At 41.3% G+C, this 121547-nt stretch overlaps 1 protein-coding gene across 1 annotated transcript; it reads right to left on the minus strand.

Annotated features, from left to right (window-relative positions):
* Positions 1 to 11239: 11239 nt before the first annotated feature.
* Positions 11240 to 91777, minus strand: LPAR3 (lysophosphatidic acid receptor 3). Its single transcript, XM_025405834.1, has 3 exons — positions 91573 to 91777; positions 63176 to 63932; positions 11240 to 12009 (listed from the first exon to the last, which is right to left on the minus strand). The coding sequence occupies exons 2-3, from the start codon at positions 63909 to 63911 to the stop codon at positions 11684 to 11686; spliced, it is 1062 nt and encodes a 353-aa protein (XP_025261619.1). The 5' UTR covers positions 63912 to 63932; positions 91573 to 91777; the 3' UTR covers positions 11240 to 11683.
* Positions 91778 to 121547: the final 29770 nt, after the last annotated feature.

Here is a 121547-nt window from a genome sequence, read left to right on the forward strand (position 1 = left end):
ATGATAGATACTTCATACAAGTTTGCTCTGTGAATGGCTGAATAGTGCAAGCTGCATCAATGAGTGACTTAAACTAAAAAGACTTTCTTGGGACAGAAACCGAAACTCAGACAAGCATAACAATTATTCTTAGAAGTTGCCTTTTATGTTAAATTTATTGCATACTTTCTGGTTGGGTCATTCGTAGTCCTTCTTTCTATAACAACAACAACGAAAACAAAAAAACTCAAAAGTGAATGCTTTCTGGCCAAGGACAGGCAAGATATTTGAACCACATATATTTCCCAAAGGAATACCTAGGCAAAGAAAGGAGAAATGCAGCTTTCTAATCAGCAGCGCTGATGAGGACAGATGCTAGTTTATTTTTCATATACCATTTTTTTTTGCCATGATTTTATATCAACTGTGACCGCACAGATTTTATTTCTCATGCTCTAATTCAGGAATTATGATTTTCCATATTATCAAAGCAAAAAAAAATCTCTGTGAGAAGGCAAGCAAACCAATGTTGTCACTGAGCACATCACACAGGTGCAGATGAGAAGCTGTATCCACAGGCCAAAGGGGCATAAAATAGAGTTACTCTGCAAACCAATCAAAAGGACCATTTCCGTAAGCATCCAGCTTATTAGATGTGTCATCAACAGTCTACCTCGGGCCTCTTTCTGTGGGAGAAGTGGGGAAGATAAAGGTTCATTTTGTCAGTATATTGTAGTTTTTCTTATGATTCTTAGCTGTCTCTAGAATTTTTTTTCAGCATTCAGACAGACAGCTATAAAACTGATTGGCCTGAAAGCCAAATAAAATAAAACACAGTAGCCTACTTTATCATTTACTACTAGCTATTTATTACGAGCAGTGCTGTGTTGGGATATCGACCCTGAGATTAAAGCTGGGGAAATAGGATTCTGAGATTCTGTGGACACATAAAGCTCCCAAGCCATGGTGACAGATGATAATGAGCTCATACTCAAGGGCCATCTTTGATCTCAATGGAGTCCAACAGCTATCATTTTTTTAAAAATAATGAATTGTATAAACAATGCAGGGAACATTCACTTAGCTATTCTGCAATGCAACTTCCTTGGGCCCTGAGTACACTGTCAGCCGCCCAGCCAACTGGCCATTGAGGACAGACACTCTCCTAATTCATTTATTCCTTGGTTGGTTGGTTAGATCATTCATTCTTTCATTTATTTGAACCCATTTGGCCCTGAATTCCTCATGTTCTTTTTTGCCTCCAGACCTTTTTTTTTTTTTTTTTTTTTTTACCTCTAGCTAGGAAACCCTCTTACATCTCCAAAATAAAAATTCTACTGCTCCTTTAACACACAACTGAAGTCACACATCTTCCACAAAATCTTAAGCAATAATCTTAGAGTAAATTGCTTCTGGATTCAAATCCTGGCTTTACTCCTTATTAGTTGTGGACCTGTGGGCAACTCACATCCTCATTCTCAGTCTCAGCATATTTACTCTAAAGTAGAGGTTAAAATTCTTATCTCCAACAGTTGTTTCAAGACTAAGCATATACAGTGTTTAACACAGTTCCTAACCCGTTGTAGGTACTCAGTCAATGTTGGTTCCTCCTCCTTGACTCCTGTTCTCTGAATTACAATAGCAGTTAAATTTATAGCTCACGCTTATGTAATTAAACATACACTGAATTTTTCACAGCTGTATTTCCTGGAGCTCAGGCTCTTCACTGTACCTCCCCTTCACCCTCTTGCTTTAATCCATGGTTCTCAACCCTGGCTGCACATGACAATCACTTTGGGTGTATCTATGGCTGGGTCCAAGCCCCAGAGATTTTGATTCAATTAGTGGAGCCCAGACATTGCCTGACAAAATAATTCAACTCTGTCTACAGCATAACTACAGCCAGGCAGCTAGATGGGCTGCAAAGGACACATGGCCGTTCTGAATGGTAGCACCTTAAATCTGTGCCCCCCAGCCTCACTGAGGGGGCCTTGGTCTAGCTGCCCTACTAAGTCTCCTGGTCCACTCACTGCCCTATTCCTCAGGAGCGTGATTTCTTACCTTCTCCTCTCCTCAAACCTCCTCCTTTACCATTACCCTCTGCTAATGATCTGGGGCACTCACTGATACGACAGGAGAAAAAAAAAGTGAATGCTCTCACCCTGTCTTCTAACTCCCTGCATTCATACCCTGTCTTCCTCTTCTTACTATGGATGGAATGTCCCTGTTCAGGTCGAATATCAGACTCCTCCACCTATATCCTAAAGCCCACTCCTTCCATCAATTGTCACCGCTCACCTGAGTTATCACTTATTCCACCTGTATATGTCCTACACTGGGTCATTCCCACCAAGAGCTAATAAGCTATAATAATTCCCACCTTAAACCCCTCTCTTGACCTCATATGCCCCTTTAGCTATTGCCCCATATCTCTGGTCCCGTGTCAGGGAAAAACAAACAAAAACCTCAAAAGTAGCCTGTTCTCACTGTCTCCAGTCCTCTCCTTTCATTCTCCCTTGAACTCCTTCCAGTTAGGCTTTCACCCTTTTCACTCCACTGTAACAGTTTTGTCAGGGTCACCAATAACCTCCAAGGCCAAATGGACAGTCATTTCTCAAGCCTTGACTTGCAGCATCTGACATGGTTGTTCTCTCCTGGGTCTCCACTGACTTCTAGCTCTCTTCCTATACCACTGGCTTCTCCTTCTCAGTCTCCTTACCGACTCCTCATTTCTCTGACTTCAAACACTGGAAAGCCTAGACCTGTTGTAATCTCTATCAACACTCACTGTTCAAGTGATTTTGTCTAATCTCATAACCTTAAACAGCATCCATATACTGGTGATTGATATCTCCTGTGTGGACCTCTTCCCTGAGCTTCATATTTATCTGGTGGCCTTCTTGACATGTCCACTTGGTTGTGTCTCGGTGACATTCAATGTCACACATCTAAAATGGAATTCCTGATTCCCACCCACTCCCAAATCTGCTGCTCCTAGCATTTTCTCTATCTTAGGAAAAAGCAATTCCACTTTTGTGGTTGTTTGGACCAAAATGTTTGAAGTCATCCTTAAAACACATCTCTTGATACCATAGCCAATCCATCAACAAATTCTACATTATACGTGTTTTTCAATATTATTAGATTATTCACACTTATAATTTTAAATTGCTATATAGAATCATCAATAACAATAACTGCAAATACACAGTGCCCAGCACTATACTATGAGCTTTACATAAAACGTCATCTCCACAAAAACTCTGTGAGATAGGTAAGATTGCTATTCCCATTTTACAATACAAACTGAGGCACAGAGGAACTTGCCCAAAGACACAAAGCTAGTCAGTAAAAGAGCTAAGATGAAAATCTAAGCAATTTGGTTCCAGAGTCCACGTACTTGACTACAGTGCTTCATATTTACCCTGTACTTAAATATTTAGATTGTTTAGAAGTTTCCAGTTGCTATAAATCACGTCATTTTAGCCACCTTTGTGTACAAAGCCTTTTCCTAATTTAGAACAATTTCTTCAACATACATTCTCCGGAGTTGAATTACTCAAAAAGCACAAACATTCTTAATCCCTAAAATAGGCTAATTCTTAGTAAACATTGGCTCTTTGAAATCTGAATTTATATCCAGTTATTCAGAAACTAGGTTATTTTTTTTTTTCTGAATAGAGAAGACCTAAAGTAGAGCTTAGAGAGCAAAGTTTGATCCTTGATTTGATCACTATGTATCCTATTCATTCAATCTTCCAGTCTTTTATTTTCTTCATGTGCAAAATCAAGATAATCCCTAAATCACAACTTCCCCCAAGATGCATTAATCAGACTCTTATTTCTATGTTAAAAAGTTTGTCTTATTTCCCACAAACCCTGAAACTTCAATCTATTATTGTTCCACCCTAAGAAGGTTTTGATCCATTGCATCTTTTAAGATCATAGGAACACTGAGTCTGACTTTTAAAGTGACTTTGCATATCCATATTTTACACCTCCCTTTGCTCATTCATTATTGTTTCAAGACCCTATTCTACTCACCATCTGGAAAGCTGAAGGAAAGATTACGTATTGATGTATTTGCCATGGTTTTATATCAACTGTGACCACACATATTTTATTTCTCATGCTCTAAACTCAACTTTGATATCACAGATTTGGATATCGAATAGCTAATGATAAGTGAACTATGATTTTTTTTTTGAGGTGGAGTCTCACTCTGTTGTCAGGTTGGAGTACAGTAGCGACATCTCAGCTCACTGCAACCTCTGCCTCCCTGGTTCAAGCGAGTCTCCTGCCTCAGCCTCCTGAGTAGCTGGGATTACAGGCATGCACCACCACGCCCTGATAATTTTTGTATTTTCAGTAAAGATGAGGTTTCACCATGTTGGCCAGGACGGTGTCCATCTCCTGGCCTCGTAATCTGCCTGCCTCAGCCTCCCAAAGTGCTGGGATTATAGGTGTGAGTCACCGCACCTGACCTGATGTTATATTCTTTTTAGGCTTTTTTCCGTTCAGTCTTTGGATGATCCCTATACTACAATGTGGAACTCCTATGTTATATGCACCAATATATTATTTTTTAAAATTTATTTTTATTTTTTTGAGATGGAGTTTCACCCTGTCGCCCAGGCTGGAGTGCAATGGCACGATCTCAACTCACTGCAACCTCCGCCTCCCGGCTTCAAACGATTCTCCTGCCTCAGCCTCCTGAATAGCTGAGATTACAGGCATCTGCTACCATGCCCAGCTAACTTTTGTATTTTTAGTAAAGATGGGGTTTCACCATGTTGGCCAGGCTGTTCTTGAACTCCTGACCTTGTGATCTGCCCGCCTTGGCCTCTCAAAGTGCTGGGATTACAGGTGTGAGCCACCATGCCTGGCCCCAGCATTTTATTTTTAAGAAAATTTTCACCTTACTCTAAAACTGTTATATTATCTTCTTCCCTCAGTCATAAAAAACGAATACAATTGTTCTTAGAAAGGAGAAAGTTGCAGAAGCCAAGAAGACCACTCTTCCCTTTATTTGTTTCCTTCTCTGTATGCTGGCTTGTCTGCTGACAGTCAATTTTATTGCTGTTCCTTTCTATGCTGTCCCCTGTATCAGAAAGGCTGGAAGCCTGGGAACTATATTTCCCAGAATACACACCCAGTAAATATCTCAGTTTAGATTCCGCCAGCACCAGACAATTACAAGACATGAAGAGGGCGGAGGGAAGCAGAAGTCATATTCTTCTACTAGTGGCAGATTTGAGAGTTTGGAGTGGCCTGTGGTGTCCTTCCACAAGTCACAGCCTCAGGGGCCACTTGCCAGAAGTTTCTGACCTGTGTAGCAATAATTCCCTAAAAGTTAGCTGCAAACCTGAGAGCTAACTATGGGCTTCCTTTGCCTTTGTTCCCTCTAGCCTTTCCAACTGTTTTATAAGCATCTGTCTGTTTTCAATACCTTCCTGCTTCAAATACCCAGAATGGTTTCTGTTTTTCTGACTGAATACTGACTGATATGTCCCATCTTTAAGACTTATGTAAACCTGTGGTCAGACATCCACCTAAGCAAGATAAAACAGAACAAACAAATAAGTCTAGTTTACATGATCAGTATCAGATCCCCAAACCATAAACTGTAAAATGTCTTTAACTCAAAAAGAAGCCTATTTAGCGGGGTGCGGTGGCTCACACCTGTAATCCCAGCACTTTGGGAGGCCATCAATGTGGGTGGGTACATTGCTTGAGCTCAGGAGTTCACGACCAGCTTGGGCAAGATGGCAAAACTCCATCTCTACAAAAACCACAAAAACCACAAAAACTAGCCAGGCGTGATGGCATACACCTGTAGTCCCAGCTACTCAGGGGGCTGAGATAGGAGGATTGCTAAGCTTGGGAGGCAGAGGTTGAAGTGAGCGGAGATTGTGTCACTGCACTCCAGCCTGGGTGACAGAGTGAGACTCTGCCTCAAAAAAGAAAAAGAAAAAGAAAAAACAAAAAAAGAAGCCTGCTTATATGATTTTATTCCTCTAGGTCTCAGATAATTCTATATCAAATTACAGAGGCCCAATCTAAAAACTCATTGCCAACAGCCAATATCACCAGTGTTCCAGTGTTCCAGTGTAACGCCTTGAGGATGGCTAAAGCAATAGAAACATGTCCATCCTTCGTATTTTCACCTCCCTTTCACTTTAGTTCTCTTATTTGTGTATTTGTGCATATGCTTGATTTATGATTTTTGTTTATTCAAGAGCAGGGTTTTTTTTTGGGGAATGGGTCTCTATCACCTAGGAAATGTTCTAAAAATGTTGGTTAAATTAAACGTAAAATAAATATGTGGTTTTCTATTTGGCTTGATGGAGTAAACAGCAGCTCACACATATCAAATTAAGTTTGCTCAGGAAACATAAGGAAATCATCAAGCTCTTCAGTTTTCCATATGGGATAGCAGTTCCATTTTATTCTGAAAATCCTTTTTCCCCTGATGATGAATTTATGATGACATATCTCGCACCTGCCTAAAGCGCATAGATTTTAGGTTGTCTCCCTAGGTAATTCTGTTGCACACTAAAGCTTGAGAACCACTGCAGTAAATGAAAACAGAGCTCCTTTTCTTTGAAATCTCTATGCCAAGAGTGAAATGCACAGAATCCAAAGACTTGGGTCTCTTTTCTAGGATTCGCATTTGGGAGATGATGCACAGAAAGTGAATTTTGGAGCTGAAAAGGTCCTTATAAATCATTTAATTTAAGCCTCTCATTTAGAAGATCAGCAATCATATCTAGAGTTTCTTTGGCAGTTTAGGGCAGAACAGAAATCAGAACACAGGTATTCTGAATTTCAGTCCAATGTGTTATCTCCACGTGTCAGCAGTACTGTGGACAGGCACATGTATTAGCAGAGTTTTCTGGCTGGTAGCAGTAAAGTCTTTCCAACAGATGCAAGCGTCTTGAAGAAGAGCTATCATTTTTCTAATATGCAAAAAGATGTAACATGGGCTTGTGACAGGCAGCCTTCCCCCTTTTTCTTTCATATATCTTATTAATATACAGTGTGGAGGCTCTAATCTCAATAACAAAATACAATATAGATGCATTTTAAGAAAATTTGAATTATACAAAGTTGAAATTGCTGATACAGAAAAACATTACAAAGCTTTGCTGCATAAAATTGCAACTTCTTAAACAGCTGCCAAGAACTGCAAATTCTAAAATGGGCTAGTGCAGTGAATTGCAAACCATGTTCATGGAGTGTCACGCAGAGGCGCTGCATTACATTAGTAGGATGTGACCCATACTTTTATTGATGTGCCCTGGAACCTGCCTGCATGTGATTCCAGTGACCGTTTGCTATTATTTGCACAATAAACTTGTATTTAATTTAATTAATTAATTTTTGAGACAGAGTCTCAAAATTTAGGCTGGAGTGTGGCAGCACAATCTCAGCTCACTGCAATCTCCACCTCCTGGGTTCAAGTGATTCTTCTGCCTCAGCCTGCCGAGTAGCTGGGATTACAGGCATGCACCATCACGCCCGGCTAATCTTTGTATTTTTAGTAGAGACAGGGTGGGCTTCTCGATGTTGGCCAGGCTGGTCTTGAACTCCTGAGCTCAAGCGATCTGCCTGCCTCAGGCTCCCAAAGTGCTGGGATTACAGGCATGAGCCACCATGCTCAGCCTGCACTATAAACCTTTAACTCAGAAGTTATAGATGACATAACATTCTGAACCTCTAACAACTGCCATTAGTAGCTTACTGGTAGTCTGTTAATTTAGGAGCAAGCACACCAGAAGGCACTGAAGAGAAGGGTGTAAAGGTAAAATATGGCATTAGGGCCAAAAAAAGAAAATAACCCACACCAACAGCATTGCCCATCGAATGTCTATGTATCTGTGAAAACTAGCCTTAAATTGTGAATATGTTAAACTATGTGATGTGTTCAGGAGGGCATCCCTCACAAAAAAACGCAGCTTCCCTGACTTGAAACACTCTTCCTGTCTTTACTCCCACGCCTGAAAGACAATGTGTAAAACTGGAAGGAGCCCTAGGGGTTTCCAATTTACCACCACATTTCGTGGTCCAGAAAGGGATATAACTCTCTGGTAAGTCTCCTAGAAGTCAGATCTGCTTTTGCATGTTTTCAATTCCTTTTAGCATATGGTGAGATGCATCATCACGTGTTTTTACTCCAGGCGCTAACAGGGCCGGAGTTTCTCACTAAGTCACCTTCACGGGCATCTTCACAGGCCTCACCTTCATTATGTCTGCTCAACCAACTAAAAAAGAGAGCCAAGTAATCTTATTAACCCCCTTCCCAGAATGATTAGAGGATTAATGAGCTAAACAAAACACTCTCCAGCTCAGGAGAAACACTAGTCTACAAACACGGAGCATGGCAGGCTCTGTGGTCTGCGAGGGGTGACATCTGCAGATGAAGAGAACCGCACCCCCTGCAGCGCCTGATGCCGCCTCGGTCAACTCCATCGGGTCCTTGGTCTTGGTCCATCCAACCGGGGCCGAGCGTGTGCTCCACGTGCCGATGAAGCTGGGGCACCAGAATTTCTAAATTTTAATTAGTATTTATAAAAAGCATCAAGATGCTGAGTGTGAGGAAAATTAGAACTTTATTGGAGGCTTACATTTATTTCAAGGTTTGGTATTGTTTTTATTTGGAATTACATGAATGGGGGCAGGGTAGTGCGATCATCATTTCCGTGCTTAGGGCTTCTCAAGGTCACAAACTGGTTCCAGGTTTACTATTCACTTCAAAAAAATTCACCACAAAATTCAACAATTTATTTCCAAAGGATTACTTCTTTCCAAGCAAGCTGTCTTCATGAAGTACTAAATTCTTTCACCAGTACAGATTTATCAGAACACCTTGGACAGTGCTACAAATCTAAGAAGAAAATTAAGTATCCTTTAGCTAGGGAGTAGCCTCTGCCTTGAGTCAAGGGCTGGTCTGACTAGGTCTAGATGAAATTTTCAGGACCACCATCCTGATGGCTTGCAGATAAGCTTGGATCCTAGAATCTGAGGACACACAAACACACAGAAAGGGCCAGGGTCTGTCAAGGGTCCTTGGTGAGCTCTGTGACCCGTGCCGCTCCTCATTTCTAAATATTCCCGACTTCCCTACTCTTGTGCCCTTGCTGAGACGTGTGTGTGCATACAAACAAAAGCTATATATTTCTACCCTGAGTTTCCACACTTTGGACCCCCTCCAGACACCATTCTGAATATGACACTCTGCTGCAGGGTACTAAAAATGGTTCTTTCCTCAAAATAAAACCTTTAAAGATCCCTTAGTAGCTATTTGGGGACTGGAATTCAATTTCAATTCTCTACCCTTTGGCCAGCTATAGATTCAAAATGCTTACATAAAACATTGAGAGTATGTACTTCATGGCAAATTTGATTTTTCTTCTGCAATAGAAATTTGTGCTGTAGTTACCACAAACTATATTTTTTACTTAGAAAATACACAAAGCAATAATGCACCTCAACAAGAGAGAACAGATCTTTCAAAATTTTATTTTATAGGTAGCTTTGATAAAAGCTTCAGATAGACCCACATACTATACAGAGTTTGTGAAATCTACACTTTCAAATCATAATATTCTCTATTTTAGGCTATTATATTTAGAAGCATGACTTCTCAAATCCTGTTATTACAAGTAGTTCTTGCACATAAATGTTATATCACAATAGCAAAAAAAATGTAAACTTCTTTTGCAAACTACATAAATACTACAATATCTGTCTTGAAGTTATTCTCATTTTAAATCAGAATACACTCTAAATATTTTACAGAGAAAACTCTGGTTGGTAGCCTATGTGTATGAAACATTATTTTTTCTTTCTTACTGACTTGTCTTTCATGTTGCCTACTTATGTCTCTAAAGGAGAAAAATTCAAAATAGAACCCAGATCAAAATTTAGTTCACATGTAAGCCAGATACCAGAAGGATGCCGTTAACCTTGGGAAAAATAAGAGATATAAAATTATTCTACATGCTCAATCCAACATGCCATCAGTTTGTATGGAGGTAACTGAAGATAAGGACTGGAGTCAAGCTCATATTTCATTCTATGTGGAAGGGATTCAGCCTGCTTATCAATACAGCTTTTACTCTGATGTATAGAAACATCTGTTTTCAAACGAACACCTCTTTCTCTTTTCTGGTACAGCACAACAGATCATTGCTACAGCTCTAGTCCTAGAGTGGAAAGTCTAGGTGGCCTGTGAATTGATTTCGCCTTCGCTGTCCTTCGAGTCTTTAAATGCAAAGTGAAGTTGTTTAAATACACACATGCACTCCCTGACATTCTCTTTTTTTTTTTTTTTTTTTTTTTTGAGACAGAGTCTTGCTCTGTCACCCAGACTAGAGTGCAGAGATGCGATCTTGGCTCACTCTGCAACCTCCACCTCCCGAGTTCAAGTGATTCTCGTGCCTCAGCTTCCCAAGTAGCTGGTACTACAGGCATGTGCCACCATGCCTGGCTAGTTTTTTGTATTTTTAGTAAAGATGTGGTTTCACCATGTTGCCCAGGCTGGCCTCAAGTGATCCACCTGCCTCAGCCTCCCAAAGTGCTGGGATTACAGGCATGAGCCAGCGTGCCTGACCTCTCTTCTTGATTCTTCACACTGTTCTTTGGTCCTCTTATTCCCCTGCCCCTTTGCTGACTTTTCTCTACCTGCTCCTTAAACATTGGTGTTCTCTTGGCTTCTTTTTCTCTTACGGCAGGAATATCAGCTGGATGTTTCATAGGCACTTCAAACTTCACATTCTCTTCTCCTTGTTTCCTGCATTAAACCCTTTACTAGCTCTCCACTGTTTTTCACCATCATGAGGGAAAACGAGAAATAATGTGGGCTGGTGGGAGGCAGTCTGGGGCGGTAACCCTGTATCTGAAATACTCTAGGGATCCATGTTTCTTTCAATAGTCAGACTAAGCATTCCCCAATCCCATCCCCAGATATCTTTGAATAAAATCAATAAAAATCAGTAAAAACAGGAAATATATATATATACACACACACATATGCATATATACACACATGCACGGAGGACCATACCAAGGTCTTTTTCAGGTCAAAAAGGGTTTTCACATGGACCTTTTTGTTATTTTTAAGTAAGTATTTTTCCTCAGAATGTTCCTTTAGTTAAAAATCAGGTTTAATCTGGAGCTCTTACGTAGATTTTTCTTTGATTCCTACTGAACACCTACCTACTGGCCATGGTTTCTTTGAGGAAAAAAATACCATTGCTGAAGCATTTCTAAACATTGTTAATGCATGCAGAAAGGACTACATGGACTTTCCAAGCAGCTATATAAGGCGGCTCAAGTAACATTATTATTTATTTTGGTCTAAGCCCTTTCATAACATCCTTTTAAAATACAAAGAGAATGGCTACGAAATGGTGCCAGAACCCAGAAGGCCCAGTCGGACTGACAGGAGCTCCGAGCAGTTCACAGGACAAGTAGGGACCCGCCGTACCTCTCCCGTTTCTGTGCTTTCTCTAAATGCACCAGGTCCTCTCTTTACTGCCCATGCTTTTAAACTATGAAAAACAAATTTTAAAAGAAATCTAGCAGTGATTAATGGACACCTCAAATAACACTGTACATGGGCTTTGTTAAGAGACAGGTAACCATTCTTAACAGCTCTTTTCCCAGAGGAGGCCTGGGTGGGCAGAGAGGCGTCCAGAGTTTAGGAGCTGCTTTTATTGCAGACTGTGCCTTGGCTAATACTATCCTCTATGTACTGGCTGCCTGTGTCACTCCTGCTGAGGACCGTGGAGGGGATGCGAGAGGGACGCCTCTCTGGGTTCTCCTGAGAGAAGCAGCAGATCATCTTCTTCATGGTGCCGTACATGTCCTCGTCCTTGTAGGAGTAGATGATGGGGTTCATGACGGAGTTGAGCAGCGCCAGCAGCAGGAACCACCTTTTCACGTGCTGCACACCACACTGCCTGCAATTCAGGCCATCGAGGAGCAGAACCACCAGGCCTGGGGTCCAGCACACCACGAATGCCCCTGCAAGGAGAGAAGAGGAAGCAACAAACGCTCAGACCTTAAGGTGCTTATTCAGGTTTTCTTCTCTCCCAGCCTTCAGTCAGTGGCATCAAGGGGCCCTCATGATTTGTTCTGACAACTGCAAGGCAAACTTCCACCTACCAACTGAGCATTTGAGACCTGGGCTTGGTACAGGCAAATAGCTGGGAACCTCCTTGACTATCAGTCACATTTCATTTCACTTTCTTTTCTGCTTACCCAGGTCTTGTGATTATGAGAGGCTCACATTTACATTCTGCTTAGGAGGCACTGCACATGCATGATCTCTTGTTAGTTCTCTGAACCCCACTGGGAGGCTGTTGCACTCATTACCCACATTGGACAGACAAGAAAAGCAAGGCCCAATTCTAGGGGGAGATGAGGGGAGAACTCTCTCACTCCAGGGCTCCCACACTTCACCCTACATTCTGCTGTTCTAGAAATCAGATTTTCTAAATGTGCTCTTGAAAATAAGACACAATGAGTCTATGGCATCCTCCTAGTGGTTTAACTAAGTCACCTACTCATAAATTTCATTCTTCATAAATTCATGTGGATGCTTAGTAAGCACTATATTCTTTTTGATATATTCATGGGCCATCTGCATAATCGTCTGCTCTACATTTAGATTTTTTGGTCAGAAATAAATCTTTCATGATGAGATAGTTAAAAATCTACTTTTCAGACTCTATAATTGAACATGAACAGTAGTCTGTTCTGAGTCTCTAGCCACAGGATCGTACTTACCTTACGTCTAAATTTCATGATGTTTTTCTCCTATAAGACATGGATCTACTGTTTCCCTACTATTATCATAACCTCAGATAGCAATAATGACTAATCTTTATATAGCACTTACTATAAGTGAGGCACTGGGGCAAATGCTTTCATTGATCAACTCACAGGACCACACTATGACATTGGCATTATTATTATCCCAAGGAAACTGAGGCACAAGGGAAGTTAAGTGACTTGTCTATGATCAAATAACTCTTAAGAGACATGATTTTGAACAGAGGCCATCTTTCTCCATGGGCTGTGCTCTGGGCCACTATATGACCCGCCTCTATAGTATGATGTGGTTGCTTTTGTCGAACGTCCTTGTCATCTAAATGCACTTGCTTGTCCATTCATAAATATTCATCTGAAGCTTACAATGTGCCAGAAGCTGTACTAGACAGTGAGTGAGGTGAAGGCCATGCACTCAGGGAGCTAAAATACTAACAGAGGAGATGACAAACAAGCAAGTCTATAGATGATATCACCAACTACTCTCCTGGTTAGAATTAGTTCTGCACAGCATTTCTCTTGTTGCTTTATCTTCCTTCTAAGAGATATAATACTAAGCAGGGTAAGTCAAGGATTATAGAGAGGCAGTGTAAGGGAGGGAAGAGGCACGAGCTTTGGGGTCAGACACATATGCACAGCTCAACCTATGAGCGACCCGAATTATGGGAATTACTTCACTTTTCTCAGCCTCCATTCCCTCCTTTATATAATAAAGCTAATAAACCCAACTATGTGAGGTAGTGGTTGTGAGGATCAGAGGTCACGGAAAGTGGTACCCAACACTGTGGTGGGTTCACTAAGCAGCAGTTATCATGAGGTGCTTTGTTTCCACAAAAAATATCTATAGGTTTAGTAGCTAGCAGGGGGGTTGAATTCCTTATTTCATAATTACAGTTCAGCAGTGGTTCCCTTTTTTCTCCACCCTGTATTATTATTTTTGGTCTGGCTGATATATGTGAATAAAGAACTGGACTTGGAGATAAGAGATCAGAGATTTGGGTTCTAATTCTTCACTTACTGTACAACTCTGGGAGACCCATGTCATCGCCCTGGGCTCGGCTTCCTCAGCTGTAAACTAAGGACTGACTTTAGGCTAGGTGTGAGTTTTTCTAGTGGTGGAGCAGAACTCGTTAGTGGGTGTGCAATCAATGTGACAGGTTCAGACTGGTGTTTTGTTTTATTCAGACTGGTTTGAAACAAATGAAAGAATTGGATGGGAAGCCAAGTTTGGAACTATCAGCTTGAGAATTCATTTTAGTAAGTTTTTAGCCATACCACCTGATAATTGTGTCTGAGAAACAAGTCAAATTTGTTTGAGTTTTATGGAGAGTTAAAAGCCATAGTTTCACAGAATTCAGCAGTTTCCTACTCGGAAAAGAGTTCGGAAGCAGCTTAGCCCTATCTTTCATTCATAGGAAAAAGGCCTTCCGTTCATACATCTCAGGACAATCCAGGCAAAGGAAATGCCCTGGTCAAGGGAGGCTCTTCACCTGCTGAACAATGGTTGCTTCTCTTAAATGCCTTCATTTAGGCCGGGCGCGGTGGCTCACACTTATAATTCCAGCACTTCGGGAGGCTGAGGTGGGTGGATCACCCAGGTCAGGTGTTTGAGAACAGCCTGGCCAACATGGTGAAATTGTGTCTCTACTAAAATGCAAAAATTAGCCGGGTATGGTGGCAGGTGCCTGTAGTCCCAGCTGCCTGGAAGGCTGAGGCAGGAGGATCGTTTGAACCCAGCAGGCGGAAGTTGCAGTGAGCCGAGATCATGCCACTGCACTCCAGCCTGGGCAATAGAGCAAGACTCCATCTCCAAAAAAGTATAAACGAAAAAAATATATAAATACCTTCATTTACTTGAAAAGAAGGATTGCATCCAAACTCTGCCTGTTACACTCTTCCATTTGTTTTGTGTGATCTTCTGCAATAGCCCAGGAAAAGTCTGTGCTTTCTCTATGTGATGCCCTTCAGGTTTTTGAAGACAGTTAATGCTTCGTGTCTTTCTTTAGCCTTTTCTCCAGGAGACACATACATAATTTTATCTACTAGTTCCCAGATGGATACCTCTGGACTCATTCATATTTGTTAATGCCGAGATTTTTTTTTTTTTTTTAAGTAATCTGGGCTTCACACAAACTCTTCTTTGAACCCTGCTGGTTCCCAGCAGTCATAGTCTGAGCATTGAGACTAAATACTCAAAAGACATTCCTTTTAGTTTTTTCTTATGGAATTTGTGCAGATTGGTAGGCAACTGACTGATACATATTTTCCAGGATTTATCACACACACACACACACATACACACACACACACACGCACGCCCTCCCCTCACTTTTAAGCATTAGTCCAGTTACCTCTTTGAACGTTCCTGACATCTCCACATTCTCTATGAATTCTCCAAGACTACAGAGCTCAGGGTGTGGGGGTGTGTGGGGAGGTCTTATATTTAACTGCTGACATAGAGCAAAACCCCCCAAAGAATGAACTGTTGGATAAACTGTGCATCTCTTCCGAGATATGTCTGGAGAGAGATCTTGGCCTCCAGGTGGAGGAGGCTTGGAACAACTGTGTTTCCCAGGGTCACTGCCGGGGAGCATCAGCTCAAGGCAACATCTCTGAAGCACCTGTTCTCTAGTTTAGCTATCTAGTATGTTTGGGCTGTTCTGTCAAAGAAGATTTGCCTTTTGTTGTTCACTGGAAACAGTATAAACATAAGATCGGCAAGTTTTTATTTCTCTTCTGATACCACGGCCAGCTGATCAGCCAATATTTTTGCTGGATTCCTTCCCTCCTTCCTCCTCCATCCCTCCCTCCCTTTCTTCCTTTCCTTGCCAAAAAAAAAAATCTTTCCTTTAACAAACCAAAGAATGATGTAATTGTGATATATGCAGCTTCATGGTCAGACACGACATACTACGGAGGGGCCCTTAAGTCCAGAGGTACCCTCCCACCTCTCCTTCACTCTCTTTAGTAATAAGATGCTTTATGGCCCACAGTTGAGCAGCCTAGCATAAAGACAGGAACATGGCTCTGGTGCCAGGCTGCCTGGGTTCAAATCCTGGCTCTTCCACTGATCAGTTGTGTGCCTTTGACCACATCACCTAACTTATCTGTGCTGTAGTTACCTCAGGTTTAAAATGAGGGCAGTATTAGTACCATTCCCAAGGGATTTATAAAAATCAAATGGATTGATTCATATACAATGATTAAAACAGCACCTGACACAAAATCATTGCTCAATAAAAAGTTTATAAGGTTTTAACTGAATGAATTATTTTATGTAATTCAATGAAAAGGGAAAATATGTGGAATTACCATACGACAAACAGCATCAATGTGAAGACTTATTTGGAGTGTTGGGTCACATGATTAATTCAAAACAGAGTTTTGTGCTGGGGAGAAAACTTTCATGATAAAAAAATCACATCATTAAAAAATTTAAAAATCACATTAAAAAAATTCACAACTAATAATATGAGAGTGGGTTTTAGGAAAACATTGGCAATGTATTTTTATCCTTTTTTGAGTGTGCGTGTGTGCGATGCACACTTGCAAGGGGGGTGTACTCTATTATTCAAACAAAACTACAAAAAAATTGTGAACTTTAAAAAACAACGCTTAAAAGAATAAAAAATAAGAATACCTGTTTATTTACCACCCAAGTTAAAGAACTTAAAGAAACTTAAAAGAACACTGTTGTATCTTTAGAGCGTCCTGGGTGCCCACGCCAGTAGCCCTCTCTCCTGCTGAGATAAACGTATCATACATTTTGGGCTAATCATCTTCTTGCTTTTTCTCATGGTTTTCCAATATATGGATGTAATGTTAGACATCGTATTGTTTAGATTGATCTGTTTTTCAACTGTGCCATGATTTACATTGATTTTGGTTATCAATGCATTGGAATTCACTTCTAACATCTTATTTTGTTATTTGTTTCATTTTTTCTATGTTTCGTTTTTTTCCCCCTCTTTTTCTGTATTGAGATATTTTTTTTTCATTTCCTTTGGTTTCATTTCCCCTCTTCCATTGGTTTGGAAGTTATAGACTCTATTACATTTTGACTTACATGTTTAACAAAGTATAAAGTTGGCCAGTGTTTGTCCTTCCTTCCCGTCAACATAAGGACCTTGGAACACTGCCACCTGGATTTTTTTGGAATTATACAATTTCATATAGAAATGACTCTTCACATCAAAGTTGGTAGTCATAGCTTTTGATGTCTGGCTTGTTTAGTTTTTCTCTCTTGACAACACAGTAACCCTCTCTTGGGAATAGCAGAGAGAATAAAAGTGTTACTCTGTTATGGGAAATACAGATCACTGCAGCTGGATGGGGCCTTAAAGATTATTAGTGTTTTTCAAACTTTTGACCAAGCCAAATGGAAAAGGAAGGAACTTTTAAAATAATGCATATTCCCTGGTCCCACATCAGACCCAATAGTCAGAATCTCTGGGGTGGGACACAGAAATCTGCAGGACTAAAAAGTTCCCTGGGGGTGATCATGATACACAGCCAGTTTTGTAACCTATTTCCCCATGCTGACCCACAATGGTTTAATCAAGCTGACTCCATAAGCAAAACCGTAGATGCCATATAGACTTAGCAAAAAGCCATGGAAAAGAGAGAGGGAGCAGAGTTTTTTCAAATGAGAAAATAAGCATCTCTAGAGATGAATAGCTTCAACTTGCACTTGGGAAAATGAGCACATATGCAAAAATAAATACACAAAGAGTGGCAGCAAAACTAGTCTATAGGCAAGGCATCCACAGTCCTACTCTGCTGCTCTTTGGCTCGCCATGCCAGGAATGCCTTCTCACTTCCTAATCTGAGGCCTGCTTTTCTTTCTAAGCTTAGTGCATACTCTGCCTTCTCCACTGGAGCTCTCCCATCTCTCCCACCACAGTGTCCATTTCCTCCTCTCAACTCCTGTAGCACTTTCTACCTATAGCATTCACGTGGCACCGGGCACATTACCTGCTTAATTCCTCTCTAGCATTTCCTGAGAGCTCTGGGTCAGGCAGTGTGCTCAGGGCTTTACATGCACTTCCCCTGTAAAACTCACAGTCCTACAAAGTTGCTACTTTTATTATTATCCTAGACTAACATACAATAAATCTGAAATTTAGAGTAGCTCAACAGTTTGTCCTAGGTGCACAAGCCAAAAAATAGAAGTTATCATTTGAACTCAGGCCTGACTTCCACATGCAAACTCTTGAGCACTGAACTATACTAGAGGTAGTTTTTAATACATATGTCTTGCGTCTCAGGTGTGTTCTAAGCTCCCTAAGCATGTACGCTGTGCCTCATGTGTTTGTATTCTTAGAACTAAGTATCGAGCCCCACACTCAGTAGCACAGGAAATGAGCCAGGTGAATGTGACTGAAATTTATTCATCCCTTCAGGGATTGACAGGGACAGAACCTGGACCTGATGACTCTAACTCCTGTTAATGAGGGTCTCAGTCGAAGTGACACTCAGTTGAGCTGGTGCTGAAGGGCAAGAATGACTGCGCACTGGTGAGAAACAGCGTGATGCATCTGGGCAATTCCAAGTGGTTCAGGATGGTTTTAACCCAGGAAGATGATTGAGGAGTAAGATAAAGTCTGAGAGGTGAACACAGGGCTAGATTCAGAAGGGCCCTGTGTGTAATAATCAAGAGTTTGGATTTATTACAGATCAGACAGTAATAAGCCTTTTTCAACCAGGATTTCATGCGAAAATAAAGTCTGAATGCCCTTAGGCACCCATTGTATGTAATGAACTAACTTCTAAACATCTAGAATGGTGTGAGTTATGTACCATCCTTGAAAAGATTAAAAAAATATTTCTATGTTCCACGGTTCATAAAGGAACCCCATTGAGAAAGTCTAGATCAAAGTTTTTCCAGACAAAGTAGCAATTCAGTGGGTTGTGAAGTCAATTTAGTGAGTTGCAACCAGCAATTTTTTTAAAAAATGAAATAGAAACAGAAAACATCAGAGTGCATCAAGTATAGTAAGGGCATGTTTCATAAAACTTGTTTCAATTACACAGAAAAATAAGTGTGTGAACTGGGCTGTGATACAAAATGTACACTATTTCTTACTGTGGGTCCTGAATATTTTTTTTTTAAAGTTTGAAATCCACTTCAATACATCAGTGGTTTTCAAACCACTTTTTTTTTTTTAAGTAGAGGAATACTTTTCCTAAAGGAAATATCTCGTTAAACTTCAAAATCAGAGCTGCTCTGACTAAAGAAAGAGATGGAGGAGGGGGTGTTGACTAAAGCCCTATGTATCAGAATGGGCTCTCATCTTCATACTCCAAACAGCCTCTCCCCATACATGTCCACACACCGAGGCCCCTCTGAGGGACTCTTGGCAATTCTACTGACCACTACCTTAAAAACACTGTTACAGAATGGTAGTTCTTTGAAGATTTTGAATCAGGGATGTGAACAAATACTGTATTTTAGAGTAAACCTTTATCTGAGTGCTCGGGACAGACTAGAGGTATTTGTGGAACTAGAAGTCAGTTCCAATCTGCATCAGAATCATCTGAGCTGCCTGCTTAAAATTCTGATTTCTTAAAACCTAGTCCCGCCAAATGAGAAAGTGAGGAAGGTGTGATCTAGGCACCTCCATGTTAGCCATCTCCCTGGGGAATGCTTTTGCATAGTAAAGTTTGAGTACTGCTGGCCTACGAAGGGAGAGTCATTTGAAGACTAGCTAAAATCCAGGTGAAACTATCAGGATAACCCAAATGTCCATCAGTGACAGACTGGATTAAGAAAATGTGGCACATATACACCATGGAATACTATGCAGCCATGAAAAGGGATGAGTTTGTGTCCTTTGTAGGGACATGGATGCAGCTGGAAACCATCATTCTCAGCAAACTATCGCAAGAACAGAAAACCAAACACCGCATGTTCTCACTCATAGGTGGGAACTGAACAATGAGATCACTTGGACTCGGGAAGGGGAACATCACACACCGGGGCCTATTATGGGGAGGGGGGCGAGGGGAGGGATTGCATTGGGAGTTATACCTGATGTAAAGGAGGAGTTGATGGGTGCTGACGAGTTGATGGGTGCAGCACACCAACATGGCACAAGTATACCTATGTAACAAACCTGCACATTATGCACATGCACCCTAGAACTTAAAGTATAATAATAAAAAAAATTAAAAAAAAAAAAGAAAAAAAAATAAATCCACCAAGAAAAAAAAAAAAAAAGAAAAAGCAATGGTTGTGGAGATGGTCAGAGAAGTTGTAAGGGGGAAGGAAATGTGAGACCTGATGAATATTTGGATCTAGGAAGTGAGGGGAGGAAAGACTCCAGGGTGAGTGGGTAGCATGTGGCTATGGTAACTAAGCAGGGAGACAGGAGGGACAGGTTTAAGAGGAGGAGACAGTGTTCAGTTTTAGGCGTCGGGCACTTAGAACGTCTGTGGCTTCTCCGGTTGGAGATGTGTAGAAGGCAGCCAGGAGCGTGGGTCAGAACTCTGAGAGCTCCAAACTGAAATGCTGATTTGGGAGTCATCAGCAGTAGGTGGTAACTGAGGCAAATGTCCTTCTATTAATAAATATTTACTAAGCAATTACCTACCATGTGCCAGTGAATGCCTTTATGATGACTAAGTTTGTATAACAAACCTATTTCCTTCTGTGGCCAAGTGACAGGTCAGTTATATTGATAAGAAGCAATTTTTTTAAAAATTTTAATGATGCTCTACATTCCTTCAGTACCCGTTTAAAAGACTCACTAATAGTTCGATTAGACTATAAATAAGCTTTCCTCTAGTAATTAAATAAACTAGTTTGAGAGCTGTACTCAAAAATCAATAACATGAGTTCAATGTTAAAGTTTAGTGAATAGTATGCTAGAATATTCAATTACAGCACTGAGATGATATCTTAATGACTGCAATTTAAGGTAATCAGAAACATCAAATTAAGGAATGTCTAACACTTTGGAAGGTATAATTATATTGGTGACAAGCGAAGTAAAAGATCTTGCAAAGTCCCTAGTCAACATTATTGTTCAGATACTTGATAACAACCCCCACACCCAAATTTGGAAGTTCACAAAACACCTCAAACAGTACCTTGGTTAATACCTCATCGCCATGTTATAGGAAATAAGAAGGGAGAGCACCCTCCCGTCGGAGAAGCACCCTCCACTGGAACGTATTTCAGACAGTTCAGCATTCCTGGGGTTTTGGTGATGGACAAGGTCTCAGTTTACACAAGGCCTGTTCAACACTCAAACTTTTCTATTCCTTCTATTTAGACTTGCAGCCGTATTTCTATCTGTTTAAAAATTCACACAGGCAATTAATCAAAGAATGTTGACATATGAGTGGCACACAAATAAAACATCCATAATGATAAAAACAATCACGCAGAATACTCTCACTTTGCCACATGGACTACTAATTTCATCAAAAGGGAGGATATACTTTAAATCTGTTCACTCTCTTATTCTTTGTTTTTAGTCTAGGAAAAAGCAGCAGGGCACAAGCAATAATACTAACCTAGTAAGCCACAGGGCCATCTGATTTACTAAAATAGAAAATTATAACTCTACATAAAAGTCAGGTTTGTGGACCTCATCCTAGGGAGGCATTCTTCTTATTTGAAAAGGAATTGTTAAAGTAGAATTTCAAAGTAAGCATCTACTTTTGGTTAGAAGCATTATAATGTATAAGTCACATATTAACAGAATATTCAAGTGAAAATGCTCTTACGACATTAAAGAATTTGATTAACAATTTAAAAATAACACTTTCAGATGTGGTATGCAGTCCAATTCACATTCATTTACCCACAGCATTTCAGAAGTCCAATAACTCAGAAAATAGATTGCCACATATATGAAAGGAATGAAAATATATACCTTTAGTAAATATATACCTTTAGTAAATATATATTTAGTAAATATAATGAAAATATATACCTTTAGTAAGTAAAAAATATACTTACATTTTTATTGTAGAAAAAAGGACACTAAGATGATCAAATCGATGATAAGCAGTTAAACATTCCATAAATGATTCATTTAACACTATTGTTACTACTGTTGGATATTTTGACTCTAACAACTGGTTTTAGATACTTGTTTTAAACTTGTGGCCAGTTTTCCAGCTTTGAAAACTGAAAATCTTGATACCAAGGGCAATAAAAGATAAAATTTAAAGCAGAGGCATACCAGCTAGAACCACTGCCTAGACCTAATTCTAGTGTTTAACTACAGGCAACAGCTGGAAGTCATAAACCGTGTAAGAAAACACCATCTCCACCTCCAGATTCCACTTTAAGTGTTATGTGTTCTAAACAGCAATGCCTCAGCACTTCACTAGCTATTATATCAAGGGCTCTGTGGCAGCTAAAAAAGGTGAGGTCAGCTGTGTGTACTGACAGAGCAGCAGCTATTTGCCTGCTATCATCTTAAAGAATGACAGATCCCAACTAACCTTCCCAAGGACTGGACATTCTTCCTGCTGAAGTCACTCCTTTGGATTCAGAAGTCCTCTGTTGCAACTCACCTAGAAATGCTAACATATTAGGCTATGGGCATGTAATAGTTAATCACATAAACTGTCATTAGTACAGAACAGGGCCCTGGGGGAATGTATAAGAGATATCTCTGATGGGGTTGAAACATTGTGAAAGGACTACAGCATTGGACATTGCACAAGAACCTTGACCTACCTAGGACACAAGATTCTGGACATAACAGATGGCACAAAAATCATTCGGAGTTCAGAGGAAAGGAGTATGAATGAAGTGGCAGGCACTGGGGGAGTGGTTGAAACCATGCTGCCTTACAGAGAGATGGGCCTGGAAGAACTATAGCATGGTACAGCTCAGGAATGACATGGTCCTGACACAGGCTACCACTTTCCATCCTCTACTCATGGTTGATAAACCATGACACTATTTGTTTCCGGGCTCAGATATGGCCTAGAATCTCTTGCAGCACAATGCTCCAAGCAGTCTCTGGCAATCAAATAGAATCAGCCCTGAAATGAAACCTCCTTATCCCCATTAGAGTAAAATGAGCATAGGGTTGAAATCAAGCAGACCCTGAGTTGAAATCCTGGTTAGGATTAAGGGCAAATCAGATCACCTTCCTGGGCCTCCATTTCTTGACTATGGAATGAGCATGATGATATGACCCACTAGGATTTTTGTGAAAATTTAATGAGATAATATGTGGAAAGTGTCCCACACAGAAAGCACTCAGAAAACATTAGTTCTGACTACCCAGATAGTGTTGGTTACTTCCTCTGCTGTCCTCCTTAGGCAACTTATAAGCAGATCTGGGAGAGTGTTTCAGTTGCTGCTGTGTGCCCACACGTGTGTGCACACACAATTTCTCACACTCTGCCCTGTTTCTGTATCCATCTGGCTGTCCTGCTAGACTGAGACCCTCGGGGGAGATCTCTTTTGTGTCTTATTCAACTTAGATTACCCAGTGCTTCGCCAAATGCCACACACCTAGTGGTGCTTAATAAATGTTTGCTGAATGAAGGAGTAAGGAGTCTTGATTCAAGTCCAGATCCTGGACTACAGTGTGAGTTTTAAAAGGCCATTCTATTTCTCTGCTCCCAGTATCTCCATCTATATGTTACTCGGATTGGACGAGGATGCCCTGTAAGGGTCCTGTCTGCTGTTACATTTGATGGTTGTGGGATTCTCTCATAGCGTCCTTTAGTCACAGCCAACACGCAGTGCTAGGAACTAAGGAGAAAGGGAAACATGGATGCTCTGCATTGTGCAATGTGAGAGAATCTTGTGGTGAAACTTAAGACACCTGTCACCTGACTCCAGCAAAAACTGGGATCTTGATGGAATACAGGAATGCTCTCAGATATTCAATATCTAACACGCAATGGGCATTTGTTAAGTGTCAGGCACTGTGCTCATCGCTGGGAATAGCAAGATAAGAGACAGAGGAATAAATGATTCCAGGCAAGATATACCCAAGATGATGTAAGGGCACACTGCCTAACTGTCTTCACAAGGGCTGAATTTAATGTTCTCTGCAAGCCACCATGTTCTGTGTTTTTAAATGGACAGGAATGTTAAGAATCCCTCTGGTTGGGCATTATGGATAAAGGTGATGCAAAGGGGCTCACTGAACATCCGCTCTTTCTCCAGGTCTCCAGGACTGTACTTTATCTCTCGGCTCTTCTATTCTAGTCACAAATCTATGAGTGCTACACCATGTTTCTAAGCTCCCTCTGTTTAAAAATGCACCATTAAACAAAATGTTGCCAGGTTTGATGATGACGGTAAGAGGTTCCTAACTCAAACAGAGAAAGGCCCAGGAGGCAGGGCCTACTAGCCTGTCTTGGTCACCAATACGGTGGGCAAACCCTGAGGATCTCAGTCCCCGCTTACTGTGGGTACTCAGAAAATCTGACAATGAACAGAAGAACAAATGTATAAACAATATTCCAAAGTTACAGAGCAATCACACTAAGTACTAATGAACCCTTCAGGCTATTTAAATGATGTGAAAACCAGTATAAAAGCACCATATGGACATGACTTTCCTGAGTGTAAGGTCTTGCTGGGTGTGCACTAGAAAATATAATGATAACGGTGCCTTGTGGAGTTGTGCAGTGTGAAGAAACGTCACGACTCTAGAGTTCAAGAGTTATTTTACATGTATTTTTGAATTATATAAAATAGCAACATATAATATGTATTATAGGTCAGTAGCGCTCAACAGCTATATCTTAAATAAAGGATAGATGTGATTTGTATAGATAGTCTGAAGAATTTCAGTCATTTCATCATGCTAGTATTTGTCATTTTGATGAAATCATATCAGAAAAATTCAAAAAGAACTTTAAGTTTTGAGGTCACAGATACTCTGGAAATACTATAGGTTTTCAAGATTATGTTTCCTTTCTAGCTGACATTTTCTTTGAATGGTTGCCAGGGCTTTTTTTTTTTTAAATCTTAAATTTAGTAAACTGTAAAATCTTTAGGTCTTTACATTTCGTAAACTCAGCTACATTTAGGAATTTTATAATGCAGCTGACACCCCTGAAAATCATGATTCATCCAAACAGTGGCATACTATGCAGCTATTGAAAATAATAATATCGACATGAAAGATGTTTATTATATATCGTTTCTAACCAAAAAAAGGTTCCAAAACACTACGCATAGTATGATTCCATTCTGACTACATTAATTAATTCATTAAATAAACTGATGGATAAATTAACCAGGCATTTGTGCATGTGTGTGCTTAAAAAAAATCCTGAAACAGATACCCCAAAATCCTAGCACATATAATCTTTAGGCAACATGATCCAAATTATTTTTACCTCTTCCTTACATCTTTCATTATTGTCTTAATTTTTTGCCATGAGCATGTCTTTCTTTTAAGTAATACATCCTCACTAAAAGTACTCCTGTTTCCATTTTGGGAACAAATACATTTGCATGCACTAGATTTCTACGGCAAGAAACACTATAAGATTGATATAAGTTAAGAAACTCAGAAGTCATGACTGACTTTCCCAATTAATCTTTTAATGGCAGTTTCACTTAATTTTATCTACAATTTACTAAACAGAAAAATGCACCGCAATGCATTTTATATGAGGGAGTCATTCAATGGTAAAACCACAACATAATCCTTGAAGTGGAACCAATAAAAATCAATTGCATACAATGTGTGCTTTGTTATTGCAGTATTAATTTAAAATTTGTTCTATTAGTTGTACATTAAGTCACAAAAAGCACAGGGAAACATACTGTACTGTACACTGAGCCAAAAGTCACAAATGATCGTTTTCCCCTTCTCTCCAAGAGCACACCTCTGGCTGGTCCCCATCAGAAAACAGGGGCTGGGGGAGATGGAAGTCACTACAGATTATGTATTATGGGGGTAGGGGTTGTTAAATTCTTTCATTTATTATCAGAGGACGAAGGTCGACAACTCCATCTTCCAGATAACCAAAGCTTAAAAAGCTTTAAAATAGAAGCATACCCTCCCCTCCTTGAGAAGTGGAGCCTACTGATCACACCTCTGTCTTTTCTTGACAAACTGTCATCACCATGAGCATGTTACCCTCAGAGTGGGCGATATGACTGTAGAGTTGCCCTTCACTTGTGCCCTCACGATAGAGCCATACCCATGTTCCCTGTGCCCCTAACAGGCACTGCTGACCATTCAGTTTGCTAATTTACGGTCGACTTAGAATGCAGATAACCACATCTGGTAAGAACTGCAACTAAATAAAGTCAACAGAGCTCTGAAGAATGGCATCATGCATAAAGCACTTTGAAAGGCTTTGAGACAACTATTTGTGTTCAGAAGACATTTTCTACCATGGGTGTAGGTACCAGAAGATTGTTTTATAGATTAAATAAGTCCAGGGACACCAAGAACACACAATTCATATCCACATGGGCTAATTTTAAGAATTCATTCTTTCTCATGAAAGATGGACAACACTCCACCATTGTGATTACTGAAAATCCAAACAAACAAAAAACAGCTAAACCAAAAGAAGAAGAGGAGGGGGTGGAGGGGTAAAAAGACGAAGAAATAATTATTTAGCAAGTATTTATAGCTTAGTTACCAAGTTTCATCTGAGACCTGGACACTGGCACTAGGACCCAGGAAAACACATTCATCTCTCTCTGTCTCTCTCTCTTTTTTTTTTTTTTCTCTATTCCAGGCCCTCACTAAAAGCAGGATAAGTGAGCCTTGGACACACACACAGATGTAGAGATATGCTGCTGTGAGTGTACACCGATAATTCTTAAATACTCAGCTTCTCCAATAATGTATTTTGCTTTTTTATGCTTTTTGCTGCCAGGAGGGGAAAAAATTCAAATGGCAATCATTTATAGTTTTAAATTGGCAGGGGTCTGATTCAGAGCAACATTCAAATTCTATCGAAATACCTTCCACTTGCGACTTCTGATCGTATCTAACTTTTCCTTAAGCTTGTTAGAATTGGTATTTACTCTAATTTTCTTCAAAGGGATGTAATATAACACCATCTTTGTTTTCTAAAGGCTTTTTAAAAGTTTACTTTGTAATATACAAAGAAACGTTAGTAAGAATCCCAAGAATATGGCACTAATTACTGATTACCCTTTGAACTGGCAGCTCATAAGGCCACAGGTGGAGCATGGATTTGTTTTCTTCCTCTCCTTGTTTCTTAGCTCCTTGGCTGTCCCATGGTCCTCCAGGCCTCTTGTCTCACATGTTCTCCTTTATACACTTTTCTTCATTTTCTCTTTTTCCTCGGGAATTCTGCTTCTTGCAGAATTTCCTCAGATATTCTGTAAATATTCTATTTGTGATAGCAACCTCTCTTAATTTAGTAACCCCTTCGAACTTCAAGAGCACTCCATTGATTCCATTGTTCAGATTATGGGTACGACATTGCTGTCCAAGGACTTCATGTATCATCCAACAAGTATTTATTAAGCCCCCACCAGGAGCCAACGTTAGTGCTAATACTCAGGACACAGGTAAACAAGATGGACATGAGCTCTTCCCTAGCTCCTGACACTTCCTCGGCTCCTTCTCATAGTTCAGGTCTCAGCTCCAAGGGGATATCTTTGGAGAGGTTTTTCTTTGTGCCATATAAATTAATACCTAGCCCAGCCATTCCCTAAAATATTATTCTGCTTGACTTCCTTGTATCCCTCTCTGCGTTTTTATTTTTTTGCTTATTGGTTGATTGGTGGATAGATTGATTTGCTTGTTGTCATTACCCTAGTTGGAAAGTAAACTTGACAGTGGGAACTTGGCCCATTTAATTCATCTGCAGGTACCTTCCATGTATAAGGTGCTGTCTAGTTCCCCTCTAGAGATTCCAATTCCATGAATCTGGAATGGGGCCCAAGAATTTGAATGTCTACCAAATTCCCCGAGGGATTCCCATGCTCAGGTGTAAGTGGGAGGTGCTGGAGTTTATACAAACCCAGATCTCTAACTCATCTGCCAATCCGAAAGTTTGATGACCACATCTGCTTCCATCCCATTGGGGGATCCTTCTCCTGGAAAGATACATTCCGGAGGCTCCTGGGAAATGTCACTTGGTAATAGGCATGGGCCTATAGGAACTTATAAAAGATCAGGTCAGTCAGGCTCGTGCTCAAGAAAAAAATTAATGGTAAGGCACAATTTGGTTAATAATGTACTATAATGATGAAAATATGCATCCAGAAAAAAGAAAAAGAAACATTCTTTGGAAATGTTTTCTTAGTTTGTACTGAGCAAACTTTCAAAGTTTAATAGAAGGAATATGAGGGAATGGGAGTAGAGTAAGGAGCAAAGCAGAAAGTGGCCAAGTAAGACAGATGACATAAATAGAATATGTGTAAGAGGCAGCAAGGGAAGGAAAGCAAGCGACAGACAGGGCAAGTGGTACAGGGCGATGCCATTAAGGTATCCCATAAAAACCTGAAGAGAGAAGAAAGGCTGCTCTTTGAGTTAAGCCCTAAACCAAAGTCATCATGCAGAGATACTGTAGTACCACACCTGTAAAACCTTTACTGAAATCTGACTGAAGGCAATGACATCTCAGAAGAAAGAATGTCACCAGAACCAGGGTTGTCTAGAAGGACCCTACGCAATTCCCAGAGAGAAAACTTCTTGGTCAAGATCAGCCTGTTCTCATAGCTAGTTCTGCTAGTTCTCTCTTGTTCTGATTCTCTTCAAAAGGCAACCTGTTTGTAACTGAACTTGCCAAGTATTGAGTATATGAACTCCTTGGTAATTATATTTCCTCTGTCCAAATAAACACGTCCCCATTCTAGTTAATTAGATACATAAACAGACTATCCAGAGACAGGGCAAGCCAAAGGGAGGAAACAGGCAAATTAGCTGGGACCTCCATCCCTCATTCATGTTCTTCCCCCTGCCACTGTTAGTGCCTGGTGACCTCCTCCTCATTCTTTGAAAGCCAGTTCACTTTGTCACCTGTGTGGGAATCTTTCTCCAGTCACTCTCCTCTAGGTTGAGTCCAACGTTCCCCATTCCACAGCACACTCTACACACTTATTGTCAAATCAGACACCATCAGTGGATTATCCATCTGGTCAGCTAGACTGAGAGCACCTTCAAGGGCAGAAACACTGCCATTTTCAGCTTGGATATTCCACAGCTGATCAGACCAGATGCTTAGTAGGTGTTCAACTTTCAGAGAGGCAGCAAAGGAAAGCTGAAATGTCAGAGAGGAAACACAGAGGGAATGCAATGGAAAATTAAATGTGCTCCCTGCCAGGATTTCATGTAGAATGACTCATTCCATTCTACTGTTTTCAGACGGAACGTTTCTCAAGCAATCGACCCTAATCACTTTTACCTTACCCCCGGGTAAGTGCGAGGCTACAGCACCACAGGAGACCCACCTGACGGATTTACTCAATAGCCAATTCTGTTCCCAAGCTTTGCAAGTTGGTTGTTTGGAATTTAAAAGACATTGTCAAGGGCACACTGACACACGTGGCTCATAGGTCACTCAAGAAAGCCTATTTCCCCTCCAGACTTACAGCAATTTAATTTGTAGTGTTTTTTTTTTTAAAATTCTTGGCCAGTTAACCCTTTTTTTACCCTTGCTAATATTCAGAAGCAGTTTCAACAGTCTCCTCTCAAACAGTGAACCTCACCTTGTGTGAGACCCTGCCAGTTCCTGCAAGGAGTAGAATTGGTCTGTCTCTGTTTTTTTTGGTTATTTCTCCAAGACCCCTCAGTCCTTCCCATCATTCCTGATATCTCTCACATCTCTGTATTTGAAAATAAGCTGGCCTGGTGCAGTGGCTCACACCTGTAGTTCTAGCTACTCCGGAGGCTGAGGTGAGAGGATGGTTTGAGCCCAGGAGTATGAAGCTGTAGGGAGCTATGATTGTGCCACTGCATTCCCACATGGGTGACAGAGCAGGACTCCATCTCTAAAAAAAATAAAATAAGCTAAATTACAACTTAAAACATATAACTGATTACCCTCTTCACACTGTATGAGATATATATATATACACACACACATATGCACATACACACACATACTTCAAAGATACAGGCTTGCTTTATGTTATATATAGGTAATTCAGAGTCAATAAAATAGAGTATTGGTAAAAACTCCCATTAGAGAAATACTGAACATTCCAGGCTCTTGGGTGGAAACCCAGTTCCTATTAAGACATTGCCCCTACTGAAAATTTGACTGAAGTGAGTTTCTATCATTTTGTTCTGGAAAGCATGCAGCAAGCTCAAATACAAGGACCACCCGCATGAACAGTGCTATACTGCCGATCCACCACGATCCCCCCGAAAGGACAGTCACAGCTACAATCTGTATTGTGAGCCATAAACAGGCCCCCTCCCCATCTAGGAGCACTGATACAAAATTCTAATGTGCCTTTTCTTGTTTCTTCCTACAATCATCAACTCACTTATAAATCTCTGTAATAAGTGTTGGGAAGTCAAGATGGTTTGAAAGACAATACCTTTCCTCCAACTGTTTGCCCCCAGTAAGTCAAAATGTGCACACACATAGAAATAACTGTCACAGGCAGTAAATGACACATATTATATAAATGGAATAGGTGAATGAGTTAGGAACTTAGAGAAGATATCACAGGTTGAGGTAACTGAAGACGACGTGATGCAGAAGATAGGGTTTAGGGGCAGGGTCACAAAGGAGTTGCAGGAATTGAATTACTAGGGAAAAGGAGTACTCTCAATTTGTCCCTCTACCCCTCTGGCCAAATATGTAATATATAAATACACCAAACGCCTTCGTGATCAGGTACCACCCCTTGGTGCTGTAATAACAACAAGCTGGGTCACCTTCCAGTGCACGTTTCGCCCAAAGAAACTGTTATCACAGGTGGCTGGGCAGCTAGGGGTTCTCCTTTAATTTTGAATGGTTTATTATAACCTAGAACAGAAGAGTGTGAGGCTCTTCTTACAGGCCATGAGCTTCCACATTTGGGTAAATCGAATATACTGAAACCACATTATGTCATAGTTTGAAAGAATCCTCTATTTAAAAAGTTACTTTTACTATCCTAGTAATCAAATGAGATGAGTAAGTCAAAATGTGTAAACAACAATAAATATTTTGTAAATTGTTAATCATTGAAGAAACTTCTAAACCACATAAATATAGAGGCTGAGAACGATTAAAGTTTAAATGGTTCTTTCTTTGAATTAGAGATTGTCTGCTTTGGTTCAGGATACGGGAGAAATCAAACACCCTAAGTTCAGTAACAGGAATGTGGTATACCATCTCTCTTAAACTGTGGAACTAAAGACACCATGACCCTCAAATAACAAAAAGCTCATATTCATGTCCTTTAGGCTCTTCCACTGCCCCCTAGGAAAAACATTAGGACTTCCTGTTTCAACATATTCCTTTTTATTTTCCTGAAACAAATGTGTTTATTATTGTAAACAATGACTCATTTGGCATTTTTACCAATGATATAGATACACTGAAACATTTACTAGTTAGGTAAACTTGGGTAATACTCCCTAAGCCTTGTTTCCTCATCTGTAAAACAGAGACAATAAATCCCCCTCCTGGGATTGGTAAGGACTGAGTGAGAGAATGGATATAAGCCATCTAACATTGGGTCGTCGTCATGATCATTAGCTTGCTTTATTACTCCAGGAAAGGCCTCGTGGGGTCTGATATTTGAAAACTTAGAACGGCATTGGTCAGAGGGGCAACATGGCACAGTGTTTTAGCAGCATGGTTTCTAGAGCCAGACTGCTGGATTCAAATCCCAAATCTATCACTTCCTTATGGGTAACCTTAGGCAAGGTGTATTTAACCTGTTAGCCCATCTGTACCTCATTACCTTATCTGTCACACGGGGATAAGAACACCCAGCTGCAGGGGTGGCTGTAAGGGCTAAATGACTTATGATACCTAAAGTGTCCACAACAGTGCTTGGCGCGGAGTAAGGCTCTATGTGTCAGCCATTCTTGCTGTTGACACTGCTCTCCAGCTTTAAAGATGGTCAGACTCAAACTCAAGAATCTGGGAAGAGCTGGAAAAATGCTTAGAAACCAGAGCTAAGTGAGATACAGAAACTAGCTATTCTTTTCTAAGTAATTCCAGAGGGGTGTTGACTTTTCAAAAATAAATTTAGTCATTTAGAACAAAGCTGCCCAGATGGAGCTAAGTGAAAAAGACCCGAGTGGTAGAAGTAGTGTGCCGAGACTGAGCCATTAACCACGCCTCTATTAAAGCCTAGCCATGCTGCAAATTTTTTTTTTAAAAAAGTTCATGTCCACTTTCTCAACTAGATCATATAGATATCAGGGATTGGGACTATATATTGGTACCATTTACTTTCATATTTCCAGTGTGTAGCACAGTGCCTGTCATAAGGCAGGCATTTAATCAATATTTACTAATGAGCAAATGATCAAATGAACGCATAAATGAATCATCTGAAGATACAGGTAGCTATTTGCCAAAGTGCAAGAAGATCTTTGCATACTAATAAGAGTAGAATTTGACCCTTATATAACCAGGTTGGAGCTGACAGCAAATGAGAAGATAGATGAACAGAAGTGATGTTACCATACCCTGGAAAATCAATTTTACAGTTCCTATGGGTCCATTTTACTGAACAGAGGTTTAATTATGAACCATCTTGTTTGCTTGGCAATTCCAGTTAGTCCAGCCAGAGCAAATGTGTTTCATGGGGCCTTTGGCAAGACTGCTTGTTTCCTTTTCTTTGTATGTGTGTGTACGATGATTCATAACACATACCCATGCAATTGAAGTATTTAACATTTGTGCCTAGTTAAAATGAGATCAGGTCATCAGCCCATTCTTATATAAAGTCTCAGCAATAAATCTTTTTTTTTTTTTTTTGGTAGAATCACAGACTCTGAGACTTGCAAGAATTCTTACAGAGTGTCTGTCTATCCTCCCACTCTATGAAGGAATCTCCTAAACAGCACTACACACAAGGGTCATCAACATCCACCTAACACTTCCCACAGGCCTTCACCTCACTGCACCAAGCTGCCAGCTCCACTGGAGAGGAGCTCTGATTTTTAGAAAAGTCTTCTGACAATGAGTTAAAATACTCTTCCTGTAACTTCTACTTGGTCCTAGTTTTAACTTCCAGACCTCTGAACTAAAATTCCTTTTTCAGGTAACAATTCTTAAAATGTTTTAAGAGAATTGCTATGTCATTTCTTCTCTTCTTTGGTGACATTCCCCCAACTCCTTCATCTGTTCTGGATCCTTCAAAACTCCAGTTATCTTCCTACAGGTGCTTACTACACTGACTAAATTCCTCTTAAAATGTGATGGCCAGAATTGGCCTTAAGATGCACCATGGACTGACTTGTGTCCAAAGAAGGCAAAACAATTTGTTCTCCAACTCTGGATTCTACACCTTTGATTAATGTGCCTGCAATTGCATGTCCCTTTTTGGAGAACCAGGTGGGCATGACGTCATCTACCCTACAGCATATCTGGTTCATAGAAACCCTTGTCTTTCGCTTTCCTTGAACATGCATTGTTATCAAGACGGTCTTACTCATCTTTGCATATTTGCGATTTGCAAATGTGTGTTTGTGTGTGTACATGTGTGTGTTTTATCTAAACAATGAGCATATCCAGTCTCTTAAAATGCTGTTCTTACTTGTTTTGGCATAACATTCTACTCTGTTGATGGCTATGTAGATCTGGAACCTCCTACTTAACATATTAGCTATTCTTCCAACACATTTTGCCACTTACATGCAATTTTTAAAATATCTTCTACAAGTCCAATATTACTATTTTGCTCAAGAAATACAGACCAAGTGCAGATTTCTCTAGCACTTCTTGAGATTCTTGCTAGATTGACATCAATCTTATCTTAATCACCAAACTTCAGGTGTAACTGTTCAGTTATTGATGAATCTCCTAACTGTTCTAGCACCCTGCCCACACTTCTTGGTCAACAGAATATTGTGTCCAATTATCAAAGGCCTTCTGGACATCCATATACTACATACTTTCTAGAGCATTTTCTCTATTTAACTAGCAACCTTATCACAAAATGTAAATTGAGTTGTTTAATTTACCTGATGTGGTATGAATGCCACTTTTTTTTTTTTTTTTTTTAACTTAGAAACCCATTCTACATGGCTGGGTGTGGTGGCTCACACCTGTAATCCCAGCACTTTGGGAGGCCAAGGCAGGCAGATTGCTTGAACCCAGGAGTTCAAGACCAGCCTGGGCAACATGGCAAAACTCTGTCCCTACAAAAAAATACAAAAATTGGCTGGGCATGGTGGCACACGCCTGGAGTTCCAGCCACTCAGGAGGCTAAGCTGGGAGGATTGCTTGAGCCCAGGATGTCAAGGCCTCAGTGAGTCATCATTGCAACACTGCACTCCAACCTGGGTGATACAATGAGACCCTGTCTTTGAAAAAACAAAAACAAAAACAAAAAAACCCATTCTGCAATTTTGCTGAGCATATACAATGTCATCAACCATTAAAATAGTTAACCAATATAAATTCATGTCTAATATAAAACCACTCATTTATAAAATATTTCCAATCTTCTGAACGTGGTTAGAAAATGAAATTTAAAGTTCTACTCTTTAAAACTGACATGTTCCTTTTTTCTCAAATATACACTATGTCCTGGGGAAGAATAACTTATTTCATTTTCAATCAATTATAATAATTTATTTGGAATTTAATTTAGAAAATTAGAACAAAATCTTAAAATCATAGTTCTCTCTGAAGCTGAAATGGCCTTTTAGGAAAATCAAAACAAAACGAAACCACAGTTCTCAAATTTAACAGTTATTTCTGTCCTTTCTAATTGCCTCATTTTATAGATGAGAAGACTGAGGCTAAGTAAATATTAGCAAATAATATAATGAAAGCCAATCTTATCCTGCAAATTAAAAGCTCTATATTATTTATGTTTGTTTTAAATTGATACATTGTAATTGTACATATTTACGGTTTACAGTTGGATGTTTTGATACATATATACATTGTATAATGATCCAATCAGTGTAGTTAATATATCCAAAAGCCTTATATTCTTAAGAAAAAAACAATTCTATCACTAAAGGAAAAAACCTTACTTTATCACTTTAATTTGTTTTTGTTTTTGTTTTTTATTGAGACGGAGTCTCGCTGTCACCTAGGCTGGAGTGCAATGGCGCAATGGCTCACTGCAACCTCTGCGTCCCACATTCAAGTGATTTTCCTGCCTCAGCCTCCTGAGTAGCTGGGACTACAGGCACGTGCCACCACACCCAGCTAATTTTTTGTATTTTTAGTAGAGACGGGGTTTCACCATGTTAGCCAGGATGGTCCTGATCTCCCGACCTCGTGATCCACCCGCCTCGGCCTCCCAAAGTGCTGGGATTACAGGCATGAGCCACCGCTCCAGGCCACTTTGATTTTTAAAAACCACACTTGATATAAATATCACGGTTTAATTATTTAAAGAAAGAAAATTCCCCTAGGCTGATCCCACATAGTCAGCAGGTATGCTTCCCTGCAGGTTCTAAGCCAGTCTGGGGCCAGCAAGAATTTGGAGTCTTTTCCCACTATGGAAACAAAACAAGACAACATCACCTCTGATGCAGTCAACAGAGGAGTGTATACACTGCCAAACTTAGGCAGAAGTTTCTTATTATAAAACATGGAAACACAGTGCATTAGCAAAGTCTTTATTACATATGTTATTACACAACCACACATAAATAATATTCATAAGTTTGTTAACACTGAAAAGAGAGTCTGAAATGCTTACGATGGTAATGAGATAAAGAAACAGAAGGGTAGTAAGGCTAGAAGAGTTTGTGCAGGTTGTAATCAAACTTCACTTTCTTTTATATACCACTTCTTTTCTGGACCATTGCAAAATCAAAGGGTATATGGTTTCCATCTCTGAAAAAAAATGTATGTTCCTATTTGCACAAAACCAGGGTATCTGCTATTTGGAGCTAGAAGAAAAATGATACAATTCAGAAATGGTATCCTTAGATTATACATAATTCATTTCTAGGACACCTACTTGTGAAATATCCTGGGGATGTTTAACTAGATGACTCCTATGGTTCCTACTGGTATAATGTGATGTTATTAAAACATCTCCTTAGAACACTAGAGCTCTGCAAAACACAGTTCTAGCATGTATTGGGGCACAAAGAGCACAGGCCAGCTCCTGGAGATACAAGCTGTACTCACCTCCCACAAACGCAGTCCTTGGGAGCTGGGGACAAGCAGGGGATCCTTGGGGCAAAAGGTATCTGAGGGTGAGGATCGCTGTTGCCAACAGCCCTGTGTCAATACTCTAGCCATTAGTCTCTCGGCATGAATGCTAAGACATCTGTGCCAGCCAGCATTGACACGGGGATCCATGGTGGATTCTTTCACAGATCACCCACTTGCATGGCATACTCCACCATCTCTTCATATGGGCTATATGCCTTGAGTTACAGTGAACAGTATCACTGTGCACCCAGTTGTCCAGGATAGAAACTTGTGTGTCATCCTTGACTTCCCTCTCCCCACCCCAACATGTGAACAATCAGTAAGTACCATTGACTCTGCCTCCTCAGTTATCTCCCTAATCCATTCATTTCTTTCTAACTATCCTATCCCTCTGATGGTGGTTACATCAGACCACTATCATCTCAAGTCTGAATTACTTTAATAGCCAAATGGCTTTCTTGCCTCTAGTCTCAGCCTCTCTAATTCATTCTCCATAGTGTGGTCAATGGTCTTCATATTAAATATAAGGTAAGTTATCTCCTTGCTTCAAAGTCTTCCAGATAAGGGCCAAAGGACACAGCCGGACAGGCAAGGGTTTATGACTTCTCCCCAACTGACCCATCCACCTCCCTGCTCCTCTGACTAACCTCTCTTTTAATCCCTTGCTCCTGTCTTGGAATTTGCAGTGCCCCAGACTGGTCATGCCATCTTTCATTTCTGGGCTTTGTCCCTGCAGCTACCTTTGCCTTCAACATGCCTTACAGGTCCACAATCTAGGTCCTCACACACCACCACAGGTTTCAGTGCTCTGTTTCATGAAAATGGTAGCTTACACTTATGGGCAGGGTTCCATTCAAACCATTTTTATACATTCTGCCATTTAATCCTCATATCAACCCTTTGAGATAGGTATTATCATGGTCTCTTTTCATAGATTAAGAAACTGGCACCATTTAGATAGCATTTGGTGTGGAAACCAAGTGAATGATGTTCAAGCCTGGATCACATGCATCTTCTATGTGTTCCTGAGCTCCCACGGTTTATTATAAAAATGACAATTATGTGTTTTCATAATGATATGTTTTTCCAATTTCTTGCACCACAGACTGTAGGTTCTTAAGGGAAAAGACATGTCTGATTTTTTATGGTCTCCTAGATTAAGCTCAATAAGTGTTTGTTGAGTTAATAAACGTGGACTAGGTACGACAGCTCATGCCTGTAATCCCAGCACTTTGGGAGGCCAAAGGTGGAGGATCTCTTGAGGCCAGGGGTTCAAGACCAGCCTGGGCAACATAATGAGAACTGTCTCTGCAAAAAGTAGAAACAATTAGCTGGGCATGGTGCACATCTGTAGTCCTAGCTACTTGAGAAGTTGAGGTAGGAGGATCACTTGAGCCCAGGAATTCAAGGTTACAGTGAGCTATGATCACTGTACTCCAGCCTGGATGACAGAGCAAGACTCCATCTCTAAATAAATAAATACATAAAACAAAATAAAATAAAATATAATAATAAAATAAAATAAATGATGACAACACGATGCAATATGATGTAAGGGTTAGGTACACATCCTAGGACCAAAGTGCACTCAAATCTTAGCTCTTCCAATTACTGTGTGACCTTGGGCAAGTTATTTAATTTCTCTGCTTAGAACAGGAATGGTGACAATACATTCTTCATATAAGAATTAAATAAGTAAATATTCATAGAGTGCTTAAGTTCCTGGCAAATACAACTATGTAAGTGTTTGCTTTCATTTTTCAAACAGGGTGCCACTTTGTCGCCCAGGCTGAAACACAGTGGCAAAATCACAGCTCACTGCAGCGTTGAACTCCTGGTTCAAGCACTCCTCCCACCTCAGTCTCCCAAGTAGTGGGGACCACAGGTGTGTGCCACCATGCCTGGCTTACTTATTTATTTATTTGTAGAGATGGGGGGTCTCACTGTGTTGCCCAGCTAGTTTCAAACTCCTGGGCTCAGGCAGTTGTCCTGCCTTGGCCTCCCAAAGTGCTGGAATTACATGTATGAGCCGCCATGCCTGACCAGTGCTTGCCTTTATTAGCATTAGTGAAAATGAAGAAACCAAAAGCACTTGTAAAACTAAATGAATATCATTAGCGCAATTTCACAGGCAAGAGGAACTGACAAAGATAAACTGACAATTGTCAGATATGTGCTGGTCCTAGAATGAAGTATCATCATCCCATTACAAAGCGTCAAATATCTAGATTAAGAATTCCTTTAAAAAATCTTACAGAAGACTTTTAATAATAACAAAAACCAACAACAGCAGACGAATGAGTAGGCTCCTTGCAAACCCTAAAGAGGAAACAATCCAGAAGTATCATTCAGAGCCCACTTACTCATACAAACAATAAACTTTTATGCATAAGGACCAAATTTATAATAAAGTTACAAGGAAATGTTTCCTCAGATTTTGAGAATGTTTAGGACCAAAGAAACGCCATTTTATGAGGAAATCTTTCTGAACAATTTGGTAACCAACACTGAAAAAAAATTGCATCCTCAGACTTTGATGGGATTAAGTTGTGTATTCTTCAAAGTGAAGCAGATGTCTCTTTAAAACAATAATTGTGTTTAAGAAAAGATACAATCAAAGGAGTCAACATTGTGCCAGGATTTTATAGTGTAATTAAATATTGCATCCCTTGTCAGGGACACAGTCTTTTGCTCAAAGATTACTGGAATGGAAACTCCATTTCCTGAAAACAGTGGCCAGTTTTTACCAAAGAAGATACAGAAATACAGAAAAATTTTATTCATTGTAGACCTTCTTCTGAGCAAGCCAAAGTCTTGATCCTCATGTCTACAACAGACTGAAATGCTCACTGGAATTTCCTTGTGAAACAGTTACCAGAACTTTTACCTCAAATGGTAACCAGTCCTTCAGTTTTCAAGTTATCCAGGCTTTGGGAATGAAAATAATAAATATTCATTGAGGGATCCTCTCTAGATCACAGATCAAAAATGAGTTCCTGAAACTCCATTTCCCATTTTTGTGATACATATTAAATCCTACTTTAAAAACACAGCATAATCATGAACATTTTTACTTACTTAAGAGGTTCTTACAAGGACAACCAATGGCCCCTTTTGACAACTAAGGTTTGCTTTACTCATTATTAAAAACATTTTGAAACAAAAAACCCATTACAACGAAAAATCTGGAGAGTCCCTGGATTTCGCTGTGGAGTTTGTCCTTTGGAGGAAAAGAAAAATGAATGAAACCCCCATGAGAGCCTAGGAAATTCAGTGGTTCCTGTCAGTCTCCAAGCTTTTACGTCTATACTTTCAGGTCATTTAATGTTACAACTTCATGTTTTGAGATTAAAATTGACACCTTCTATTCAATGTTATACCAGAAAAACTAAATAAATAAATAAATAAAATAGACACCTACAAGTCAAAGATTCCCTCTTCTATGGTAACTGCTTCTACCTGCACACTCCTCTCAATCAAACTCTCTGGTGTGCGGCTACACAACCACATATCCTCCATTCATATGGTTACACAGGTGAGGCTCCTGACAAACCTGATTTCACTCCTGACCAAAATTGTTAGCTTCGAAGCACCTGAGGCAGACTGGACTGATCATAAGTCCCTCCCTGGACCCCAGCTCTGGCCAGACTTGAATGATCTAAGGGTTGGCATCTGATTCCAGGCTGGAGCAGTGGAGTCCGTTCCCAGAAAATTTGCAAATGAGAGAAAGAGAGAGACCTCGATTTATAGACTTAGGAGCTACTGGCTGCCATGTTTGGTACAACATAAGCAGAAGAAGCAGGACAGAAAAAAGAAAAGTTTGTAGAGGAAGAATAAAATTAGCTCAAGGAAAGACACTCAGATGAGAAGTGAACAGAAAGAATTTCCTGAGTAACACAGAGCTTTCCAACACCTGGTTCCAGGCTGTTCCTTAGGCATGGTAATCTCCACACCCTTCGGTTATAGAGACACTAGTGTTCTCTCCATTTTCACTTAAGCTGACATGAGCTGGTTCCTGTTTTTCCAATCAAAAGTATAGTTAATACATTGAATGGAATTCTACGTTTAAGTACGGGGCAAGAAATTGAAACACACAGTTCCTTCCAGATAAGTCATAACCACCATTATCGGATCAATCATTTGCTATAATTCTAGAGTACCAAACAAAAGAAATTCAGTCACTGGTCAAAAGCCAAAAAGTTCCCAGGGTTTGAAACAAACCTATAATGTATGGTTATGCAAGGTGAATTTTAATCACGCAAATGAATGAGCAGAAATCATTTTCCTTACATTTCCTTTAGCTCCATAAGTTATAGGTTTGAAAAGATGTTTTAAAAGAAATGCACTTAAGTAGATTAGTTTTCATTTTGATAAAATAAAAAGTATTAGTGCAAATTATAAACTTCACCAGTCTGCTTATTCATAGCACTCTTAAAAATGGTCTTCTGAAAAAATGTATCTGCTACAAGTACTTACGAGTAAGCAAATTTTTTCTTTATGTAGGTAAATAAGGGTAGACTCGGGAGTTCTTTTCAGAAGTAGAAGATAATCATAACAGTCCTATGTTTGAACTTCAAGTTCAAGATCACATTTGGCATGGATTTCAAAGTCTTCCAGGGGTGCTGTTTTGTTCACAAGGAGGTTTTTCTTGTTTGAGCTCTCTTGCATAAGACTGTTGCAGGAGAGCAAAGAAGGAAAAAAAAAAAGATTCCCTACATGTTGAGACATGGAAGAATTAGAGTGCAGGAAATGAAAGCCACCCAATAAGCAGTGCTTCAGTCTCTGGAAGCATTCTGTCAAGGCAATTTCAATCCTCCCCTTAAAAGATGAGGCTGAAAGGAGGAGGACCAAGTACTGAAGAGAAAGTGAGCTCCCGCCTTGGTCTTCATGCTGCTTAAAAGTCCATCAAGCCTGGGGTGGGGACAGGGCTGAGCCACAAGTGCAATGCCTGTGGAGGCTCTGGCCTGCAGAAACTCTAACTCCTGTCTTCACCTTCACATTTAAAACTCCCTTTCTTCTTTTACCCTGTCCTCTTTTGCCCTCCACAAAGCTACGCCTCATCACCTGCTCTCAGCCAATACTGGAATTCCGAGTAGGGGGTGGTGTACTATTTTTAGACACCCAAGAAACTTCCCAGGCTTGGTAAGTGGAAGTTTCTCTTTGTGACCACCTTCCAACAAACCTCTTTTTTCATCTGTGATTTCTTCTCTCCCAATGGTATTAAAACACATTTAATGAACTGGGTTCTTACGAGGCAAGGCAGAGGATGAAGGGTCTGTCAGTCATGAAAGTGTGTTGGTCTAGACTTTTCCAAGCTGCAGACTTTTCCAAGGTGCAGTGGGTCTATTCTGCACTGGTATAGGTTTCAACAGGGACAGTCTTGCGCTAGGGAGAGGGGCTGTGTGAAATGCCATACCTGCTGGGTATTGGCAGAGACTTGCTGATGGATTTTAGCGGTTAAAATCCTACCCTATGCTAATAACATCACTTTTCTAAAGAGATCTAAGTGCTTCACAAGTTCATTTGCCCAAAGATGGCATTCTATAAAGAAAGTAAGTAGCCCAATTATCCTCTCCGGTAAATCAAAAGTCAGTGCAGCTTTGGGGCTATGCCTGGAACCCACCAAGCTGGCTCCTTTCTCAGGCCTTTTGCATCTGCTGTTGCCAGCTCTGCCTGGATGGGCTCTCCCAGGTCGCCAGTGGGCTCAGTCTACCCTGCATTTGGGTTTCTATTTAAGAAGTCCATGACCACCCAGTCTAAAGCAGCCTCCCTACCTGCGTCCTACCACCCTTATCCCTCTCCCCACTTTGTTATCAGAGGTCTTAACAATTCTTGACATTCTGTTCTAATTTATTTGCTGATGGTTCACCTGCACTACAATGCAAGCTCATGAAGCCAGGGACTTTGTCTTGCTCATCACTCTGTTCCCAGAACCTAAAGAGGGCTTGGCCCACTGCAGACCTCAGCAAATGTTATATGAATGAATGAATAAGAATGGTGGCCAAATACCTCAATTTCTAGCTTAACATGTGCTCACTGCCCTGTCAGCTTTAATTTACTCTTCTATGCTTCCTGCCCTTGGTTTGCTGACAGGCACTGACAGACAGATAGATAGTTCTGGTCTTTTCAAATGTCTTGTGCTGCAGCAGAAATGTTTCATTTAAAGGTGTGTGAATTATAAAAACCTGATGTTGATTGGAAGCTTAAGGAGAAAGATTTACTGCACTGTCTGTGGGAGTGGAGATTGATGCAATCTGTTGGAGGACAATTGTGGAGATAGCTTAACAAAATTTTAAACATGCATGTTCTTGACCTACTTGAATAAATACAATTCACAAAAATAGACCCAGGAATGCTTGGAGATATATATAAAAGGACCCTCATTGCAGGGACATTTTAATGGCAAAAAATCGGAAATAGCTCATAAAATATCATCAATCAGTATGTAATACAATGTAGCCTTATATAGCCACTGAAGAGAATTAGACATATGTTTATAGAGACATGAAAAAATATTCATATGTTGTCAAGTGAAAAAAAGATGGAGAACTATTATGACTATTAAGAACACATTTCTGTACAAAAAATCATTACTCTGAGAGTACTGTACACACACATAACCCCTACCCCTGCCACAGTCTTTTATTATTTGCAGGGAAAGTGTCTGCAAGCCAGCATATTAACCTGTTAACAGTGGTTCTAAAATCTCTAAAGAGAGAACTAAGGGGGACTTCCACTTTCTAAATCATATATTCTACAATGTGTACATTTTAGAAACAAGCAAATTACATTCACAATAACAAAAACAATTAAGATTTTTAAACTTCATTTAAATTCTGGTGCCAAAGTATGTCAATATTTATAAAACTATTTAAATTCTGAGCTCTGGGCCCAATGTTCACATTAACAAATCTGGTAACTTCTCCAGGCTTTATTTATTCCTGATCCATAAAATGAGGCTCAAAATGCTTTTCCTTCTACTGCTTAGGGTTATTGGATGGCTAAATCAAATCAACGGGAAGAACATTGAAAAGCATTTTTAAATCACTAAGTTAATTCCAAGTGGCCATTATATACATTGTTTAAGCTTCTTGTTAGCATTCTACCTGTATTTCATTGACTCACAATATACTCTAGGAGGGATTTGTGTTATGACTTTTACAGATGAGGAAACTGAGGTGTAGAGAAATTGAATTTCTTACTTGGAAAGCAGAACTACAATCAAACACTCAAACTTTATCCCACACTTCATTTCACTTCCATCTCCCACACTACTCAGAGAGCAGGTAGGTATACAGGCCCTGTAAACTATAAATCTGTCAAACATGAAAGGGACTAGGATTATAGTCAGGAGCAGTAATAAGCACCTTTTGAACTAGAAAAGAAAATAAAAGTACAGTGAAAAAATTGTATGTTTCTTATCCTGCACTGTGTTGGTCCATCATTACCAAAACCAATTAATCTTTTTAATTATGCTCAAACCTTTTTATGCACTCCAAACTAGAAATCATAACAGTTTAGGAAAACCTCTCCAGAATATGGTTTTATAAAAAGAAAAGAAAATTTAGGCTTTGATAAACTCAACATGTGTTTACTTGAGGAAAAATGAGATTTTTAGAAAAAAGTAGGGGCAAGTGAATTCACCAAGCTGTGAAAAGGATACTTTATCCACTGGGAGGTTTCTGTGAGTTTGCTTGTTACAGGAATACTAGCAATATATACAAACAAGGTATATAAACACAGCGACAGGACACGTTCTACCAATTCCACACGGCCACAATCCGAAGTCATTACTCTTACCAAAGCTTCATATAAGAGGGCTCATTTCTAAATAAGGTGGGTAGGCTCCAATTCCCTCAGCTTCAAGTAAGCAAATTTTGGTCTGATATTATAAAACATAATCAATTTCCCAGTACCACAGGTCCAGTATGAAAACAAACAAATTCAAGATTGTAAGTTTATTGATCATAAAATATGTCAAAAAGACTTTCCAGGCAAATTCTCATGTTAAAAAAGCCATTTTAAAGATGTTTCAGCTACATAAACGGATAGTAGAGAAGTACGAATCACATTGCTCCAATTAAAGTTGGAAATGCTTAATTTGTGTTTCCTTGAAAGTTCTAGCCTTATTAGAGAGTCTCAAAACACAATAATACAAGTTTTTATTTTCATGATGCTACAGTGATAGGCTCCTGTGCCCAATTCAGATTGGTGACATTCTGCTTGAAACTAGTAAACCTTGTCATCAGGCTAATTTTACAAGTCCCTTCTCCCCTCTCATTTATAGCTGCTTATATTTCTCTGCTTTTCTTTATGACTTTCCACATGAAGCATTCTCTAAAATATTTTTGGCAAAACTTCATTCTATGCTTCCTCAAGAATGCAGTAATACTGGAAGCAGAGTTTGCAGGTCACTGTAAGAGGTCAGTGGGAAGTCTCCTGGTGTTAATAGCTTGAGTAATATTGTTTTCTCCTTCAGACCACACCATTAAATTGTTTTCATTACCCACAAAGGGGTTACTTGTGTCAGAGCAAATGAGATCTCATCCAAATTCAAACTGGCTAATTTCAACCTAATAAAATAGTTTATTTCTAATAACTAGAAGAACAAGACAATGACAAAAAATTGTAAAGTCTTTTTATGACATACAAGCAGAAGAGAAGAAATGTATTTTTTAAATAGGTCCTACAAGAGTTTTAATGTGCTATCTGTAAATTTTGGAGGGGGCTACCCTGTAGTTTACTCTCCTAGAAATGGGAGGGTATGAGGTATTTTCCAAAGGTTTTACAAAAAATTATATCTTATGTTCCCTGGCAATATCAGAGATTCCACTTTGGACTTCTCTATTTCACCGAGTTTCCTCCGTTTCTAACCCATCTTCTTTGTTCTTTTAGTCATTCAAATTTAAAGCTCTGAAGCTGGATTCATCCTTTTGCTATTCCCCTCAGCCTCAATGTGTCACCACCTCCTGAAGCTTCTACCATTTTAATGTATTTTAAATCCATTCTTCCTTTTGTTTTCTCGCTGCTTTCACAGTAACTTGCTTCTGAAAGGTTTGTGCCTGGGGTAAGGGCCTTCAGAATACCTCAGTAGTTTCTTCAAAACAGGGATGTCAGGGCTGGACTAGTGGATCACTGGATTAGAAACCAGCGTGTGTGTGGGAGTGGAGGGAGAGCTCATGCATATGCTGGGCACGTTGCCCTGGTGATGTTGATACAAAGCACCACACCACCTCCTGAAACCCACATTTCTATGAAGAATTGTTTGGGCCAACCCTGTTTTGGCAAACTTCCAAACCCAAGTGCCTGGAGCCAGTTGGAGTCCATCAACAGGCCCAGGAAGCAAGTCTATTTCCTATCAGGGAATCTGAAGACCCCCAGTCCTCAGCTGTGCCTGCTAATTGGGACCTGGGCGTCTGCTTTATATCCTAGCTCCACTACTTGGGGTCTCCAGGGTAGCCTGACTGCTACTCTAGCTCTGCTGATGCCGGGGTCTTCCTCAACTCCTGTCAGTCTTTCAGAGACGTATCATCACTCCAGCGGATGCATCTACCCTTCCTGATTCCCAACCTGGCCCACATCCATGGCCAGGCCTCATTAACTGCTGCCAGGTTTCTCTGACCCTGACTTCCAACTACAGAGCCCAAAGTGGATTTAAGCACCTGATTGTTAAAGGAAGTAGCATCTGTGGTCCCCGAATCTCCTGCCGAGGTCCCACCCCTTCCTCGGTGGCTCCTGGGCACTATTCTAGGGCCCATGTTTCTGTGGGAACTACAGTTTTGGCCTGTCATCTAGGAGCTGCCACTTAACACTGGTCTGTCTGCAGCACTCCCTTAACACTGCGTTGAACAGCAGGCATGGGCCTTTGCGAGTCTACTCAGATCTAGCCAGTTTCTTCCCTCTACTGAATTGTCCAACAAGCCTGGCCACAGCCTGCCAGTCACCTGAGCCTTCCACCCACTGCAGAGCTCAGACAGTGGCTACTGGAAGGGACTAGTGTTGTCCATCTGGATGTGGCCAGCCACCATCTTATATGGCTTCCTTTGCCTTAAATGCAGGTCCCGCCAAGAAAGCCTTCGACTTAAGAACCCCAGAATGCCCCTGCTGGGCCCTGAGGCTGCCCACTTTCCCTCCCAAATGACAGAAGTACAGAATCCAGTGGCTGGTTCTTGGCACTGTCCCTGTGGACCACATTTAGAGAGCGTCCCTGAGCCAGGAAGCCCTGTGTGATCCCTGTCATGCAGAGGCCACGAGTCGAGAAGCCAAAATATTCTCCAGGCTCACCCAAAAGCTACCCTCCCTGAGCTGCAAGTTGCCTTAGACCAGAGACACAATATTTCCTTTCCAAGTTGGAACAAATGAAGAAGGGTCCAGTTATCACCCCATAAATGAGCATTAACCTCTTGTAAGACAATCTCTATGTCCTTCTGAGAGTTCACTCCATGCAACTGAGAACATATGGTTTTAGTTTCTAAGCTGCATGCAGATTCAGGTAGAGCCTCCAGAACAACCTGGGTTTGCTGTGTCACCTTAGCATCTTCACTAGTTCTCCCAGTCCCAGCAGAAAGCACAGAGCTCCACTCTGACACAGCATTCTTAAGTTTGCCACATGTCAGGAGTCACAGAGGGATGTCTAAGCAGTCATGCAGATCCTAGGAACTCTGCTACATGTTTTGCAACACATGGATCCTCAGAAGTAAACTCAGTATGATGTCTCTGGAGCATCCTTCAACAGAACAGTACAATGTCTAGAGAACCCTCAATAGAACATCAGGCCTAATTGTAAGACGCCCTAGAACCAAGAAGCTTGGAACATATCCTGGGGAGGAAAACACTGACCTTCCAAGGGAAGAGTTATTTAACTGGTATGAAAAGTTCTGGCTGGGCACGGTGGCTCACGCGTGTAATCCCAGCACTTTGGGAGGCCGAGGCGGGCGGATCACAAGGTCAAGAGATCAAGACCAATCTGGCCAAAATGGTGAAACCCCGTCTCTACTAAAAATCCAAAAATTAGCTGGGCGTGGTGGCATGCGCCTGTAGTCCCAGCTACTTGGGAGGCTGAGGCAGGAGAATCGCTTGAACCTGGGAGGCAGAGGTTGCAGTGAGCTGAGATTGCGCCACTGCACTCTAGCCTGGTGACAGAGGGAGACTAATCTCAAAAAAAAAAAAAAAAAAAAAAAAGAAAGAAAGAAAGAAAGAAAAGTCCTTTGGTCTGGGGCCCATTTATAGGATTCTGAGGCTATAAACTGAGTCACAAGGAAGACTGTTCTGGACACAACACTTATATCATAAGCCTTGTCAAGGACCCAGATAGGCAGACTCAGCACAGATAGACAGCAGGAACACTGTCTCCCTGACTCATTGGTGAGTCCAGTTCTGAAAGCGCAGTAATGTAGAAACTCTAAGGGAAGTCCCTGAGACTCACCAGTTGCTAAGATAACTGGAAGAAGGTCTCTGCCACATAGCACCAGTGTCCCTTCTGCCAGTGCTTGAGGCTGGTGATAAGGAGTCTCACCCTGTGGAAAGATATCAGCCCTAGAAAAGACAAAGAGGCCTCAAGGCAAATACTTCTCAAAACCAAGGAGGCTGATCAGAGGCAAGGTACACAGCTAATCCTCTAACCCTCATGATCCCAGGAGAGCTAATTTAATGACACCTAAGTCTCCTGAAGCTCTCTGGATCACAGTAGGGTTGGTCCTAGGCTAGTTAAGGCCAAGCATTCCAGGGCCGGCCTCTCGGATGGGCGGCCCTGTGTGATCACGCAGGTCTGTGCTCAGAAGGGCCTGCACTTGGTTGACAGCTCTGCTGTCACGCTCTTGAAATCTTCAACAATTTTCTCTCTGAACTTGTATTTTGTAAGGGAGCCAGAGGAGCATGAGGGTGAGCAGAGGAGACAGGTGGAAGAAGAGAGAGAGCTTTATATTTTAGTACCTTCAGTGGCACATCTCCCCTGTCTTTTGAACAAAAGACCCACAAATTATGTAGCAGGCTGTCAGCAGTCCTGATGGAACCCCCTCCCATGTAACCGGCCACCATGCAAAGGAGAGAGTTAAAGACTAACAAACAAGCCGGACGCGGTGGCACGCCTGTATCCCAGCACTTTGGGAGGCTGACGCAGGAGAATCGCTTGAGACCAGGAGACTGAGACCAGCCTGGACAATATGGTGAAACCCTGTCTCTACAAAAAAAAAAAAACAAACAAAAAAAAACATAGCTGGACATGGTGGCGTGCGCCTGTACTCCCATCTGCCCAGGAGGCTGAGGTGGGAGGAACGTTTGAACCTGGTGGGTGCAAAGGTTGCAGTGATCCAAGATCGTGCTACTGCATTCCAGCCTGGGTGACAGAGCCAGATGTTGCCTTGAAAGGGAAAAAAGAAACAAAACTAACAATCACCAGGGACTCTGGAGATCTCCCAACCTCTAGTCCCAACCCTAACCAAAGAAATCTTTCATGCCTTTGGATCACTCACAAAAGTCAATTCCAGACCCAGGCTAACTCAGCAACACAGATTCCCCCACCTCAGGCCAAGATAACCACTGGAGAGAACCAGGACACAGGAGGCCTCCATTCCAGGAAACAATTCATGGCTGATGCACAGTTAGTAAGAGGGGTCCCAGGCGATGCAGAACCAGTCCCTGTAGTTATGATCAGCACAAGGAACTAGGTTGAGTCAGTCTGGGTGGACCGGCCCAGAACCACTGTCACTGAGGCTGCCTCTCCCACCCGCTGTGGGCTGCAGAGATGGTGGCTCCCAGCACTGTGAGGAGGGTATGCCCTGGGGCAGGGGGAGCCTTCACCGCACCTTGATATATGACCTGGGCCAGGTTTCCATCTCTCTGAGCCTCCATTTCCTCATATTTAAAATAATGGCAGCAACACCTTCCAAGAGGATTAAACAGAGTATATATAAATGCCCGGCACAAAGTGGTGATCAATTTTTTTAAATCCCTTTTTTCTTCATAGGGCTGTTATTACAAATGAGCTGTTATTAGAAATGAGACAATTATACATAAAAATGCCTGACAATTCAAAGTGCTTCATAAATGTCGATTCTCTTCCACATTCTCCTTCCCAGTCCCTCTTAACCTTTGTTCTTGTGACCAGACTCCTCCACTAACTGCCAGTTCCCACGCCAGCTCCCACCCAATAAGCATGTTTGTTGGCTCATTATATAAACATTTACTGAGTGCCTACTGTGTGCCAGGCACTGCACAAGTGAAAACACACATGTACACAGTCCTGTTCCTGAGAAGCTCACAGTCTGGTAGGAGAGGCACTTAGCAAATACATTTTAATAGAGTGGGTTACTTTTATGAGTTAATTCTTTTAATATATAAATAGTATACTACAGAAGCACTGGATAATTAACTCTGCCTTGGGGAGTCAGAGAAAATATCATAGAGAAGGCCGACTCTTGAGTTGGATCTTGAAAGATGGACAAGAGTTTGCCATGCTACAGAAAACTCCGAGGAGACGGAGGCAGTCACTGCACATGTGCAGGACACTGAGAGGCTTGGCATGACAGAAGCAGGGGCTGTGTGGGGGGAGTGTATGGAAAAGGAGGCTGGGAACAGGACTGGGAAAGCAGCCTTGTAATCCCAACTAATTTGGGCTTTATCCAGTTTGCAAGAATAGACAAGAAAAGATCAGAGCTAACTGTGCTTTTTAGGAAAATGCCTCACCTGGTGGTAGGGGAAGGCCTGGAGCAAGAAAATGCTGGAGGAGGGAATCCAGACGGAGATGATCTTGCAACACACAGCAAGTCTTGGTCTAAAGGCATGTAGTAGGATCTGAGACACCACTGAGGTAAATTTGGTGACTAATTTTTTTTTTTTTTTGAGATGGAGTCTCACTTTGTCACCAGGCTGGAGTGCAGTGGCGCGATCCCAGCTCACTGCAACCTCTGCCTCCCAGGCCCAAGAGATTCTCCTTGCCTCAGCCTCCCGAGTAGTTGGGACTACAAGCATGCACCACCACACCCAGGTAATTTTTGTATTTTTAGTAGAGACGGGGTTTCACCATATTGGTCAGGATGGACTCGATCTGTTGATCTCATGATCTGCCCGCCTCAGCCTCCCAAAGTGCTAGGATTACAGGCATGAGCCACCATGCCCGGCCGATTTGGTGACTAATTTTAGATTTGGTGATTAATTGGTTATAGGTGGTGAGAGAGATGGTCCTACCAAGCTTTCCAGCTTGGAAGGCAAGGCAGATGGAACCCATTGCAGAGATCCTATATAATAGGTAGAGCAGGTCTGCAGGGCAGCTGAAGCTTGTGGTGCCTCCAGGACATCCAGGTGTGCACCTGAAAGCAGCTGGAAACAGAGATTGGGATCTCCTGAGAGGCTGAGGATGGAGAGGCTGCTTTGAGAGACATTCACATGGAGGGGCTGATTCAAGCTGCAGGAGTAAAATCACCTGGAAAGAACTTGGGGCCCCAAAGGAGAAGGAACAAAGGGCATTTCAGAGATGGTCAGAAATGGGAGAGACTACACAAGCAGCAGAGAAAGAACAGAAGGAGGAAGATACCATCAAAGCGAGCATGAAGCAAGCAGGCGCGTAACAGGAAGGTCGAGGTAGATCATTAAATTTGGCAACTAGGAAGACAATGGTGGATTAATCAAACACAGTCGTATTAGAATATTATAGGAAGAAGCTAGCTTACTATGGTTTGAAGTATTAAGAAAAGAGAATAAATAAGAGTAAAAAAATCAGCTGGGCACATTGGCTTGTGCCTATCATCCCAGTACTTTGGCAGACTGAGGCGGAAGAATTGCTTGAGCCCAGGAGTTTGAGACCAGCCTGGGCAACATAGGGAGACCCCATCTCTAAATAAGAAAAGAAAAAAAAAAAAGACAAGAACAAAAGTCTGGTAATGAAGGGAAGGAGAGACAGGGCAGTAGTTAGAAGGGGAGTTAAGGTCAGGGCTTACGTTTTTGAATGATCAAGCTCATAGGAAAGCAAGAAGAAGGACAAGAGTAGGCTCGTGGCTCCCCCAGCTCCTGGCTGGAAGGAACAGGCCCTAGTGAAAAGCCAGGACGGTAAGGATGTGACCTGTGCAGGTGGACTGAGATATGAAGGGAGGGAAATTAAGGGAGTTCATGTCAGATGAAGAAAACAAAGATCGGGAGGTCAACTGGAGAATGAGAGAGGGCAAAGCTCAAAGACCTTGGGGAAAGTGGCAAGGCTTGATTAGGTCTTGCTCTTGCCTGACCCTGCCTCTGAATTTTAGTTCCCATGATGGATCCCTCTTCCTTCTTCTTCTATCTCTGCCTCCTGCCAGATTTCCATAAGCTCACACTCCACTGGCCTGCTTCTCTTTTCCTCCCCTGCAGCCCCTGATGGGCCTTCTAGCTACTGCTGACAAACGTGCCTTCCTACAACATCTACCATGATGGACCAGCTCCGCCTCTCTCCAGCATCTGAGCTACCTCCCATCCCCAGATCCTGGGGACCCTCCTATTGTCTCCTAAGTGATCTCTCCCTCTCCAACCCACCTCTCATCTTTCTAAAACCCTGCTTTGCATTTCGCAACTCCCACCTTCTCAACCCTCAAGATCCTACATGGGCTCTTTCTTGCCAGATGAGGTAGTTCAGCTGTGGGCTGAAGACTGGCCATAGGCCTATTTAATTTGTCCTGCATGGTCTTTTAACAAAAAAAAGAAACTGATTGTCTTTACACAGGGCATGATCTGTCTAGCCACAGGCACCACCCCTCCCTATTTCCTTATATCCACTCCAGACCCAATTCACATACCCATGTTATCTGCCTGGTCTCTGTTAGATATTTGACAATGAAGTCCACAGAACCCTAGGATCCAAGGCCTTCCATTCTCTGGCTCCAGTATGTCTCTCAAACTAGAATGGCATTACTATACAAACTCCTTATTCCAGAAATCAGTCTGCCCAGTCTCTCCTTTCTACCCACGACCCTGGCATGGCCTCCCTAGACATATGTATACCTGTCTCCCACCGTGCCTTTCCTCCTATCTGCAATGCCTTGCCCTTTCCTCTCCACCTGTTACACTGAAATCAGGCTTACATTGTACCTCCTCGAAGAGGCCTCCATGGATCATCCAAGCCCACAGCATTTTCCAGCCTGGGCCCCCTCATTTGGCCCTTGTGTATATTTCTTTGTGCCTTCAGTTATCTTTTTTGAGTAAGTTTCTCATTTCCTCAAATAAGCCTGGAAATAGGGTTCTCTATTAGTCATACACAGGAAAAGCCATACAGAACAGGTCTACCTTCATGTCATCTATCTCTCATGTGACACAACCATTGACTCATAAATCTTGGTCATTTCCTGACAACCATAAAACACTAGAGTAAGCACAGATTCACAGTGCCTTCGGGGTAGAGGCCATGTCTCATAGTTAGTACACTGCCTGAAACCTAGGAAGGTAGTCAATAAACGTTTACGATGACAAAATATAAAATGCAGAAAAAACATAAAGAATAAAATAGGTTCACCACGGAGCAGTAAATTCTCTGACTTGATGAAAACAAACAACCCCTGTTGTGGTTCACTGTCACTCAGGCATCCGAGGACAGATATAGTTTGCCAAGGCAAGAAGTTGGGACCCACTAGGAGAAGCAGGAACTAGAAGGTCCAGAGCTGCAGCCACAATGCTGCAGGAACTTACAAGGTGAACTTGGTCAAATCTCTCAGCAGATATTGATTCTTTGCGGTAATGGGATCTTTCCACCACATACTCTGCAGAGTTAACAACAATCTGGTGGTGAGGGAGAGCAGGTGGCTAGGCTGGAGGGACACCTGTCAGTGCAGGAGGGAAGATGACTTCTGCCAATAACTCTTGGTTCCCTTACCCCTTATCCCAGCTTCTGTGTTGATCCCTAGGTCCATGACAGGGCATAATTCCAGCAAACACCCTTTACTCCCAATTCCCACCCAACATGTTTGCCATAGCTACACACTGAACATAGTAGTCCCCAGCTGAAATTTTCAAAGTACAAACAATGTTAACATGGAATTTGATAAAATTCTACCATTGGCCAGCACACACCATACTATTCCAGATGTTAAAATAGCCTGGTGATGTGACGCCTGAGTCACAGACGATGACCACATTTCTCCTTTGGCGGAAATCAAAGCCCTAAGAGAGGGCGTTCCTGAGTTCTGGAACATGAAACCTTCCAGGAGGCTGGGTGTTGGCAGGAGGGTCGGATGTAGCTGGGTACTGGAACTTCTCCCCAAACCTTCTTTTCAAAGAGGTCAAATTTGAGAAATGTTTCTGTAGCTTGCACTCAGAAAATATTCAATAATTGTTTGTTTCAGCTTAAGAGGTAGGTTTCAGGTTTTTAAAAAGAAGAAAAGCCAGACAGAAGTTCTGAAGAAGGGGGCATGAGAGGGGACTAAAAGAAGCCAAGTGCATCTGGTGTAACAGAACTGAAGGGGTCTGGACCGGAGGAAGTGGAAGAAGTAAGAGGGCAGGGCAGCGGTTACATTGGAAACAAGAACACTGATTTGAGAAAAGCACTTCTGAACTGACTGCAAAGGGAGGTGTCTGAAACAGTGGCATGGGCGGAAAAGAAAGAACTAAGCCAGACTTGAGGAAACAAATGGCTACATATGGCAGAGACAGAAGAAAGAAGACAGACTCCTAGAAATGTGGTGTTGGAAGAGGTGTCAAGATGGCATTTGAACAAGTGGGATGGAGCGCCGTATGAGGGATTTTCTTTTTTCATTTGAAGCTGTCTTCCTTCTAGCATCAGACATTGAGGTCGTCTCAGTCCCCACATTCCCCCTCAGAACAAGAGGGGATGTGTCAAACAGCAGCGTAGGGGCAGCAACTGAGTGGCAACTGCATTTTTGCACCCACCGACTGACAGCCTGCCCTGAGAGCAAATGCTTCCCTCCAACAGGCCTCTGTAGCAATGCCATGAAGCACACAGGAAAATCATCTGTGACAAAGGTGCTCCTGGGACTCGCCATTTCAAGACAAAAGTATGAACACCCCTGGACTCAATGTACTGAGTACTGGTGCCTGGATACTCTGAAAAGAACCATTCTCCGTCTGATATGACTCTCTGCACAGCAACAAGAGAGCTCCTGTGTGCCAACAATCTGTTCATTTCACTCAACATTTCTTAAGGCAAAGCTTTAACTGGTTTTTTTTTCTTTTTTTTTTTTTAACAGATATTTGATTACTAAGGCATGCAGGCAGTAAACATTGAAAGCAGGCTTCTGTGTTGCAGAAGCAACTACAAGGCCACAGAAGCTGAAAACAAATGTTTCAGAATTCCTCACGAAATTAGGCAAATGTACTGTTTTCTTTCTCTCTCTCTCTCTCTTTTAATGGAGTAAGGACAGTTCATTGATGCAGCTTATGAACAGTATCAAAAGGCCTGTGTTTTGGTCCCAAGTCTTTTCAGTCACAGGGCAAACTTTCCAGTCCTAGCAAAGGTGACAATAGCAGCTGATGAACTAGCTACTCTAGAAGGATTTGTCAGCAAGAGGGGGACAGTTTCTTATGAGGACCATCCTATAATAGAGCTCTATACACAAGATGTTGGTGCTGTATCACAGGACTCTTGTCAAGCTAATGCTTGGTGGCCAGGGTCTCATTTATAATGTTTTATTCATAAATGTTGCAAAAGTGAAATGAATTATTAATGGAAAGATCATCTGTCAGAGGCAGGAATCATTAACAGAATTTCATGGGGGAGAGGGTGGTTTATAGGGACTAGCAATGCAAGCACAGAGCTTTTCAGTTCTGTGGTGACCATGTGTTCAGACTGTCCTGGGTCTCCAGTAACAGAGCTGGTACCATTTGCCATCTGTCAAGGCAGCCTCTGCAAAGCACACCCAGTCAGCTTCCTCCTGGCTACTTGTCCATTTTATAAAATCTTCCATCATGATGGCACCAACAGTAGGCTTCTAGTCCCTGTGTCCAAGTTACTTGGTGATAGAACTGGACATAAAAGGGCATTCTGCTTGAATACAGGGTATGGCTCTTTAGAGTCAAACTGAAGTCAAAGAATAGCTAATACTTACTTAGTACTTACTATGTACCAAACATTATGCTAGGTGCTTTATGTGCATTATCTCATTGAATCCCCAAAACCTCACCATGCCAAAGATACTATTATCCCTTTCTTACAGATGAAAAAACTAAGGCACAGACAGGTTAGATGAATTGCTCAAGGTCACACAACTTGGAATTGACAAAGCTAGGATTTAAATCCAGTTCCCCCCGACTCCAAAGCCCCTACTCTTACCAACGATTTTAATAAGCATAAAGTTTGAAGAGTATAGAGCTGTCATTTTCCAGGAGATGTTTTCATAGCTGTCAATAGCATGCTGCAAAACATTTGGATTAAGGGCGAGCTAAATGTTGACAGAGCATGTGACTTTATAGAAATAAACTTTATAGAAACAAAGGGAGATACAAGTTATAAACCTCATGACTTGGGTCCACATCGTTCCAGTCCCTCACTTCCAAGAGGCTATTAACTGACTCTGAAGAGTAGAGTATGGAGCCAATCTCCTGGGGTTGGAATCTCACCTCTGCTACTAACCTCAACCAAGACATTGAACCTTTTCGGGCCTCAGTTTCCTCATCTGGTAATAACAGAACTTCCCTCAGGGTTGTCATGAATACTAAATGAAATAAAACATATAAATATTAGTATACCCCACAACAAATATTAACTATTAATAATTTTATCAATATGCGTCTGTGGGCAAGAGGCTAAGTCCACTTGAATTTCCTTGTCTTAAAAACAGATCTGCATAGAGTTGTTATGAGGGTTAAGTGAAATAAAATCCTAAAAGCATGGAACACGCTGACCTCATCATAAGCATTCAAAAAATGCTCATTTCTTTCCTCCTGCTCAAGATAATACTATCACTTAACCTTCAGAGACCTCAGCTTCTCATATTACAAAATTATAAAATAAAACAAGGGCCGGCCATGGTGGTTCATGCCTGCAATCCCAGCACTTTGGGAGGCCGAGGTGGGCAGATCACTTGAGGCCAGGAGTTTGAGACCAGCCTGGGCAACATGGTGAAACCCTATCTCTACTAAAAACATAAGAAAAGTAGCTGGGCATGGTGCCACATGCCTATAATCCCAACTATTCAGGAGGCTGAGGCACAAGAATCACTTGAACGCAGGAGGTGGAGGTTGCAGTGAGCTGAGATCACACCCCTGAAACTCCAGCCTGGGCGACAGGGTGAGACCGTCTCAGAAAAAAAAACAAAGAACATGATTCTCGCCTATTCCCCTGCCCTTGTCTACCTCACAGGCATGTCTCAGCCAGAGCCCATCTAAGGCGAAGATGGAAGTGAGGAAACCTGGGTTCTGCTTTTAGCTCCAGCATTTGAAAAGCCACTTACTTTCCCCTCAGCCTCAATTTCCTCATTTATTCATTGTAGTACCTCTCAACAAGTGTGTGCCAGATAGGGTGCTAGCTGAGAGTACTCGTTGTTAGATATGTAAAGACAGATAAATAAGGTACAGTCCCTAACTTTGAGGGGTGTATACTCTAGCGCAAAATAAAGGCATGTAAACAATTAAGTACATTGATTGTTGTATGGACAAGACTGACAGGCGGCCCAAGGGAGGCAGTAATCAGATTTACTCCAACAGGGTAAAGGGAGATTCAAAGAAGATAGACCTTTGAGTTAAGTCTTTCAAGATGAATGGGAGTTTCCCAGGCAGAACTAGGGGAAAGGTATCTCAACATCTGCAAAGGTTTAGAGTCAAAATGGGGGAAGCACAAATAATTCATTATAGCTTGAGTATAGGATACATCCAGGGGAGTTGCAGGAAAATCGGATAATAATACCTTAACCACTTGCTTGGCAGGATTTCCATGAGATCAAAGAGAACAGTGTATTAAAACTGAAAAAGACACAGTACTGCAGAAACATCATGTGTGATTATTATTAGTACTCTACCAAGGCTCTTTATGGTACTTAATTTTCACCTATTTTCTCCTAGCATGAGAACTTGAGCTATTGTTTCTTTGCTTACTGCTACTTTGCCTTCTTCCTCTCTCCCCTAAGAGAAGAAGAGGAAGATTTAGCATCATTCTAAGTGGAGAGGAGGGAGGAAGAAGTGAGAAGAAAAACAACCAGCTCCCTGTTTTAATTACTCCAAGCCCTAAGTCCCTGTTCTAAGTCCCCTAACAATGATAATGTTTCATATTTTAAAAGAGTTCAGTGATTTCTGGCAGAAAAAGAAACTTTCACCCTCATGGTTTTCCAAACGTTCTTGACAATAACTCATGATAGGAAATACATTTTATATCACAACCCAGCACACACACAGGCACACAAAGAAAGGTTATAAAACAATACTGACACCTGTTAAAAGCAACACACTCTGACATTTTCTCTTCTTTTTATGTCATTTTAAAAAATGTTGCTTACGATCTCATCAGTGCATCAAAACTTACAGTTTGAAAAACATCACTAAAAGACAGGAAGGTTCATGGGAGCCTTCAAAAGAATGGTTTGCAAATCCCTTCACTCTTTCTTTTCTCTTGTATTTTAAGACACTGCAAAATAGAGGAAAGTCCAGCCCATTTTCTGGAAACAACAACACATTTCTGCGCGCACAGTTCACATGGTGTGTTGTTTGACAATAAATGAGACGTTTCCATATGGGGTTTCTTGTGTGTTTAGTTGCCGTAGCTGATTAGGCTTGTTGACAAGTAAGATTTCAAAACCCTTTCTTAGGCAGGGCCTTGGCGCTCTTTGGAAAGCAGGATCATATGTCTCCAATGTCTTTTCAACGAGAGCATTCAATAAGCAACTTTTTTCACATAAAGGGCCCCCATCACACACTCTAACCCAGAAGTGAGCAAGCATTTTGCCTCAGGGCTGCTGAAACGAGAACATGATGCCTAGATGCCTTTCCAATCATGCACACACAGATTGAAAACTCACATCACCATCATTACTACCACCACTACCCTCAAGGAAAGAGTCTGAATGCCCATGCTGTTAGCTTTTGTGTTCAACCAAAATCCTAAAGCTGGAAAGGAAGACGAAGGTCATCTGATCTATTCTCCTTCCAAAGAAGATAACCAACTAAACTTCGCTGGTTCACAGGTGAGCTATTTTCCACTGCGCCACTGCAAAGTATTTGTGCTCTGTGGGAACTTCCTCATGTTAATACACAAGCTTTAAATGTTTCTACCATCACACTTCCGAGTATACCATTTCTCCCTCTTAGAATGTCTCTTCCTCCAGCCCATGCAAATCCCATGTATCCTTCCAGATTACATCTGAGCCCACTAAGAAGCCATCTCCACATTCAACAGCCCCTGTCCATCCTTTCCTCTTCTGAAATAAGATTAAGCTCACTGAATTCACGCAACCATGTGCCTCTTAGATACTGTTTAACAGACAGTTAAAATGTACTTAGATACTGACTTTCTAATACGTAAAAGAAGAGTGTTTGGAAGAAATTTTGGGATTTTTTATTTATTTATTTATTTATTTATTTATTTATTGATAGAGAGTCTCACTCTGCCACCCAGGCTGGTGGGGCAGGGCACCATCTCGGCTCACTGCAACCTCCGCCTCCTGGGTTCAACCAATTCTCCTGCCTCAGCTTCCTGAGTAGCTAACCAATACACCCAGCTAATTTTTGTACTTTTAGTTGAGATGGGGCTTCATCATTTTGGCCAGGATGGTCTCAAACTCCTGACCTCAAGTGACCTCAAGTGATCCACCCGCCTTGGCCTCCCAAACTGCTGGGATTACAGGCGTGAGCCACCACACCCGGACGGATTTAATCTTAAATGAACCTTTCCTACAAAATATGTATCAAGGAGTAAATGGAAAGGTTTAACATTTTATCATAAAGACATTTAATCCTGCAATTATTAAAGACACGAGTATTAAGCTATTCATCTCCACATAATCAGAACCAGTGATTATATGATGGTTCATGCCAGCACTGTTGATTTTTCTAATACACTATCATCTGGGAGATGCTTGTTTTAGGCAATTGAATTCTTACATGTAGTAGATGGGGAACTGGGGGCTTTCTCCCTAGAAAGATACTGTGGTAGGTGCTGCTGTCAAGGAAAGAGGCTCTGTGCTTGGATCCACAGAACTGTGTTTGCTGTTGCCCCACAAGATTCACATTCTCTCTCTCAATCTCTCCCTCTCTCTCCCTCCGCTCTTCCTTTTCATTCCCACCTTTGGTTACTAACTGTTATAAAGGATAACTGAACTTCGTAACTTGTAAAGAACTTCAAGATGGTCTATGCCACCTGATGAGGGAATGTAACCAAGAAAAGATGAGCCGATGTGCTGCAGATCATCCTTGTAGAAAATGAAAGAATTGGGGCTAAAACCCAAATCTTTCTGTTATCCAGAGAAATCAGGAGCTAGAAGGCTTAAGCCTTACACCACCTAGCTCTTGAGTTTCATTTCCCTTGTCCCTGAACTTCCTGTCTTCCACCAGGTTCCTCCGTCTTACCATTAAGGAACTTCTGAGGTCCTTGACACCAAACTGTCTTCCTTCCATTAACCAATTCTCCAATGTTGTCTTATCTCAATCGCACGACTTCTCTTATCCTACCTGGAAATTTCATTGTTGATTCTGGTTTTTCTCTTAGCCAATACCACACCTGCCAAAACCTCCCAGCTCCTTCCTTTTAACCCCTTCCATATCTGTTGCAGACAAAATTACATACAAAACTGAAGCCAGTAACCATGACTATCTCACAAAGGGTCCTGTTCTCTTCACCTAGGGTTTTGGAATCCTTGTCTCTGTCATGCTGTGTACTATATTATAATATGATGAGAAAAGAAAGTTTTCTCTTTAAGCAGGCAGGTAATTTCTCAAGACACATAGCCAAGCAAATGATTATGCCTACAAGTTAAGCAGGGACAGCAGCACAGTTCATTGACACTATCTGTAAATACCAAAGTCCATTCTTTATCAAAAACATCAGTATCTTCTCCAGCTCGAGTGGAAATGCCGAATAATGTGAACCCTCTCTTTCTTGGTTTTGTCCATTTTCTTACCAAAGTGTCAACGGTGTTAAAGCAGAAAACAGGACAAAAAGATGAGCAGTAAGAAGTCCAAATAAATCAAAAGTAGCCACAGAGTATGGTGGTAAACATGTGAACTCTGGAAGCCAGCTGCACAGGGAGTTGGTTAACAGCTGAGAGACCGGACACACTGCTTAAACTCTCAGTTTCTCCATCTGGTAAACGGGTAAAATAGTAGCACCTATCTCACAGGGTTTCCATGATAATTAAATAAGTTAATGTTTGTAAAACCACTTAGGACAATGCATGGCACATATTAAGCACTATATAAATATTTGTTAAATAAATCCTCAGTTTGAAATTATTTTAACAATCACACTCTGTGTCTGCTGACCTCCAAATCTTACCAGCAGTTTCAGGACCTAGAGGCACTGTGAAGGTTTATATACTACACCACACACACTCTGTATCCTCCACTATGAACTGCCACCTGATAATTCGTTTTATAATTCCTTCTCATAAGGAGTAGAGACAGAAATGTACTCCCGAACCTCTCTCAGCAACAGTCCCCATGGCCGCAGCCACACACACAGTGAGAAATGCCCTCTATGCCTTACAAGACAAGGTCTGTGAAACCACAGAAGTTCTCGCTTGCCCGCGCATTACAAATTCTACCTGTAACCCAGAATCAGAACTGGGGAGGTGGGGCAATAGCCCCCTACTTCAGAAAAAATAAAACAAAGGGAAAATTCTACAAAACCACATGTTTTCTTGGTACAGGGCTCACAGCCTTTCTCTCCTCCCTTTTTTTTTTTCTTTTCTTTTTTTGGTTTTGTTTTTGTTTGTCTTAAAGACAGGCTGTTGCTCTGTTGTTCAGGTTGGAGTGCAATGGTGCGATTACAGCTCATTCAACCTCAGCCTCCCGGGTTCAAGCGATTCTCCCACCTCAGCTCCCCAGGTAGCTGGGACTACAGGCACGCACCACCCTGGCCAGCTAATTTTAGTATTTTTTGTAGAGATAGGGTTTCACCATGTTGCCCAGGCTCTTTCTTTCTTAATTTTACTCCAATCAGGCTCCTGGCTATACCAAATTTGATGATCTCAAGATCAGCACAAGTCCACCACTTTAGTAAGGCCAGCAACACCTGGTCTTACGCCACCTCTCAGAGGTACACTCAGTGTCAGTACACTGCTAATGCTTCCTCTCCTCAATTGCCTTCTTCTCTTGCTTCTAGTTCCCCAGAGTCTCCTGGGGTTTCCACCTCTTCTAGGGCTCCTTTGCTGGCTGCCCCTTACCTCCTGACCTCCTTACACTGGAGGGCCTGCCCTATGGCTCCATCCTTGGTCCTCCTCTCCTTCATATCCACATTCACATTCACGGTGAGCTCATGCAATCCTGTGATTTAAAATACCACTTTCCCCCCAGGACTCTCAAATGTACGTCTCCAGCCCACACCTAAATCTTGAATTCCTGAGTCATACATCCAACCGTTCACTCAATGAAATTGCCACACCCCTTGGATGTCTAATAGGTTCCTAAATTTAGCTTGTCCAAAACCAAACTCCTGATCTTCCCCCAAAACCTTCTCCTCTTCAGTCTTCCTCATCTTGGTTAATGACATTCCTCATCTTCTCCTCCACCTCTCATCTTCCCTTCTACCTTACCCATCAGTAAATCCTTTAAAAAATATCCGGAATCTGGCCAGGTGCGGTGGCTCACACCTGTAATCCCAGCGCTGCGGGAGGCTGAGGCAGGCGGATGGCTTGAGCTCAGGAGTTCGACACTAGCCTGGGCAACATGGTGAAACCCTGTCTCTACAAAAATTACAAAAATTAGCCGGGCCTGGTGGCACGGGCCTGTAATCCCAGCTACTTGGGAAGCTGAGGTAGAAGGATCACTTGAGGCCAGGAAGCAGAGGTTGCAGGGAGTTGAGATCGTGCCACCGCACTACAGCCTGGATGACAGAGCCAGGCCCTGTCTCAAACAAAAAACAAAAAAACAGAATCTGACCATTACCTTCAACTACCATCTGGCAATGGTGATCTCTTCCAAGTACTGAAATACTCTATTAACCCATTTATGCCAGAGGTTGCAAATATTTTTTTTGTGAAAAATCAGAACTTGGCAATGACCTTGAGCAGTAGGATACAAATAACTCCCACAAGCTTAGCATTCCAATAATGGAACACCAGGCATAAGTAGGTTAAACAATTTTCCTGTTTTTGCTATTGCCTCACTATAGCAGTTTCTTAAAACAGTAGCCAGAGAGATACCATTAAAATACAAGTCAGATCATGTCACTCCCTTGTTTAAAACCTTCCCATAGCTTCTCATCTCACTTGAGACCAGCCCAGCCAACATGGAGAAACCCCATCTCTACTAAAAATACAAAAATTAGCCGGGCATGATGGTGCGCTACCTGTAATCCCAGCTACTTGGGAGGCTGAGGCAGGAGAATTGCTTGAACCCAGGAGGTGGAGGTTGCAGTGAGCTGAGATGGCGCCACTGCACTCCAGCCTGGGTGACAGAGTGAGTAAGGCTCTGGCAAAAAAAGAAAAAAGAAAAAAAATGAAAAGCTTAAGTCCTTATAACCACATGACCCTACATTATCTGAGTAGTCCACCCCCTACCTCATCAGCTCCCTGATCTCATCTTCTCCTACTCCCCCTGCTTGATCCATGCAGCCACAGTGGCTTCCTTGCTGGTCAGGGCTCCTGTGCCTACTGCTTCTCCCACCTGGAACACCCTTCCCCAGACACCAGTATGGTTCACCCCCTGACTGCCTTCACACCTCTGCTCAAAAGCCATCTCCAGGCATCGCTCACCACACTTTTTTAAAGTGCAAATGATACCTGCTTAGCTTAGCACTCCTCAGCTCCCTTCCCTGCTTTAGTTTTCCTTCCTTCCCTGATTCATTTTTCCACAGGAGATTCATCTTATTTTACTTATTTTGTTTACCCCCATTAGAATACTTATTTTGACTTTCCTTATTAGAGTGTAAGCTCCAGGTGGGTGGTGATTTATGTCCGCTCTTGTTCACTGCTGCATTCTTACTGCCTAGTAAGTGCCTGGTACACCGTAGATGCTCAGTAAAGATTTGCTGAATGAATGGGAATGATGGCTTTTTCTTACCCACCTAAGACAGTCATCACCGTCTTCATTAGCTTCACCGGTGTCCTCCGGCGGCTGATGGACCCACTTGTATGTGGAGACAAGACATTGGTTTTCCTCTTGACATACATGTAGATCCGCAGGTACACCACAACCATGATGAAGAAGGCCATGAGGTTGGACACTGTCCAGAAAACAAGGTAACTCCTGCTGTAAATGGGGGCCAGGGAAGAGCAGGCAGAGATGTTGCAGAGGCAATTCCAGCCCAGTGTGGGGACTGACCCCATAAAAATGGCAATGGCCCAGACAAGCAAAATGAGCAGCGTCACCCTCTTTTTGGTCAGGTTGCTGTGGACCCGCATCCTCATAATTGACACGTGCCTCTCCACGGCAATAACCAGCAAGTTGGTCAGGGAAGCAGTCAAGCTAGTGTCCAGAAGCCCCTGGCGGAGAAACCAGCGGTTGACAGTCAAAGTTTTTGAAACTGGGCCTGTGTTAAACATCAGGAATACATAGGCAATTCCAGCGAAGAAATCTGCAGCAGCTAAATTAGCCAACAGGTAGTAGAAGGGGAAATGAAACTTTCTGTTTTTGATCACTGCCGCAATGACCAGAGAATTAGAAAAAAAAATAAACAGGCAGAAAAACGACCCCACACACAAAACAATCACAAGCTTTGTTCCTGTCCAGTCATCGACAGTATCAGTGTTGCTCCTATTATAAAAAAAGTCCATGTGCTTATCATAGTGACACTCATTCATTGTGGAGAAGAAGTGAACATCCTAGAAAGAAATTTAAAGAAGAAACAAATATCATTTGTAAAATCAGTCACTAAACCATCAATTGCTATTTCTAAGCCCCTTCTGGCTAACTCCCATCAAGGGAGTTGAAGACCTGAAGTGTCAGGTCTCAGTGCAAATGTCCTTTGCTCCAGGACATAGCCCCTGACCTCCTACCACAGCATTTAGCTCACATTTTAATTGTTTGTTTTCCAGACTAGGCAGTTCAGGTTAGGACGGCATATCTCTATTTTGTTCACCATTATAACCCTAGGATTCAGTTGCTTTGTCTGCCTCATGGCGGTAATTATTGATGGGTTGGCTGGCTGGCTGAATGAATGAATGAACGAATGATCATGGAGGCATCAACAGGGCAAATGTGCTGAGCCCTGTAATATCCACTCTGCACTGGTAACAATGACAACACATTACGTTAATGCCTTCTCCTGGCTCCCAGTTCATTAGTTATTTATGGATATGTTCATTAATCAATGGCAGGCTGGTAATTCCAGGTACATTCTTCCCAAGATAATAGGAGTTGAATTACCATTCACATAACCAAATAGATTCCCCAAAAGACCAATTTTCTACAACTTCTGATTCCACTCCTGATCCTCCTTTTGCCATCTTTCGGTTTCAAGAAACAACTCTGATATTCACGTATTAGCTATATGATGCAGGGATGGAGACTTTGGTCCCAGTACCCCCCTTCCTTACCTTTTGTTCACTTCTTCCTTATAGTCTCCTAACCCAAACTGCACCAATGTGAACTTGCTCACTGGATTTTCCAGTATTCCTCAACACGGCAGGTGGTGGAGGATCAGGCTTCCATAGGCAAGACTGAGATTTGGAATTGGGGCAGATCTCCAACTCAATGTGGATGTGAGAACATAATCCATTAAGTGAGGACATGTCCTTGGGACACTTGTCTGAATGAAGACCCCAATCTGGGACATCAGGCAGATAGGGAAGACACTAATCCTCTCAGTAAAAGATCTCTTGAATCCCAAAAGTGAGGGATCCTGGCCAAGGAAGGACTGGGTGGAGGCCCCACGGATGCCCATCTGTCTACACGTGGTGGGGAAAACCACGTGTTCTGCCTCACAGTGGTCTGGTCACAGCCATGAACGGTCCTACGGAAGAAGACTGGGCTTCGTCAGGGTTCTAGCTTCTGGGAAGAATGACCATCTGCTCCCTCACTGAGAATGAGGCTGCAGCTTATTCCCTGGAGAACCAGAGATTTAGTCGGCAGAGGGACTGAGCAGCCCTCTGGGAGCTGTGACAGTGAAAGCTTAGTAGAAGTCCCCAGATTTTAAAGTTCCTGAAAATTCTGAAACCTGATACCACAACCAGAATCAAGAAGACCAGATAACAATATTAAGTAGTACAAAATAGAAATGTATCTCAGTCTTCTTTTAAATTTATATTTTAATGGTATAATGATACTTTTACATAAATTAGATATTGCTTTTCGGCCATAGCAAATGGGAGGCAAATATCATTTTATATGCTTAAAAAAAAAAAACTGGGAGTAGTCTCAAGAGACAAATGGTTCCAGTATCTTTCAATTACAAGAAAGGAAGACTCAATTTTCATAATGATGAAATAAAAATTACTCTCTTTGGCAGACAGTCACCAATATTTAACTGTAAATATCAAATAAATTCATATATCATATATTTATACTATATCATATATTTATACTATATCATAATTTTCCCAAATTAAAAATACAGACAGTATAATTTTAATAGCTTCAAAATATTGTATTATATGAATAGGCCACACCTTATTTAACTAATCCTAAATACTGGACATTAGGGTTGCTTCCTGTATTTCACTTTTATAAGCAAGGCTGCATTCTTGTGCATTAATCTTTATATACCTAGACAATTGTTTCTTTAGGAATAACCCATAGATTTCAAATTGAAGTAAAGGATATAAATCTATTTAAGGGCTTCTGATATATCTTGTCAAACTGCACTTCAGAGAGAAAGTATTTTTTTTTCCCAAGATGGAGTCTCGCTCTGTCACCCAGGCTGGAGTGCAGTGTAATTTCAGCTCACTGCAACCTCTGTCTCCTGGGTTCAAGCAATTCTCCTGCCTCAGCCTCCTGAGGAGCTGGGACTACAAGTGTGTGCCAACATGCCCGGCTAATTTTTGTGTTTTTAGTAGAGATGGGATTTCACCATGTTAGCCAGGCTACTCTCGAACTCCTGATCTCAGGTGATCCGCCCGCCTCGCCCTCCCAAAGTGCTGAGATTACAAGCATAAGCCACCACACCCAGCCTGAGAGATCATATTTTTAATTTTACCAGCAGCATATGAGCGTTAAATACAAGGTGTTAATCTAGTGAAATACAACTTAAGTATTTAAAGAGAAATACAGCTTTCAACCATGTTGAAAGTATACAGAAATTCAAGACAAACAATCCGAGAACCACTTGCTATGGTCTGAATGTTTGTGTGTCTCCAAAATTCATGTTGATACCTAACCCTAACTGCAGGGATATTACTAGTTATTAGTTATTAATAGATATATAATAAATATAATATATAACATATTGTATATCATATTATATAATCATATATAACAATTATAATATACAATTACATATTATAATCATATATAATAATAATTATAATATATAATTATATATTATATTGTATAATATATATAATCATATATAATAAATAATTATAATATATAATTATATGTTATATATTATATAATCTATAATAATTAATAATTATGATATATAATATAATAATTAGTTATTAATAGATAGTAATTGGGAAGTGAATGGGATTAGTGCCCTTATTAGAGGCCTGAGGGAACTCGTGAGACCTTTTTTGCCACACCACCATTCAAGGACACAGCAGGCCAGGCGCGGTGGCTCAAGCCTGTAATCCCAGCACTTTGGGAGGCCGAGACGGGCACATCACGAGGTCAGGAGATCGAGACCATCCTGGCTAACACAGTGAAACCCCGTCTCTACTAAAAAATACAAAAAGCTAGCTGGGCGAGGTGGCGGGCGCCTGTAGTCCCAGCTACTCGGGAGGCTGAGGCAGGAGAATGGCGGGAACCCGGGAGGCACAGCTTGCAGTGAGCTGAGATCCGGCCACTGCACTCCAGCCTGGGGGACAGAGCGAGACTCCGTCTCAAAAATAAAATAAAATAAAACAAAAAGGACACAGCATTTGCCCCCTTCTGGAATGAGAGACCAGGCCCTCACCAGACACCAACTCTGCTGATGCTTTGATCTTGGACCTCCTAGCTTCCAGAATAGTGAGCAATAAATTTCTGTTATTTATTAATTACCTAAAGTATTTTTATTGCAACAGGAATAGACTAAGACACCACATGGGAAATTTTAATAATACAATTATTATGTGTCTTTTCTAATTAAAAGTAATGTATGTTTTTACTTTGCTACATGTTACTATGTTACATACATATTTCTAATTTAAAAGTTATATTATCTTTGACTAATTTATTAGAAATATAAAGATGAATATGTCACAAAGACAGTGGAATTAAGACACTACAAAAATACTGCTCAAATTTTCCTAATTTTATTTTGAAGGATCTTACAATTTTAGTTTTATTTCTTACATGTGGTCAAATTTTTAATTATATCAAGCACTAAAACCTCAATGATTTTCACTTCAAAAATCTTCAAATTCAACTGTCCCTTGTCAAAACCAAAACAGTTTAAGACATGTTTTTAGCAAAAATTGCCCTGAGACTGCAAAGCAATTTTGTCTTACAAAGTTGAGATATCACAGAAAAACTATGATTAGCCAGAACTCCCACTAAGGAGCACTGTACCCTGGCTCCAGATCCTACTTTTGAGAGAAACAGGCAATGGGACAAAAAAACTTCATATAGGAAATTGGTGATTCCACAGGATGGAATACTATACAGTCCATGAAAACATACCCATTATGAAGTTGTGGTAATACAAGAAAAAGCCCATGCCATTACTTTACTACACAATACACGTAACAAAAATGTATGTGTGTTGACTATATAGAAAAAGATAATGAAAAAATCTCGAAATGTAAATAGTTAAGAATGGTGGAATTGCAAGTCATTTTAAAAAAATTCTTACCACATTTTCTGTAATAAGTAAATCAAGACTTTTAATTAGGAGCATATATTCTGCTTAATGTATTCTATCTTCCTTCTACAATTATAGCTTTGAAAAATGAAAGTTAATGTTCAAAGGAAAAGCCTCAAAGATTTGCATATGTTCAGTTTATTCTTACGAGCACAGAACACTTTAGGGTTTTTCAGTGACAATAAAAATAAAATAGTTTTCTACTTAATCTTCACATAACCAAAACTTGACTTGCTAAACCCTGACCACACCAGGACGTAGCTTTCACCAATTCTCCTATAAAATATTTCCTAATGCCATCACCACAGATCTCCCCAGCACATATCATCTACAGATTACCATCTTGTCTTAGCTAGAAATTACCAAAAACTTTTAGCAAGCTTATAACAAATGACTGATTTATTATTATCTCTTGGCCTCCCTTAACCTTTAAAACATGATTCTGTGATTTTCAACAAATTAATCAGTTACTTGAGTCCTAGCCTAAATGTCCCCTCCGCAAAGATACTTTTCTGACCAATTCAAGATAGCTCCATAGCTCTCATTCTCAGAGAGCCCTTGTTTACCTCCATCAGAGCTACCCAGTTGCTTGTGACCCAGTATTTTCTTTTGTGTTTAAGAATTTATTGTCCATCTCCCACCCCTAGACCGTTCCACTCCAGCAGAGCAGGGAACCTGCCTATTATGCTCATATCTACGAGATCAGTATTTATTGAATGAATGAATGAATCTCTGTCCTACACTATCTTTTTCCACGTCTAAAATGAAAAGGTTCTGTGAAATGCCTTTGCTGACCTATACATCAATCACTAAATATGACAATTAGCGAGCTCTGTTGCCTATTAACTAAGTGTTTTCAGGTACATAATAGCTCTACTTTATTATTACTATTTTTCATTATTAATATTTGAGTGCTTATCGGTGGCAGGTGCTGAACTAAGCATTTTACATGGATTATCTCATGGTATCCTTCTAACAAAGATGTAGATACTATTATTACACCCATTATGCGTTTGAGAAAACTGAAGCACCCTTGCTTAAGGTCACACAACTAGGAGTGGGAGACCCTGGATTCCATTCAGGCAGCCTCATTCTACAGCCTTCATTCTTATCTGCAATACTATACTTTCTCTCCACAGGCATGTGAAACGCTAGACAGAACCAAGGACTATATTTACACTTACAAGAGTTATAGAATTACCAAAATAGAATGATCTGATCAAATCACATTAAAAGACTGCCCCATACTATAAAAAACAGAGGGCATTCTAAATAGCCTTTGGCCTTTTCTTTTTTTTTCTTAAATAACCCTAAGAAGGGTAGAAAAGACACTTTTCTGAAAATATGTTTTCAACTTTTATGGTAAGTAGGATACAATATGGTCAATTTCAGGATGAGGTTAGCATTGCTCAACTTTACTTCTGTCAAATCCCAAGCTGTTTTTTGTTTGTTTGTTTTTATACTAAAGGTTTAGAGGGTTTGATAGTTCTAACCTAGAAACAAAAGATGCTAAACTTTGGAGCAATTACCACAACTTCAAACTTCAGTAATTTAAGACTTCATAAAATGATGGTTTAGAAAGTCTATATGTGGAATCCAAATGAAAACTTCATGAGCAAAGCTTTCATTTAGACTCTTCCAAACTTGCTTCCCTGAAAAAATGTCCAGCCAGCCCAGAATGTGGAAACAATTATGAAAATTAAGACATTTGAAAACCACTCAAGCAGCTTTTATTTCTAGCTACATCTTACGAGACAAGAAGAGTTAACAATCTCTTCTTCCTCCTAGGAAGAAGCATGCTACATCAAAGACATGGTCAGTCAATACTGTGCATATCTTCTTTCTCTATGGTTCACAAATGCAGACCAGTCCTCTCCTCTTGGGAAACCCTATCCAGATGGGAGTAGAATGTTAGGTTAGTTGGTACTCTAGCAACCAATCCTGGGTAAGCAATCACATCTGTTCACTGAATTCCTTTTAATAATTCATGTTAACGGCAAAATCAGGATAGCATGGAAGATTTAAATCCACATGAAATCCTGGAGGTTCATTTTAGCCATTAGTTTCAAGGCCTTTGCACTTGCCATTCCCTCTGCCCAGAGGCCATTTCCCCAAGCTACCCAGGGGGCTCATTTCTCTACCTCATTCCTGCTCAGATTCATTTCCTCAGAGATCCCTTCCCTGCCACTCTCTAAAGACCACCCCATGCCTCTACCTGCTGCTGCCCTTAAGCCATTTACCCTGCTTTATTTTTCTCCACAGCATTTCTCCCTACCTCAACTATCTACTTGGGTTACAGTCTATCTCCCCCAACTTCTATTTAGTCATTGTGTCTCCTTAGGCTCCTCTTGGGTGTGACAGTTTTTCAGATTTTCCTTGTTTCTGATGAAGGTATGCTTAGGAAGGCAGAGAATGTATGTTGTTATGGTGCCTGCAACAATGCCCAGCACACATTAGGCACTCAGTAAATACTTCTTAAATGTAGAATTAAATGAAGTATGCTTGTGCACTCATGCCTATACGCCCCCTAACCTTTACCCAAATTGAGTATTATTACTTTATGCTTCTGTATATTCTCCAATTTGGGTCTCACAACCCATTCATTCCTCTAGGTATACTTGGCTCCAAGTCCTGCAAGCTGAGAGGTATAAGGAGTGGGTTCCCTACCTCCAGAAAAGCAGCTCACCTAAGCAGACCAGTCACGGTCATTCTGAAGGATAGTCTCACAACAGAGACCTCTCCCTATTAGTATGAACACCAGAAACAAAGACTCCTCTTTGAATAATACTTCAAAAAAGGAATCCAATGGCCAAAGCTAGAACAATCCAAGCAACAAAATAAAGTAGTATCAGATTATAACCCCAAGTATAAATAAACATCCATGAGTCCACACTGACATAAATAAATGATTGAATAAAATAATAAATGGAAAGATGAGACGAATCTCCCAGGCAGAAGAATACCAAATAAATAATACAGATATTCCACTGTAAAGGAGGGGGAGCATAGCTCCTTTATATGTAGGCTGTACACAGGGACCTCCTTCCAAAGAGCACAATATGGAAACGGGGCAGGGGATAGCGGGGTTAGTGACGTCTCAGCAGAGAAACTTGACAAGCACTACTTCAGCCAGATGATTAAGGTCAACATCAACAGTGCTAAGTCATGTTGCTAGTCTGTAATCTTGATAAGATGTGTTACTTCATGAGGAAGATGAGAGAGTAAATCACAGTTTACTGTGATCTTCCTCTCAAAAACCCATAACCCCAGGCTAATCATGAGAAAAACATCAGATAAATCGCAGTTGGGGAACATTCTACAACATTTCTGACCAGTACTCCTCAAAACTGCCAAGATCATCAAAAACAAGGAAAATCTGAAAAATCGTCACAGCCAAGAGGAGCCTAAGGAGACATAATGATTAAATAGAATATGTATCCTGGGTGGGATCCTGGAACACCGAAAGGACAGGGGTAAGAACTAAGGAAATCTAAAGTACAGATTTTAGTTAACAGTAACATATCCCTATCAGTTCGTTAATTGTAACAAATATACCACAGTAATGTAAGATTTAATAATAAGGGACACTGTGTGTGGGAGGGGGTATAATAAAGGAACTCTCTGTACTATCTGTTCAATTTTTCCGTATACAGAAGACTGTTCTGTAAATAAACAAATATTAAAAATAATTTTTAAAGAGGAGGCATGTGGTTGACTCTACAACACTACAGTAATTTTAAAATAAATAAAGCCCCCATGTTTCATGAGCAGTTACTTTACTCTTTGATATGGTAAAATAAACAGAGAAGTGGCAATTTGTTCAAGATTAAATTTAAACAGATATTGTCTGTAACTGAGAATGAGATGCCTCTGATATTCTTGGATAAAGCGAATATGTTTATTTTAGGGGTGCTTGTTGAGGGTAGGGTTACAACTCAGTTTATGTATCTTTATTCTCTAGATCATTTCTCTTGAGAAAGCTAACCCCTTAGCGTTGCTAAAGTTTGGTTACTCTGTTTCTTTTGAACATTTTTTTTTTTTTTTTGAGACGAGTCTCTGCTCTGTCACCCAGCTGGAGTGCAGTGGCACGATCTCTGCTCACTGCAGCCTCCACCTCCCAGGTTCAAGTGATTCTCCTGCTTCAGCCTCTGGAGTAGCTGGGATTACAGGCGCCTGCCACCACGCTCAGCTAATTCTTGTATTTTTAGTAGAGACGGGGTTTTACCATGTTGGCCAGATTGGTCTAGAACTCCTGACCTCAAGTGATCTGCCCGCCTCAGCCTCCCAAAGTGCTGGCACAGGCATGAGCCACGGCGCCAGGCCTCTTTAGAACAAATCTTAAACTCGGACACCTAAAATTGCTCTGATCTAGATCCTGTTTCATGTAGCAACAAAGTCTCCATGGTCAGCAGAGGTTCCAAGAGGAGAAGCCACAAAGAGGCAAGCGTACAATGGGTGTGCTTGGAAAAATACTTAATACAAATGCAAAGCTTAAGCATCTCAGGTCATCTTCAGTTTAGAGACGGCGACACGCAGGGAAAACTGCAGCCTGAGCTCAGCAGAATAAGCAGGTTCTTGAGTCAGTGCAAGTTTCGGAGCCCTTTAGGCAGGGCGGACAGTTCGTGGCACGTCAGGGGGCTCACCTCCTGTTCTCTCCCAATCAAGTGGGGTTTACAGAAGGCCTTGGTATATATACACAGCTTCTACTCTAGGACTTGTTTAATAAACAACTAGAATCAAAGATATTGTTCCCCTGATGTTCCTGATGGCTGAAGACTGTCTTAAGCATCTTCATTAAACAGGAAAGGAAACATGAAAACATACAGAATTGAACTAAATAAAAGAGGTGACAGATGAATTTTATGTGATCAGCAAATTCCTTGACTTAGTTTATCCAAACGTAACACAAATATTTACTTATGTTTGCTTTATATATTATAAAATTTTAATATTTGTCTAACTCATTAGGCTAGAAAGATGACCAATACATTTTGTCCCTTGACTCATAAAAGGACAGGAAAAGTAAAATATGCTAATCAAAATGCTTAAAATTAATATTATTTATACATAATATAACTGGACATGGTCTTTTATACAGCAAATAATCCTTAGACCATTGTATAATCACATTTCAGTAGCTTTACTGTTTGAAGGGGTTGAGAATATCAATTTTGTTGTTGTTGTTGTTGTTGTTGTTGTTAAGATGGAGTCGTACTCTGTCACCCAGGCTGGAGTGCAGTGGCACAATATCGGCTCACTGCAACCTCCGCCTCCCGGGTTCAAGCTATTCTCCTGCCTCAGCCTCCTGAGTGGCTGGGACTACAGGCACCCGCCACCACGCCTGGCTAGGTTTTGCATTTTTAGCAGAGATGGGCTTTCATATGTTGGCCAGATTGGTCTCAAACTCCTCATCTCAGATGATCCACCTGTCTTGGCCTCCCAAAGTGCTGGGATTACAGACGTGAGCCATCGTGCTTGGCCGAGAATGTCAGATTTTAAAGTGTGAACATTCATAGCTGAAAGAGATATTCTTCTTATACAAAGGATCTTGTCATACGCAAAAACATATTTTGAGACATTTCAAAGTGCTTGTTTATACCAATGACTTCCACTATGGTATAAATATGTCCCCCAGAGTTCATGTGTTGGAAACTTAATCCCCAGTGCAGCAGTGTTGAGAGGTAGGACTTTTAAGAGGTGGATTAATGGATTAACACTGTTACTGTGAGAGTGGATTTGTTATTACAGGAGTGGGCTCCTGATTAAAAAGAATGAGTTTGGCCAGATTTCCTCTCTGTCTCGCATGCTCACTTCTCTCTTCCACCCTTCCACCATGGGATGGCCCTTGCCAGATGCCAGTGCCAGGCTCTTGGACTTCCCTGTCTCCAGACTCTGAGAAATACATTTCTTTTCTTTATAAATTACCCAGTCTTTGGTATTCTGTTTTACAGCATCAGAAAATGAACTAAGGCAAATTCCCATGAAAAGGAAATTCTATTTCTTTACATTGTAAAATTCACAACAGACAAAATTTTGGTTTAAATTGTCTGTCCTAATCCAACTGTGGTACCGTATTCCCTTTCTCACTCCATTTCATGACCTGTCTCCCATCTCCTGTCCTGAGAAGGATACTCAGGAGTCTCTTGCTCCACATGGTTTGTTCCAAATAATCCTGTTGCCAGCAACAGGTTAACAGTGACCTACAGCAACTCCTTCTTGCTTCTGGAGATCATACACACCCAGGTTAGTGCCTGTCTGAATCCTCAAACTCTACATAGGAAAGAAAATAATATTTTTAAAGCTTACAGCTGTAGTGGGAAACAGTTCTTCTAATCAAAGCTTCAAAGATACTACAGAAGAGCACTGTTAGTGCTAAACAAACAAGCCAGAGGGGCTCCTTGAGAATGCTATGGTCAGGAAGCAGCATCCATCACTGCAGAGGAAGGCTCATACCTCATACTCCTCCTCTCCTGCCTGCCTCCCTCTCCTACCCCATGTCTGTCTGGTAGTAAAGGTAGCCAGGTCATGTAAATGAATATAATGCACATTTGAATGCGGTGCCTAATCTCAACACATGCATCCTCCAGCTCCCTTCCCTACCCTGTATCCTACAGGGCTGGCCCTTAGAGACTGCTTCCTTGCTTTCCAGCTTCTGCCAATGACAGGCACAGCAAGAGATTGGAAGGTGGGAGGAGAGTGAGGTTGAGATACTGATTTTTCCTGCCTCCTCCCCTCCAGGTTGCTGTAGGTTGGCTGGGTTAACCACTGTCAAGCATCCCTCTATATACGGGTAGACTCCCCTTCTCCCTCCTCTAGCTTTCAGGTTGAGAGGTGTTAACTACTCCTTGCTGTTTCCAGCTTGGGGACACTGTACCATCTCTTGTTGGTTTCTACGATCTCTGCCCTCACTCTGTAAATAGTATCCCCTCCCCATCACTCCAGTTACCAGGTTGACTATATTACCGCTTTTCTGCAGAACTCTACAGTTGTCTTTTAAAGTACATTGTAGTAACAACGAAAACTGCCATTTGAAAAGTCATACATGTTACGGATTTTCTTAAATATTTTAGAATAATGTAGTACATATTTCCTAATTACAAATAAAACGACTCTCAGAGAAAGAAAGGGGAATACATCCCATTCCCAAGGGCATGGACCAGTAGCACAATTCTTTTGATGTCCTCAATGTCCCTCACAAATACCAAAACCCTAGTACATTTCTCTGCAGATAGTAAGCGATTCAATAAATGAGTGATCTACCCATGGTTTACTGCATACTGGAGTCTCCCTCACAAATGTCCTTCAGTGTTAATCAGAATCAGTTCCAACTCTAACTGTATTCCGGCCTTGTGCACCATGGAAATTTCATACATGCTTTTACATTTTAATTTTTTACATTTTAACTCTAAGGATTAGCCACATTTCAATTTAGACACTACAGAGAAGGAAGCAATAGACTTTTCTTATGATGTCTGGCAAGGGGTAAGGTAATGACAACCTGAGCCCAAGAGGATGCTGCAGCCAGATGCAAGGCAAAAGCAATGCAAATGTAGCTACAGAGCTGCACTTGGGTGTGCACGATGGTTCATCCTACACAGTGGTGTTTCCAGTGACTGGCCAGCCATGGGGGATGCTGGGTAAGTGTTGCTCTCAGAAAAGCTCTGTTGCCTGCAGCCTTAGAGGAACTACTATCACAGCAGATGATCTTTAGACCCTGGGGACATAAGTCAGACATAGTCCCTAAGTAGACAAAGCAGCTTGGGGTCTCAGAGCACAGAGAAGGGGGCTCAGGAATAAGCTCTTCCATATTCCACAGCCTCATTTCATTGTAGCATTCTTAACCTCTGCTCCTTCACCTGCTCCTCCCAATCTGAATACAAACATGCTTGGGGAAGATCAGAGGCAATCCTCAACTTTGGAACCTCTCTAATCTTCACAACTGGAATTTTTACACATTACATTGATGCTCCTAAAGCGGATTTTTATTTACTAGATTCAGACTCTCAGCCATGGGGTGGGGTGGGGAGTCCCCTGATGTTGCACTGTATACGCATTCTCTGCCTGCGTGTCAGCCTTTATCACCAGACCATGAGCTTCTTAAGGAAAAGAACAGTTTCTTACTCACGATTGTGCCCCTCATGTCCAGTATAGTGGCATGCAGTAAGTAGATGCACAACAAATCTCTAGTCCATGTGTTGTTAGTTGGTTACTTTCAGTTAGTTGGTTATAAGGGGATTTGGAAACCTGATGACAATTGTGTTGAACAATGTTAGGATGATATAGAAAAAGTAAGCCAAGTATAGGGTATTCTTGGAAAAAAAAAAAAGGCTGAGAAATACTTATGACCTCACATGACATTCAACATATTTTATTAAATATTTGACTTAACTCACTTCTAAACTTGTTAGGAACAGGGCTGGTATCCTTCTGTCTCTCTGATTTTTGAACCACAAACAGAATCTGACATGAAATTTTTTTTAAATATTCAATTTGATTGAATAATTCCTAAATCTTCTGTTTACAGCCTTTTTTTCTTTGGTTTCACTGTGGAAGTTGACAACAGTTATTCCCTTCTTCAAACTCCCCTCCTGCTGCCTCAGTGACTTGCCTCTCTTGGTTTTTCCCAATGTCCTCAGTATTCCTGTCTCCTGTTCTTCCACCAGACTTGAATAGTAGACACTTCTAGACTTAGTTCTCAGCCCTCTCTTCTTTTCCCTTTAAATTCTCTTCTACCAAAAATATTAATGCTTAAATTATTTCCTCTATATGGATGACCCCAAATAACCACCACAAGCCCTGACACCTCTCTCGCCCTCTCTTTCATGCTAAGCTACCACTTGCATGTCAGGAACCCAGTGTGCCTTGGAGCTAAAACAAGAAGAAAGGCACCATGAGGGCGGCATGTATGCACTCTCAAATGAATTTTCAACCTACCTCAGCTCAGCTGTTGGAAGATAGTGGGGCCACCATAAGGAAAAAAGTTTCAACTTTAAACACCAGGATTTTAACATAGAGGATAAAATCATGGTGACTTCAGGACCCCGGGGTTGTTTGTAATAAAGCATTGGCAAGTTGGCAGGATGGTTTGGAACTGGAAAGCCTCCGTCCAAACTACACTGGCTAGGACCCTTCGCTCTCCCTCTCTCTGGTGTTTCTCTTGGGCTCAGGGTAGACTGCTGAAGCCACTTTCCCTAAGGCCCCATTTAAGTCCTGACTACTATAGCGTTCCCGGCCTTTGAATCTGCTCCTGACCAATCACTCTGGACCTAGCTTTGTGAATTCAAACTCGGCTCCAAACCTAGGTATTTGGTTTCTGAACTTTCCCACTGAGAATGGTTCTTAGCCTCTTCTCACTTGAACTTTGCATGGTTAACCTCTGGCCTCAACCCTCAGGCTACATTAAAGAAGCTGCAGGACCTCAGGCTCCATTTCTAAGAAGTTCCTGCAATGGATGGTATGACACTAAACTCACAGCTGTTCTAACTCATTTGCCCATCATTGCATATTGCCCTGGGGCTTCTTTTGTAATTACTTCTATGTATTATTATTTCACTTTACATTCTGCAGGATAGACTGCTAAATCACATTTTCTTTTTCTTCTTTTTCTTTTTTTTTGTGAGATGGAGTCTCGCTCTGTCGCGCAGGCTGCAGTGCAGTGGCGTGATCATGGCTCACTGCAAGCTCCGCCTCCTGGGCCCATGCCATTCTCCTGCCTCAGTCTCCCGAGTAGCTGGGACTACGGGCACCCGCCACCACATCCGGCTAATTTTTTGTATTTTTCATAGTGACGGGGTTTCACCGTGTTAGCCAGGATGGTCTCAAACTCCTGGCCTTGTGATCCACCCGCGTCAGCCTCCCAAAATGCTGGGATTACAGGTGTGAGCCGCTGCGCCCAGCCCACGTTTTCCTTTTCTTACAGAGTAATGGGTTTTATAAGCTGGGCACCAGGATGCCCAACTGGACACTCGGTTTTCCAGCCTCCTTGCAGCTAGGCTGGCTGTGTGACTAGGTTCTTGCCACTGGAACGTGAGCATAAATGAAGTGTGCTGCTGCCAGGTCGGCCCCAAAACGATGAAGGTGCCCTCCTCCGTGCTCCTTTCCCTACCTGCAAGTTGGAACATAAACAGGCCTGTGATCCACTTTGAACACTCAGCAGGGAAAAGCCTTTGGGCAGCCTAAATCCACGTAGTCCATGGACTAGTTTCCATCAACAAGAAAATAAGTACAGAAATTCAGAATAAACACTCAGAAATGTTTATAGCAATTTAATTACTCTGATCTGATCAATCTGATCACTATATAGTACACGTATCAAAACATCACCATGGGCTGGGCGTGGTGGCTCATGCCTGTAATCCCAGCACTTTGGGAGGCCAAGGCGGGAGGACTGTCTGAGGTCGGGAGTTCGAGACCAGCCTGACCAACACGGAGAAACCCCATCTTCCAAAATTAGCTGGGCGTGGTGGCACATGCCTGTAATGTCAGCTACTTGGTACGCTGAGGCAGGAGAATTGCTTGAACAGAAACAGAACATGAGCTTGTTCTGGCTGCTCCTTGCAGCTTTTAGCAAGCTAGACAAGAAAGAGATGAGCTCAGGCAAGACTTGTTTGCAAGTATGTAAGCAAAGGTGGAAAGGAATGGACAGTGTCCAGAAACGGAGGGCCTTGGAGAATCAGAAAAGTCAATTGCACGTGTAGGTCCAAAGAGCAGAAAATAGTATTACCACTCTCAGCCTAACTCAAAGGCCTCTCAGTAAACTGTTGCAAGGGACAATGCCAGGCAGGTCTGTAGTAATGATCAGAGTATTGGTGCATCTTCCCACCCAAGTCCATCCTTCAGAGGACCTCAGAATACACACTACTGAAGAGAGGCAGAGAGATGAGCCAAGCACAGAAGCTGGAAAATAAGTCATGCTTAAGAGCTTGACCCAGAGTGGGATTTGGATGCGGTAACTGACCTGTGGAACTGACTAGAAGTCTATCAAGTTTATAAGGAATTGTAGTGCCAGGGAAGCCACAGTTTGGCCCGGAAAGGCCCACGTTCATTCTCCCCCAAGGAGTACACACTTTCCACACCCTTCAGATGTGGCTAGAGAGGGTACAGAACAAGGAAGGACTTCCCAGGGGACAAAGACAAAGTCAGGGCTTCTGGGAGGCCCCACCCAGAGAGTGGAAGCATGGACCAGCCATGAAACTGACTCCACTGCCAGGACAGGGAGGTCTTAATCATTCCTGCCCAGCAGGGTTTCATCATTTTTAGGCCCCTGTTACATGTCTTCAATTCTTCTGAATGGGAGGTTTTATTGTGGTTTTCTTGTTTCTACTCGTCCACTGTATAGTGGATGTTTGTCAGAACAAAGAATAGAAAGGACATTTTAGAGTGGGTATTTAAAACGGAGGTTAGAGAAGGGACACCCAGACCTGTGGAGTTCTGGGGTCACCTGAACGCTGAAGGAAAGCATGGCAGGCTGTGAGGCACAGCGGGGGCAGGACAGTGAGGGGAGGGAAGGGAAAGCTTCAGCATCAGCTGGACCTGGGTCAGATGCAGGCACATCACTTTTAGCAGTGGTTCTCACCTGGCACACTGCCGATCTGGCCAGAACCTTTTACTTTGCTAAACCTGGCATAATCATGATGACAACTGTATAGGATTGCTGGATGGACTAAATTAAAGCAATTATTTCTAGAGCGCTTAAGGAAATGCTTAGTACATAGGACGCACTCAATAAACGGCAGATAGCACTTCCCAAGGTTAGATAACTCAAAATTTCTAAAAAATTCAGTGAAACATACAACTGGCATTCTGGGAGATTAACTGTTCATGCCTAACACCTCAATTTAACAAGAAATGGTGACAAAGTCATCCTGTAACTACACTAAAATAACTATAGTCCAAGAAAGAATATCCCCCTGCCTGAATACGGGCTCATTGCTGCAGCGACTAAGCTTAAGACAACGCCATGTTCACTCTGCTATTGCTGGAAACAAAGCAGGGAGGCAGGAGTGGAAAGGGGGAAGGGGAGGGCGAGGAGAGGAGAGCAATGCAGTGCAGCAGAACACAGGATTTAGGTCCAAACACTAGTAGATAAGCAGGTGAGCGGAGTATTTAAAGAGCATGGCCCCCACAGCTAACAATATACTCAACAGTGAAAACCTGAAAGCTTTTGCTCCAAGATGAGGAACAAGGCAAGGATGCCCACTCTTACCACTTCTATTTGACACAGTATTGGAAGTCCCAGCCAGAGCAATTCGGCAAGAAAAATAAATAGAAGTCATACAGATTGGAAAGGAAGAAGTAAAATTATCTCTGTTCATCGACAACATAATCTTATATGAAGAAATCACCAAAGACTCTACCAAAACATCCACTAGATCTAATAAACTAATTCAGTAAAGTTGCAGGACATAAAATGCACATACAAAAATCAGTTGCATTTATTTCTATGCACTAACAACAAACAATCCAAAAAAGGAAATTATGAAAACAATCCAATTCACAATAGCATTAAAAAGAATAAAACTCTGAGAAATAGACTTATTCAGAAGGGCAAAAGACTTATACACTGAAAACTATAAAACACTGATAAGGAAATTTTTAAAGACACAAATAAAGGTAAATACATTTCATGTTCATGAATTAGAAGACTCAATAATGTGAACATGTCCATACTACCCAAAGCATTCTATAGATTCAATGCAATCCCTATAAAAATCAGAATGACATTTTTTACAGAAATATAAAAAAAAATCCTAAAATTCATCTGGAACCACAAAGGACCCTGACTAGCTAAAACAATCATAAGAAAGAAGAACAAAGCTGGAGGCCTCACACTTCCTGATTTTAAAGCATACTACAAAGCTATGTACGGTAGTATGGTACTGGCATAAAGTCTGACATATAGACCAATGGAAAAGACTACAGAGCCCAAAAATAAACCCACACATGCATAATCAACCGATCTTCGACAAGAGCGCCAAGAATTTACAATGGAGAAAAGACAGTCTCTTCGACAAATAGTGCTATGCATATATAACAAACCTGCACGTTGTGCACATGTCCCCTAGAACTTAAAGTATAATAATAATAAAAAAAATAGTGCTAGAGAAAAGTGGATATTCACATGCAAAAGGGCATGGCCCTGGAGCTAGCCAGCCTAACTTTAAAGTCTTGCTTACCAATAAGTTAGTTATCTTCTCTATCTTAATTTCCTCATCTACAAAACGGGGATAATAAGGGTAACTTCTTCCTAAGGCTGTTAGGAGATTTAAAGAAGGTGCTTGGAATAGCCCCTAACAAACAGTTCTAATTTAATTATTGTTATTATCAGTGGGACCTGAAAAATGGAGCCTCAATTTCCTTTTTTGTAAAAGAAAGACAAGATCTAACTTGTCAGATTATTGGGACAAAGTGAATGACATAGCAAATGTAAAGCCCCAGTCCACTCCAAGGTCTAGAGGAGTCAGAGAAAGTCCACTGAGCTCCAGGGTGAGCTTATTCCCAAAAGGTTGGGGAAAAGGGACCCCAAGAGAGAATACTGGGAAGGGGAGATCACAGGAAGAATCCTTTCCGTCACAATGGGTGGGTCACCACAATAACACCCCAAAGCCAAAGTCTTCTCTCCTCTACCACAGAGTCACTAGCTGGTGTTTTTCACTACCTTTTAGTCCCAGAGTCCCAGATGAATATGTACAATCAGGAAAGAGGGGTTTAGCCAGCTGGGTTGAAAACCTAATGTTTAACATTCTTACTATATTACCACACTTCCTCTCAACCACTCCATCAGGATCTTGGAGTAATCCATCAAAACACTTTCACTGATATACCAGTGAACGCATTCTCCATTTAACAGAGAAGAAATCTAGAAATCGGTGACTGATTCACCCTGACCAGCTCTCATCCTTCTGGCCCAGGGCTTTTTTTTTTTTTTTTTTTAAACAATACTGACCATTGGAGCCTCTTTTTGGAAGCAAAGCCTCTGTCACCTGACCCCCAGAGAAACGAAGGATGTAGATTTGTTTTCCATAACAACATTAATGCCTTTTGCAAACATTTACTGAAACTAGAAGAAATACAATTGCAGAAAGTATAAAGTTTCCTTTCAAAGTTTCCCTTCTTGTTAAAGAATAAATCATAAATGTTAGAAATAATAGTTTCTTTTAAAAACTTTCTTCAAGCCTCCTTGCTTTGTGTTAATAACTCTTTGTTAAGCCCTGTCCTATGTAGCTGTTGGACATGCTCACAGGCATGTTCCAGCTCACAGCCTATGCCCCTTTCTTATTTGGAAATGTTATTACTTCTTTAAATCTTTCGTAAGCAACTTCCTCTTTTCCTTTGCTCTCCCTTGCCTTTACCTATTTAAAAAAGTTTTAGGTTGTTAGCAAATCGGGTATCGGCTTAGACTGTGAGGTTCAGCTCTAGCCAATGGATGCAGGCAGGACACAGCAGTGAGGACAACCCAAATGTGTAAGGAATAAATATGTCTGCTTTTCCTTTGTTCAGTGTACTCTTGTGGCAAGACTGCTGGTGAGTGTACCCTTTCTGCAGAAAGTAAAAATTGCCTTGCTAAGAGAATTAAATTTATGTTCAAGTGCTATTTCTTTGTGGCACTGGGGAACAAGCATTTTGCATTTCTAACATAATGACTGTGGTAAATGTCAATAAAAATCTTGAAGCACATCTCTCCTTAGAATTTTTGATAAGTGTTTATGGAGGAAATTCCATATAATCAAATGAAAATATCAGAGTAAAACTCTATATACATCACAGAAATTAGCAACCATTAGTCAGTTTGCCTGCTTCAGAGAAAGCTCTAAAGAAACTCTGTTTACCTCTACAACGTTAAATGACGTTAATTAACACCTTCTCCTAAAGCATTCTACTTTCCCCCCCAGCAAAATAGAGTATATCAGCTGAAACAGGCCACAGACCTCATTGTCTATCTATACGAAACAGGGGCGAAAATGAACTCAGAAAGACAAGTAATCACCTGATAGCAATCCATGGAAAGTTAACCTTGCTGACATTCCTCTTCACTTCCCTCTGTTGGATGTTCCTGGAATTTGCATTTGTGGAGAGTTGCATACTTGCAATGAACAAGTTCCACTGGTCCTGTTGTAGTGGATTCTACCTAACCTTTTATTTCCCTCATCCCTGTCCAGCTAACGTTCCCTCACTGCTCACCATATGTAAGTCAAAGACAGAGGTGCATGAAGACATGTATAAAGATGCAGAATTCCCCCAGGAAACTCATTATCTAGAGCAGCCAGGGCCAATCCTCTCAACCTCCCAGGGATTCCTGGCAATATCTGGAGACATCTGCATTAGTTATGACTTTGGGGGGTGGGTACTATTGGCATCTACTAGGCAGAGGCCAGGAATGCTGCTGCACATGCTACAATGCACAGGCCAGCTCTCCATAATAGAGACGTATCCAGTCCAAAATGTCAGTAGTTCTAAGGTTGAGAAATCCTGACCTAGAGGGTGAGATGAGACATATAATACAGGGTTAAGAGTGGCAGAGCTGTAACAGAGCTAAAAGTGGAGTGCTATCAGATTGACATTTAAACAAGTGGCTATTACTCAGTATTGGCAAGAATGTGGGGAAAATAGTACCCTCATAACATGTTGGTGAGAATGTAAACCAATAGAACTTTGGGGGAAGGCAATTTGGCAATGTATAATAAAAGAGTTTAAAATATATACACTATTCCTATCTTTGCTTTCCTTCCATTCCTATCTTCTCTCTTCCTTTCCCTTCTCTTTTCTTTCTTCCCCAGAACTGAGCAATCAGCATGTAGCTGGGAATGCAACGTGAGGCCGGGGACTTTGGTGAGGTACACAGAGGCATGAGCTATGGCTGGGAAGCCACACAGAGCTGTGAGCTAGAGGGACTGGCGACTGACGATTAAGCTACATAGAGACACAGGCTAGCAGGCCTGGCAGCCAAGGACAAGAGGCAGTGGCAAAGGTGGTGGGCACAGAGGAGGCAGGATGACCTTCACATTTGGAAGACTGGTTACTTTAAGCAAATAAGCAAAAATATTGAAGATAATGAGAGTCAGGTTTTCTAACTGCCAGAGAAGATATGTACAAATATATAAAGGGTGAAGAACAGAAAGCTCTTTGGGTATTAGATTGAAATTGTAGGTATAAGTATGAATCATGATTTTATAATACACAGCCTAATATAGAAAAATTTATAAATGTGTGTACACATATACACATATATTTCCTAGCTCTGTCCTCTGAAAGATCTAGAAGCAATAATACCCCAGTAACAATGGGCACATCAACCTTCCATGTATTGGTATCTAAATACAATTCTCATATTGTATATTAGATCTCAAGACTTATTCATCCTACATAACTGCAACTTTGTACCTTTTAATCTACATCTTCCCTTTTTCCCTGCTTCCACTAATGTAAAACACAAGGACTACAGTTACTAATACTGTATTGAGGCCGAGTGTGGTAGCTCACACCTGTAATCCCAGCACTTGGGATGCCAAGGCAGGAGGATGATTAGAGGCTGGAGTTGAAGGCCAGCCTGGGCAACACAGCAAGATCCCTTCTCTAAAAAACATTTTTAAATTAGCTGGGAATGGTGGTGAGCACCTGGAGTCCTAGCTACTTGGGAGGCTGAGGCAGGAGGACTGCTCGAGCCGAGGCAACAGAGAGCTACGATCACGCCACCGCACTCCAGCCTGTAGGACAGAGCAAGGCTCTGTCTATAAAAAAATTAAAATTACAAATGTTGTATTCAGCTAATTTGCCAAGAGAGTAGATTTTAAGTACTCTTATCACAAACACAAGAAAGGTAACTATATGAGATGATGGGCATGTCAATTTGCTTAACTGTAGTAATCACTTCATTATATCTACGTTTATCAAGATAAATACATGAAAATATCATGTTGTATGCCTTAAATATATAAAATATAAATAAGACAAAAGTACCATTCTCTACTAAAAGGGAGGCCTAACTAGGTCAAGGAAAGTACAGGATGAGCCCAGGTCATCTGGTGGAGCCAGAAAATAATGAAATGCTCAATGAATGACAGGGATGTGTTAAAAGGACACAGGAGCCGGCTCCAAGGGGTCCCCACTGGCCAAACTGAGCACAACTTGAGCACTAAAATAAAAAACAATCGGGAGACTTCAGCTTATTGAATACATAAGGAATCCATGAACACTTCTTAATAAAAACATGACAGAAAAAGGAAGTTCTTCCTTATAGTAGAATGCCAACTCACAAACGTAGAAAGAGTGATGGCAATAAAGAATTGCCATTTGAGGCTGAGAGTGGGGGCTCATGCCTGTAATCCCAGCACTCTGGGAGGCCAAGGCAGGCAGACTACTTGAGCTCACGAGTTCGAGACCAGCTTGGGAACCATGGTGAACCCCATCTCTACAAAAAATACAAAAAAAAAAAAAAAAAAGCCAGGTGTGGTGGTGTGCACCTGTAGTTCCATCAACTTGGGGGGCTGAGGCAGGAGGATCACTAGAGCCCAGGAGGTTGAGGCTGCAGTGAGCCAAGATCATGCCACTGCACCCCAGCCTGGGCAACAGAGTGAGACCTTGTCTTAAAAAAAAAAAAAAAAAAAAAAAGAATCACCATTTGGCAACATTCATAGAAGTGGCTGATTCAGGCAGACGTCATCAATATATGGTAAGTCTGTAGGTAGAGGTTTAACGAGGAACAGACTATTTGCATAACCTTAGAATACTTCCCCACAAATACCAATACATTTCAAAGGAAAAATTTAAGGTGGAGAAATCTGGCAGACACCAACATAACCAGGTGATTGAGGTCAATATCCCAGTGGTGGGATGGGTTGGCACCATGTGCCTTCTGTTGTGAGAAGCTAAGAAGAGCCGAGTTTCATTTCTGAAGGATTCCTGCCAAGAACACATGACCTCAGTCAGGTTGTGAAGAAATACCCAATACACCCAGGTTGGGAGTCATCCTACAGCATGTAGGATCTATACAACTACAAACACTTTAGGAGCAGGGAAAGTCTGAGGAACCATTCCAGAAGAGACATGGTAACTAAATGTAACATGAATTCTAGATCAGACAGGTAGAAGAAACATTTGGGGAATAACTGATGAGATAGGAATGGGCTCTGTGGATTGGATGCTAGTGTTTTGTACCAATGTCCACTTCCTGATTTGATGGGTGTATGCTGGTTATATAGGAGGACAGAGTGCTTGCTCTTTTTTTTTTTTTTTTTTAAAGGCTGGAGTGTGTTTTTGTTTTTTTGTTTTTTTTTTTTTGAGACGGAGTCTTGCTTTGTTGCCCAGGCTGGAGTGCAGTGGCACGATCTCGGCTCACTGCAAGCTCCACCTGCCGGGTTCATGCCATTCTCCTGCCTCAGCCTCCCAAGTAGCTGGGACTACAGGCGCCCACCACCATGCCCAGCTAATTTTTTTATGTTTTTAGTAGAGACGGGGTTTCACCGTGTTAGCCAGGATGGTCTCGATCTCCTGACCTCGTGATCCACCCGCTTCGGCCTCCCAAAGTGCTGGGATTACAGGCGTGAGCCACCGCACCCAGCCTATGCTGGAGTGTTTTTAAGAGTGATGGAGAATAACGTCTATGACTTCCTCTCAGAATAAAGACTGACGTATATTACATATATAATATATATAATGTATATGTAATACACATATATACATATGTATACACATATATACGTCTATATATGTGTATATATATAGAGAGAGAGGCACAGACAGAGAGAAGGAGGGAGGGAGAGAGAGGGAGAGATTGAGACTTCAATCCTAATGCCATGGAGATATAGAAGAAGATTATACTACTTATTTTCTCTTCACCAGACCCATGTGATAGTTTTGGTCCAGAGAAAGGCCTTCCTTACCCCCATTCAAAGAAATGACTTATTAAAAATCAAGCAGGGCAGGAGGTAAATGATTCACTGATGTGTTCCCAATAAACTCTATACCTGATCCCTTGCTTTGGTGTTCTATAACTAGTCACTGCCAATGGCTCTGAGCCTTAACTCTGGCTTTCTACCTCCTTGGGGAGTGAATGCTGCTGACAGACTCCACTGCCCATCTTTGAATTACATGGTCTGAGTCTGTCTGGGGGCAGCTCCAGAATTTCTACAGAGGATGTGCTTCGGCACAGCTTGGCTTAAAAGAGGAGACCAGGGGCTTGCCTTAAAGCTGCATTTATAAAGCAAGTACACTGCTTTTATTTAGACTGCACGTTTGCTTGGAAGGCCTTTGGACAAACTAGTGTGCTTATGGAGGGGCTAATGTGCCCTCCAACCCAGCCCTGCCACCTGCCAAGCCATCCCTTGATAACATCCTGGTCAATCTGCATATAGGTTAGTCAAGGCCAGGGCTAGTAGAAGCTCCAGCTTAATGTCCCAGGGAACGATGCAGACACAGGACGAGCTGATGAGTAATTAGGGGGGCTGATGAACATCCTCAGGAAGGGGTGGGGCAGGCTGCGCTGGGCAGGTTGCTTTCCAGAGTGACACCCAGTCTGGCCCAGTCTGAGGTATACAAATGATTCACATCTGAAGAGGGATGACAGGATCATGAGAGTAGGGCAGTATCAGGGGTCATAGGCAAGGGAGGAGTTCAACGCTGTAGACAGACAGGACAAGAGGCAAGCCAAGGAAGAGGAATAAAGAGGAGGACAAGACTGGGGGTGATGAAGAGGGGCTTGGGTACAACCCAGGATGTCAGAACCTTCCTCTCAATGGGTACTAACCCCCTCCGTCCCCCCACCGGCTTGCCTGGACAGGTAGAGAGCAACAAATATATTTCAGGCTGAATTAAATCATTAGCTTAATTTGGGGGTGGGGGGCACTGCCTTGGGTCAGTTTAGAACTTTGCAGAGTAAACAAGAGACCCAAGTCAGCCTGAAGGCACAGGCGAGTGAGGATGGTATAGGTGGACCCTGTACATTGTCCAACATTGCCATCAGCACTCTCCTCCCGACCTGTGGGGTAGGTGGCCAGCTGTTTGTGTTTGTCCACTAAAAACTGAGATGCGCAGACAGTATAGGTAATTCCAACATGAAATTAAAGTTTCTTTGGAACTTTTCCTATGCCTTCGATCATGTAGTATTGGGTAACCTCAGCCCTGAAATTTATCTTCCTGTCATATTCCCCACAGAGCAGTTTCTCAACCTTTGATGCTATTTCCTCCTCAAAGTCCAGTATGATGTCAGAGGACAGGAGAGAGAAATGTGGAGGAACTGCAGCAGTGCCTCCTTAGCACTCAAAACACGTTCGTGGAGATACTGCCAACCCCAATAGCCAGAGCTGAGTGGGCCTGCCTGGGGCGGCCCACATCTGAATGCTCTGCCTCTTTATTTCCAACATTTATATGCTCTTCACAGGGTACAAAGCTCTTTCACATACATAAGTTAATGGAACCCAACAACAACCCATGCAGACAGGTAGAAAAGTAATTATTATCCCCATTACATAAATGAAAAAAACTTATTCAAAGATGACAATCTATTCAGGGTCACAGGAACTCACAAAAGTGAGACCAGGATTCAAACACAGACCCCTGGACTCCAAGTACCTCTAGTCCACCGTTTGTAAAGGCACAAAGTCTCTGCACTTATGCAGACAGCTCCCCAGCCCTACCACCACCTCTGCCATCCATAGCAGGACTGAGTTCCGGGTGACTCCTCCACAAATACAGAATCCAGGATGAGGAACAAAGGATCATCAAGGCCGGAAAGGGGGAGGCTCTCAGTACCTGCAGGAGGAATGACAAAGGGAGGAGCAAAAGGCCCACGGCCAGGAAAAGAGAAAGCAAGTAAGAAAAGTGTGTATAACATCTCTAAGTCACCTAAGGCTTAGAAATCTATTTTGCACTTTTACCAGAATATACATTTGCACACATGTTTACACAAGCGTCAATACTTAAATTTTTATCTAGGACGAAAAGAGGGCAACCAGCATTTAAGGAGTACTTCCTGTATATGAGAGACCATGCTCAGTGCTTTCTCTTTTAATCTTGGGAGATGGATATAATCTTCATTTTTACAGATGAGGAAATTAAGGCTTAGAGAGGTGAAACTATGTGCCCAAGGTCACAAAGCCTGGACTGGAACAAAAGCTGGTCTGACTGCAAAGCCCTGGTCTTCCCTTTACACCACATTAATAATGCCTTGGGCTTGGTCTCTGTCATTTAGAAGCTTGCAATCAGACTTAACCACTCTGTTGGGTATAATCACAGGCCAGAAAGCATTTGAACTAATGTATACTCCAAGGAGAATGGCTAATGCATAATCTGAGTTATAGTAATTCCCATTTGAGTTACAGTGATTCCCCTTGCCCCAGCCCAAAGAAATGAGGCTGGTCTTAAGTTATTGTGCGCTGCTGCTCCTCAGCAGCAGGCTGAGAAACTTGGAGGAGAAGCAGCCAGCCTTAGGCATGTGTGTACAAGTGATGTTGACAGTGTGTGTCTGGGTGCTGCCTGGCTACAATGCTGTGTGTGCATTTCTTCCACTGTGCACGTGTGTTTTTGAAAAATAAGATGGAGAGCTAACATGCTGTAGTTTCTCAAACAGATTCCAGCGAACACACATGAAAAACCATCTCATACTTAAATGTTTTCAATTCAGTCTCCATTCATAGAAAACATATGCAGGCCTGTTCTAACAAATATCTTGCAGAACAGCAAGATATCTAAAATAGATCTGATCTGATAAAAAAAAAAAAGAGTAGTAGTTGATAAATGCATTTGAAATGTTTAGACAAGAGGAGTGTCATATATAATTAAATCAAAACCTCAAAATTTTGAATTCTAAAGAGAAAAAATTTTTGCCAAAGTGACCTATTTTCCTAGTTATATGGTAGTGACAATCAATATAAATGTTGTCCAAATGGCTAGATGTCCAGATCTCCGCAGGATAACTAGGTCCTTGCTGTCTCAAGGCACAGGCACAAAAGACAACTCTGGAAGCTTATCTCAAGTACACAACTCTCACTGGCAGGGTTTGCTTGCTAGTCTTTTTAAAACAGTCCAGTTTGTTTAGACAAGCCTGGGATTAACAGAGCCAAGGTGTGTGTTTCTAACTGTATCGCTTCTGTCCCCAAAAGAGGAAAACTCTGTTTACTGGACTCAGACCACTAAACAATATCGGATCCACTGTCCATGGGAAGCAGGGTTAGCAACTGTTGATGGATCTCTGGAAAACCCAACAACTCTTCTTAGCAATACAAAAGTCCATGCATTAATGAAACGTTGTGCGGTACATGAAATTTGTAAAGAGGAGACTGTCTGTAATTGACATTTACTTTATTCTCTGATACAGACTAAGTCGGAACCGTGAGAAGGCCCTTTATTTCTAAATGACATCTCAAGACCAGGTAATGCTACTTTTGGAGGAAAAGCAGGAGGAAGAAAAGCGTTGTAATGACAGTAACAAATTACGGGGAAAACATTTTATGGAAATAACTCAGTTTAAAAAAAATGACGTGGCCGGGCGCGGTGGCTCACGCCTGTAATCCCAACACTTTGGGAGGCCGAGGCGGGTGGATCACGAGGTCAAGCATTCGAGATCAGCCTGGTCAACACAGTGAAACTCCATCTCTACTAAAAATACAAAAAGTTAGCCTGGCGTGGTGGTGGGTGCCTGCAATTCCAGCTACTCGGGAGGCTAAGGAAGAAGAATCGCTCGAACCTGGGAGGTGGAGGTTGCAGTAGGCCGAGATCGCGCCACTGCACTCCAGCCCAGAAGATAGTGCGAGACTGTTTCAAAAATAAATAAACAAATGAATACTGACCTACAAATGCTTCTCAGGGCTATTTTAATGATTACCTTAATAAGACTAAATTGTTTCCAATATTCACAGTCACTCCTCAAATTACACGCGTTAGGAATTTCTAAGCAATTTTGTGTAGCTGCAACTTGTTGACGGAAAGCAATAAAGTAACTCTGCTACAGAACAAAAGCACTTTTGTCTCATGGTGGTGAGGGGGCATACCCACCCCGACAGTGTTGCTAGTTACTAGTTCCCGAATCTTTAGAAGCCTGCACATGGTTCAAGCTGTTCCCCAACTGACACACCACAGTACCAGATGTAACTGGAGGCTGAGAAATGTTATATCCCTAGGCTTCACGAGAGAACCTCAGCTTCCTAATTACCATCCACAGCAGGGAGACTGGGTTTAGAAAGAACCACACGTGCAAAGGCAGAGGCAACCTGTGCCGCGCTCTCCCCGCCGCTGCGCCCAGCCAGCCAGCCCTCAGCAGCGGACGCAACGCCGGTTTTGCATCTAGATTGCTTTTTGCTCCTAGCGGGGAAAAAGGTGGGAAAAAAGCGAGTTGTGCCATACACCCGCCGGGACAGTCCTGTCCCAGAGGTTTGTAGTGGGTCTGGAGCCCAGGCTTGCAAGCCAGGCAACCCCGAAAAGCCGCCGACTGGGGCCCCGCAGGCGGCCCTGCGCCCCGGCCTCCCCACGACGCGCGCCCGGATGACAGCGGCTCAGGGTACCCTTCCCGCTCCCTGACCCTCACTCACCGCTCACGTTCACCCGCGCCGCCGAGCCAGGGAGCGGGGGCTCCTGCAGCTGCCGCATGCCCTCGGGGCCGAGCGCGACGGGGCGACCGGGCGCCGGGCTCCAGCTAGGCGCGGACAAGCAGCGAAGGACGCGGCGGGCGGGTGGGCGACGGAACCCCTCCTCTCCAGCTACCGCAGCGGCGCGCCCAGAGCCGTAGGAAAGTTTGGCAGTGCGAGGGAGGGACCGAGGGGTAGCAGCCCCGCCCTGCCCCGCCCTGCCCCGCCCTGTCCGGGCCCGCCCTGTCCTGGCCCGCCCATTGAGTCCGACGTTCCCACGGGAGAGCGCCCCCAACCGGCAAGGCCGCGAGCTGCGCGCAAAGGGCAGCGCTCTTGCAGATGCGTACCTGCCTGGGATAGTCCCCAGGTGGGTGGTCGGCCCCGAGGGGGAAAGGCGCCCACTAAAGGACCGCTAGTACCCACAAGCCTCACGGAGCCATACCTCGGAGCTCTGTATTAGAACGCAGTCCCTCTGTCCCTCTGGCCTCAGAGATCTGTTTGAAGTGGTTGCGGGAAGTGCAGCCCACACCCACCACCCGTGGGAGGCAGGCTCTACTCCAAACCCGACCTAACGCTGGAAAACTCAACCCCAAAGCTACCCGAGGGTGCGGACAGCCCCCAGAAGCAACCAAAAATATTTAAGGTTCTTGTAAGAGGCTTCTTGGCCTCCTGGGGCAAATAGTTCTGGATACTTTGTTTTTCAAAGCTGAGATATAAAACCACTGACCCACCTTTAGTAAAGAAAGATGCAAAGTAAAACAAATGTCTTGAAGGCGTTGTTCTCTCTGAATTCTGCAAAGCAATAACGAAGTCACAGAAAAGTTGTGCTTTCCTGGTGACCTTACAAAAAGGAAATACTGTGTGAGGTGAAGTCCTTCCCACTCAGGCTTCAAGCCCTTGTGAAGCAATGAGAGTTGTGTGCCCATATGTCTTCCTGTGACCCTTTGCCCTCCATCCATCCGTTCATTCATTCATCTTGCATTCAACATTAATAGTGGGCCGTTCTGTGTGCCAGCTAGGAACCTCATCCTTGCAAACAACCTGTTAGATAATCTGCCCCCTACCATCAAAGAGATTCTGTTCTCTCTGCAGAGGATGTTTTAATAAGGTGACATCCCTTACTCAGTGGGTCTCATCCTGTAGACCATAATAGCCTAGTGTGCCTCAAACCTCCCCAGGGCTACGGCTAAATTTTCATCAGTATGTGAAAAGTATTATTTCATCTGAGTGTTCAGAAAATTATTGCGGTGTCTTGCAGTTGAACTGTGTAGAGAGAAGTACAACTTGTGAAGCTAGGGCTAAGGAAAGATCATGTGTTTACCAGAACAAGCAGAAGCCTTGCACACAATAAAAATAGCTCAGTAGCAAACATGGTGAAAACCCGTCTCTACTAAAAATACAAAAAGTTAGCCGGGCGTGGTGGCACACGCCTGTAATCCCAGCTACTGTGGAGGCTGAGGCAGGAGAATCTCTTGAACCTGGGAGGCGGAGGTTGCAGTGAGCCAAGACCGTGCCACTGCACTCCAGCCTGGGCAACAGAGCAAGACTCCGTCTCCAAAAAAAAAAAAAAAAAAAAGAGCTCGGTCAAGGGAGTAAACAGCTCAGCTCAAACATAATAGTGCTGAAGGGCAACCTGGAAAACACCGAAATACTCAACAACCAGCATTTAGTGAATATTTGATGCAACAAATGTGTAGTATGTTGAGTAAGATGTTGTAGGCTAGACTGTAAACACCACTAAGAGCCTTCTTGTGCTGGGAAAATCTGTTCTGAATCCAAACAACTTACTAACAAAGGCACTTTGGAAACACATTATGTTGCATTATGTTGTACCTTGGGAACTTCCTGAACTTGAGGTAATTGCAAAGCAGAACAGCAATCCCATAGAGTTCAATCTGAATCCTTAAAAAAGGAGGAAAGTGAAGAGGGCATGGGGAGCTGTGTTGCAAAAGGAAAGAGACTTTCCAGCTAGATGGTTTTAAACAAATGTGGGTCAGATGTGAGGGGAAGACCAGAAGGTGACACAGAGAAACAGATTCAGAGAGGAAAAGCAGTGATTAAAATTTAAAAAAAAATAAAAAATAAAAATAAAAAGATACCTATGGGCAGAAGCAGGAAAGAAAAGACAAGAGGCAAAGGACAACTAAAAAGAAAGATGTGGCCCCCAAATCCTACTTTTTAGAAGGTAGCCCAGGGACTATCCAGCAGAACCTCCTACAAATCCTTGTTTGGCCTGTGGTGTCTCACTTCTCTACCAAAATGTTTTTATTAGCAAAGCCAAATTAAAATTAACATCAAAATGGCAAGCATGAAGGCTGAGGGTATATTTTGTCTTAGAGATCACTGACTGGAAAGTAATTCAAAACTTTCAACAAACATTTGCTGGTCAGCTTCATGTATATAAGTGTTGTGCTTTGTGTTCCTGGAAACACAAAAAGTTATAACATTGTTTCTATAAGGAGGTAAAAGGGTCATTCCACAGTGCTTGATAGAATGAAATTGTGATGGCTGAAAGAACAATTGGAGGTGGATGTGGTGGCTCACGCCTGTAATCCCAGGTCTTTGGGAGGCCAAGTTTGGCGGACCACTTTAAGGCCAGGAGTTCAAGAGTAGCCTGGCCAACATGGTGAAACCCCATCTCTACTAAAAATACAAAAAATTAGCTGGGCGTGCACCTGTAATCCCAGCCACTCAGGAGGCTGAGGCAGGAGAATCGCTCGAACCCGGAAGGCAGAGGTTGCAGTGAGCTGAGATTGCACCATTGATCTCCAGCCTGGGTGACAAAGTGAGACTCTGTCCCAAAAAACAAAATAAATTTTTAAAAAACACACAAAACTGCCTGCCTCCTGCCACAGTGAGAAGCAATGTGGGACTCAGGCAAGGCTTCTTCCTCTCTGGATTTATGGAAAGAGGCCATGTTCCTCTGTCCCCAATTCACCTTGGGGCTTCAATCATATGGGCAGGAATTCACAGATGTGTTGTTCTTAACTTTGGGAAGTATCTGAACTGAATCTCTGCTGAATTTTGCTCATCTATACTAATTAGCCTACAGCAGGTGAATGGTGTGGGAAAGTGGAATGGGAGCTATAAAGTGAGAGATGACAGTGGTACCTGAAATAACAGTTCTGAGAAAAGACTGAGCAAACAGTTAACTCCATAGAAACCACTGGCAAAGAGAGTACAAGAACAGTAGGTGGCCCTGTGGAATATCTCTCAGTAGCATATCAGTAACTTCAATTGAAAATCATGGAAATAGTCCACAAATAAAAGAAATCAAAACTAAAAATCAACATATGTTGAAAAAACAGAATCTAAGGTAAGCTCCCTGTTTTACTCAGTTTCTGTTCATTGTAATTTCATGTACGTTCACTTGAGTATTAGTTTAGCATACCTGTGAGCTTGGCTAGTGCGATACCGTAGGCAAATACTGTAATTCTCAAAGGGAAGTTTCAAGCAGAAAATAGGAAGCTAGCATTGTAAATCTTTTACGGATCCTTTATAAAAAGCATTGGAGATTATGGGATGGAAAATGATTATCCACCACTACTACAGTAAGCATGCTTTAGAACGGTCACTCAGGACAACAACGCCCGAAAGCTCCCATCCAAGCAGCCTTTATTTTCACAACTACTTTACCTACCTTTCAGTTTTGAGGAAATTCTATCTGGAGACAATAATTGAGGTTTTCTTTTACTACTATTCCTTGTTGCCTTCATGACTCCTCAGCACTGAATCAAGGGAATCTGTTTTTCTGAGAGCACTTATCAAGGGTGGACACAAAAACAACAAAACAACCACAAAAAAAAAAACCCCAACAAATTTTTAAAAGAAAAAACAGAAAGCACACCTGACATGTCTGTAACCTCAGCATTTTGGGAGGCCAAGGTGGGTAGATCACTTGACCCCAGGAGTTCAAGACCAACCTGGGCAACATGGCAAAACCCCGTCTCTACAAAAACTACAAAAATTAGCCATGCATGGTGATGTGCACCTGTGGTCCCAGCTACTCAGGAGGCTGAGGTGGGAGGATTGCTTGAGCTCAGGAGGTAGAGGCTTCAAGGAGCCAGGATTATACTACTGTACTCCAGCCTGGGTGACAGAGCAAGACCCTGTCTCCAAAAAAAAAAAAAAAGTAAGAAAAGAAAAATAATAAAAGAAATCAATTCTCAGCTTGTAAATAGGTCTTCTTAAAATCATAGCAGAAAAATCTTAAACACCAGCGTTTATGATTTTGCAAAAAGATGGGTTCTCTGGAGTTTCAAAGGGCTAAGTGCAGAAAGAAGTGAAACATGAATGTTTTGTCCATAAACAGTCAATTAGAATAGAGCAGATTAAGAAACAGACCACCCTCCCTGGAGGTTAGATAGGGTTTCCTGACCTGGGAGGAGAATTTCAACTGAAGAAGAGATAGCGCTGAAAGCCATGAGCATGGTGTTTGTGACCCCTCACCACTCCTCAGGCTAAGTTATTAGGGACACTAAGGTCTCCCCTTAAGTTTAGGGACACAGGAATAAAGTGGTAGATTGCATTATTATTTAAAAATATAAGCTGCCCCTGGCCAGGCACAGTGGCTTGTGCCTGTAATCCCAGCACTTTGGGAGGCCAAGGCAAGTGGATCATGAGGTCAGGAGATTGAGACCATCCTGGCTAACATGGTGAAACCCCGTCTCTACTAAAAATACAAAAAAAAAAAAAAAAATAGCTGGGTGTGGTGGCGGGCGCCTGTACTTCCAGCTATTTGGGAGGCTGAGGCAGGAGAATGGTGTGAACCCGGGAGGCAGAGCTTGCACTGAGCCGAGATTGCACCACTGCACTCTAGCCTGGATGACAGAACGAGACTCTGTCTCTAAATAAATAAATAAATAAATAAATAAATAAATAAATAAAAGCTGCCCCTTTCTAGAGGAGAATTCAACTTCTCTGCCTTATTGATGTCAGGCTTATCCATTTGACTTGCTTCGGCTGATAAAGTGTGAGCTTTTCTAGCCAGCACAAGGTTCATTTGATTCTCTTTTTCCTCTACCCTAGTAACAGCAATATCAGCTCCACCAGCCTAGATCTAGGAGAGAACAAGGCAGGGAGAAATACCATGGCTGACCCAGGAAGGCCAGGTGAGTGAAAAATAAACCTTAGTCTTTCTAAGCCACTGAGATTGGGAGCATTTGTTACCACAGCATAACGCAGACTACCCTGACTGATACAAATAGAGAAGAGGTCCCCAACCTTTTTGGCACCAGGGACCGGTTTTGTGGAAGACAATTTTTCCATAGACAGGGGAGAGGGGATGGTTTGGGGATGATTCAAGCACATTGCATTCATTGTGCACTTTATTTCTATTATTATTACCATATAATATATAATGAAATAATTATACATCTTACCATAATGTAGAATCAGTGGGAACCCTGAGCTTCTTTTCCTGCAACTAGACGGTCTCCTATGGGGGTGATGAGAGACAGTGACACATCATCAGGCGTTAGATCCTCATAAGGAGCCTGCAACCTAGATCCCTCACATGTGCAGTTCACAATAGGGTTTGTGCTCCTATGAGAATCTATAATAATGTCGCTGCTAATCTCACAGGAGGCGGAGCTCAGGCAGTAATTCGAGTGATGGGGAGTGGCTGTTAATACAGATGGCACTTTACTCACTGGCCCACTGCTCACCTCCTGCTGTGTGGTCCTGTACCTAACAGGCCAAGGACTGGTACTGGTCTGTGGTCCCGGCATCAGGGACCCCTGAAATATTGTACTGTGACCTGCTTTCCATCTGAGACTTGGATAGAAAATATTAATGGAAGTGCTTCATACCAACCTGATATGGGGAGCAGCAGTACTGAAGTGGTGACATGGCAGAAATAGACACGGGAGGGACTGAATCCACAGTTTCCTGTGAGCCCCAGAGTGATGGAGAATAGCACTCAAGTCAGTTCTTTGCTGCTAAATACCTAAAAGGAAACCTGGGTGATGAATGCAGCAGGGACAGAGGCCAGCATACAAATATTAGGAGGGAGAATCACCCCTAAAAGGAATGTAGTGAGCCAGGTGTTTATCACCCAGCCACTCTACCCCAACACCAAAACACCTTAAAGTTTCTTCAGAACCTAGATGCCACATAGGGAGAAAATGAAAGGGGCAGAAGCCTAAATATAAACTTAAAATGACTGAGATAGCTGCATTTGCCTGAGTTTACCTAGAAAGTCATAAGACTAAATTCTTCAGTCAGTGATAGAAATAGGGGGTTCAGCCAGGCATGGTGGCTCACGCCTGTAATCCCAGCACTTTGGGAGGCCAAGGCGGGCAGATCACAAGATCAAGAGGTCAAGAGAACAAGACCATCCTGGCCAACATGGTGAAACCCTGTCTCTACTAAAAATACAAAAATTAGCTGGACATGGTGGCAGGCACCTGTAGTCCCAGCTACTCAGGAGGCTGAGGCAGGAGAATCGCTTGAAGCTGGGAGGCAGAGGTTGCAGTGAGCCAAGGTCGCACCACTGGACTCCAGCCTGGCGACAGAATGAGACTCAGTCTCGGACAAAAAAAGAAAAAAAAGAAAAAAAAAGAAAAAGAAAGAAATAGGGAGTTCAAAATAGAATTCAGATCCACTTTTACAAAAATAGTTGTATGTTTGTCTGCCTAAGTTTGCAGCCTGAGATATGTATACACACTTCACCAAGATACTTTAAGAGAACATTACAGAGACTCCATGCGTTCAACAACTGTGGAATGCTGAGGGTCCACCCAGGCAAAGATGAAGTCATGTGTGGACAATGATAGCAGTTTGTATAATAGGCTACCTTCTCACAAGCCTGATGTCCATGCTATGCCTAGATATTGGCTTTGCCTAAGGCAGCCATCAAGGACCTGCTTCTAGCAACACATTCAGCTGCACAAATATTTATTCTAGTAAACTTGAAAAAGAAAAAGGAAATAGTTGTAAATAAATCCTGCCAGAATTTTCTGCATTCTATGCACTAAACTTTTTTCCTTGTTTTGCAAAAGAAAGCTGTAACATGACACTAACATTCTCATCTCCGGGATTGATTTTTTTTTCAATTGGATTTGAGGGGCACTGGCCAGATTAATATTTAATGTTTTTGTGTAATTTGAATACTAACACAGTAGACTAAGATAATGTGAATACACTATAAAAAAATCAGAGCTTTAAACTTTAGTTCCTCTAAAACAGAGGGTTGATGCCTTTAAAATGGAAGATCAAGGACCAAGAAGTTTTCAGCCTTTAATGTCATACAGTTTGAAATAAAAAATATATAAGATTTAATAGCATTCTATAATATTATGAAAGAAACATATTAAAACAAGCAAATCACATAATTTTATACTTCACTTTGAAAGAATTTAGTTATTACTTACCAGCAAGAAAATATGTCATGATAAATGATCTTGCTATAATAGAAGACTTTCTAGGAGGTTCAATATTAGGTTTTTTAATTACTTGGACATGGCTTACTTTCATTATGCCATATTGTGATAGAACTAGTACAGTAAAGGCAAATAACAATGACGGGTACAAAGTATAAATATGAGTGAGGAAAATAATGACCAATGTGTGTAGAAAGCATGTAAGTAAAAAGTTGTGAGAAACAAAAGCATAAAACTAAAACATGTTATAGGACTTAATTAAAATGCCCATGACTTTTAAGACTCACTGTCAAGTTTGAAAACTTTTTTTTTTGAGACGGAGACTCGCTCTGTCACCAGGCTGGAGTCCAGTGGTGCAATCTCGGCTCACTGCAACCTCTGCCTCCTGGCTTCAAGCCGGGATTCTCCTGCCTCAGTCTCCTGAGTAGCTGGGACTACAGGCGTGCATCACCACACCCAGCTAATTTTTGTATTTTTAGTAGAGACGGGGTTTGACCATGTTGGCCAGGATGGTCTCAATCTCTTGATCTCGTGATCTGCCCACCTCGTCCTCCCAAAGTGCTGGGATTGCAGGCCTGAGCCACCACACTCAGCCTTCAAGTTTGAAAACTTTTATGCGTTCTACCGTATTTACTAGTTATACAACTTTGGCCAATTTCACTCAGTCTCTACAATTATAAATGGAATAATACTACCTACCGCCAAATGCAGTGGAAATTAAAAAGATACAATATACTGTAGTAATTTTTTAAATGAGCTTATTACCTGAAAAATAAACAATTATTTCATGATGATAAAATGGTCAACTCATCAAATAATGAACCTTCAAAGTATATGAAATAAAAATTATCAGAGCTAAAGGGAGAAATAGACAAATCTCTAATTATAGTTGGAGATTTTAACACTTCTCAGTAGTTGATAGGACAGGTAGACAAAAAAATAAGGTTACAGAAGATTTGAACAACACCGTCAACTAACTTACCTGATTGGTGTTTATAAACATTACACCCATCAACTACAAAATACATGTTTTCAAGTACACATGTAATATTCCCCAAGGTAGACCATATTTTTAAAAATGTTTTATTTCCATAGGTTTTTGGGGAACAGGTGGTATTCGGTTACATGAGTAAGTCATTTAGTGGTGATTTTTGAGATTTTGGTGCACCTTTCTCTTGAGTAGTACACATTGAATCCAATTTGTAGTCTTTTATCCCTCACCCCCTTCCTACCCTTTCCCCCTGAGTCCCCGAACTCCACTGTGAAGATAGACCATATTTTGAATCATAAAACAAGTTTCAATAAATCTAAAATAATTGAAATTATTCTCTGGCCAAAATGATAGTAAATTAGATGCCAACAACAAAAAGATATCTTTAAAATCCCCAAATATTTGGAAATCAGGTGACACAAATATAAATAACCCATGGATCAAAGAAGGAATCACAGAATTTAGAAATTTAAAACAGAATAATAATGAAAACATTACATATCAAAATTTATGTGCTGCAGCCAAAGCAGTACTTAAAAGAATGTTTATAGTTTTAATTGGTTATACAGATGTTTCTCTACTTATGATGAGGTTATGTCCAGATAGACCAATTTTAAAGTAAAAAAAGTAAGTCAAGCCATAGGTGCCACCTGTATTAGAAAAAAATAAAGTGAAAAATTAATGATCTAAACATCTGCCTTAAAAAGTTAGAAAAAAAGAAGGGCAAAATCAACCCAAAGAAAGTAGAAAACAAAAATAAAAAAACAAGAAGGGAAAGCAATGAAAGAGAAAACAAATGGTAGGGAAAACCAAGGAAACCAAGAGTTGTTCTGTTGAAGAGATTGATAAAACTGATATTCTCATAGTAGATTGGTCAAGATAAGGAAGAAAACCCCACAAATTGTCAAACCAGTAACGAAAGGGGGACATCACTATTGTTCTTACACACATCAAAAAGTTAAAAAATAATATTAGATAAATTTGACAAGTTGATGAAAAGGACAAATTCCTTTAAAAACATTGAGAGGTGAAGCCAGTTGAGCTTCTGGGTCCGGTGGGGACTTGGAGAACTTTTGTGTCTAGCTAAAATATTGTAAACGCACCAATCAGCACTCTGTAAAAATGCACCAATCAGTGCTCTGTGTCTAGCTAACGGATTGTAAACACACCAATCAGCACTCTGTAAAAATGCAACCATCAGCACTCTGTAAAAATGGACCAATCAGCACTCTGTAAAATGGACCAATCAGTGCTCTGTAAAATGGACCAATCAGCAGGATGTGGGCGGGGTCAAATAAGGGACTAAAAGCTGGCCACCCCAGCTAGCAGCCCCAACCTGCTCTGGTCCCAGTCCATGCTGTGGAAGCTTAGTTGTTTTGCTCTTCACAATACATCTTGCTGCTGCTCACTCTTTGGGTCTGCACTACCTTTATGAGCTGTAACACTCACTGCAAGGGTCTGCGGCTTCATTCCTGAAGTCAGCGAGACCACAAACCAACCAGGAGGAACAAACAACTCCGGACTCTCCACCTTTAAGAACTATAACAGTCACTGGGAAGGTCTGAGGCTTCACTCCTGAAGTCAGCGAGACCACAAACCCACGGGAAGGAAGAAACTCTGGACACATCTGAAGGAACAAACTCCGGACACACCATCTATAAGAGCTGTAACACTCACCGCGAGGGTCTGCGCCTTTATTCTTGAAGACAGCAAGACCAAGAACCCAACGGAAGGAATACCTTCCAGACACAACATGACTTACCAAAACTGATAGAAAAAGCAGTAAGATGTCTGACTAGCATGATGCTTATCAAAGAAATTGAATATGTAATGAAAAACCTCATGAACAGAACTCTAGGCCCAGATGGCTTCACTCATGAATTCTATCAAATATTTAAGAAGAAAATAATATTTATCTTATAAAAACTCTCTGAGAAAATATAGGAAGGAAAATTTCTCTACCTATTTCATGAGGCTCACATAGCTTTAACATGAAAACCTGACAAGAAGATTATAAAAGAGGAAAATTATAGAGTAATATCATTTATGAACATATAAAACAGATTCTCCAAAAAATTAGCAAATAAAATGTAGCAACGTATGCAGATAATATAGCTTGACTGAGATTTAACTCATTAATGTATGGTTGTTTCAACATTTGAAAAATCAAAGTTCAGTAATTCACCAGATTAATGAAATAAGAATAAAAATTATATCATAATTTCAATTTACGCAGAAAATACAGTTGGCAAAAGCTAGCACCTGTGGGGTTTTTTTGGTTTTGTTTTGTTTTGTTTTGTTTTGTTTTTTGAGACTGAGTCTCACTCTGTCACCCAGGATGGAGCGCAGTAGCAGATCTTGGCTCACTGCAACCTCCACCTCCCAGATTCAAGTGATTCTCCTGCCTCAGCCTCCCGAGTAGCTGGGATGACAGGCGCCCACCACCATGCCTGGCTGATTTTTGTATTTTTAGTAGAGACGGGGTTTCACCATGTTGACCAGATTGGTCTTGAACTCCTGACCTCAGGTGATCCACCTGCCTCAGCCTCCCAAAGTGCTAGGATCACAGGCATGAGCCACCACACCTGGCCCCATTTTTGATAAAAAAAAAAAAAAAAAAAAAAAGCCAGCTGAACACAGTGGCTTACAGTTACCTATAATCTCAACACTTTGGGAGGCTGAGGCGGTGAATTGCTTGAGTCCACATGTTCAAGACCAGTCTGGGCAATGTGGCAAGACCTCATCTCTACAAAACATACAGAAAATTAGCCAGGTGTGGTGTGGTGGCACATGCCTATAGTCCCAGCTACTCAGGAGGGTAAGGTGGGAGGATCACTTGGGTTCAGGAGGTAGAGGTTGCGGTGAGCCAAGATCATGCTACTGCATTCCAGCTTGGGCAACAGAGCAAGACCTTGTCTCAAAAAAGTGAAAAATGAAACTTAGCAAATTAGAAGTAGAAGGAAATTTGCTCAATTTGATAAAGGGCATCTATAAAAGACCTGCCACTAACAGCATGGCTAATGGCAAAATATTGAACGCTTTATATGTAAGATCAGGAACAAATCCAGGATATTTATTTTTACTCCTTCTATTTGATATTCTACAGGAAATTTTACCTGTGTAAAAAAGCAGTCAAATGAAATAAAAAGTCATCCAGATTGGCAATACATAAAGAGCTATACCATGTTGATGGGTTAAGATTTTAATTCTCCCCAATTCAATCTGTAGAATCAATGCTATCCAATCACAACTCCACCAGGCCTTTTTGTAGAAATTGACAAACTGATTCTAATTTTATATAAGAAAGCAAAGGACCCTATGCAGGGACATGGATGAAGCTAGAAACCATCATCCTCAGCAAACTAACACAGGAACAGAAAACCAAACACCTTGTATTCTCACTCATAAGTGGGAGTTGAACAATGAGAACACATGGACACAGGGAGGGGAACATCACACAGAGGGGCCTGTTGGGAGGTTGGGGGCAAGAGGAGGGAGAGCATTAGGACAAATACCTAATGCATGTGGGGCTTAAAACCTAGATGACAGGTTGGTAGGTGCAGCAAACCACCATGGCACATGTAATCCTATGTAACAAACCTGTACATTCAGCACATTTATCCCAGAACTTAAAGTAAAATTTTTAAATGATAATAATAAGTTTAAATAAAATAAAATAAAAATTTTAAAAAGCTTCTTTATTCCATGGTTTTCTCTCGAAAAAGTATTTTGCTTTTTCGAGAGAGAGAGAGAGAAGGAAGGAAGGAAGAAAGAAAGAAAAAAAGAGAAAGAGAGAGAAAGAGAGAAAGAAACTAAGAAAGCAAGCAAAGGACCTAAAATGATCAAAAAATTTTTGAAAAAGAAATCAAAGTTGGAGGATTTCTACTACTTGATTTCAAGGCCATAAAATTACAGTAATCAAGACAGTGTGATATTGAGGCAGGATTAGTTAAGTAGATTGATGGGACAGAATAGAGTCCAGTAATAGGCTTCCACATATACAGTCAATTGATTTTCAACAAAGGAGCCAAGGTAATTCAATAGAGAAAGCATAGTCTTTCAACAAATGGTACCAAAACAACTAGGTATCTATATGGAAAAATTACATGAACCTCCACCTCAATTTCATACCAAAATTATTTAGAGACAAATCATAGACCTATGCATAAAATGTAAAATTTTTTTTTTTTTTTTTTTTTTTTTTTTTTGAGACAGAGTCTCGCTTAGTCGCCCAGGCTGGAGTGCAGTGGCGCGATCTCGGCTCACTGCAAGCTCCACCTCCCGGGTTCACGCCATAAAATGTAAAATTATAAAGTTTCCAGAAGAAAGGTTATAGGAGACTATAATGAGATAGGCAAAAAATTATGAGACAAGAAACAACACTAAAATAAAAAAAATTAATAAATCAAAATTATAAACGTCTGGTCTTCAAAAGATACCATCAAAAAATGAAAATGCAATTCATAGATTGGGAAAAAATATTTGTTCTACATGTGTTTGATAAAGGATTTGTATCTGGAATACACAGAGATCTCCTAAAAATTAGTAATAAAAAGATAACCCAATTTAAAAGTGAGCAAAATACTTGAACTGGCACTTTGCAGAAAGAATGTAAATGAATGGCTAATAGACCCACGAAAAGATTATCAAAAGGCACCAGGGAAATACAAATTAAAACTTCCAAGAGATATCACTTTGCATATACTGTAATGACTAAAATGGAAAAGATTAAGCATGTCAAATGTTGTTGAAAAGTAAACCAACTAGGAGTCTCATACATTATCAACGGGGGTAAAAAATGGTACAACCATTTTGAAAACCTATTTGGCAGTTTCTTACAAATGTAACCATAGTCCTACTCTATGACTTAGTAACTCTACTCATAATTGTTTACTCAAGGGAAATGAAAACACATGTTCATAAAAAGACTTGTGTAGTAACAATTCATAGCAGCTCTATTTGTAATAGGTAAAACCTGGAAACAACACAAATGTCCATCAACAGGGGAATGGATAAATAAATTGTACATCTACACAATGGAATGCTACTCTATTAAAAAAGAAGTAATGAACTATGGATACCACAATAGTTGGGACAAGTATCAAAAGCATTAGGATGAATGAAAGAAGACAGACATAAAAGAGTGCATAGAGTGTTATTCTATTATATGAAGTTCTAGAACAAACAAAACTAAAGTATAATGAGAGAAATCAGAGTGACAGGGATTCACTGAAAAGAATCACAAGACAACTTCTGGGGGTGATGAAAATGTTCTATATTATTATTTTTTTCAAAATCATTGATCTTCCCACTAAAAATTGGTATTTATTAGGATTCTCTCTACTTTGGGGTATATTTTTCATTTCTGTAATAAAATTTTGTGAAAATTATAAAATATAAAGTAATTCTAATTAGTTATTTTAATGGCTTTTTTCCATTTCAGTTGTGGATGAAGTCCCAAAGGCCTAGAATAAAATAGATAGCAGGACTCTGTATTCTTAAATGACCTGCTAGACCCCACTTGCACCAGTGTGATAAATAAATGACCTGCTAGATGACCTGTAGACCCCACTTGCACAAGTGTGATAAAACTGTTTCTTTCAGCACTGGCAATCTCTCCCCTCCCGTCTATTAAAAAAATGCAAGTGGAAGAGGTCAAGCAAGGGGATTTCTCTGAAAAATATAAATGAAATAGGTGCTTTATCTGCCCAACGCCCAAGCAGAAGAGAAGGGTGCTTCCCCTAGATCTCAAGCAAATGAGAACAACATAACATTCGATAAACCTGACGTCTATCCCCCAGAGCCTTGCTACTCAAAGTGTGGTGCATGGAGCAGCAGCACAGGCATCACCTAGTTGCTTGTTAGAAATGCAGAATCTCAGTCCCCAACCTAGACTTGCTGAATCAGAACCTGCATTTTAACAGTATTCCCCAGGTGACTGGTATGGGCATTAAAGTTTGGGAGGCACTGCCCTAGAGTTTAGGTGAGCATAAGGATCAGAATGAGGAGCTGTGCCAAGTTGCCCTGAGATGGCCGAGCAGAGAGGAGAAAAAGGCCACACTGGGAGCACCCTGCTCTTTCATTCATGGCAGCACAGGGCTGTTCGTGTTTTCATGAGCCAAAAAATCACATAGCGTGCCATCAGCCTGAGGCTGGATTTAAGGGGACTTTGCTGCAGAGGCCTCCTTGAGAGCAACGTGATTCATAGGGGGAAAATACAAGAGACTAGGGTCAAGACTGGAGAAGTGTGGAAATAACTACAAGGAAGGCATTGCTGACTCATGGGAATTTATTCCACTTGTTGGGGGAGGGAAGGAGTGTTATCTCTGAGAAACCCAGAAAAGCATCCTGTGAGAAAAAGAGACAGCAATTGAGTCCCTGTACTGACAGACAGTATCAGCCTTATACGAATATGCCCTTTCTCCTGTTCCTCTAACCTCCTGGGTTAGACCATGGAGAGATTAGAAACTAAGGCTACTGACTACAGGGACACGGACAAGGAGAAGAAAATGAAAGACAACCAGACTCCCCTCTTCCATTTCAGTTTCCTGACTTGAAAAACTCAAACTTTGGAAGGAAAGAAGGTTTAACTTTGAAGGAAATTCAGAAATTTAATTGTTATGCCAGGTAGGTCATTATAGTTACTGAAACAACACTGTTCTTTGTCTAAAAATCATCACAAGATGCCTAGTTATCTAATAACAATTAGAATATTTATGAGAGCTGTCCAAGATTTCACCCAAAAGGTAGGTAAAAGGCCAGACTATATATTAGGTTTAAATGGGTAGTTTGGGAAATATTGTATTTATATCTTCTGTTCACATGTGAGTTCATCTTGTTAAAAAAAAAAAAACTAAAAATATAGGAAGACACTTTAAAAATAAAATAGGTCAGTATAAAAACAGAACTCCTATTCAGTAAATGGTGCTGGGAAAACTGGCTAGCCATATGCAGAAAACTGAAACTGGACCCCTTCCTTACACCTTATACAAAAATTAGCTCAAGATGGATTAAAGACTGAAGTGTAAAACCCAAAACTGTAAAAACCCTAGAAGAAAACCTAGGCAGTACCATCCAGGATATAGCCATGGGCAGAGACTTCATGACAAAAACACCAAAAGCAACTGCAACAGAAGCCAAAATTGACAAATGGGATCTAGTTAAGCTAAAGAGCTTCTGCACAGCAAAAGAAACTATCATCAGAGTGAACAGGCAATCTACAGAACGGGAGAAAATTTTTTCAATCTACCCACCTGACAAAGGTCTAATATCCAGAATTTACAAGGAACTGAAACACATTTACAAGAAAAATACAAACAACCCTATCAAGAAGTGGGGAAAGAATATGAACAGACACTTCTCAAAAGAAGACATTTATGCAGCCAACAAACATATTTTAAAAAGCTCAACATCACTTATCATCAGAGAAATGCAAATCAAAACCACAATGAAATACCACCTCATGCCAGTCAGAAAGGCAATTATTAAAAAGTCAAGAAACAATAATTTCTGGCGAGGCTGCAAAGAAATAGGAACGCTCTGATACTCTTGGGAGGAATGTAAATTAGTTCAACCACTGTGGAAGACAGTATGGTGATTCCTCAAGGATCTAGAGTCAGAAATACAATTTGTCCCAGCAATCCCATTACTGGGTATATATCCAAAGGTATATAAATCATTCTACTATAAAGACACATGCACATGTATGTTTATTGCAAGACTGTTTACAATAGCAAAGACATAGAACCAACCCAAATGCCCGTCAGTGATGGACTGGATAAAGAAAATGTGGTACATATATACCATGGAATACTATGCAGCCATAAAAAGGAATGAGATCATGTTCTTTACAGGATATGGATGAAGCTGGAAGCCATCATCCTCAGCAAACTAACACAGAAACAGAAAACCAGACACTGCATATTCTCACTCATAAGTGGTAGTTGAACATTAATAACACATGCACACAGAGAGGGGAACAACACGCACCAGGGTCTGTCGGGGGGTGGGGGGGTGAGGGGAGGGAACTTAGAGGACAGGTCAATAGGTGCAGCAAACCACCATGGCACACATATACCTGTGTAACAAACCTGCACGTTCTGCACATGTATCACATTTTTTTTAGAAGAAATAAAACAAAACAAAAAGAACTTCTAGAAATAAAAAATTGAGTAACTGAAATTAAAAAAAAAAAACACTTAAAAGTTTAAAAACAGCCAAAACAGAGAGTTAACGAATTGAAATATAAATCTAAAGAAATTCATGAGAATGGAGAGAAAAGGGGATGAAAAATATGAAGGAGCGATGAAGAGATACGGAAAAGATAAAGAGAAGGTCAACATGTTTCAGAAAGGGAGACAAGAGAGAATGGGCCGAAATAAATAATATTTTCCAGAAATAAATGACTCGGTATTTTTCCAAATTGAAGAAAGACATGAATGTTTAGATTCAGGAAGCACAACTACAGTATCTCAAACGATTAAATTTAACACACACATATACTGAAGTATAAGTAAGTCTTCAAAGCAACCAGTAAGAAAAGACAAATTACTTAGACTGATAACAGACTTCTCAAAAGAGACCAGGTAGAATATGGAATATAATTACCAAAGAGTTGAAGGAAAATATTGGGCAACCTAGAACTGAATTTTCAGCTAAAGAATTACTGAAAACTGAAGGTTAAGGAAGGATTTTAAGATGAAGACTAAGCCTCTAAGAGCCACTAAAGAAAGAATAACATCAAACCTAAAAAGAAATAGTGTGTGCAAAAAGCATTTTCCTATTGTAAATGGTACCAACATGAATAAATTAGGGTTTTAAAATTTTCACTTTTATAAGCTATAAAAGATAGGTAAATTTGAATAAACATTGTCTATACCAGACAATAAGTAAAAATAACGATCAGGGAAAGAGATGAAAAAAGGAACTAAAATACTAGGCAAGAAAAACATATAAGAGAGAGTGAATGGAGATTGGAGATGGCCTAAGGCATAAAGTCTAAAGTTCCTATATTATTGAAGAGTAGCATAGAGACTTTTTATTAATTTTGGATTTTTCTAAGTCAGGTAAAAAGTAAAGAGGTTAAGAGTAAATACTAAATAAAAAGAATAGAAGGAAATAAACTCCATTAATCCAATAGAAGGAAAGGACGGGGGCAAATAAATAAGAAAAAAAGCATGGTTTATGCAAAACACAAATTAGGTTTATAGAAATAAATCCAAATATATCAGTAATCACAATAAATGTAAGCAAAATACATAATTGGGTTCAAATAGAGATATTGCAATTAAACCAACAAATTCAGCTACATGCTACTTGAATGAAGTACATTTAAATTATCATAATAAAAAATATATACTAAACAAATACTAATTAGAAGAAAGCCTGTGTAACTCTACTAGTATCCATCAAAAGAGGCCTTAAGACAAAACATGTTATTTGGGACAAAGAGGGTCACCACAAATAGAATAAATTCTTCAAAAAGTTACTTTGCTAAAAAGCAAGATTTTGTCTATAAAACCATTATCACACAACTTTCATTGCAACCTTTAGAGAAGTATTATTACTAGGGAAAAAAATAACAACACCTTCTTATCCCACCTCCCAAGTAAATCACATCTAAAATTCCTAAGTTTTGTTCTCATCTTTCTTTTTTAATTAACCCCATAGCAATCTAAAAGCAGCTTAAAATGTTCAGTAATATCAAAGGAAAAGGATTCATGTTCAGTACTTGTGTTATTTTATTTATTAAATACTGATTGCAAAGAGCAGCAAAAGGAATTACAGATTTAAGTGAGGGTTCTCTGCAGGTTGAGAACACTGATTCTCGTGTATTAGCAATTACATTAAATATTATAAAAGAAAAATTTCCAGGCTTAAGGGTAGGTAGTTTCAGAAACAGAGTAGGTGTTTCTTATGCCAGATTTCAAATACATATTTTATAATCCACGGGCATTTCAATTAGCTTTCTTTCTTTACTTTTTCTGTTTTTGAAATAATATGATTGTCCCATAGATAAAGTAGGGATAACAATACCTGCTCTACCTAGCTCAGGGCTATTGTGAGGATAAAACTAAATAATACATGTGAAAGCCCTTCACAAACCTTTTAGTACTGTGTAAATGTATGGTGTTGTTCTTATTTTGAACCCATGCTCCTATGATGGATTGTTAGTATTAAAAGCTTTACCCACCACTTCTTAAACATGCCTGTAATATTTCACTTATCTGTTATTGTACACTTTGTCTAACTAGTGTAACTACCATCATTTATACATTTACATAAGTAAATAGTAATGGTAAAAGAGTTCTCACCATTCACCTTTCTAGCACTGAACATGCTACATATATATCCAAAATGAAGAAAACCCAGTATAAGTGTTCAGTGTAAAAAATGTTTTTTCTTAGTAATGGGTTTTGGAGCTCCTGCAACCATGAGACCAGAATGTCTTGCCATGCCTTGCTATGGTTTTAGACAGAGTCTCATTCTGTTGCCCGGCCTGGAGTGCAGTGGCGTGATCTCAGCTCACTGCAGCCTCTACTTCCCCTGCTCCAGCCATCCTAGCACCTCAGCCCCCAAGGAGCTAGGACTACAGGCATGCACCACCACAGCTGGCTAATTTATGTACTTTTGGTAGAGATGGGGTTTTGCCTGTTGCCCGGGCTAGTCTAAAACTCCTGAGCTCAAGCAATCCTCCCACCTCAGCCTCCCAAATTTCTGAGATTATAGGCATGAGCCACTGCACAGGGCCTTATTCTGAATTCTTGAGGTGGCTGACATGAGTTAGAAAATATAAAACAAAATAAAAGAAAGTAATTGGGACACTAATAGAGCCATTGGCCAGAAGTCAGTGGGAAGCATGGTCCCCATGCAGAAGGAGTCTGAGTGCATCAGCCAGGACATCGTATCAATTACGCTCCTCATAACAGGAGATCAGGGCAGTGCCTTTCTATAAGCACAACAGCAATGGAGAAGCCAGACAACACCATGACTGGGATGAAAATAAATGTCACTAATGAGGGGCAGACCAATGCGTGGATCTCTGGATATAATATGACACCACACTGCTTCTGTGATATTCCCGCCGAAAATGCATATCCTGAATCTAATCACGAGGAAACACCAATCCAGATTAAGGGGCTATCCATAAAATAATGACCAGTATTCTTCAAAAATCTCATTGTCATGAAAGACAAAGAAAGGCTGAGAGACTCTTCCAGATGAAAGGAAACAAAAGAGGTGCGACAACTAAATTCAATAGGGACCCTGGATTGGATCCTGTGTGAGCAGGGAAAGAATACTATAAAGAGAATTGTTGGGACAATTGATGAGCTGGATTATGGGCTGCAGATTTGATGAAAGCATTGCATCAATATTAAAGTTCCTGAATTTGAACATTGTGTTGTGACTACATAAGAGATTATTCTTGTTCTTAGGAAATATGTACTGAAGTTGCATATTTTTGCAACTTTTATGCCCTTTATGCCTTATAATATTTGTATTATACCCCTTTCGTAGTAGTAGTATATGCAACCTTCTCTTGAATAGTTTAATAAAATAAATTCTCTAAATTAGAGAGATAATATGAAGGGCATCTTCTGAAAAGTACAGTAATTGAGATGCATGTCCAACTGCTGACTTCATCAATGATCAAATACTGCATCGAGACATGAAAAGTACATGAGTGTTATTAAGACACGTTATTAACACGGACTCTCTTAGTTTCTAGCCAGTGAAATGAAAAAGGTGCTGAGTCCAGATTTTGAGATAACTATCTTTTAAAAATCACGATTTGGTGATTCATTATTGCACATGCCAGAAAGGCCACCCCAGTGGATGCAATTATCTTTTTTTAAAAAAAGCTAGTTAGATAAGATTATAATTGTGGGCAAGCTGACTTGGATTCCTTAATCAGTACTGCCACACTGGTTTACGGTAAAGGGGGCAGAAAGGAGGGGATAATCAGCTACTGGTATATATTTTCAGCTATAGAAATTTAAAAATAGATAGTAGGTCAAGAAGAACACACCCAGATATTTGAAATGTTCATATCAAACTAATTTTCATAATTCTTGCACAAAAAACAGGCTTATTACTTTAAGTTTTCTCTCCATTCACCCAATGGGTCCAGTTAATCCTTTTCAAAGCTTGTTCACATTCATTTACTCATAGATATTACACCAACCTTGTGAACTACGCAGCTGTAAAGACAAGCTGTCCACTCAGGCGGTTACTACTATGTAACCTTGGACAAATTACATAACCTTTCTGCACTCTCAATTTTATTATCCCTGTATTACAGATAAGGATTCTGAGACTTGGAGCAGCTTAACGACTTGTCTAAGTCTCTAAGCAATTTAGTGTTAGCGCTGGGAGCTTCTATGGGTTTTCGACTCCCCCACCAAGGTAAAAATTATTTTCCATTGAACACCAGCATTATTTGAGTTCAAGGAATGTTGCTTAACAAGGTGTTGTTTGAAAATAGAAGTCACATTTCTCATTAAGTAGGCTAAACATTTTTTTCTGCCATTCAGTTCTATTCAATAAGCATTCATTTAGAAGGCAGGCAGCAGAAAGGGAAAAATGGAGAAGGCTTTGGAGTCAGAAGCTTTGGATTTGAATCCAGTTTCTCTACTTACTCTGTGCTCAGTTTTCTCTTTGGTAAAATGGAGATCCTGTTAATGTAATCTGTATGTTTGCTGAGATGAGTGGCAACAATAGATGGATATAGTGTACATTCAACCAAATATAGCTTTTTAAAAATATGTTATTTGTTGATTGCCTACTATTCACCAGGAACCTTGCTAGGCACATGAATCACAGAGACAGAAAACAGTCCTTGCGGAGGGGGCTCCAGGAATTACTAATGGTTCTTTTTTTTTTTTTTTTCTCAAGACAGATTCTTGCTGTGTCACCCAGGCTGGAGTACAGCGGCACTCTCTCGGCTCACTGCAACCTCTGCCTCCCAGGTTCAAGCAATTCTCCTGCCTCAGCCTCCCAAGTAGCTGAGATTACAGGCACCCACCACCACACCCAGCTAATTGTTGTATTTTTAGTAGAGAAGGGTTTTCACCATGTTGGCCAGGCTGGTCTCAAACTCCTGACCTCATGATCTGCCCGCCTCGGCCTCCCAAAATGCTGGGATTACAGGCTTGAGCCACCATGCTCGGCCTAGTAATACAGTTAGCATACTAAGCCAGCCATATATGCTACAATGGTTTTCTCCTTGGTGTGCTTTTTGGCTTTAGGTATGTATTTATTTTAAGAGACAAGATCTCACTCTGTCAGCCAGGCTGGAGTTCAGTGACACGGTCACAGCTCTCAGTAGCTGGGATTACAGGTGTGGGCCACCATGCCCGGCTAATTTCTATTTTATTTTTTTGTAGAGAAGGGGGTCTCACCATCTTGCCCAGGGTGGTCTTGAACTCATGAGTTCAAGCGATCCTCCTGCCTCGGCCTCCCAAAGTGCTAGGATTATAGGCATGAAATACTACACCCAGCCTCTCAGTGTGCTTTTTAAATTGTGTTTACATTCTTACTTTTCTAAAATGTTTTGCTTTCATATAATAAAATGTATTTGGTTATTTTATGGTTTTGTGCAGCTTTTTTTTTTTTTTCGGAGATGGAATCTCACCCATCCCTCAGGCTGGAGTGCAGTGGAGCCATCTTGGCTCCATGCAACTTCCGCCTCCCGGGTTCATGCGATTTTCCTGTCTCACTGTCCCAAGTATCTGGGGTTATAGGCTCCTGCCATCATGCCGGGCTAATTGTTTTGTATTTTTAGTAGAGATGGGGTTTCGCCATGTTGGCCAGGCTGGTCTCTAACTCTTGACCTCAGATGATGCACCCGCCTCAGCCTCCCAAAGTGCTGGGATTACAGGCATGAGCCACCAGGTCCAGCCTGTGCAGCTTTAAACTCAGAAAGCCATTCTTGACTTCTGAGATCAGATCAATATTTATCTGCATTTTTTTTCTAGTCCTTTTATAGGCTTAATTTTTCACATTTAAATCTGTAATCTATCGGAATTTATCTGGCTACATGGTCATAAGGTGCTGAATAGTTATGTGGATGACACCGGTTGATGATACTGTTTCAGTTGGCTTTCACCCATTTTTGTCCCAGTAACTTGACCTTCTAAGCTGCCTGCTGTAAAAATTGATTGCCGTTTTTGAAAAGGCCAATGGGGAAGAAATATATATCTGCGGGTTTTATCCCATTTAGTTGCTTCGGTTTTAATGTAGGATAATAAATGTTGGCTCTTTTGTCTCAATCACATAAATGGAAACTTTGACAAGAGTATTTTGCATAAAGGCTAAAGGTCAGAACCTCCCTCATCCTGGAGAAAAGAGGGAGTGGGGTGCAGCCACGTCATTGCCGGTCAACTCCCCACCCTAAACTTATCTGCCCATCACCTAGGTTAAACCCCTATCTGCCTGTCATCTTTTCTCCTTACGCTTACCTTTTACAGGTGGACCATGGAGCCATTTATGCAAGGGAGATAAAAGTCTAGTAAAAGGATCATCACTGATCCACTCACCCCTTCCTCCAACTGTTACTACGGTTCCTTAAAAGCTGTTCAAGAAACTTGGCTGTCAAGAGATAAGATACAGGAAGCAGTCTCTGTGTTATTCTGGCTTGAGGCTGCAATGCATTTTCCCCAGAGATCAAACCAGGACTTGGTGGCTCATTGTTCAGAAATGACTTTGGACAGTGATGATTTCCCCTCACAGTGCCTCACTGGTCATGCAGGGTCACTGTGCTGGAGTGGATCACCTTAAGGCTGTGGCTCAGCCCTCTGAGCACGCTGTTGAGAGTGGAACCTTACAGGGTCTATGCTGGGCTGCCCTCTGTGCCCCTCAGGGCTGGAGATGGGTGTCCTGCTTCATAGTAACTCTCTCACAGGGCGGCGAGAGTTCTCCCTCAACACCAACGTCCAGCCTGGCTCCCCTGACCTGGTTTGAGGAAATGAAATTCCTGATGGATGTTTTTCTGTTCTTGCACCCCATATGGTCCATACATTAAACTTATTTATGCCTAGTGTTCCACTATTGGAACACTAAGCATGTGGGAGTTATTTATATCCTACTGCTCAAGGTCATTGCCAAGGTCTGATTTTTCACTCATGCAAAAATTCAAAAAATTGCAACCTCCAGCATAAATGGGTTTTAATTAAGGAAATGTTATTAGCTTACCACCTCTAATCCTCATGGGGTGCAGTCGCTGGTGCTGGTAGAGTCGGAAGGAGCATCACTGAGATTGGTTTCAACACAAACTGCTGACCATCTCTGCAGGGTCTAGATGGAAGGAGGCAGATCATCAGCACCACAGGCACTCAGGCATTTATACAACTCCATTTTTTCTTCTTGTGAGATGGGGGCCATGCCAATCTCCTTGCCTTGTTCCCCCAGTCTCGGTCTATCTTGGCCCAGAAACATTCCTCCAACATGACTGTATTTACTACTACTTTCCAAATGAAGGCAGTTGTAGGAGTGGGCACAAAGCAATCCTATCTCAGTGTTCCTCCCATCAGTTCACTCTCCCTTCCCCTCCCCTTCAGTCTCCTCATGCCCACCCCCACACACCGCCCTGGCCTAAGGGAAGCAGAGGCAAAGCACCTCCTGGCATTTACTTGCAACGCCCTCCTTTCCCAGGCAGCCTCATAAGACTTTGTGATCCCACTCCCAAATCTTGACTGTGGTCAGGTGGGAGGCTGAGGGTAGGATGGAGTCCTTATAAAGTCCCTATGCAGTTTGTAGGCATCAGAATACAGAATACAGATTTTGTTAGTGGTGACACCAAGTCTTGACACCTTAATAGACACAAAGCTGCTGCTGGCCAAGGTCAGAGTGTGTCAGAGTGTGTCAGAGTGTGTCAGAGGTATAGGGGTAATGGGGAAGGGATGATGCAGAAACAAAGTCTTGGATAGCTTCTTTTCTTAAAATTGTGAGAAGCAGCAATATGCATGTGATGGAAATATGCATTCAACCCATTCATCCTAACAAATATATATTTCCCAATAACAGAAGCTACGAAAGGAGACCCTCCCCTCCAAATGCATAGTTCAAAACCATGAACCCTTAAGAAAATGACAGGGTAATTAGCAGAAAAGTCTTGTGAGAAACAAAAATATACAATTGATCCTCCAGATCCATGGGTTCCATATCTGTGAATTCACCCAACAGAAAAAATGCGTGATTGCATCTGTACCAAACAGGTAGAGAATTTTTTTCCTTGTCATTATTGCCTGAATACAGTATAACAACTATTCACTTAGCATTTACATTGTATTAGGTATTATAAGTCATCTAGAGATGGTTTAAAGTATATGAGAAAATATGTGTAGGTTAGGTGCAAATATTTTACATTAGGGACTTAAATATTCTTGGATTTTAGTTTCCACAGGGGTCCTGGAATCAATCCTCCATGGATACCAGGGGATAACAGTATATACGGATAGATAAAACATATGTATACACACACACATATACATATGCATATACAGTACATACACATATGATGTATAATACATTATATATACACACACACACACACACACCAATCTGGTGTATTTCTGAGAGATAATTTTAAGGCAAATTTCTCGTTGTGTTTGTGATTGTGTTTAATTACGGCGTAATGGCATTTCTCTCTCTCTCTCTTTAATCTGGATGATTGCAGCAGCTTTGCGACTGATTTCCCTGCTTGCCTCCCTCCACCTCAACCCATCCTCCACAGTTCTGCCCTCTTTGGTCATGCAGTTCTCAAGTCTGAAGCCCTCCCTCCCAAGGCATACATACTCCTGTGGCCTTGCCTCATCCCTTCTCTAGTCCTGTCTTCTATCATTTTCCCCTGTATACAGCCTATATGCTGACCACGCCAAAGCATCGTTTTCCTAACTGACCAGGTTCTCTGATGTCCAGGACTTTGCCATTGTTACCCTCATCCAGAAAGTCCTTCCTCCATCCCACACCATGGCCATCTGGTCAAATACAACGTATTCTTCAAATCTAAGCTCTAGCATTGTCTAGTCTCCTCAACAGGCAGGCAGAAGCTATCTTCATTCTGCTCTCATATAGTAGAATGACCTTGGGCTGACCTTGTATTATCTTTGTTTTTTTCTGTGATTCTCTCTCCCACTAGACATCAAACTTGGTGACGGCAGGGATCTTCTCATTCATTCCCTGCATCCTTAGTACTTATCACAGTAGTGGAAATCAACAAAAATGTGCTGAATTAATGGTCTTTGATAGCACCATCATTTTCCTTCTACGTATCATGTAGTTATCTAGTGTTTCCCAAAACTAGTGATGCTTATCACTTCCCTTGTTTAACTTGTCACCTAGGAAACTTCCATGCTTATTAGCTAAGTCTATCTTTCAAACCATGCCTCCCTTCCCCCCAACCAGCCAGAGGAGATTAATTATTGATAGCAGCACTCTGATTTTCCCTCAAAGGCAAACCAAGAGCTAAGACTCAACCCACTGTCCTGCTATCATAAATAACACATGTTGGAGGGCACAAACACAGTGCTATGTCCGAAAGGCATGATTAATTCCTGCTCCCTCTGTAGACCTAGCATGGCGGGCTCACAAGTGAGGATGTAAATTCACTGTTTTAGAGCAAACGTTCCTCTTGGGGGACATCTGCTCAACCTCGAGGAGAGAGTAATGACCACAGCCCATAGGCCGTGGGGGATGAGTAATTTACTGCTGCTAGGCAATTAGTGGTGCTAGAAAAAAAAATTGCTTTCATTTAAAATTCTCTTTAAGCCATACGTATTATGGCTCATGGGATAATTTATGTATCATTAGAAACTAAGAAACATACATCACCCTAATAAATTCTCTCCCCCATTCACCATAGCCAATAGCTCCCGGAGGTCTTTAAGAAGTCAAAGTTTTGCTGTCCTTGTTATGTAAGTTGGTGTGGAAATGATTGTCTGTAGCTCGTTTAGCTTCATGTTCACTCCCCGGTTCTCTGGCAGAGACAGATGGCAAGAGAAACGTTTGCCATCTTTTTCATGCACTGGTTTGCAGTAGCACTTGCTGTAAATGAGCCCGTAATAAAACAATCATGAGTTGTAGTTTTTCCTAACAAGGCTGGGGGTCATATGGCAACTGGGCAAACATGCTTGAGTTTAGAATGTGAACCACTCTAAACCAAGTCTCCATTAAGGGGAAAACATTAAATGGAAAGCCAGAAAATGAGGGTTTTCACTGGTGGAGGGTGGGGCACGGGACAAAGGAGAACAGCTCAGCACCCAGCCTGCAGGCACAATGTGGGAACCTTGATCAATATCACCAAACACAGAAGTTTAATCTCCATCTTTGTAAGGCAGGAAGTGGCTCCACAGCCACTTATTTGTGAGGACAGAGGAAAACGGTGCACCCAAATGCCTGTTAAAAAGCAAATCCATGAAAAGATGTGGCAGAAACTTAAATGTATATCACTAAGTGAAAGAAGGCTCTCTGGAGAGGTGACATACTATAGGATTTCAACTATATGACATTCTGGAAAAGGAAAAACTGCAGGGACAGTAAAAAGACCAGTGGTTGCCAGGAGTTCAGGTGTGGGGTGGTGGTGAGGGAGGAATGGCTAGGCAGAGGAGAGGATTTGTAGAGCAGTGGAGTGACTCTGTATGATACTATAATGGTGGATACATGTTATACATGTGTCCAAATCCAGAGTGTACAACACCAAGAATGACCGTAATGTAAACTATGGACTTTGGGTGGTAATGATGTGCCAGTGCAGTTTCATTGGTTGGATTGTAGCTAATATACCACTCTGGTGTGGGATGATGATAATGGCAGAGGCTGTGCACATGTGTGGGCAGGAGGGATATGAGAACTCTCTGTACCTGCCTCTCAATTTTGCTGTAAACCAAAAATTGCTCTTAAAAAAGTCCATTTTTTCAAAAAGCAATTCCAATTCAGGTTCATGCTTTTCTTTTATTAAATTTATTAAATTTAAAAGTACATTCCTGGGTTCCTAGCCTTTCTTAAAAAAAACCATGCTTTAATCATTGAGTTATATAATCCTATCATCAAGATTAGCTACATAACTTGTGCGGCCTACTGAAAACTGAAAACGTGGGGTCCCTTGTTCAAGAAATATTAAGAATTTCAAGACTGACGGAGGACCATTAAGCCAAGCACAGGGTTCTTTGAGAATGTATGGATTACACAGCCACAAAGCTGGCTCTGCATGTCAGCAGTATCCAGAGCCTGGAACATCTCAAGTGTAGGAAGAAAAAGTAGAGGTACTCAGTCAACACCTGCATCAAGACACAGGACCAGTGGTTTCTTGTTCCTGTGCCTCTTGTCCTTCCTCAAGTGCCTGATACCAGAATGCTGTGCTTAGGGTTTAGCCTGTAAGGTCCTCATCACTCCTCATGCAAGAGCTACTTCATGCATGCTTTACGAACTGTGTGAAATTCTAGCTATTTGGTAGAGAAAGACTCAACCTCATTGCAATATAGTAGGCTACCCTTATCCACTTTCTGTGGTTTCAGTTACTAGAGATCAACCACGGTCTGAAAATATTGAATGGAAAATTCCAGAAATAAATACTTGATAAACTTTAAATTGCTTGCCATTCGGAGTGGTGTCATGAAATCTCGTGTGTCCCATCCCATCCATCCTGGCACGTGCATCCTCCCTTTGCCCGGTGTGTCCATGCTGAGATGCTCCTCATCCATTAGTCATCAACATCGTCTGCTCCTGACATCTAACCGTTGACATCACCATGGCTCAATGATCTGGGACCCCCTTCTGACGTATCATCGGAAGGTCAGTAGTGGCCTAACGTTACATCACAATGCTTGTATCACTCACCTCACTTCATCACTTACACGTTTTATCATTTCATATCATAAGAAGGGTGAATACAGTATAGTAAGACATTCTGTGAGACCGCATTCTTATAACTTATTACAGTATAGTGTTGTTATAATTGTTCTATTTTATTAATACAGTATATTATTATAATTGTTCTATTTTATCATCATTGTTAATACAGTATATTATTATAATTGTTCTATTTTATTGTTATTGTTGTTAACCTCTTACTGTGCCTAATTTATAAATTACACTTTATCATAGGTATGTACGTATAGGAAAAAACATAATATAAAAAGGTTGAGTATCCCTTATCCAAAATGCTTGGGACCAGAAGTGTTCCAGCTTTTGGATTTTTCAGCTTTTGGAATATTAACATATACATAATAAGATATCTTGGGGGTGGGATCCAAGTCTAAACATGAAATTCATTTATGTTTCATATATACCTTATATACATAGCTTAAAGGTAATTTCATACAATATTTTAAATAATTTCGTGTATGAAACAAAGTTTTGATCGCAACCCATCACATGATGTCAGCTGTGAAGCTTTCCACTTGTGGAGTCATGTCAGCAAAAGTTTCAGATTTTGGAGCATTTCAGCTTTTGGATTTTCGAATTAGGGATGCTCAACCTGTATGGGATTTAGTACTGTTTGGGGTTTTGCACCTCTACTGGGGGTCCTGAAACATATTCTCTGTGAACGAGGAGGGACTACATGGTTAAAATGTTCAAACTTCAAGTGAAGCAAAGCAAAATAAAATTTGTCCAAATTACAAGAAAATAAAGATGGAACTGATTAGCAGTAAAATGAGGTCTATTCATCTAATGTTACTGCAATATGTGGCTGTCACAAGTGAATTGTTCAGGTATCTGGAATCATACCTGTAAGCATCACAGCTCTTGATATTGTCAGGAAACAACTCTGTGGCCAAGACCACGGTGGTAGTTTACTGAATATACCTTCCCAATGACTTTAGAAAGGCCCCTGAACATCAATACCGTGCTGGACTATTTTTACATGAAGGTCCACAGGGACAAGAGGGTGACTGGCTACTCCTAGATTAAAAGACTGGGCTGTTGTGCTTTTTGTAAACCCAAGATTCCAAGCCTGGGCTTCCACTGGATCAGTGTACCCTTCTTACAATTGTTGGAGTGTAGGTCCTCAGCAGGAGTAGGGGACAGTGCTTCGAATCACATGAAGAGCTTTTCCTAACTACTCTCTCTCACTCTTTTGCATTCACCACTTTGAATCTTCAATGGGTTGAGAAGCAAGTGGGCCTGAATTTCATACATTCTGACAAGTTTGGTTAAGGGGGTAGTCCTAGTAGATGACTGAGGGTCTCACCGGGGTGAAGGACTGAGGCTTTGTGACAGCTTGTGCACCTCCTGGACCTTTTCTCTTCCATCAGGACTGACAGCTGTGCCCCAGCCATTTAGGCTGCTTCTCCTTGCTGCTCCTGTATAGCTAGGTGTGAGCTTCTTAGAACTGAACTGATCATTGCTTCCAGGACAGAGCTGGATGGGGGACTTTTGCACACTTAAACTTCTATCTAGAACAAAGTCCACCAGAAGTGTGTGGTGAGCTCATTATAAAATAAAAATCTTCCTGGCTGGCCCAGATGAATAGATTTGTACATTTGTAGACCATGTTAGTAAGACATTTTTTTTTTTTTTTTTTGAAGAGCTAATAGTCACTGAGCATTTAGGAGTCACGCCCTAGTCTA

The sequence above is a fragment of the Theropithecus gelada genome, chromosome 1 (genome assembly GCF_003255815.1).
Source record: "Theropithecus gelada isolate Dixy chromosome 1, Tgel_1.0, whole genome shotgun sequence".
NCBI classification, from domain to species: domain Eukaryota; kingdom Metazoa; phylum Chordata; class Mammalia; order Primates; family Cercopithecidae; genus Theropithecus; species Theropithecus gelada.

What these genes read in the sequence shown, in the direction of transcription:
- LPAR3 (XM_025405834.1), bottom strand. Translation starts at nt 63,911, where the DNA reads ATGAATGAGTGTCACTATGATAAGCACATGGACTTTTTTTATAATAGG. An exon ending in GACGGTGATGACTGTCTTAG is followed by an intron (nt 12,010 to 63,175) that starts GTGGGTAAGAAA and finishes CTCTCCTTGCAG; the next exon opens with GGGCATTCGTGGTGTGCTGG.